The sequence below is a fragment of the Phocoena sinus genome, chromosome 19 (assembly GCF_008692025.1).
Source record: "Phocoena sinus isolate mPhoSin1 chromosome 19, mPhoSin1.pri, whole genome shotgun sequence".
Taxonomy (NCBI): Eukaryota; Metazoa; Chordata; class Mammalia; order Artiodactyla; family Phocoenidae; genus Phocoena; species Phocoena sinus.
Window position 1 is genome coordinate 5,261,431 of NC_045781.1, and position 126,028 is coordinate 5,387,458.

The 126,028-nt window shown below is 40.6% G+C and overlaps 4 protein-coding genes and 1 non-coding gene across 15 annotated transcripts; 1 reads left to right on the top strand and 4 right to left on the bottom strand.

Annotated features, from left to right (window-relative positions):
* The first annotated feature begins 6,239 nt into the window (after window positions 1-6,239).
* On the top strand, window positions 6,240-6,326 carry LOC116744832. The gene has a single exon (XR_004347162.1). It is a non-coding gene; the product is annotated as a small nucleolar RNA SNORA40 (small nucleolar RNA).
* Window positions 6,327-10,734: 4,408 nt separating this feature from the next.
* Window positions 10,735-26,492, bottom strand: LOC116743760 (zinc finger protein 615). Of its 6 annotated transcripts, XM_032612683.1 has the most exons (7): window positions 26,462-26,489; window positions 22,787-22,856; window positions 21,495-21,676; window positions 20,945-21,148; window positions 18,048-18,174; window positions 17,672-17,767; window positions 10,735-13,729 (listed from the first exon to the last, which is right to left on the bottom strand). In XM_032612683.1, the coding sequence occupies exons 4-7, from the start codon at window positions 20,957-20,959 to the stop codon at window positions 11,769-11,771; spliced, it is 2,199 nt and encodes a 732-aa protein (XP_032468574.1). In that variant the 5' UTR covers window positions 20,960-21,148; window positions 21,495-21,676; window positions 22,787-22,856; window positions 26,462-26,489; the 3' UTR covers window positions 10,735-11,768. The 6 variants fall into 6 exon arrangements, with proteins under 6 accessions (XP_032468574.1, XP_032468575.1, XP_032468572.1 ...); XM_032612684.1 differs by lacking the exon at window positions 22,787-22,856 and having other exon boundaries at window positions 26,462-26,492; XM_032612681.1 differs by lacking the exons at window positions 22,787-22,856; window positions 26,462-26,489 and adding an exon at window positions 26,415-26,461.
* A 4,389-nt stretch (window positions 26,493-30,881) lies between these two features.
* ZNF614 (zinc finger protein 614) lies at window positions 30,882-52,458 on the bottom strand. Of its 2 annotated transcripts, none has more exons than XM_032612721.1 (4): window positions 50,953-52,458; window positions 33,762-33,888; window positions 33,392-33,487; window positions 30,882-33,083 (listed from the first exon to the last, which is right to left on the bottom strand). In XM_032612721.1, exons 2-4 carry the CDS (start codon window positions 33,793-33,795, stop codon window positions 31,561-31,563), a joined length of 1,653 nt encoding a protein of 550 aa, XP_032468612.1. In that variant the 5' UTR covers window positions 33,796-33,888; window positions 50,953-52,458; the 3' UTR covers window positions 30,882-31,560. The 2 variants fall into 2 exon arrangements, with proteins under 2 accessions (XP_032468612.1, XP_032468611.1); XM_032612720.1 differs by having other exon boundaries at window positions 51,236-51,460.
* A 1,996-nt stretch (window positions 52,459-54,454) lies between these two features.
* ZNF432 (zinc finger protein 432) lies at window positions 54,455-69,786 on the bottom strand. The gene is given in 5 exon segments (XM_032612714.1): window positions 54,455-56,798; window positions 56,801-58,387; window positions 62,735-62,830; window positions 64,554-64,680; window positions 69,661-69,786. Coding segments are annotated over 5 exon segments (1,884 nt in total). The 5' UTR covers window positions 69,676-69,786; the 3' UTR covers window positions 54,455-56,739.
* ZNF613 (zinc finger protein 613) lies at window positions 68,138-99,120 on the bottom strand. 5 transcript variants are annotated; one of them, XM_032612712.1, is made up of 10 exons: window positions 98,424-99,120; window positions 96,473-96,673; window positions 93,736-93,862; window positions 93,364-93,456; window positions 82,703-86,739; window positions 77,224-77,367; window positions 76,864-76,960; window positions 75,325-75,381; window positions 71,314-74,254; window positions 68,138-69,848 (listed from the first exon to the last, which is right to left on the bottom strand). In XM_032612712.1, exons 2-5 carry the CDS (start codon window positions 96,491-96,493, stop codon window positions 85,010-85,012), a joined length of 1,971 nt encoding a protein of 656 aa, XP_032468603.1. In that variant the 5' UTR covers window positions 96,494-96,673; window positions 98,424-99,120; the 3' UTR covers window positions 68,138-69,848; window positions 71,314-74,254; window positions 75,325-75,381; window positions 76,864-76,960; window positions 77,224-77,367; window positions 82,703-85,009. The 5 variants fall into 5 exon arrangements, with proteins under 5 accessions (XP_032468603.1, XP_032468604.1, XP_032468600.1 ...); XM_032612713.1 differs by lacking the exon at window positions 98,424-99,120 and having other exon boundaries at window positions 82,703-82,921; window positions 85,111-86,739; window positions 96,473-96,605; XM_032612709.1 differs by lacking the exon at window positions 98,424-99,120 and having other exon boundaries at window positions 77,224-77,351; window positions 96,473-96,650.
* Between the last annotated feature and the right edge of the window lie 26,908 nt (window positions 99,121-126,028).

Consider the following 126,028-nt stretch of genomic DNA (forward strand, 5'->3'; position numbering starts at 1 on the left):
AGGAGAAAATTCAAGCTGAGGGTACATTTCCTCTGGGCCCAGATGCTAACGCTGCTCCTGGGCGCTCACCTTAACCCAATGCCCACAGCATTGCCGAGTGTCCCATTTTTACCCCAGACGACTTTATTCCTCTGGCCAAAAAGGCTAAGATTCTGACTGTGGTGGGGGTATTCCTTTATTCTGTGAAGTTGAAGTGGGGTGACTGTCAAAGGAGTTGAAGGAGACTTCCCTGGTGGTGCAGTGGTTAAGAATCCACCTGCCAATGCAAGGGACGTGGGTTCGAGCCCTGGTCCAGGAAGATCCCACATGCCACAGAGCAACTAAGTCCGTGCACCACAACTACTGATCCTGTGCCCTAGAGCCTGCAAGCCACAACTACTGAGCCCACGTGCCACAACTACTGAAGCCTGCGTGCCTAGACCCCGTGCTCCGCAACAAGGGTAGCCACTGCAATGAGAAGCCCACGCACCGCAACAAAGAGTAGCCCCCGCTTGCTGCAACTAGAGAATGCCCGCGTGAAGCAATGAACGCCCAATACAGCCAAAATAAATAAATTAATTTTAAAAAATAGTCTAAGATTAAAAAAAAAACAAAAGGAGGCGAGGGAAACGAGATCCATCCCAGCAGCAGGCCTCAGGAGCAGGAGAATCTCAGACAGGTCAATTATACAAAAGGGACCGTATGGGAGGAGAGGCGCTGGGCACTGCTTTCCTTTAAGCCGTGTGCGCTCAGGAACCTCCTCAAGCGTTTTTATATACCCTGTGAGTACACACACTTCAGTTTGAAAACCAATGTACTGGGCAAACCAGAAGCACTGTCTTATAAACAATAACGATAATATCTTAGGTTTTAAATACATTTTTTAAAGCACACAATATTGTAAATAAATTGGAAAGTGGTAAATTGAGTTGAGATGCTCTAAGACGCCTGTATTGTTAGAGAAGAGTGTAAAAGTACTAACATAAGAATTTGACAAAGAAAGCTTCCATACTGTATGTAATCTCTAGTGTCATGATGAAAACTAACAATTATCTTAAAGTATATAATTTCCATCCTAACAGAAGGCGGAAACAGAGAAAGAAGAAATTCATTCAAAACATGGCAAAAAAAGAGAATAAGGAATAGAGAACAAGTGGGGCAAATACCATGCACTTATATGACTGTTTAAAAAAAAAACACTAAGAATTATATTAAGTATATTAAATCAACTATACTCCAATAAAACAAAATTTTTTAATGAATTATATTCAGTATAAACAGAACAAAGATTCCAGTTAATCACATCAAATACAAATGCCTTGAAACTGTCAGACTGGATTAAAATTTAAAACCCAGGACTTCACCGGCAGTCCAGTGGTTAAAACTCCGCACTTCCAATACAGGGGGCCTGGGTTTGATCCCTGGTCAGGGAACTAAGATCCCACATGCTGTCCACTGTGGCCAAAACAATAATAATAATAAAATAAAATAAAACCCAAGAACATGCTACTCTAGGTGACATGCCTGAAACATAGTGATATGGATAGCTGGAGAATAAAAGGTTAGAAAAAGATAAACCATGGAAAGAGTAACCACAGATAATCTATATTCTCTGAAAAAATGCACGAGAAAGCCCAAAAATTACTACAGAGAAAGAGAAACAAAGCTTACTAGTAAGAGGTTCAATTCACCACATTTTAAGAAATTTGCCATTTCTAGGTACCTAACAATATAGCCTTGAAACATATACAGCAAGGGAATTCTCTGGGAGTCCAGTGGTTAGGACTCCAGGCTTCCACTGCAGGGGGCACAGGATCAAGCCCTGGTGGGGAAACCAAGTTTCCTGCACGCCATTAGGTGGCATCCAAAAAAATTTTTTTCTAATTAAAAAAAAAGGAATGAATTATAAACATTAGAAACTGGACAGAAAATTAAGGTTATATTCAGACAATACCATCCTTGACATGGAAAGAGAGATTCAAAGAATTATAATACTTATTTAAAAATTTTCACTCAGAAACCCCCAAGCAGATTTTCACATATATTGCTGGCTAGAACTGCACCACGTACCTAAACTCATTTCGTACTAATTCAATCACTAGCAACGGGAACTGGAACCACCAGGATTAACTAAGACCAACCAGTATTGGGATATGGGTCACTCTGTCAGAAGGATGGATAACTAAACAAAACGGCGATTCTGTTAGCAAAGAAGAAAGTGGGAACGCATGTCAGACAAAAAAGCAAGTGTCCACTGCCGCTGGTGAGAGCAAGCCTTGACAAACATTTTCTGCAAAGGTGAGACAGGCTGGGACCTGGAACCCTTTGCTGCAGTGCTTGCATCTGGACACACCTCTCCTCCAGCAACACAATACAAAGAAACTATAAGGGATTAAAAATAACTTTGTGCACGCACAGGGGAGCCAAATGCTGGACAACAAGATACAAAGAAATCAAGAAACCCAACCGCCACTTCTGAAGAACCAAGAGCAAAAGCAGGGGATCCGGAGCAAAAGTAGGGTACTGCCATGCCCCTTGCACACAACACCACCTAAAGCATGGGCAAACCATCTAAGCCGTCCCTCCGGCCCAACCCCCGGACATACCCCTACCCTCACCGCATATAAGGAACTAGATGCCCCCCCCACAAACCCACCTCAGAGAGCGAACAAGCAAGGGAACCTCTTACTTGTTCTCGCTCCCCCCTGCTGCGGCAGAGACCCCAATAACGCCTGGCCTGAATTTCTTATCTGGCCTTTGATCAATTTCTATGGACCAAGGAGGCCAAGAGCCCTGGTAGGTAACAAAGGGATAGATACTATACATTTCTGCTTTGAGGTTTAAGATCTGTCACAAGGACTCAATTCTGCCTTTGCAGTGCGAAAACAGCGATACACGATACACAACACATAGAGGAGGCTGGGTTAGTCCCTCGGTCTGCAGATAAAAGCCTAAAAAGCAGAAGGTTTAGAACTACACTACCGTCCCGGGCTGCACCACCTTCCTTCCCAGCCTACTAGGTTGGAATCTCAACGCAACCACCAGCCAGGCCTCCTAGGGGACCAAAATCTAGCCCTCACAAGACTCTGTACCACAGAACCTGACTACACATTTCCTTATTAATCCGAAACCTGGGCCAGATACCCTCATATGATGACCATCGGCCAGGCCCCCACATCTCTGAGCGCCATATTAATTCCCGAATCTGAATCTCTTACCATCGTAATACCACCTGCATCCTTTAGAAATAGAGTGAGCCGCAAACCCCCATATCAGGCCAGACCGGTCACGATCGTTGCTCTCTACAGATTTTTTGCGGGGGGGGGGGGGCGCCGCGTGGCTTGCGGATCTTAGTTCCCTGACCAGGGAGTGAACCCGGGCCACTACAGTGAAAGCGCCGATCCGCCAGGGAATTCCCTCACACATTCTTAATCGTTCTAACGACAGCTCCCAAAGTACCCCAACGACAGGTACGCGCGTCACAAACGCTCCTGGTTTCCTCTCAAATACCTCCACATCAGTGCTTCCCACCAGACCCTCAATAATTCCGTTAAGTCCACACTACACCATTCCACCCTGTGGACGACACGTCCACAGGGACAAACCTCCTATGGGAACAAAACCACAAAACCTCAAGGAACAAATGCACACACTGACCCGATTTTCTCCAGTCCACAAGCAGAGCCTAAAACGTAACACTTCCCGAACCGCTTCTACTTCTGCCCCTGTCGCCCAGATTTTTCGTCGGTCTACGGCGGCCGAAGACGGTCTGAAGCCTTTAAAGAAACGCGGACTGGATTTCTGGTATTACCTTGAAAGGCAATATGTCCGCGCCCAGCTCTCCGCGGTCCCCACGGGCTGCCATGTTGGGACACCTGACGTACAGAAGGCCAAGGGGCGGGTTTGGGGGCCGGAGCCCTGGATGGTCCGGGAGGTGAGAAGCCACTGAAATTTATTTCATTACCTGTCACTTTCAACTCTTCAGAAAATTAGCAGATTTTCAGAGACTCGAGGTTTGCGAGGCAAATATGGAGCTACCTAAACGGCGTTCGACGCACTGGGGAGACAAGTAACATCGCCGAGGCCTTTATTTAAAAAGGAGGGGGGCGGGTTTCGAAAAGGAACAAGGGTTCAGGTGTCGGTATAGCAGCAGAGAACGAACTCCTGGAATGAGAAATGGCAGTACATCCGGTAATCGGACATCTCCCCCAAAACTTTGGAGGAACATTTCTCGCAGGAAGCGGCTTTTAAGGACCGAATAAGATTTCGAGAAACTGGCACAGTGTGAAACAGGCCATCACGTTCAAGAGGAAAAGAGCGGCAGGGATGAAGCCTAAATTTTGATTGGAATTGGGAGCCTCGGGGAAAGGCCGCTTTAAAAATGAGGCCAGTAAAGGTCTGGAACCAATGAGAAAGGCACAACCAGAATGGAGTCCAAAAGTATTAAGGTCAATATCTATTTGGTCAAGACACTAAGATAATTCCATGGGGTTAGTTGTTTCAGCAAATGATGCTGGAAAAATTGTATACCTATTTGCAAAAACATAAATTAAGACCCATAACTCTAACCATATACAAAATTAACTCGAAATAGATCACAGACCTAAATTTAAGAGGTAGAAGAAGTATGACACTTAGAGAAGCGAAGAGGAACCTAAGTTAGCCAAAGAGTTCTGTGACAAGACAAAGTATGAGCCATAAAAGGAAAAATAATAAATTGGTCTTTATTAAAATTAAAAACTTTTGTATTTCTAAGCACAGCTTTAATAAAGTATTGAGTAGAGCCAGAGACTGGGAGAAAATATTTGACACATTTAACATCTATTGATAAAGATTGTATTCAGAATATATCAAGAGTTCTCAAAACTTAATGACAAAACAACTATCCAGTTACTTCTTGTGGGTTATGAAATTTTCTAAATATTACATCGTGGTGATAGTGGCACAACTCTATGAACTTGCTAAATGTCACTGAGTTGTACGCTTACTACTGGTAAATGTTATATGTAAATTATGACCATAAAGCTGTTAAAATGAATTTCTGTTGCGTACACAATTTATAGCATATGGATTTTTTTAAAGACATCAAATATAATTGCAAAATTATAAACTATCTAGGATTAAAAGTAAATGGAGATGTTTGGGACTTATAAGAAAAACAGTACAACAAATCTTGGAGTGAGAATTTCAATAATGAGAGGATCATAATAAAAAGTGAACATAGTTGAATATGTTATGTTTTTCAAGCATACCCCACTTTAATGCATACCTTTTATATGTGACTCAAGTTACCATCCTACTAGTTCACCCATGATATTATTACAGACACTTAATTATATAGAGATATACAAAACATTTTATAATATGGAAATATTTATGAGAATGTAAGTGATAAAATTAGATTACGTCTTTTTTTTTTTACAGCCTTACCGAGATATAACTGACATAGATTATACCTATTTTAAATAAACTTTTTATTTTGGGGAAATTTTAGATTTACACGAAAGTGAAAGTACTACAAAGAGTGCACATATACCTTCATTTGACTTCCTCTCATGCGAATATTTTATGTAACCATGGTACATTTGTCAAACTTAGAAATTAATATTGGTATGACACTCAGCTAAATTACAGATTCTATTTAGATTTCACAAATTTTTCCACTACTGTCCTTTTTCTGTCTTAGAATTCAACCCAGGGAAGAATGCTGCCTTTAGACATCATGTTTCCTTGAATTGCTCTGTTCCATGACCATTCCTGAGTCTTTTTTTCATGTCCTCAATTATTTTGAGGAGTACTGATCAGGTATGTTGTATATTGACCTTCTTTTAGGTTGGTCTGTTTTCCTCATTAAACAGGGATTTATGCATTTTGGAAAAGACACCACATATTTATGGGTATAGAATATCAAAATGACAACACTGATCTACTGGCAAAGGTATTATTTGCCAGGTTTCTCCACTGAAAATAGCAAAACAACTTCTGACCAAAAAGAACCATCATACAGGGCTCACACCAAGAGATTTCAAGACTTATAAACCTTTAGTAGTATTGGTGAAAGGACACATAGATCAATGGAACAGAGCAAAGATCCCAGAAAAAGACCCACATGAGTCAAGTGTACTCAAGCGTTTGACAGATATACAAAGGTTATTCAATGGAGAAAGATAGACTTTTTCAGCAGATGCTGCTGGAACACTTGGAAGTCCACAGGCAAGAAACAAACAAAAACAAAGAGAAAAAAAAAATCCCAAAAGACTCTCCTTATAGACAGGTGCAAAAATCCTCTTTTGCAACGCAGAACTCATTGTTTAGTATGAGTTTTGGTACAGGGAAGAAGGAACATGATACCTAAAACAGATTCAAGTGATGGGGGTGTATTGATAAACATAAAGATTGCTTCCAGGACTATAGAGCTGATAATTTCCCTTATATATTAAGTTTTTAAATTATCAGCTATATCGAGTTCCTACTCTAATGTTGACATGAAACAAAGATGGCTTCTTTTTTTAGGCTTTTATCTTGAGAACACAGTGTCAGGATTTTAAAAAGGTATTGGCATATCCCAATGATCTGTACTGTTCTAAGGTGTGATAGCTTAGCAGTGAATATGATTTGAACTTAGTACATTTTTAGAGGGTGTCAAACTCTGAAGCAGGCAGATCCATCTCCTGACCCTAAACATGGTCCTAAAGTAAACTGCTTGAGGAAATTGGATCCCAAAGATTACAGGAGGAGAATTTTGAAGTGTGTCTGTATTCTATTGGAGATCAAAGAAGCCCAACTAAAAGAATTGTGTGGATTGAGCAAAACTTCTCTTTTGAAAGGGCTATCTCATCTTGAAGATTATGACTTTGGAGGAACTAAGGTGATTGGCAGTGGAAAGAATCAGAACATGTGAAATTCCTTAAAAATTTATTGACTTAAATAATTTTGCCTATGTTACACATAATAAAAAAAAGAACCTTTACACTTTGTTCAGAAAAAAAAAAAAAAAAAGAATCTCAACACGTTCATCCTATAAGTCCTATACTTGGTAAAGGACTTGTATCCAGAACATAGAAAGAATTCTGAAAAGTCAACAAGAAACTCCTATTTCAAAAATAGGCAAACCTTGAACAGACACTTGATCAAAGATAACAGATGGCAAACATGCATATGAAAAGATGGTCTGCGTCATTTGTTGTTAGGGAGATGCAAATTAACACAGCAATGTGAATAATGCTAATAATTTTTAAAAAGCAGCAGTGTGATACAAATACCCAGGTAGTAGACTTCCTGAAATCCAAAAACTGAAAACATGAAATGCTGGTGATAAGGTGGAGTAACAGGAATTTCGGAGTAACAGGAATTTCGATTATTTGCCAGAGACAATGCAAAAGAAATACAGCCATGTTAGACGATAGGCAGATTCTTGAATGTATGTTCGTACAGATGATCCCAAGTTTTAGAAAGGTAGCCTGAAAAAAAGTTTTTTTAATGAGATGGCTCTCACTGAGGAGTAGAACTCAGGAAAATGGTTGTTCTTACTTGTGTCAAAGAAATCTGAAAGGAAATATCCAAGACCAAACTTTGCAGTAAGATGAACAGAAATCCTGTCTTTATTCCTATACACACCACTTGACCACGGTGAATTATTCTGATTTTTGTGCTGACAATGGTAAGAGTGTATGTAGGAGACAATTTTTTTTTTTTTTTTTGCCGTACGTGGGCCTCTCACCGTTGTGGCCTCTCCCGTTGCGGAGCACAGGCTCCGGACGCGCAGGCTCAGCGGCCATGGCTCACGGGCCCAGCCGCTCCGCGGCATGCGGGATCTTCCTGGACCGGTGCACGAACCCGTGTCCCCCGCATCGGCAGGCGGACTCTCAACCACTGCGCCGCCAGGGAAGCCCGAGACAAATTTTTAATAAGAACTTTGAGAAAGGACTTGGACTGGACAACCTGAAAAGAAATGTTTCCAGCATCCAAAGGTCAAGTCTCTAAACACCACTAGCCTGGGACTATGGGTCTCAAAACTTCCAGACTCCTGTGCTCTCAAACACAGACAAACTCTGCACTCCCTACACAACACTGACCTCAAATTCAATCTGAAATTTACCACAGACACTCTTTCCCGTTGACACTCCTCCCCCAGTTCCAGTCTTCTCCAGATCATGAGCTGGATGTTAAATTTCTAACCTAGGGGAGAAGCAGTGCTCATTGGTTTCACACCTCCATCCAGTTTTCAATTACCGAGTCTTGCAGACCTAACATATAGACCCTAAACCCTGACCATTATTAAGACCTTCGATCATTAATCTCTACAGGTTAAGCCTCAATCAAAGGCCCCATCACTAACGCCCAGATTCCTCAGTGACTGAAGCCAAATAAAACCCCAGATGCGGTCACTGACACACATTCCCTCTTCACTGACCCCACAGGCCCCTCACTGGGGATCCTTGCCCAGAATCAGGCTCAGCAGATATTGAGTCTCTGAAGACTCCTCCAGTAGCTGCCAAAGGCTGAACCTGGTCCTTTTAAAACCATTTCTGATTTTGATGCGCTCTCCCCACAATGCCTCATTGGCTGTTGCTAGGGACACTGAGGGCTCTTGTTCAGTTCCAGAAGACTTGCACAGGTTCTATGAGGACACACAGCACTGTGACCTCCTAGAGGTTCTGGCGCTTCCAACAGGAGTGGCCATAAAAGCTGCTAAGACTGCTGGGTGAGAAGACATGGAAAAGTCTTCTGGGCACCCCAGTGCCTTCCTCTCTGTGCAAGAGATAGTCTCAGTCACAGAGCTAATTTAAGTTTTCAGGGGCCAGAACAAATCCAAGGCCAACGTGGTGTGAGATGCATTCTAGTCATCACTTTGGGCAAAAGTGGCAAGATGATGGTGACCTTGTGCTGTTAGGCAGGAACACCTTGGGTACTACCCGTTTGCCTGGAGTCTTATTACGGACAGAACCCAAAATTGCTCTGCTTGCCGCAGGTCAGGCCAATAAATCGGAAGATGACCTGTTGAGGCAAGGAGTAACGACTTTAACCGGAAAGCCAGCCGACCGAGATGGCAGATTAGTGTCTCAAAAAAACCATCTTCCCTCAGTATGAATGTGGGCTCCGCTTACACAGAGGAAGGGAAGGAGAAGGGACCCACTGCGATGCCAGTCAATGGCTGAGTGGGACGGCTACCAGTCATGCACTAACAGCTACGCACCTGCCCCGCCTCTATTACAGTCTGATATTCTGTAGTAGAGAAGATGCCCAGAGTTTCTAGTTGGATCTAAGGTTGAATTTACTTGAAGTCTGTATTGGGAAAAGCTACAGTCAGACTTCCTCCTGTCTTTCTCCTTTACTCTCACCCTGTTGCCACACACACACTTTCAACACTTCTGGTCACCAAATGTGTGGGTTTCCCACACGCCAAGCAATTCCTGTCAGCTGGGTCCTACATTTTAACTCAATTCTAACACTATCTACTTGGAGATAGTGCCAGATCCCACCAGTTAAGAGCTCAGTCCCACAACTGCTCCCACCCCACCTCAGATACTAATCGCAAATAGCTGGTCCCCAAGCCACCTACAACTTGTCTGACTTGGCTCCAAATTGGAGGTTTGCGTGAGCCCCTTGTTGGGTTTGATTAATCTGCTAGAGTTTGATTAATCTCACAGAACTCAGTGAAACACTTATCTGTGTTTATTAGTTTATTAAAGGACACGATAAACGACAGAAATGAACAACAAGCTGAGGAGAAACAGAGTGAGATCTGGGAGTGTTCTAAGCACAGGAGCTTCTGTCCCCATAGAGCTGGGGGTGTGTTAACACTCCCTGTACTTCAATGTGTTCACCCTTCTGGAAGCTCTCCATAGCCCTTACTATTGTTGGGATTTTATGGAAGCTTCCTCACGTTAGGCATGATCGATTAGTAACTCCATTTCTAGCCCCTCTCCCCTCTCTGGAGGATGGGGAGTGGGCTGAAAATTCCAAGTCTCTTTTGGTGGCCAGCACCCATCCAGGAGCCATTCATGAGCCCACCCAGAGTCCCATCAATAGAACAAGAGACGCTCCGCATGCTCTTTTCATGCAGGAATTCACAAGGTTTCAGAAGCTCTGTGCCAGAAACCGGGGGCAGAGACCAATAAGTCTATTTTCTACAATTTCACAAGCTCAAATAGTCAACCTCAAAAGGATACATCCTAAACGATTCTATTTTTCTGATATTCTATAAATGATAAAATTATAGGATTAGTGTCAGAGAAAGGATGTGACGATGAGGATGTAGCATGAGGGAGTTTGTGCTGACAAAGCATTCTGAATTTTCACTGGGGTGTTGGTTACAGGAACCTACATATGTGATAAAGTTTAAGGCGGTATTTAAAAACCATGTTAAAACTGGTGCAAGAGAAATAAACCCTGTAGTTAACAGCAATGTAACAATTTCACTTTCTTCTATTTGATAGTAAACTGTGTGGTTATATAAGGTTTTACCTTTGGGAATAGTGGACTGAAGGTGATTTAGGAAATCTCTGGAATATTTCAGTTTTTGTGATTCTAAACTTACTTCACAATTAAAAGTTATGAAAACATCACATTTATATTAATTTTATAACCCCCTGCTGCTACTTATAAACTTGGTTAAACACATCCAGATCTGTTGACTTATACTTATGAAATGAATATATTGCTTCATTTTGAAGTACTTCAAATATTCTGAAATAACACTTAAACTTGGAACCAAAGAAATGCAAAAATTAATTAAATAATTGAACACTCCTGCACTGTATATATTAAAATTTAATCCATGATGAGAGTAACTGCCACTCTATAAAATTTATAAGATCAATGACAAGGCATCTAGAAATATGGCTGAAGGTATCCTTTCTCCAGTTGTTTCTGAGGTGTATTACCCCTTAAGTTTAGACCTGTAATACAATGTTCTCATTCATCATTTCTCCAAGGCTTCTTTCCTTCATTAAGTTGTCTGATATTTTGTTAAAGGCCACCATACTAAATGTGTTATTGCACAGATTTCCTGGCAAATGATGAGGCAATATTTATTACTGCAAACCCTACCATATTCATCACCATAGGAAAGTATTTCTCTAGTGTTAACTGACATCTCTTGAGGTGTTACTTCTGGGCAAAGGCTTTCCCACAATTATATTTCTACCAGTTAGAAATATTCATTCACTCATGATGTATTATGACCACATATGATAGAGTCTATTACCAATGAAATCTTTCCTAGTCTTTCACATTCTTAGGCTTTATCTCAGTATACACTTTTTTAAAATCTTTTATTTCTTTTTGGCTGCGTTGGATCTTCGTTGCTGTGTGTGGGCTTTCTCTAGTTGCAGAGAGCGGGGGCTGCCCTTCATTGCAGTGCACGGGCTTCTCATTGTGGAGGCTTCTCTTGCTGTGGAGCATGGGCTCTAGGCACAGGGGCTCAGTAGTTGTGGCTCGCAGGCTCTAGAGTGCAGGCGCAGTAGTTGTGGTGCACGGGCTTAGTTGCTCCACAGCATTTGGGATCCTCCCAGACCAAGGCTCGAACCCATGTTCCCTGCATTGGCAGGTGGACTCTTAACCACTGCGCCACCAGGGAAGCCCTTAGTATACACTTTTTAGACAATAAAATGTCCTAAAACATTTTCACCATGGCTGATTGTGTCTGAGTTGTCTTGTAAATTTTTTCATCAACATAAAATATGAGGTAATTGATCACTAAAGATAACACCACATTCTTTGCATTGTGATTCTTCTCTGCATACTATTATCTTGAGTACAACTGGCAACAGGCTTCCCCAGAGTGACTACCTGTGAATTCTCTTATGTTTAACAAGGATTGACAAGTGGGCAAAAGCTTTCCCACACTCGCTGCATCCATAGGGCCTCTCGCCTGTGTGTTTTCTTTGATGAACATTGAGCCCTGACTTTGTGGTGAAGGTTTTCCCACATTCACTGCATTCATGTGGCTTCTCTCCTGTGTGAATTCTCTGATGGGTAATGAGATCATTTTTGCGCAAAGAGAATTTTCCACATTCAGTACATGCAAAGGAAGTTTTTCCTGAGTGAACTCTCTGATGTTGTATGAGGCATGTCTTCTTCCTAAAGGCTTTACCACACTCGTTGCATTTGTACGGTTTCTCTCCAGTGTGAGTTTGCTGATGTGTACGCAGAGTACTCTTCATGGTGAAGCCCTTGCCACATTCATTGCATATATATGGTTTCTCTCCAGTATGAGTTCGCAGATGTGCGATGAGCATGCTTTTCCCAGTTAAGCCTTTGCCACATTCACTGCATACATAAGGTTTCTCTCCTGTGTGAGTGCGCTGGTGTACGTTGAGATGACTCTTCTCTGTGAAGCCTTTACCACATTCGCTGCATACATATGGTTTCTCTCCTGTATGAATTCGCTGATGTCCTATCAGCCGGATCTTGGCTGGAAAGCCTTTTCCGCATTCACTGCACACGTAGGGTTTCTCCCCTGTATGAGTTCGCTGGTGTACAATCAGGCGGCTCTTCACAGTGAAGCCTTTCCCACAGTCACTGCATACATAGGGTTTCTCTGCAGTATGAGTTCGCTGATGTACAATAAGATCGCTCTTCATGGTGAAGCCTTTTCCACACACACTACATACATAGGGTTTCTCCCCTGTATGAGTCCGCTGATGTCTGATGAGAGGGCTCTTCAAGGTGAAGCCTTTTCCACACTCATTGCATGTATAGGGTTTCTCTCCAGTATGAGTTCGCTGATGTACAATGAGGCAGTGCTTCATTGAAAAGCCTTTCCCACATTCACTGCACATATACAGTTTCTCTTCTCTGTGAGTTTGCTGATGAGTGATAAGACTGTTCTTCAAGGTGAAACTTTTCCCACATACATTACATATAAAGGGTTTCTCACCTGTATGAGTTCGATGGTGTGCAATAAGCCGCCTCTTCTCAATGAATCCTTTTCCACATTCACTGCATATGTAAGGTTTCTCTCCTGTATGAGTTTTCTGATGTGTAGTGAGACTGAACTTTGTAGAGAAGGCTTTTCCACACAGACTGCATCCATGGGGCTTCTCTCCCGTATGAGTTCGCTGATGATAAATGAGCCGACACTTTTTGGTGAATGCTTTCCCACATTCACTACATGTGTAAGGTTTCTCTCCCATATGACTTTTCTGATGTATGTTGAACTGCGATTTCTCGAAGAAGGTTTTATCACATTCAGTGCATTCATAATGTTTCAGTCTGGTATGAGTTCTCTGATGTTCAGTGAGCCTGGATTTTCTGGAGAAGGCTTTCCCACACAGACTGCATCCATGAGGTTTTTCTCTAGTATGACCTCTCTGATGATCAAAGAGCTGAGACATCTTGAAGAAGGCTTTCCCACACTCACTGCATACGTGGGCTTTCTCTATGTTGTGAGTTCTCTGTTGCTTAGTGGACAGGGAGTTATTGCTGATGGGTTTTGCACTTACAGGAAATTTAATTTCAGTAAAAAATAGCTCGTGGTTAGCATGGAGAAGGGATTTCCCATCTCCATTAAAATCAGCAGAGTTCTCTAAGTTACAGGTTCTCTTCTGGTTTTCAAAACTTAAATTTGAATTTAAAGGTTTTTCAGGGAAGTCAAACATATCACAATTTTGATTTAACAGGAAATGACTTTTGCTCTGATTAACAATATTTGCAAGTGTATTATGTTCGCAGCATTGTTCCACAGTATTTTGAATGCTGTGATTTGGCAAGTGATGCTGCAGAGGGTCATCAACTTTCCTGATTTCTAGGAAAGAAGAGAACAAGGAATCATTCCGCAATCTCTCATAATCTTAATTTGGAAGAAAACTGTTTCAAAAATTGCCTTCATGTGAAGTAACTACTTAGTGACAATTCTATGTGTGATATAATAAGAAATATATTTGGTCCTCCTCCACACAGCTCCTAAAGCCTTGTAATTTCCTAAGTGACAGGAGTATCTTTCAATACTGAGTTTATGCTAATGAGGTGACTTAGCATATAGTTCCTACATAACATCAGGATGGGACTGATCACCAGAAAGACTGTTTAGAAGGTTGGAACTTTCAGCTCCACCCTGCAGCCTCTGGGAAAGGAGAGAGGGCCTACAGACTAAAACTCTGTAAAAACTCTTAAGATTTGCTCAACCTTTGGATGGGTGAACACATCCATGTGCGAGGAAGGTGGTGCTCCCCAGTTCCATGGGGACAGAAGCTTCTGCTTCTGTCAGGAATCCTTCAGACCTTGCCCTATGTACCTCTTCCTCTGGCTATTCATCTGTATCCTTTATAGTAAACTGGTAAACATAAGTAAATGTTTCTTTGAGTTCTGTGAGCCACCCTGGCAAATTAATTGAACCAAAGAAGAGGGTCATGAGAACCTTCAATTTATAGCCAGTTGGTCAGAAGCACAGGTAACAATCTGGAGTTGCAACTGACATCTGACATGGGGACAATCTTGTGGGACTGAACCCTTAACTTGTAGGATCTGACACTATTTCCACGTAGATAGTATCAGAAATGAGTTAAATTTGTAGGACACCCAGGTTTAATTCTGGGCATAGACAACTGAAGCAAAGGAATAAAGAAGGCGATTGCAGTTTGTGAATCATGGTTAAAAGAGCAATGAATATGTAAGAGGTGGAGGAAATCAGGATATGTTCAAAGAAAAGACAAGGTTCACTGATGGACTTAATGGGAGAAGCACGGAAGAGGTTAAGACTCAAGGATTATTTCAAGAATTATGTGGTTTCAGCCACTGGGTAGGTGGAATGCCTCTTAATAATGTGAAGAATATTACTGAAGGCCAGAATGAGAAGAAAATCTAGCACACATTGTGAAACAAAGCTTAAGGAGGTTATTACTTGTCTGCATACAAAACATGAAGAAGTGGGTTGAATATATAAATGTTTCAAAAGGTCTTATCTGAAAATAGCAATGTGGATATCATCAACATTGATGGATTATTGAAGAAGAACAGATATATGTATATATATATATATATAACTGATTCACTTTGCTGTACACCTGAAACTAACACAACATTGTAAATCGACTGTACTCCAATATAAAATAAAAAATTTTTTTTAAAAACCAGAGTATTCAAAGACAGAGTACTGGATAACACTATGTCTGGAAACGTATCATAAAAGCTCAAGGCACAGGGCCAAGGCTTTAGCCATTTCAACATGTAGAGTTTGAAAATTCAATCAAGCCCATTGAAGAGAACCAAACATTGACAATTGTGATCAGGTGCAAACGTGCAGACCCAGGTGTATAGAACAAATACGATGGCAAGTAAGAACGTGTCTCCTTAGCATCTGATTTCAAGGTAAATGTGACAAACTATTGAGGTTTATCATATTCCAACAACTTGCCCTCTTCTTCATTCTGCAGACCACCATTTACCTAACTCTAGCAAAGCACTAACACTAACACCAAATACAGATAAAATCTTCTGTAACCAACACTCCCAACTAATACTCTACTTGGAACATACTCTCCTATGTTCCTACACAAAAAGGGAATGATGATATGCAGTTACTCCACCCCTGAACATTGCAAAGAAAGGACTGGCCCTAGAGGATACCTCTGAGTCCCTGGAATATCCCACCTGATGAGAATGTCTTTTTAGGTATGAGATTTTAGGACATATCATAGAGTTTATGCTAACAATGTGATTTGTGGTAGATGCCCGTTTTTTGTATGCCTGAGGCTTTGGACAACACTAACATTCTGATTCTGGGGTCTAGAGACAGCAGGCTTGGGTGAGCTTCCCTGGTTGGCAGCACTTCACACGTGTTGTCAAACATTCAAACATCAGTGCTGGGAAAATTCAGCACTGTTCACATGACTCCACTGGTAGAGGACAACCGGGAACCTTATGTGCAGCCTCTCCTGGAGTCTTTCCCATGCACATTTGATCTTTGATGACTTTAATCTGTATTATTTTATTGTCACACATTGTAACCAAGAGTATAAAAGTACATTCCCCTCCCAAATAATGCCTACTTTCTATAAAGTAGGCAAAGTGATCCACTTTAAAAATTGTATAATGCCACTCTTCTACTCAAAATCCTGTTTTCTCAACTTATTCAGAAAAGAATCAGGGTCTTGAATGCCCTTGATAGGCAGTTTGTGACCTATGTACCAAAACCCGCAGCTACTACCCTGTTACCCTTAACTCTAGTCATTTTCCCTCTTGTTCACTCCCTTCTACCCATGTAAGTTTTCCCGAAGTTCCTCAAACACATTCCAGATTCAGGTCTTTCAACTTCCCACTGTCTCACATTTGGAAAACTCCTCACCCAGGAAGATTAGTCATATCCCTCATCTATGTGCTCAAAGGCACCTTATCGGAGAGCCACTCCCATTCCAAAAGGGCAGTTCCAAGCCCCAAAACCCACTCTTCCATTAGCTGCTTTAATTTTCCTTACAGCAATTTTTACACTAAGACATGTTTTTCTTTTAAATGTGTAGAACTGAAAGAGAACCTCAATTTTTAAAAGGATGGAGAGAAGATTTCTGTTCTCACACACAAACTAGGAAGTCACAGGCTAGCTGCCATGATGAAGAATAAAATACATAGAAAGAAGTTGTACATTAGACAATATTAAGAGAGAAGTCAATTTGGAGCGTCTCTTTCAGAGAACAGAAAGAGCTTAACTCATGGGAATGGAAGAAACTTTTAAGACTTATGAGAACTGAGAAGAAAATGGAAATGAAAGTATGGAAAACCCTGGAAGGGGGTGGGGACCAAAGAACCACACAAATGCACAGCAGAAACCAGGTTATCATGGGGACACAGCATCCAAGGTGGGGCTGCATGTTATGGTGGGAAACTGTTATTTCCTCATACAGCAGGAAGAAGGTACAGTGGTCAGAAGAGTATGATGAATTCACAGTTCTCTTTCCAGAGAGGCCTGGAAAGTGGGATTTCACAGCAAGAGAGGCGGTAACACAGACAGAGATCTTGTGATGGTAGACGAAGGAGAGGAAGATTGGAAAATCCAAGAAAGAAGAAAACTACACAAACAAACAAAAATAAGATGCATATGAAATAAGCGGGGATCAGGGACTTCTCCGGTGGTCCAGTGGTAAAGAATCCACCTTATATTGCAGGGGAAGCGGGTTCGATCCCTGGTCAGGGAACTAAGATCTCATGTTCCATGGGGCAACTGAGCCCGAGGGCCACAGCTATTGAGCTTGCGCACCTCAGCTAGAGCCCACGTGCCGCAAACTACAGAGCCTGCTCACTCTGGAGCCCACACGCCACAATTACAGAGTGCACATGCCCTGTAGCCTGCGCGCCACAACTAGAGAAGAGAAAACCCGCACGTCACAACTAGAGAGAAGGCTGCGCGCTGCAACGAAGAGCCCATGCGCCACAACGAAGATCCTGCATGCCGCAACTAAGACCCGACGCAGCCAAAAATTTAAAACTGAAAATAAATAAATAAATAATAAAGACACAATTAAAAAAAAGCCAACACTCATGGTTTAGAAATAAGCAGGGATCAGACCTCAGAAGAAAACAAAGGGATATATTTTCCTCTTAACTTCCACAAAGAAAAAGAGTTCTTACACTGGAAGAGAGGTATGTGGTAGGGCTGCTTATGTTTCCTCAGACACTATCACAGCTCCGACGCCTTCTCTCCTGACCAGAGTACGACTTCCCCGGCTGCCCACCTTGCTGGGTCTCACCCACTCACCTGGACAGATTCGACCATGGCTGTCATCTTCTACTGGCCACAGTTGTTCTCCTCGTTCCAACCTGGAGAGAACAGCTGGTTTGCTGGCTTGATACCCTGTTCATGAAAAATGATAGAAGATTTAGACATATTGAACTGGGCTGGGATACGGCAGGAAAGGATAACGGTACATGGAGGGAATAAACAGGTTTCACATCTGTAACCTCAAGGCTTTTCTCTCAGGAGAGGGGCTATTATACCCTCTAGTCTGGGGCAAGAGAAGGATCTGAGACTCGACCATTGCAGAGGAATGCAGTTAGTCTGAAGAGTTAAGAGGCTGAGAATGGAACGGTCACTGACGGGCACCCTCTGAGGGACCCAGGGGAGCCGTCCTCACCCACGGACAGCAGGTTGCTATAGTTCTCCAGCATCACATCCCGGTACAGGTCCTTCTGATCAGGGTCCAGGAGCTGCCACTCCTCCCACGTGAACTTCATAGCCACGTCATCATACGTCAGGGATTCCTGTCATAACACAGTCATGTTTGGCCAAGTGATGTTCTTTGGGTGACATGGAAAAATGTAAAGGAAATTATTCTGCTCACTCTTGCCATATAGGAAATTGGTGGGGTTTTTCCTTCTTATGCTGTGATAAAATAAGAATCCTAGTAAAATACTATGTTATGGTACAGTCTTCCAGATGGAATAGATGCATAAGGCAGGCTTAAAAATGCCAAGCTTCTCATCATGGCTTGGTCTTTCCTGTTACCAGCCCTCGTCCAGGAGCTCACTCAGAGTCACCTCGGTAGAACAAAGTCACTCCTGTCACCAAGGAAATGACAAGAGTTTCAGGAGCCCTGTGTCAGGAACAGAGGTCAAAGACCAATATTAGCACAGGAGATGTTCCTAGTGTTATTATCACTTAGGGAATCACAAGGGTTTTAGGAGCTCTGTGCCAGGAACAGGGGGCAGAGACCAATACATATTTTCTGCTCTCTCACAAGCATTCACTAATATCAAACTATATGCTACTTACAAGTAGATGAAGACAATACATACTAATTTCAGTGGTCAACATACTAAACAAAATAAGAGAAACTGTACAGGAAATTCCCTGGCAGTCCAGTGGTTAGGACTCGGTGCTTTCACTTTCACTGTGGTGGCCCGCATTCAATGCCTGGTTGGGGAACTAAGATCCCACAAGCCATGTGGCCAAAAATAAATAAATAAATATAAAGAAAGAAAAGAAGAAAAAAAAACTGTACAAAACATGTATAAAGCATAAAAGATTATTAGATGATCAGGAACTTTATTAAATATCCTATAATAAACCATAATGAAAAAGAATATGAATACATATAACTGAATTATTTTGCTATACGCCAGAAACTAACAGAACATTGTAAATCAACTATACTTCAATAAAAAATTTAAAAAACAAAAAAAGAATAAAAAGTCCAAAAAAAAGATTATTAGATGATCAAATTTATAAGAAGACTATTCTTTAAAGAATATATATATATATATATACAGAGACAATGCACATATATGTGTGTATATCATTAGGCGGGGTTAATACCATATTAGATGAAATGAGGAAACAGCTGTAGGAAACACGTTTTTACATTTATAAGAAGAAAGGACAGGGACTTCCCCAATAGCACAGTGGTTAAGAATATGCCTGCCAATGCAGGGGACACACGTTCGATCCCTGGTCCGGGAAGATCTCACATGCTGTGGAACAACTAAGCCCATGTGCTACAACTACTGAGTCTGTGCTCTACAGCCCGCAAGCCACAACTACTGAGCCCGCATGCCACAACTACTAAAGCCCTAGAGCCCGTGCCCCGCAACAAGAGAAGCCACCGCAGTGAGAAGCAGGCACACCACAATAAAGAGTAGCCCCCACTCGCTGCAACTAGAGAAAGCCTGTGCATGGCAACGAAGACCCAACACAGCCAAAAATAAATAAACAAAAATAAATAAATTTATTTAAAAAGAAAAGAAGTTAAGACAGTCAAGGACTGCAGTTAAGGACCCAGCACATCACCTCTATGGAGAACCGTCAAAGTCCTATGTGAACTTGAGACCCATGTGCCATGAAACATTAACATCCCTCAAGGAACTGGTCTGCTTTTTCCTCACAGTTGATCCCTATGATATGTGATATAATAAGAAACATATATTTGGTCTTCAGCCCCAGTTTCTAACACAATTGCTCCTAAACCCTTGGAGTTTTTTAAGTAATAGAGTTACGGGGCATTCTGTGTTATTTATAACAAGTCCCTTTCAAACATACCTGAGTTTATGCTAGCAAAGTGAGTCTTGGTGGACCTCTAGAGAGTTTCAGGATAGGGGTTGGTTGCCCAGGGAACCAACCTTGTGATTAGAGGGTTGGAAATTTCAGCCCCACTTCTAGCCCTCCAGGGAGGGGGGAGGGACTGGAAACTGAGCCAATCAACAATGGCCATTGATTTAATCTACCACACCTACCCAATAAGACCTCCATAAAAAACCCCTAAACTACAGGGCTCAGAGCATTTCCGGGATGGTGAACACATCTAGGTGCTGGGGGTGTGACACTCCTATAGAGGGCATGGAAGGTCCTTGTCCCTTCCCTCATATCTTGCCTAAATATCTTTCCATTTGGCTCTTCCCAAGCTGTATCCTTCATAATGAACCAGTGTAGGTAAGCAAAGTCTTTTCCTGAGTTATGTGAACCGTTGCAGTAAATTATGGAACCTGAGGAAGGGATTTCAGGAACCCCCGATTTGCAGCCAAGTCAGAAGTACAGGTACTGTGGGAAGCCAATACTTGGCATCCAAAGTGAGGGCAGTCCTGTGGGATTGAGCCCTTAAACCTGTGGAGACCGACAGTAACTGCAGTAGTTAATGTAATTGAATTAAATTGTAGACGCTCAGCTGGTATCTAGAGAGTTGGAGAAGTGATTGTTGGTCTGGAAAGACCCACACATTTGGTGCCAGAAGTGCTGGGAGTAGAAACAGTTTGTAGTACTGCCTGTCATGTAACTTATGACTCTCTTGTGATGGCTGTCAGAGACATTAGACACAAACTGACAGCTAATATAACTCACAGGATTTTGCACATTCACATGTTATATCCCAGTGCGAGTCACGGAATATGAATCCTATGAATAATATATTCCTAATCCAACTTTACCAAGATTTCTCCAGATCCTGCGAGGATCCATTTAAACTTTTCTACTTAACTGCACTGACTTTTACGGGCAAAGCCACTGGGGAATAAAGAAAGAATAAAAGAAACCAAAAGTCACCTGGGCCTGGATCATTTTCTTCTGACTTTGGGAAACGGCTGCAAACTGGGATGCTGTCTTTAGCTCTTCTGGATCAGCTCTAAATTTGTGTTCAAAAATCTCAGTCTCCAATCAAGGATGTCTCCAGAACTGACAGTACTTAAGTATCTTTTCCTCCTTCTTTTCTTTGATCCCTCTTGTTCCTGGGGAGCCGGCACCTGTGGGCTGAAGAGCAACTTACTCTGAGTGGCACATTCTCTCTCGGCCTAGAAGCTGTCAGTGTTGCTGGCCACTCATCTTAAATTAAGGCCCCCAAAGATCGACTGGTCCTTTTAATACGAAGCTTTTACATCTGGGCCGATAAAACACAGTATTCCGAATATTTGGGAAGTACATCTTTCTCTTGTAAAGTGGAAGCAGTAAGACTGTGAAAGGGGATGTGGGAAGGAGAACCAGCACAGCGCAATGCCCCACTGGCAGGGAAATCCACAGGTAGATCAACTTTAGGAAAGAGGACACACAGACAGGATATACACATTTTTCTTCTTTTAAACCACGTGCGTCCACGTACCTCTTCAGAAGTCTTTTTACATCCCCAGGTTCACACACTCAAATTTGAAGAACATCATATTAAGCAAATAAGAAGCACCGTCACGTAATTTCTCATTACCATCCACTTCTTGATCCTCGATAAGAGTATTATAAGCATAAACCTATAAAGGATACTCAGCGAAAAATCCTTTAGGAATAAAACTGAAATAAAAACATTTTCAGGGGTCGGGGGGGAGAAGGATAAATTAGGAGTTTGGGATTATCATATACACACTACTATATATAAAACAGATAACCAACAAGGACATACTGTATAGCACAGGGAACTATATTCAATATTTTGTAATAAACTGTAGGAGAAAAGAATCTGAAAAAAATAGATATATATGTACGTACAACTGAATCACTTTGCTGTACACCTGAAACTAACACAACATTGTAAATCAACTGTACTTCAATTAAAAAAAAAAAACACTTTCAGGCAAAACCAGAGAGAATTCTTCATCAGAAGACCTGTAATACAGCATATGCACATGTTCTTCAAGCAAAAGGAAAGGGTCCTCCAATATTAGCAAAGGGCCAAGGAATGAAAAGGAACTAAGCTGGTAAATAAGCAGTTAAGTCTAAATTAGTACCAGCTGGGAAGATGATCATATCTCAGGAGGTTTTAAAAATATAGAGAGTTAACCACCACTTCCCTGGTGGCACAGTGGTTAAGAATCCACCTGCCAATGCAGGGGACACAGGTTCGAGCCCTGGTCCGGGAAGATCCCACATGCCGCGGAGCAACTAAGCCTGTGCACCACAACTACTGAGCCTGCGCTCTAGAGCCGGTGAGCCACAACTACTGAGCCCGTGTGCCACAACTACTGGGCTCACGTGGCTAGAGCCTGTGCTGCGCAACAAGAGAAGCCACCGCAGTGAGAAGCCCACGCACCGCAGGAAGAGTAGCCCCCACTCACTGCAACTAGAGGAAGCCTGCGTGTAGCAATGAAGATCCAATGCAGGCAAAATTAATTAATTAATTAATTTTTTAAAAATAGAGTTAAAATTTACCATGATGGCATATAAATTATGAGGTGGGTAAATGAATGAGTGTTCTAAGATCTCTGTATAGATAGAGTATAAACGTACTAATTACAGTAATACTTTGACAAATAAAGGCTGTATATTATTTGTAATCTCTGGTGTCAGAATAATAACTTTTAAAAACATACATAATTTCTATGTTAAAAGAGACAGAAAATGTAATGTACATGGCTTCTGTGGCAATTACTTAACTCTACCACTGTAGCTCATAAGCAGTCATACTTTTGGACTTCCCTGGTGGTCCAGTGGTTAAGAGTCCATGCTTCCACTGCAGGGGGCACGGGTTCCATCCCTGGATGGGCAAGTTCCACATGTCAAGCAATGTGACCAAAAAACAGCCATATTTAAAAAACAAAAAAATAGGTGTGCTAGGTTCCAATAAAACTTTATTAACAAAAACAGGCACTGGGCCAGAGTTAATCCATGGGCTCCAGGTGTCCAACCCTGAATTGGAGCAGAAAAGCCATGTGATCATCTAAATCAAGAGTCAGTAACAGACTCTCCAGGGCCTGGACCACCTGTTTTTACAAATCAAGGTTTATGGGAACACAGCCAGACGCATCTGTTGACTATTGTCTTAGGCTGTTTTTACACTATAATAGCAGGGTTGAGAATCTGAGTTTGGATACATTACCCACTGCAATGCAATTTGAAAAAAAAATAATAAAAGGTTAGTTTTGAATATAAGGAGAGGCAAATTGTATTTGCCTAATATGTCTATACCTCTGTTTAGTCAGGAGGCTGGTTACAAAATTAAAATGGAAAAATTCTATACGATTCTAAAGCACACACAGGTCAAGTGTCTGTTTAAAAAGAACGTTTCCTGGGAATAATTTAACATTCAAGCGAAAATAATCAATGAAACTATCAACTGGTAACCTAAAAATCCATTTCTAAGAATCTCTGAAAGGGAAATATTGGCAAAGGTGTGATATTTGACAGGTCATTTTTACTTTCTTCACTATATTTTTCATAAGAGCATGTATATTTTAAAAATCAGAGAGGGGACTTCTCTCGTAGTCCAGTGGTAAAGATTCCGCCTTCCAATGCAGGGGATGCGGATTCAATCCCTGGTCAGGGAACTAAGATCCCACATGCCGCGGAGCAACTAAACCGGCGCGCCACAACTACTGAGCTCGTGCACCTCAACTAGAGTACGCGTGCCACAGACTGCAGAGCCCAGGCGCCCTGGAGCCTGCGCACCACAACTAGAGAAAAACCGCAGGCCACAACTAGAGAGAATTCTGCACGCTGCAACGAAGAGCCTGCGCCGCAACTAAGACCTGATGCAGCCAAAAAAGAAGAAAAAAAATATCAGAGAAATATCAGGATTCTACACTTTAAATAAAATTGCTGTAGCATGGTCATTAATATAAGTTCATGGCTTTCGAAGTTTTATTTCCAAAAAAATATAGAGGGAAAACAAGGAGGAAAGCAGGGAGAGAGAAAATGAGTTATAAATACAAATTTTACAAAACACAAAGCCACAAATATGGGGAAATTAGCAGCTTTTTTACTCAGATATGCTATGCATCTGCCATCACAGTTCATTATTTAAGGTATTTTGAATCTTCAAAATAACTCTAAGGGAGAGATTTTAATTGCTTTTCTTTTCTTTTTTTCTAAGATGGAAACAGACAAGAGGTCACACAAACTGCACAATGAGCAGGAGGCAGAATTTGGATTGAAAAACCAGATTCATCTCGCTCCGAAATTAATTTTCACTCCACACCAGGCCAAAATTATTTGTAAATAAGATGTCTGTTCATTACATAAAGAAAGGAAACAAGTAAAAGGCTGTTAGTAGAACTTTAATTAATCGTGTGATTGAATAAGTATTTAAAGTAATGGTAGAGGTCTGCAACTTACTTGGAAATATACCAAAACCAACAACAACAAAAGACTGATACATGAACAGAAGGATGGACAGAGGGTTAGGTAACTAACTGGTAGAGCAAGTCTAGTACTATTAATAATAAAGCCTAAGTGGTAGGTACATGGGTGGTTAATATAAAATCCTTTCAATATTTCTGTATGTTTGAAAATTTTCACACTAAAATGTTGGATGGAAAGAAAGATATTGTAGATTTAAGAATTTAGTAAGGTGACCAAACATAAATATTTAAAGTTATGGGCTTCCCTGGTGGTGCAGTGGTTCGGGGTCCGCCTGCCGATGCGGGGTACGCAGGTTCGTGCCCCGGTCTGGGAAGGTTTGGGAAGATCCCACATGCCGCGGAGCGGCTGGGCCCGTGAGCCATGGCCGCTGGGCCTGCGCGTCCGGAGCCTGTGCTCCGCGGCAGTGAGAGGCCGGCGTACCGCCAAAAAAAAAAAAAAAAAAAAAGTTAGTTGCTGGGATAAATTAGGAGGATGGGATTAACATACACACTCTACTATATGTAATACAGATAAGCAACAAGGACCTACTGTATAGCACAGGGAGCTATACTCAGTATTTTGTAATAACCTAGAAGGGAAAAGAATCTGAAAAAGATATCTATATATACATGTATAACTGAATCAATGTGCTGCACACGTGAAACACGATATTGTAAATCAACTATACTTCAATTTTTAAAAAATCAGCCAAAAATAAATAAATAAATAAAGTCAACTGCTCTTTTATGTTGTAAAAAATTATAAGGAAACGGGAGTTAGCAAATAATAATACGTTTACAATTGCAATAAAAATAAGTAGTCTAGGCTGGAGATGAAAGGCAAAGGAACAAATCCATAGGTAAATGCATAATCATAAAATGTTCCAAAAAATGACACCTAAGTATTTTAAATATTTCACCTCTATATATATGTATGCAATCACTGAATATAAACCTACTTATAATACCACCAGTTCACGCATTTAAAATAATTTGTAAATCTATATTCCATGAAATAAAGTGAAAGAGAAAATCATAGTACCACTTACACAATTTATCTGAATTATGAATATTAAGGACATAATATAAACGCCTAAAACTGAAATACACTAAAATTTTATAAGCATTTTCCTTTGGGAACAGAACTCACGGTGACAGAGATGTTATTTTACTGGTTTTAGACAGAATCTGAAAAGAAATATCCAAGAGGAATGTGCAGGAGTCTTGTAGGACAAAGGATAAAAGCTGCATCTTACATATCGTAAAACATACTGCTATTAGATATTCATCTGGTGGATCTCTGGATCATTCGTCTCGCCAAAAACCTTCATTTCTGAGAGTTTAAGAGTAAGGGGTGATGTTGGGTGCCAAAGAGGATTTTAAAACTAGTGGTGAAGAAGGGACTCGGACCGACCTAAACGGCAGAAGGGTAACGTTAACGTCCATCACATCTGTTACAGAGGCCGAGGTTGGAGCTCAACACACGTAACACGCAGCGGCCAAAGTACTCGGGCCTCCAAAGTATCAGCCCATACACGCATCTGTACCCCAAACGATTACTACCACCACCCGGGTTAATCTCAGAGACTCCCATCCATTAACCCCGAAACAGATACTCCATCTTTTAGCCCCAAACAAAACCCGAACCATAAACAGCATTCACTGACAAACACCACCCTCCAGTTCGCAATCACTGAGCCCTACAGAGAGTAAACGGCAAAGACCCCAACACGTGCCCTCGCGACTAAATCGCTGACCTCTAGGGATCTTTAACCACTAACCACAAGAGAATCTCCTGATTGAAGCCAGAAGTACCCCAACCACACATGCTCTGTTACCCACCCTTTAGGGCTCCCCTGGAAAACAACACCCATTTACGCTGTTCTCCCGCTTGTATTCCACACGCATCACCCAACGCGGACGCTGACAGGCCCGCCCTCCCTCCCCACTGTACACGAAGAGACCCAGCCACTAACTTGACTTCTTCCAGGGACAATCGCGACCCATCCACGGCTGAACTTACTTCGCGGAACTTCGTCGCTTCCCTCATCACCGCGGTACGGTGGCCAACGAGGGTCTGAGACGTTTCTGCCGCAAAAAGACAACTGAATTTCCGACTTCTCTTCAGAGGTAACTTGGCCACGCCCTCTAGCGTGGCCCCGTGGGCGCGGCCATGTTTGGGCATCGGGCGTCCGAAGAGCGAAGAGCGCCGTTTTGTGCTCGTGCGCGGGGAAGACTGGGAAGACGGAAGGTCACCGAAACTCAATTTTGGGGCACCTGAACCCTTAATAAAAAAGGACATATGCGCATAAGCTCGAGCTTGCAGCAAACAAGAAAGGCATGGGGGTAAATCCCTTTCTGCGAGCTGGCAAGAAAATTAAAATGGCAGTGACGTTGATCCACTTTGTACGAAATTTAGGAAACGGCCCAGTGGGGGCAACCATCTTACAGGAAGTGGAGGAATCCGTACAGCACAACTCAAGTTTGGGAAAAGGCGAAGCGTCCGGTAGAGGATATCTGGGCCAAGTTTCTAGAGAAATTGGCCTGAAGGGACTTTTGAACGGCACAGGGCTTGGAGAAGCTCTGACGTTACAGGGATGGCGGCCATAGGTTAGGAAATAAAAACAGCTGGAACGTGCTAAAGCTGTTCGTATGTATGGGGGAAAGGCCACTGAAGGTGGGCCCATTGTGAAGGGCGGTACCTATGACAGAGGGGGGAAGCCTTCCCTTTGGGGTCCAAAGACAAAGGCAGGGCTCAGAAGACCAAGGGTCAAAAATTAGGGAAATATGACTTCAAGGAGAATAAAAGGTTGTGTAAAAAAAAGAGAGTAATCATGTTACACTACATGAGTCAGTTGCAAATATCGTTACAAAGTCATAGTAATGTAACACCGTAACTGTGGTTCCAAATAAACCCGTTGGAAGAATGGAGGGAAAGGAAAGGAAATGCCGTGTGTGTGTGTGTGTGTGTGTGTGTGTGTGTGTGTGTGTGATATAGATATGCGTGTATTGAAACAGAAATGTCTAAACTACTCCAGACTCAAGGGATCATTTTACATTCCCACCATCGATATATGAGATCCACTTTCTCTGATTCCTCACTAGGATTTGTTATAAAGAGGTTTTAAAAGGAATAAGAAAAAGATGACCAACCTAAAATGTTTTTTTACTTTTTTAATATTTTTTAATTTTTGGCTGTGTTGGGTCTTCGTTGCTGCGCGCAGGCTTTCTTCTACTTGTGGCGAGTGGAGGCTGCTCTTCATTGCGGTGCGCTGGCTTCTCATTGCAGTGGCTCCTCTTGTTGCGAAGCACAGGCTCTAGGCGTGCGGACTTCAGTAGTTGCCGCGCGTGGGCTTGGTAGCTGTGGCTGGCAGGCTCTAGAGTGCAGGCTCAGTAGCTGTGGCGCATGGGCTTAGCTGCTCTGCGGCATGTGGGATCTTCCAGGACCAGGGCTTGAACCCATGTTCCCTGCATTGGCAGGAGGATTCTTAACCACTGCGCCACTGGCCTGGGGAAGTCCAGGCCAACCTAAAAATTTTAATAGCTAAATAATATACTGGCCACTTATTTTTAAAAATCCCAATACTTAATTAATATAATGCCAGTCTTACTAATATTCAAATTCATGAAGAGTGAATGATGAATAATATTCATTCTATTGGATTCCATCTCTCATCTGCACAGTAGATAAGAGGTGTCCACCACATACAGCTTTGAATGAATTGATGTTATTATCAAGCTTGTCATAGTTCTAGTTCAAAAAATGCACACCAATAAATTTTAGGTGCTAGACGTTTGGTATGTTTTTTAGGGGGGAAGGATTGAGTCTAGAATATAAAAATTAATAAAATGTTTTTGGAGTACAACTTGCAATTACCCAATTTAAACTTTTGTCTTAGAGCCACCAATCAATTTTAAGAATTGAAATTCAGTAGAAATTATTTTTGTGAGAACAAACATGTACAAGGATATTCATGGCATCAATTCTGACAATTTTAAGGAAATAAATAATCTTGTGATTGTTACAAAAACTTATTATCGCATCTTGCATTCACACCTCTGGATAGTGCTCCTGCACCGTAACTGTGACCAATGTGTCCAATGGGATAATAGCAAGTTTGACACCGAGGATAGACATAGACTTGCCCACTGAGGCATGTTCTGTTTGTCTCTTGGAGCTCTTCTGACACATTGTAATACAGCCCAGGTTAGCCTTGGGATGAGAGACTATGTGAAAAGTGGCCTCAACCATTCCAGGGGAGGCTCAGATACATCAAAAAAGCCCCCAGTCAGGACAGCGCATACCAGACAGTCCAACCATCAACCCACATAACAATTAATATTTATTATAATTAATGTTTGTTGTCTTTAGACATTTTTAGAGAGGTAGGTTTGTAATGCAGTCAAAGGTAACTAATACCAATATGACTGTACATTAGTAGGTGATGGGTTAAATAAATCTTGGGATGTCTCTTCATAAACAGTATGGAGACATAAAAAGAGTGAAGATTGTTATTGGTACAGCTACTATGAAAAACAGTATACAGGTTCCTCAAAAAATTAAAAATAGAAGTACCATATGATTCAGCAAGTCTACTCCTGGGTATATATATCCAGAAAAAAAACTCTAATTTTTTTGGAAAACTCTAATTTTAAAAGATAACGTGCATCCCAAATGTTCACAGCAGCACTATTTACAATAGCCATGACATGGAAAGCCTAAATGTCTATTGACAGATGAATGGATAAAGAAAACGTGGTATTTATGCAATGGAATATTATCCAACCATAAAAAGAAGGAAATCTTGCCATTTGCGACATTGAGGGCATTTTGCTAAGTGAAATACATCAGGCCAAAAAAGACGAATATTGTATGATCTCTCTTATTTGTAGAATCTAGAACCCCCCAAACTTGTAGATAATAAAGAACAGATTGTGGTTGCCAGAGGCTGGAAGGGGGTGGGACGGTGGAAATGGTGAAGGTGATCAAAAGGTACAAATTTCCAGTTATATGTAAGTCCAAAAATGATGATGATAATGATAATAACAATAACAGGGTTGTTAGCCGTGAGGGAAATGCAGGTTAAGCTCAAGATCAGATACGTCCACAAACCTAATAGAATGAGTACTGTAAGATAGGACAATACCAAGTGCTGGCGAGGATGAAGAGCAATTGAATCTTTCATCTATTGCTAGTAGAGTGTCTAAAATAAAACATACTGAAAATACCAAGTGCTGGAGAGGATGTGGAACAAGTGGATTTCATACACTGCTGGTGAGAATGTCGAATGGTATAGCCACTCTGGAAGAGAGTTTGGTAGTTCCTTTTAAAGCTAAACACAACATACCATATGTCCTAATAAGCACATACCTGAATATTTATTATAGAGGAATGAAAATTTATGTTCACACAAAAACCCAGATGCCAATTTACAGCATCTTTCCCTATAACAGTTGAAACCAGGAAACAAAACAAACTTGTCTGAAGAGTGAATTGATAAACTAATACATCCAGTATGTATACTACTCACTAATAAAAATAAAACAATACAACTCAAATAAGTCTTAATGGCAATTTGCTGAGGGACAAAAAAAAACCCAAAAAGCTTACATGTTCCTCATTAATAAGAAATTGTAAATTTGTATAAATAAATATAGCTTATTTATATAAAATCCAGTTATAAAAATTATTTTGATAACATTCATAAATGACAAAATTATATCTATGGAAAACAGACAAGTGGTTGCCAGAGGTAGGTTTGGATAGAGGATGTGAGCATAAAAAGGTAGCATGAGGGTGTCTGTTGATAAAACAGTTGTACGTCCTGGGGATGACGGTTACAATGAAATCTATATATGTAATAAAGCACCTTAGAATTACAAAAAAAATGATTTAAAAATTCATGTAAAATCTAGTGAAATCTAAACTCCAAAGGTTAGGAGTTAACAGTATACTACCAATGTCATTTTTCTGGGTTCAATAATAAAATATGGTTACATAAAATGTTTTTACTGGAAGAAGTTGCAGAAAGGATACTAGGGAATTCTCTGGACTACTTTTGCATTTTCTTATAAGTTAAAATGATTTCAAATTATAAATTTTATAAAAATAACTTTGAAGGTGGTTTTGTAAACTATTTGATCACATTTATAAACTTAGTTAAGCAAGTGCAAGTACATGTTCATATTCAGTTTCCTTTCAAAGAAGTTCAGTATGCTAAATTTACAATTATATTTATAGCTGAAGAAAAGTAAGAGCTACTCACATATGAGGGTAGGCATAGAACACTCTTGCATCGTATATAACAATAAAAATCAGTGATGAGAAAAGCAGACTTCTTTTTAAAACTATGGAATTACTGACAAGGCCAGAAAGGATATTCAGGTGCATTATCTGATATATGATGAGGTTAGATTTGTAACAAAAAGCACTCAAACATTTATCAGTTTCACAGAACTTCATTCCTTTTTAAGTCCTCTGATACTTAACTAAAGATGCTCTATCTTTAGCATGTTCATAAAGGTTTTAATTTCTATATGATTTCCTGACAAATGATGAGGCAGAATGTATCACTGAAATTCTGCCATATATACTATCCTCTTAGAAGTTTTTCTCCACTGTGAACTCTGACACTCATTGAAGTCTTCTTTCTGGGGGAAAGACATTCCCGTGGTCATCATATCTCCTTTTTTTTTTTTTAAATCATATTTCTATGAACAATGAACTCATTGATGATCAATGAAGATCCCTGATAAGAAAGTCTGTCTTCCCACTGAAGACTTTCCTAGTCTCGGCATTCACAGAATTTGTCGGAGAATATAGAGTATATACTTTTCAGACATATAATGAAGTCAGAAAGTTTTGCCCAAGGCATCTCTGCACTGAATGTATCAGTTTTTCCAACATGTTTTCATTGACAGAAAATGTGAAGTAAGGATCACTAAAGGCACTACCACATTCACTATATTCACCAGGTTTATCTCCTGCGCAAATCCTTTCATCTCCTCAGCACACACATCTGATAACAGGCAGTACCGTTCTGCTCTGCTAGAAACACTGGTGTTTAAACAAAGTCTTAGCTGAAGGCATTTCCCCAGTCACTGCATTAATGGGGCTCTTGTTCAATCGTAAGTAATGAGCTGTGACTCTCTGTTAAAGGAATTTCCCGCTTGACCGAATCTACTCATTTCTCTTATGTGCATTTTCTTATGTTTAACAAGGTTTGACAAGTGGGAGAAGGCTTTCTCACAATCAGTGCATCCATATGGTCTTTCTCCTGTGTGAGTTCTTTGATGTACATTGAGTACTGACTTCGTGGTGAAGGCTTTCCCACATTCATTGCACTCATAGGGTTTCTCTCCTGTGTGAATTCTCTGATGGGTAATGAGACCATACTTGTGGGAATAGGATTTTCCACACTCAGTACATACAAAGGGCGTCTTTCCTGTATGACACCTCTCATGTTGTATGAGGCATATCTTCTGGCTGAAGGCTTTACCACACTCATTGCATTCATAGGGTTTCTCTCCCGTGTGAGTTCGCTGATGTATAACAAGAGTGCGCTTTGTGGTGAAGCCTTTCCCGCATTCGTTACATAGGTAAGATTTCTCTCCCGTGTGAGTTCGCTGATGTATAATGAGAGTGCGTTTCACAGTGAAGCCTTTCCCACATTCACTGCATATGTAAGATTTCTCCCCTGTATGAGATCGCTGATGTACGATGAGATTACTCTTCACGGTGAAGCCTTTCCCACATTCACTGCACAAATATGGTTTCTCTCCAGTATGAGTTCGCTGGTGTACAACAAGATAGCGCTTCATGGTGAAGCCTTTTGCACACTCACTGCATACATAGGGTTTCTCCCCTGTGTGAGTGCGCTGATGCACAATGAGATTGCTCTTCACAGTGAAGCCTTTTCCACATTCACTGCACACATAAGGTTTCTCTCCACTGTGAGTTCGCTGATGTGCAATCAGATAGCGCCTCACTGTGAAGCCTTTTCCACACTCACTGCACATATAGGATTTCTCTCCTGTTTGGGTTTGCTGATGTACAGTAGGACTGCTCTTCACAGTAGAGACTTTTCTGCATCCACTGGTTAAATGGGGTTTGTCTCGTGTTTGAGGTTTCTGATGTTTAGTGAACATGACATTTCTGGAGAAGGATTTCTCACACAGATCACACTGATGGAGTTTGTCTCCTATATGAATGCTCTCCTGAGAAATAAGCTGAGATTTCCTGATGCATGTTTTCTCACTTTCAACGCAGGCCTGGGATTTCTCTATTTTATGAGTCCTCTGATGCTTAAGGACTTGGAACTTAGCAATGATGTGTTTTATACTTTCAGGAAATTCAATTCCAGAATACAACTGTTCACGATCACCATGTAGAAAGAATTTCTTATCTCCATTAAACTCCACAGGGTTCTTTATTTCATATCTTCTCTTCTGGTTAACTAAACATAAGCTTGATTTCCAAGCTTTTTTACATAAGCCAAATGTATGATTTTGTGTTAGGGCTAAACGAGTTTTGCTCAGATGAACACTCTTTCTAAATGCATTCTGTTCACTGCATTGTTGCAGGCTCTTTGGAAATCTTTGGTCTTGAGAGTGCTCTGGCAGATGACTGTCAACTTTCCTGATTCCTAGGATAAATGGAATGAAAGTGCTTAAAAGATGATATATAGTGGGGGGATTGGATCTTTATTGTCTACCATATGATCCCAGTACAAAATTATAAAGATGTAAGAGGAAATAAATATCAGATCCAAGAAAAGACAAGGAATATATTTAAAGCTAAATACCCACAAAGAAAGAGTGCTCATCTGGGGAGATGAATATGTGGAGCAGCTGTTGTGGGGGCCTCAGTCACCCTCACAGCTGTGACTCCTTCTCTTAATGACTAGAATATGACCTTCCTGACCACTCCCCTTGCTGGTTCTCCCTCACTCACCTGGACGGGTTCTATTCTGGATTTTGTTTTCTATTATGCATGGTTCTTTTCCATGTTCCAACTTGGAGAGTGTATCTGGTTTGGTAGCTTGATACCCTGTTCATGAGAAATGATAGAAGACTTAGATACAGGGACTGGGGTACAGTATGTCAAGATGGGAAAATACTGCATTTTAGAGACAAAATTTCTCGTATGCAAAGTAAAAGTTCTCCTTCAGCATACAGGAGATTATACCCTTTTGTTTGGGGCCAGACAGGGGACTGAAAATCTAACTCTTTGGAAGACCACAGTGACTGCAAAGCTTTCATCAGGTGATGGAGAAAAGGCCAGTGACTGGGCACTTCTAAGTGACACAGGGAGCTGTCCTTACCCAGTGACACCAAATTGTTAAAGTTCTCCAACATCACATCCCGGTATAGGTCTTTCTGGGCAGCATCCAGGAGCTGCCACTCCTCCCAGTTAAACTCCACAGCTATATCCTCCAGTGTCAGCAATTCCTGCAATAATAGAGTCCAGTTTAATATGATGGGAATTTTTTTTATCAATATGGAAGAAGCATGAGAGAAGTTGTTCTAATTTTCACTGTATAGCCTGCATCTATATACTTTTCTCAAATACATTTCAGTAGAAGAAAAATCCTATCTTTCTATCTATATATTTTAGCACCTATTTCCATTTGCATACTAAAAATATGCAAATGATATCAGGACAAATAAAGTATTCCTACATTACCATGAAACTTCACAGCCAATATGAGAATCAACCATGAACAGCCTCCACATCCAGAATTTACAAGTGTTTTTAATAAATGTAAAAAAAAAACCCAGAAACTATACAAGATACATCCACAGCAAAAAACAAAAAAAAAACAAAACAAAAAAAAACATTAAAGCTGATTAGGAAGATTTGAAAACAAAAACAAAGAGAAAATATAGTAATGGAGAAGCAGTATCCAAAGATCTAAAGATGAAAATTTCAAGACTGATTAAACACTCTGAACTTCAGACTCAGGAATCCCAATAAATTCCAAGCATGAAGTCTATACATAGGCACATCAGACTAAAACTATAATACACAAAATATGAAGGGAAACTATAAAAGCATCCAGAGACAAAAGACAGATTACCTACAACAGAAACAATAGAACTCAGAAAAAAAAGGAATATTATCTTCAAAGTTCTGATTTTTGTGCCAGAAAGGTCAGACATGAAGGCCACTTGGTATTGAAACACATAACTCTCATTATGGAGTCCTGGACAGCACTGCCTTCTCCCAGCCACATTGTGTGACAGTCCTCAGGAGTACTGCCAATCAAGGAAGCTCGCCTGAACTTCAGTGTCCAGAGATTTTATTGAAGCTTCATTATATATGCATAATTTATTGAATCGCTGACCACATGGCTGAATGCAGGTCCTTCCCCCTTCCTGGAGGCTAGACTGGTTACATATGGCTGAAAGCCACAAGCCACTAATCACATGGTTGGTCTTTTTGGCATGGACAGCCCTCATCTTGAGTTATCTCATTAGCACAAATCATCTAGGGCTCACATGAGTCATCTCATAGCATAAACTATAAAGTGTGGTCCCAGTGGTCCAAAATGAAAAACAAAGACACTCTTATCACATGGGTAATTCCAAGGGTTTAGCGGTTACCTCCCAGGAATCAGATATAAAAGTCAGCCAAATTCCTTATTACATACTAGGTATTCATGCCCCTGTGAGGTACCCTTCCCTTGAGTATGGGCTGAATTGTTTCTTAAAAAAAAAAAAAAAAGAGCAAAAGTGATGAGATACCCCTTTTAAATTAGGCTATATATGATTTCCAGCTTGCTAATAGAATCTGTCCTTTGATGACATTGATGAAACAAGATGGCATGTTAGGGGGGCCCACGTGACAAGGAACTCAGTGGTCTTACATGAGCAGACAGGTAGAAACTGAGGATCTCATTTGAGTTCTGGAAATGAATTCTGACAACAACCATGTAAGTGAGCTTAGAAGTGCATCCTTCCCCACTTGAGCCTTCAGATCAGACCCCATCCTAGGGCTTACACCTTGATTGCAGCCACACGATAGACTGTGAAACAAAGTACTCAGCAATGATATGATACAAAAATAAACATTTGATCTTTGTCCCTGGTTCTGGTACCCTAGCTCCTAAAACACTTAGAATCTCCACACCGATAAGTGTTTTTTGTATGCTAATGACATGACAGGTAGGGGGAGGGCACGCAGACAGCTTCGGGATGGGGGCTGGTTGCTAGAGGAACAAACCATGTGATAAAACCTCCAGAGAGGGGAGAAGGGCTGGAGACTGAGTTCAATCACCAATGGCCAATGATTTAATCAATCATGCCTAAGTAATGAAACGTTCAAAAAAAACCCCAAAACTACAGGTTTGGCAAGTTTCCAAGTTGGTGAACACACTGAGGTACTGGAAGGGTGACACACCCCCATACCTTGCTCTATGCGTCTCTTCCATTTGACTGTTCCTGAGTTGTATCATGTAAATGTAAGTAAATAAATCTGTAAATTAAGAAAAGTGGTTTCCTGAGTTCTGTGAGTTTTTGAGCAAATTATCAAACCTGAGGAAGGGATTGTGGCCTTACAGATACAATTTCACAAAAAGCCATTAACAAGAATGTTTAATGTCACATGGTTTGTAATAACAAGAATATCTAAATATTCATCGGCACATAAATTATTAAATTATCACACATATATAATTTGGTGTTCATTGCATCACGTAAAAAAGAAGAAAGCTGGCCTGTAGACACCAAAATGTAAAGAATTCCAGTACACTGAAAACAGGCTGGAGGATGTCATTAAAATGACAATGGTGGCTCACCCTGCAGAGGTGGTTCATATATGAGTGTAATTCATGGTCAAGGAGTATTGATCTGTTATCTGTGAAGCTTGAATTATTTCACACTGAATCTATTTCTTAAACTCAGAGTGAATCTCCACCACTGTTCCCCAAAACATAGGTTTGATTATGTTACTTCATCATTTCAAACGTCAAATATTTGATTTCTATCAAACTCCAATGTTTTTTTGTTCCAGTTTTATTGAGAAATAATTGACATATATCACTGTATAAGTTTTAGATACATAGCATGATGGTATGATTTACATATATTGCAAAATGACTACCACAATAGGTTCAGCTAACATCCATCTTCTCTCATGTAGATACAATAAAAAGAAAAGAAAAAAAGGAAAAAGATTTTCTCCCTGTGATGAGAACTCTTAGGATTTACTCTTAACAACTTTCCTATATATCATATAGCAGTGTTAGCTATAGTCACCATGTTGTACATTACATCCCTAGTACTTATTTATCCTGTAACTGGCTTTTTTGAGTATGACTATAAACTCATGGAATTTTATATAGCTATGTAGGTAATGTTCTTCAGTCAGCTGCACTCATCTCTCTTTTAGATGCTCAGCTGGTACCAGGCCAGTGGTACTCTGGCTAGTGGGGAGCCCCTAAGAGTTATCGATGCTGTTAGGAGTATCATTCCATTCACCTAAGTGACATAAACCACTGAATCCCTCAAGAAGCTGGTCTGCTTTTTCCTCAGTCAACACATACTACGGGGCTTTTCGTGTTTCTCTGGTTGTGACGTCTGCCAGAGATAATGCAAAGTGACAGCCGATGTAACCCACAGGGCCCACCACAGTCACACATTATCTTCCAATATTAGTCACTTGATGTGACCCCTATGAACGATATATTCCTGAACCCACTTTGTCCTGATTTTGAATTCAGAGTCTAAGTTAATTTCTCCCCAGAACCCCATTATCCCCAATTTATACTTCTTTTAGTTGAACTGATTTTTTTTTCAGGTCACCACAAATCCATTAGACAACAAAAGAAAGATATAACAAACCAAAAATCACCTGGACCTTGATCATCTTCTTCTATGCTCAGGAAATAGTGAGTAACATGGCTTCTGTCTTTTGTTTCTTCTGCATCTGCCATGTAATTCTTAGAGACAGAAATCTTGGTGTCCAGTTAAAGATGTCCTCAGAAATGATGATATCCAACTCCAAGAATCTCCTCTTTCTCCCCTCATTCTATCACTTGATCACTCTTTCTCCTGGGGAGCCAGGACCTATGTGCTGAAGAGCAAATTGACTTTGAGTGTACATTCCCTCTGGGCCCAGATGCTGTCACTTGTCTTTAAATAAGGGACCCCAATATTTCCAACTGTTCCTTTATTTGGTGCCCCAGAGGCGTTCATACTCTGGGGCAATAAAACAAGGTTTTGAATGTGTGAAATGTATGCCTTTCTCTTGTGAAGAGGAAATGGCATGACTATTAAAGGGAAGGAGGGAAAGCGGAATCAGCAGAGCATGACGCCACGGGTGAAAGCTCAAGCAGATCAAGTTTACAGAAGAGGCCACATGGAAGTTTCCAAGGATCTGGGCATTGTGCCTTTAAAAAGTATGTGTGCCCAGGTACCAATGCAAAAGTATATGCTCAGTAGGTACACACACCGCAGTTTTTTTTTCTTTAAGTATTATTTTAAATAAAGTTTTATTTAATGTGGACCATTTTCTTTAAAGTCTTTATTGAATTTTTTACAACATTGTTTCTTCTTTTTTTAAAAAAATTAATTTATTTATTTATTAATTTTTATCTGCGTTGGGCCTTTGTTGCTGTGCCAGGGCTTTCTCTAGTTGCGGCGAGCGGGGGCTACTCTTCATTGCAGTGTGTGGGCTTCTCATTGAGGTGGCTTTTCTTGTTGCGGAGCATGGGCTCTGGGAGTGTGGGCTTCAGTAGTTGTGGCTCGTGGGCTCTAGAGCATAGGCTCACTGGTTGTGGCACACAAGCTTAGTTGTTCCGCAGCATGTAGGATCTTCCCAGACCAGGGATCGAACCCTTGTCCCCTGTGTTGGCAGGCAGATTCTTAAACACTGCACCGACTGGGGAAGCCCCTGCTTCCGTTTTTATGTTTTGGTTTTTTGGCCACGAGGCACGTGGGATCCTAGCTCCCCAACCAGGGATCAAACCCGCACCCCCGTCATTGGAAGGCGAAGTCCCAACCACTGGACAGCCAAGGAAGTCCCCATACCTCACTTTGAAGACCACCATACTAAGCAAATCATTAAGATTGTCTATTTCTCTTTGTATATGAAAAGATTAATCTTGCCCAACAGAGGTTTGGCTTTGCCCTCAGTTCCTGAGAGGGAACATATAAGCCCTTGGAATGCCCCACCCGATAAGAACGGCTTTGCTTACCTGGGAGGCTTGGCCCATACAAGATAGTCTATACTAATGATGTAATTTATGGTGAGGGCCCTTGGACCACGTGGTATCAGCTTGACCTCTAGAGGGGCTGGAGACTAAGTTCAGCCAATCATGTCTATGTTCACTGAGCCCCAGTAAAAACGCTGGACACTAAGAGTTAGGTGAGCTCTCCCTGGTTGGCAATAATGATAAAACAAAAACAAAAACAAAACCAGCAAGGATATAGCAGACTAGAACAATATAATCAATCAACTTAAGTGACATTTATTTAACACTACACTCAACAGCAACAAAATATATATGTTTTCAAAAGTACATGGAACATTCCCCAGGAAAGACCATATACTAGGGTATAAAACTGTCAATAAATTCAAAACAAAGGTAGGTTACAAGGTATACGACATGGGGAATATGGTCAATATTTTGTAATAACTGTAAATGGAGTATAACCTTTAAAAATTGTATAAAGTGTGTGTGTGTGTGTGTGTGTGTATATATATATGGCTTAGATGAAATGGACAAATGTCTAGGAAGAAACAAAAATGAAATAAGATTTTTTTAAAAATTTAATACCAAAAAAAAAATTTTTAATACCTATGTAGCAAGAAATTGAATTAGTAATTAAAAATCATCACACACACAAAAAGGCTACTCTCAACTGGCTTCGCTGTATAAAGCCAGGATTACTAAGACACCAAAGCAAGACAAAGACATCACAGAAAAAAAAAAATCTATAGAGCAATCTCCTTCATGAATATAGGTGAAAAATTGTTAACAATGTATTAGCAAGACACATGCAGCATAATATAAAAAGGATTATAGACAACAGCTAAGGGGGATTTATCCCAGGAATGCCAGGTTGGTTTATCATGGGAAGATAAAGTAATGTACTATTCCAAATTAATACAATAAAGGACAAAACCCACATGTTCTTCTCAAAGGATACAGAAAAGGTATGTGACCACATTTAATACCCACTCATGATTAAAACTTTCAAAAAACTAGAAACAGAAAGGAAGTCACTAAAACTAATAAAGGGCAGCTATGAAAAACCAAAACCAACATACTTAATGATAAAATTCTGAATGTTTTTCTCCTAGAATTGAGAACAATGCAAGGATAGCTGCCTTAGCCCATTTTATCCATTACTATACTAAAGGTTCCATCCAGTTCAATAGGTAATAAACAAATAAATACATTTTAAAAACTTAAAGGTATCTGTATTGGAAATACAGAGTGCAACTGTTCTTATTCATAGACAATATGATTGTGTATGTAGAAAATCCTAAGAAATATATGCAAAAAAAGTATTAGAACTAGTAAATAGGTTTAGCAAGGTTACAGGATACAGTAACAATATATTAAAGAAAATTGCATATCTCTATACTAGCAATGATCCAGCCAATAAGAAAATTAAGGAAGCAATTCCACACACAATAGCATCAAAAAGAAAAAAAATACTTAAGAATAAATTAAAACTAATGCAAGACTTGTATACTGAAAACTATAAAACACTTCTGAGACAAATTTAAAGAGATATAAATAAATGGAGAGACACTCCAAGCCTGTAGATTGGAAGATTCAATATGGTGATGGCAATTCTCCCCAGATTCAGTGCAATCACTGTCAAAGGTACACCAGGAATTTTATAAATATGGAGAAGCTGATACTAAAATTTGCATTAAAAGATAAAGAATGTAGAATAGCTATACCAATTGTAAAATAGAATTATAAAGTTGGTGAGTGCTTATACTAATCTATTTCAAAGTTTATTTTAAACCCATAGTAATAAAATAGGTACTGTATTGACATAATGATAGATACATAAGTCAGTGCAACAGAATTGAGAAATAAATGCAAGTACGGTCAGCTGATTTTCAACAAAGGTGCAAGACAAAGCAATGAGGAAACAGATGGTCTTTCCAACAAATATACTGGAACAACTGAATATCCATTTCCAAGTAAATTAAAATGGATAATAAATGTAATAGCTAAAAATATAAACTACCTCAAGAAATTGAGAAGACAAGGCACAGGCTGGGAGAAAATATTTGCAAAAGACATATTGATAAAGGACTGTTATCCAAAATATACAAAGAACTCTTAAAAACTCAACAATAAGGAAACACAATCCAATTGAAAAATGGGCAAGACCTGAACTGACACCTTACCAAAGAAGATATAGCAAATAAGCAAATGAAAAGATGTGTAATTAGGAAATTACATCATATGTAATTAGGAAATAACAAATTAAAAAAACAATGAGATACCAATACCCACCTATTAGAATAACCAAAATTCAAAACAAGGACTACACCAAATGCTGAAGAGGATATGAAGCAACAGGAATTCTAATTTATTGCTGATGGGAAGGCAAAATGGTACAGCTACTCTGGAAGACAGTTTGTCAGTTTCTTACAAAACTATATATATTCCTGGGACTTCCCTCATGGCACAGCGGTTAAGAATCCACCTGCCAATGCAGGGGACATGGGTTTGGTCCCTGGTCTGGGAAGATCCCTCATGCCACGGAGCAGCTAATCCCGTGAGCCACAACTACTGAGCCTGTGCTCTAGAGCCGACTAGCCACAACTATTGAGCTCATGCGCCACAACTACTGAAGCCTGTGCACTGTAGGGTCTGCGTACTGCAACAAGAGAAGCCAACGCAATGAGAAGCCCATGCACCACAATGAAGAGTAGCCCCCATTCGCTGCAACTAGAGAAAGCCTACGTGCAGCAATGAAAATCCAACGCAGCCAAAAACAAAAACCTACCAAAAACTATATATACTCTTAACACATGACCCAAAGTCACATTCCTTGCTATTGACCAAAGTCAGTTGAAAATTTATGTCCATACAGAAACCTGATCACAGGTATTTATAGCAGCTCCATCTATCCAAATAATGAATGAATACTATTCAGCACTAAAAAGAAATGAGCTCAGATCAGAAATAAATGAAAAAGAAATGAAGGAAATGATAGCAAAGATCAATAAAACTAAAAGCTGGTTCTTTGAGAAGATAAACAAAATTGATAAACCATTAGCCAGACTCATCAAGAAAAAAAGGGAGAAGACTCAAATCTATAGAATTAGAGATGAAAAAGGAGAAGTAACAACTGACACTGCAGAAATACAAAAGATCATGAGAGATTACTACAAGCAACTCTATGCCAATAAAATGGACAACCTGGAAGAAATGGACAAATTCTTAGAAATGCACAACCTGCCAAGACTGAATCAGGAAAAAATAGAAAACATGAACAGACCAATCACAAGCAATGAAATTGAATCTGTGATTAAAAATCTTGCAACAAACAAAAGCCCAGGACCAGATGGCTTCACAGGCGAATTCTATCAAACATTTAGAGAAGAGCTAACACCTATCCTTCTCAAACTCTTCCAAAATATAGCAGAGGGAGGAACACTCCCAAACTCATTTTATGAGGCCACCATCACATTGATACCAAAACCAGACAAGGATGTCACAAAGAAAGAAAACTACAGGCCAATATCACTGATGAACATAGATGCAAAAATCCTCAACAAAATACTAGCAAACAGAATCCAGTAGCACATTAAAAAGATCATACACCATGACCGAGCGCGGTTTATCCCAGGAATGCAAGGATTCTTCAATATATGCAAATCAATCAACGTGATACACCATATTAACAAATTGAAGGAGAAAAATCATATGATCATCTCAATAGATGCAGAGAAAGCTTTTGACAAAATTCAACACCCATTTATGATAAAAACCCTGCAGAAAGTAGGCATAGAGGGAACTTTCCTCAACATAATTAAGGCCATATATGACAAACCCACAGCCAACATCGTCCTCAATGGTGAAAAACTGAAAGCATTTCCACTAAGGTCAGGAACAAGACAAGGTTGCCCACTCTCACCACTCTTATTCAACATAGTTTTGGAAGTTTTAGCCACAGCAATCAGAGAAGGAAAGGAAATAAAAGGAATCCAAATCAGAAAAGAAGAAGTAAAGCTGTCACTGTTTGCAGATGACAGGATACTATACATAGAGAATCCTAAAGATGCTACCAGAAAACTACTAGAACTAATCAATGAATTTGGTAAAGTAGCAGGATACAAAATTAATGCACAGAAATCTCTTGCATTCCTATACATTAATGATGAAAAATCTGAAAGTGAAATCAAGAAAACACTCCCATTTACCACTGCAACAAAAAGAATAAAATATCTAGGAGTAAACCTACCTAAGGAGACAAAAGACCTGTATGCAGAAAATTATAAAACACTGATGAAAGAAATTAAAGATGATACAAATAGATGGAGAGATATACCATGTTCTTGGATTGGAAGAATCAACATTGTGAAAATGACTCTACTACCGAAAGCAATCTACAGATTCAATGCAATCCCTATCAAACTACCACTGGCATTTTTCACAGAACTAGAACAAAAAATCTCACAATTTGTATGGAAACACAAAAGACCACGAATAGCCAAAGCAATCTTGAGAACGAAAAACGGAGCTGGAGGAATCAGGCTCCCTGACTTCAGACTATACTACAAAGCTACAGTAATCAAGACAGTATGGTACTGGCATAAAAACAGAAATATAGATCAATGGAACAGGATAGATAAACCCATGCACATACTGTCACCTTATCTTTGATAAAGGAGGCATGAATGTACAATGGAGAAAGGACAGCCTCTTCAATAAGTGGCGCTGGGAAAACTGGACAGGTAGATGTAAAAGTATGAGATTAGATCACTCCCTAACACCATACACAAAAATAAGCTCAAAATGGATTAAGGACCTAAATGTAAGGCCAGAAACTATCAAACTCTTAGATGGAAACATAGGCAGAACACTCTATGACATAAATCACAGCAAGATCCTTTTTGGCACACCTCCTACAGAAATGAAAATAAAAACAAAAATAAACAAATGGGACCTAATGAAACTTCAAAGCTTTTGCACAGCAAAGGAAACCATAAACAAGACCAAAAGACAACCCTCAGAATGGGAGAAAATATTTGAAAATGAAGCAACTGACAAAGGATTAATCTCCAAAATTTATAAGCAGCCCATACAGCTCAATAACAAAAAAACAAACAACCCAATCCAAAAATGGGCAGAAGACCTAAATAGACATTTCTCCAAAGAAGATATACAGACTGCCAACAAACACATGAAAGAATGCTCAACATCATTAATCATTAAAGAAATGCAAATCAAAACTACAATGAGATATCATCTCACACCAGTCAGAATGGCCATCATCAAAAAATCTAGAAACAATAAATGCTGGAGAGGGTGTGGAGAAAAGGGAACCCTCTTGCACTGTTGGTGGGAATGTAAATTGATACAGCCACTGTGGAGAACAGTATGGAGGTTCCTTTAAAAACTACAAATAGAACTACTATATGACCCAGCAATCCCACTACTGGGCATATACCCTGAGAAAGCCATAATTCAAAAAGAGTCATGTACCAAAATGTTCATTGCAGCTCTATTTACAATAGCCAGGACATGGAAGCAACCTAAGTGTCCATCGACAGATGAATGGATAAAGAAGATGTGGCACATATATACAATGGAATATTACTCAGCCATAAAAAGAAATGAAATTGAGCTATCTGTAATGAGGTGGATAGACTTAGAGTCTGTCATACAGAGTGAAGTAAGTCAGAAAGAGAAAGACAAATACTGTATGCTAACACATATATATGGAATTTAAGGAAAAAATGTCATGAAGAACCTAGGGGTAAGACAGGAATAAAGACACAGACCTACTAGAGAATGGACTTGAGGATATGGGGAGGGGAAAGGGTAAACTGTGACAAAGTGACAGAGAGGCACGGACATATTTACACTACCAAACCTAAGGTAGATAGCTAGTAGGAAGCAGCCGCATAGCACAGGGTGATCAGCTCCGTGCTTTGTGACTGCCTGGAGGGGTGGGATAGGGAGGGTGGGAGGGAGGGAGACGCAAGAGGGAAGAGATATGGGAACATATGTTATGTATAACTGATTCACTTTGTTATAATAGAGAAACTAACACACCATTGTAAAGCAATTATACTCCAATAAAGATGTAAAAAAAAAAAAAAGAAATGAGCTATCAAACTATGAAAAGACAAGGAGGAACCTAAAATGCATATTATTAAGTGAAAGAAGCCCATCTAGAAAGACTATATACTATACAATTCCAACTATATGACATTCTGAAAAAGGCAAAGCTAAGGAGACAGTAAAACGATCAGTGGTTGCCAGGAGTTGGAGGGAGGGCAAGATGAATAGGCAGAATCCAGAGGAGTTTTAGAGCAGTGCAACTGTTCTGTATGATACTCAATGGTGGATATATGTCATTTTACATTTGTCAAGACCCAAAGAACATACAACACAAGAGTGAAACCTAATGCAAATTATTCACTTTGGGTAATAATGTGTCAATATGAAAATTGACTGTAACAAATTCAGCACTCTGGTGCAGGATGTTGACCATGGGGAAAGGTTACACATGTCAGGGAACAGGGGTATATGGTATCTCTATGCAGTTCCCACTCAGTGTTGCTGTGAATCTAAAACTGCTCCTAAAAAAAAATAAAGTCATATCCTTATCTATCTATATCTATACATGTACACATTATCTTTCAGAAAACATATGAGACATTTCTCATGACCTTGGGTTAAGCAGAGAAGACATGTCACCAAACCAGCAAACCATAAAAGAAGAAAACTGGACTTGTATTACATTTTGCACATCAAAAAACACTATAAAGCTAAAGGAAAAGGTAAGCTACAAATCAGGAGAAAAATTTGCAAATCATATATCTGATAAAGTACTTCTATGCAGAATATATAAAGAACTCAAAAAGCTCAATTTGTTAAGAAGACAAAGAACCCATTTAGAAAACGGGAAAAGACTTGAATATCTATAAACACATGAAAAGATGATCAACATTATTTGTCATTAGGGAAATTAAGATGATGGTGAAATTCTAGTACACGGCAACTAGATATAATTAAAAAGACTAATAATTCCAAATGTTGATGAGAATGTGGAGAAACTGGAACTCTCATACAATAATAGTAAACTGGTACACGCACTTTTGAAACTTTGTAAAACACACACTTATCTTAGGAACCAGCCATTCCACTCAGAGGAACTTAACAAACAAAAATGAAAACATGTCTAATTTGCACCTGAATATATGTAGCAAGATTATTCATCAAAGTCTCAAACTAGAATTTGACAAAATTCATTATATACATCCAATGGATCATTCAGGAATAGAGTTGAAGAGAAGGGAATATTTCCCAATTCATTCTAAGAGGCCATTTAGTTTTAAAAAATACAATACTATCTATAATACAATTTAAAAAATGTGAAATACTTATGGGAAAAATTACAAAAAAATGTAAAAGACATTCTGAAAACTATATCACTGAGAAATCTGTAAAGACTTCAATAAATGAAGAGATGTAGCTTTTTAGAAAAAGAATTATTTTCTGAAATAAACCAAACAGACCAGTCTCCACAATTTGTCTATAGAGTCATAAAATCCCACTCATAATCCCAGGAAAGTTTTTCTGTAGCGACTTGACAGCCTGATCCTTAAATTCAGATAGCAATGCAAAAGGTCTAGAATAGCCAAAACAACTGTGGAAAAGAACAAAGTTGGTGGGTTGACACTACCTGATTCCAAGAATTTATATCAAGCTACAGTAATCAAGACAGGGTTGTATTCACGTCAACATAAACAAATGAATGGAACAGAATAGAGACCAGAATAAGATTAAGACCCACATATATATACATATAGCCAACTGACATTTTACAAAGGCGCAAAGGCAATACAGTGGAGAAAAGAAAGCCTTTTCAACAAATGTTGCTGGAACAAGTAGATATGAATATCAAAAGAAAAATGAATTAAAACAAGAACTTGGATCCACACATTGCACCATATACATAACTCAAGATGGATAATAAACCTAAATGAAAAACCTAAAAAAAAAAATCTGAAACTTCTAGAAGAAAAAATTGGCAAAAATCCTCTGATCTTGTAATTAGGCAAAGATTCTTAGGTACAACACCGAAAGGATTATTTGTTTAAAAAAAGTTCATACACTGGACTTCATAAAAACTAAATCCTGGGCTTCCCTGGTGGCGCAGTGGTTGAGAGTCCGCCTGCCAATGCGGGGGACGCGAGTTCGTGCCCGGGTCCGGGAGGATCCCACGTGCCGCGGAGCGGCTGGGCCGGTGAGCCATGGCTGCTGGGCCTGTGCGTCCGGAGCCTGTGCTCCGCAACGGGAGAGGCCACAACAGTGAGAGGCCCGCGTACCGCAAAAAGAAAAAAACAAACAAAAAAAAAAAAAAACTAAATCCTTCTGCTCTTCAAAACATATTGTTAAGAGAATGTTGAAAGGCAAGTCAAAGACTGGGAGAAAATCTTTGTAAAGCATGTAACTGGTAAAGGAAGGATTTGTAGCTAGAACATAAAACGAATTCTCAAAAATCAACAAGAAAACACAACAGAAAACTGCAAAAGACTTGAACAGATACTTCACCAAGGAAGATATATGGATGGCAACTAAGCACGTGAAAAGATGCTCAATATCATTAATCATCATTAGGTAAATACAAATTAAAACCGCAAGGTACTGCTCCATACCTATTAGAATGCCTACAATTAAAAAGAAAGACGAGGGGCTTCCCTGGTGGCGCAGTGGTTGAGAGTCAGCCTGTCGATGCAGGGGACACAGGTTCACGCCCAGGTCCGGGAAGATCCCACATGCCGCGGAGCGGCTAGCCACTGGGCCTGCACGTCCGGAGCCTGTGCTCCACAACGGGAGAGGCCACAACAGTGAGAGGCCCGCGTACCACAAAAAAAAAAAAAAGAAAGACGAGGGCTTCCCTGGTGGCACAATGGTTAAGAATCCACCTGCCAATGCTGGGGACACGGGTTCGAGCCCTGGTCCAGGAAGATCCCACATGCCGCTGAGCAACTAAGCCCATGTGCCACAACTACTGAAGCCCGCGGGCCTAGAGCCCATGCTCTGCAACAAGAGAAGCCACCGCAATGAGAAGCCCACGCACCGCAGTGAAGAGTGGCCCCCACTCACCACAACTAGAGAAAGCCCGTGAGTAGCAATGAAGACACAACACAGCCATAAATTAATTAATTAATTAATTAATTTTAAAAAAAAGAAAGACGATACAAAATGTGGAGCCACCCAACAGCCATCCATCTGCTTCTTCTAGATATAAAGTACAACCACTTTGGAGAACAGTTTAGCAGTTTCTTTAAAAGTTAAACATACACCTACCACATGATTTCGCCATTCAAATACTGGTGATTTACACAGGAGAAAGAAAAACACATGTAACTGGAACATGAATGTTCACAGAAGCTTTATTCGCAAGAGCTAAAAACTGGAAACAAAACTACCCACCAACAGGTGAGTTAGAGACTTCCCTGGTGGTCCAGTGGTTGAGATTCTGCACTCCCATTGCAGGAGGCCTGGGTCTGATCCCTGGTTGGGGAACTAGATCCCACATGCCGCAACTTAATACCCCGTATGCTGCAACGAAGATCCCGCATACGGCAACAAAGATACCGCGTGCCACAACTAAGACCCGGCGCAGCCAAATAAATAAATAAATATTTTTTTTTAAAAAGGTGAATTAATAAACTCTATAGAATGAACTAATGTTCCTACAATGGAATACAAAGCAATAATAAGAAACTATGGATACACAGAAGGATGAATCTCAAAATATTAATGTTGGGTGAAACAAGTCAGAATAAAAATGAGTGTACACTGTATGATTCCATTCACATAAAACTTTTAAAAACTATAAATTAACCTATAGTAATGAAAAAAAGATTTGTGGTTGCTTGGGGAGGTGTGGGGAATATAAGAAGGATGGATTAAAAAGGGACACAAAGAAACTTCTTAGGTGATGGGTATGCTCACTATCTTCATTGTTGGTGATAGTTTCATGAGTATGTATGTCCAACTTACTAATCTGTACGATTTAAATATGTGCAGCTTATTGTCTATCAATTTTGCCTCAATAGATCACTTGGGGGAAAAAAAGGAAAACTTACTGATACTTATAATATAGATAGACCTCAAATACATTATGTTAAATGAAAAAAAGACAGCCCCAGAAGACTACATATTTTATGATTCTGTTTCTATGAAATGTCCAGAAATTGCAAATCAATAGAGGCAGGAAGATGATCAGTGGTTGTGTGTGGCTCCGGGTAGGGGTGGAAACTGAGTGCACAGAGGAACAAGACAACTTTCTGGGGTGATGGAAATGTTTTAAAGTTGGATTGTGCTGACGGTTGCACAACCCTAGAAACTCAGTCAAAATTACTGAAATGTATGCTTATACTTGGTGAATTTTATAGTAAATAAAACTACAACAAAAAAGACTTCCTTTTCGGGACCTCCCTGGTGGCGCAGTGATTGGGGGTCCGCCTGCCAATGCAGGGGACATGGGTTCGAGCCCTGGTCCGGGAAGATCCCACACGTCGAGGAGCAACTAAGCCTGCAAGCCACAACTACTGAGCCTGCGAGCCACAACTACTGAAGCCCACGCGCCTAGAGCCCGTGCTCTGCAACAGGAGAAGCCACCACAATGAGGAGCCAGCGCACCTCAATGAAGAGTGGCCCCCACTCGCCACAACTAGAGAAAGCCCACGCGCAGCAACGAAGATCCAACACAGCCAAAAATAAAAATAAAAAGACTTCCCTTTCTACAGTACGAAAAAACAAAACAAAAAACCCCACCAACTGAAACTGCAAAAAAAGGTCAAGGAAAAGAGTTTACCGAGAAATAAAGGTAGCCAGAAATCTCTGGGACAAAACAAAAAACGTACCATAAATTTTTAAGTGGAGTGGTAGAATCAGAAAGTAATCAGAAAGTCAAAATGGGTTACTGAAATTATAATTGAATACTTTTAAATACTGTATGTCAATACTACTTACATTAATGAATACATTTGATTCTAGACACCATACCACTGGTTCACCAACCTGTGTTGATACTATTGAAACAATTTTTATTTTTAAAAAATTAATTAATTTATTTATTTTTGGCTGTATTGGGTTTTCGTTGCAGCGTGAGCTTTCTCTAGTTGCAGCGAGCGGGGTGTGGTGCGAGGGCTTCTCATTGCAATGGTTCTCTTGTTGCAGAGCACGGGCTCTAGGCACCAGGGCTTCAGTAGTTGTGGCACGCAGGCTCAGTAGTTGCATCTCTCTGTCTCTAGAGCACAGGCTCAGTAGTTGTGGCGCAGGGGGTTAGTTGCTCCGCGGCATGTGGGATCTTCCCGGACCAGGGCTTGAACCCATGTTCCCTGCGTTGGCAGGCGGATTCTTAACCACTGCGCCAACAGGGAAGTCCCTGAAACTATTTTTAAAAAGTATAAATATCTCAAATGCAAATATGTTGAGATCGGAGAAATTAAGTGATACAATTAACTGTCCTTATGTTTATACAGATTATCCCAAATGTAAAAAAACCCTAGCATTAAAAAAAAAGTTCTCACTGCGGAACATAATATAGGATAAAGGAAATGCTTTTACTTAAGTAAGAATGACCCTAAATGTAAATATCCAAAAGAAGTACAGTAAACTTGGAGATAAGAAGAACGAAAACTACATTAAATTTCATTAAAAATAGTAAACTTAGCACTAGATCACTCCGAACCACATTGAATTTTGTGAGGACAGCGAGAAGAGTGGTGATTGGGGGAGACAAAGTTGTTAGTAAGGTCCGTGAGGACAGACTAGAAGGAGTGAACTGTGCTTGGATTAACTGGGGAAATGCAGCCTTCATGTCTGTTTCTGGCGTTCAAGGTTTGACCCTGAACGTCCTCAAATACTGAGAGCCCCCACCAGGCGTCTCTATGACTGAGTCCTATATTAAATATCAGTCTAAACTCCAAACATGCCCAAGAAACCAACCGGGACATCTCCCTAACCCGGGCCTCTCTGAGTCCCAGGTTAAATCGCGAACCCGGACGAGACACCGCGTTCACCGATACAAACTTTCCACCACAGCTCTCAACCCCTGAGTCCCACAAGCAGAGTGATCCAGTGGACTCCAAACTCTGACAGAGTCGGACTTTCGGTCGATGATTTCTTCAGACTCTTAATCACTGACTGCCAAAAGCCCCGTGACTAACGTCCAGACGTCTCTGGGAATGATTCTAAATAAAATCCCAACTAAGGTCCTTCACACGCGCTCACGTTTCACAGTCCCAAGAGGCCGTGAATCCAAGCCCACAACCCGACTCACCTGATCCCAAACCCCTCCAGACACCACTGGCAGCGACAAAAGGCTGAGCCCACCTGCTATTCGGATGCCTTCCTGAGCGGTCCCTTGGGACGCAGACCCGCTAGGACCACGCAATCTGACAAGGGCCTTGGAGCGCTGCCGGATTTCCGAATTCCGACCGCGCGCTCCGCTCTATGACGTAACATGGCCCCGCCCACCTCGGCGTTTCCGACGGGCGGGGGCCATAAAGGCTGTAGGAAGACATCGAAATCACTCCTGGCCCCCTCAATGCTTTTATCAATACCTGCCGGTTGCGAGGGTTGGTCAACAATGCTGTGCTAACTGCGTAAGATTTCAGAGACCGATGCCTATCCAAGGCCAACATGGCGCGTTCAGCCGGCTGAGGAACAAAGAAAGATGGCAGCGCCCTTCATGCACTTTAGAGCCGATTCGTTACTCTGGAGCGCCATGGGCGCGGCCATCTTAGAAGAATGCAGGTGTCCCTATGACCGAAAAGGGGTTAGATACCCGGTTGCTTGGGAAGATTAAAAAAGGTAGAAGTTAGGGCTTCCCTGGTGGCGCAGTGGTTGAGAGTCCGCTTGCCGATGCAGGGGACACGGGTTCGTGGCCCGGTCCGGGAAGATCCCACATGCCGCGGAGCGGCTAGGCCCGTGAGCCATGGCCGCTGAGCCTGCGCGTCCGGAGCCTGTGCTCCGCAACGGAAGAGGAAAAACAGTGAGAGACCCGCGTACCGCAAAAAAAAAAAAAGGTAGAAGTTGAGACATCGCTGGAGACGCGGGGGCCACGGAATTGACAAAAGCAGTCGTCACTTAATATCTTAGGTTTGTGGAGAGAGCGGTTGTGTGTGGAGTGGGTAAGGCCTTTGTAGTTTAGAAGAAATTAAGACAGCCTTTGTATAGGCGTAGCCAATAAGGCAGAGTTCGATAAAAATGCTAATACCTGCGTGGGATCGATACATAGCAACCTTTAGTGGGTAAGGGGATGAAGTGAAGGTGCAAATGAATGAACTACATGTTTCCTTCCAAAAATAAATGGTGACAGTGGGACATTTGAGAATATAGAATTATGAGGTAATGCAATTATCATACTTGGCATAACTCACAAATTAAAAAAAAAAGAGCACACTTTAAAATGTTTTTATGCAGGTGTGGGAGGTTTAATTGTAGAGGATTTAAGTTAAAGAGGACTATTAGAAGGCAACCTGGATCCAATTTAAATTTTTCATTCTCTTTGACCCAGCAATTATATTCCACCCATTTATTTGGTGAAAGTTTTCTTAATATTAACTACAGAGGCTTTTGTAATAAAAAAGAAAAACCTGGGCTTCCCTGGTGGCGCAGTGGTTGAGAGTCCGCCTGCCGATGCAGGGGACGCGGGTTCGTGCCCCGGTCCGGGAGGATCCCACATGCCGCGGAGTGGCTGGGCCCGTGACCCATGGCCGCTGGGCCTGCGCGTCCGGAGCCTGTGCTCCGCAACGGGAGAGGCCGCAGCAGTGAGAGGCCCGCGTACCACAAAAAAAAAAAAAAAAAAAAAAAAAAAAAAAAAAGAAAAACCTAAATGTACAATGATAGATGAATACTTTGGTAAATTATGGAACATCCACTCAACATAACAGTATATAACAATGAAAGATTGTCAGTATAAATAAGGAAAGGTAAATATTCTTCCGAGGATAAGACGCATCGGCAGGATAGTACATATATTATGATCCTTTTATGGGAACAAACCATAAGTGTTTGTCTTTTTGAAAATTGCGATTACTTAAATAAAATATTTAGCTTGGATTACTTTAGGGTTTTTACTTATGGGTAGAGCATATCAGAAGTTTTCACATTCTCAATTTTTGCAATTATCCATTGTTAACATATCTTTGTATAATAATTATGTATTACTTTAGTATTATAAAAATGTCAATTTTAGAAAAGTTTTAGAAGAATACTGAATGATGTAGATGTTCATAATATAGTAACTATAAAGAGACTAGTCTCATTTTTCTTTTGTAAAAATATACTTACATGCATTTGAAATTTGGAGAATATATTGTTAACAGTGTTTGGCTCTTAGGTACAATATGGGTGATTTAAAATTTCTGTATTGTTTATATATGTTTTCTAATTTCTATACATTAAGAATTGTTTTCATAATTTCTTAATAATATTACGTTCCCTTCAGGGATTAAATTTTAGCCGCATTCACCTGAGATGTCAAGCTCTGAAAGTAGAGTTACACATGTGGTCCAGAGAACTCAGGGCAGCCTGGGCAGCCCATTCTGGGATCCTGACTGATCAGTTTCAGGAATGAGCTGCTCTGACCTTGCCATGGCAGCATGTGTAGGTTCACAGAAGGACAAGATACTAGCATCTGAGGGCCTGGTTGCTGGGGCCCTCATGTCTAATTCTTTGCTGTAGAATATCTGCCCAGAATCCATCCTGTGACAGTGTGGGGTGGGGGTGGGAGCACTAACCCAGGAATTAGGGCAGAGATGTTCAAATGTAAATATAGATCAAGTAAATAAATAAATATAGATCAGAAAGCTCATTTTATAAACCCAGAGCCCTGGGTCCCAGTTCCACAGGTTCTGGCTTAGGTCGTGGTGTGAGGCAGGAAGCCCAGAGAAAACACTTGGAAACAGGTCTGGAGTGTTCTTGGCTCATAAATACTATGCTGGCTGGCTCCCCTCAGTACACTTAGGTATTGTTTCAAATTACATTTGTGCAAAATACCCTTCCTTGGAAACCCTTTCTAAAATAGCTCGTCCATTACATCCTATATACTAGGCTTAATATTTCTCCACAGCATTTAACAGAACTGAAATTCTGATGTGTATTTATTCTACTCAGTCGCTTTCACTAGACTGTATGTTCCATGAAGGCCATGGCTTTGCCTGTTTTGTTCACTGATGTGTCTCCAGTGACAAAAACAGTGCCTGGCACAGTCTAGATGCTCAAAAAATATTTTTAAAGGAATGAATTACTCAACATAGAATTGATATAGTACTCAACATAGATTGAATACTGCCACAGTACTGTCTGGCAGATGTCCTTTATCTCCCCCCTCCCCAAAAGCAGGACTCACCATTTGTAAACTGAACTAAATATCCTTATTATATCAAAGAAATAACTCTGGATAGAGACAAGAGAAGAAGAGGCCTACTGCTAGGAAAACTAAGAATTTGTTGCCAGTAGACCTTCTCAAAAAAATTGATAAAGGAGACTCTGACAAAAAAGAAATAACAGAAGGAAACATATGAAACATACAACATCAGGAATGAAGAAAAAGTAATGGAAAGGGTGAATATATCATCAAATATAATAGGCTATTCTTTTGGGTTTTAAAAATTATGTTGGATGGTTGAAAGCAAGCATGACAAGTTTACCTGATATGGTTCTCAATTTGTATATAAGTGTCGAATATCATTTGCTGTTAGGGAATTGTAAAGTAAGGCCATCATTATATACTACCACACCCCTGATAGGATGGCTGGAATCAGATATGATGGTGCCAAGTGCTAGAAAAGACATGAAACAGCCAGAGCATTCATACACTGCTGGTGGGGATGTAAATTCGTACAGCCACTCTGGAAAAGTTGGCAGGTTCTTACAAAGTTAAACACAAGCGTAACATATACATATGACTCCCGGGTATTTATCCCAAAGAAACAAATTCTTATGTTCACATAAAATTGGGTACACAGATGTTCATAGATTTTTATTCAAAAGAGTGAAACACCGGAAACAACCCAGACATCCGTCAACAGCGAACAGATAAACAAACCCATGGTACACCCATACAAAAGATTACTAGTCAGTAACAAAAAGTAAAACTATTTATACACCCAACAAATTGGATGGATCTTAAGGACAATTTGCTGAGGGAAATAAAGCCTATCTCAAAGGATACACACTGTATGATTCCACTTTAATAGCATTCTTAAAATAGCAAAGTTGGAGTGATGGAGTGTGATCAGTGGTCAGCATGGGTCAGGGTTGGGGGAGAGTGTAGCGGGAGGATGTTGTGTTGGCACAATGCCACATCCCAATTGTGGTGGGGTTTACAGAAATCTATATATGAGATAAAATTTCTTAGAACTCTATATATCATAAAACAAAACAAAACTCATACAAATTAGTGCATGCAAAAGCTATTGAAATTCAAATGAGGTCTATAGTTTACTTAACAGTATTGTACCAATGTCATTTTATTGGTTTTGATGATGTATTATGGTTATGTAAGATAATATCACTGAAGAAGCTGAGTAAGGGTATTCTGGAACTTTGTATATTTTGTAATTTCTTGTAAGTCTAAAACTATTTCAAAACAGATTTTAGAAAAATCATTTTTAAGGTGTTTTTGTAAACTACTTAATGCTACTTATAAACTTGGATAAATACATCCAAACATGTTGAATTACATATATGAATATATTCCTTTTCCTTTTGAAATACATAGACTGAAAGAGATGAATTTAGAGCCTAAGAAATGCAAGAGCGAATCATATAATGATATGAGGTGGGCATGGAACACTCCTGCATTGTATATAACATGAAAATTTAATGTATATAACATTAAAACCCTAAACACAAGGTGGGCTTGTGTTCAGAAGAGCCCACTTTAAAATTATGGAATTATTGATAATATGGTTCAAGGTATTGTGTCCCAAAATGGACATCAGGTGTACAATAAGTTTAGATTTCTGAGAGAAAACTCAAGTATACGTCATTTTCATGAGGCTTTTTTCCTTCAGTATTCTCTGATATTTTGCTAAAGTTACTCCACATTTAGTGGGTTCATAAACTATTCTATTTCTGTATGAATTCATGAGAAGCAATGAGGCAGAATGTATCACCGAAATCCTGCCATGTTCATTGTCATCTGAAAATTTTTCTCCAGCATGCATATGAGGCAACTATTGAGGTTTTATTTCTACGATCATCATATTGCTACTATGAATGAGCTCATTGGTGATCTGTTATGATCACTGATGAGATAGGGTTTTTACTCCCACAAAAGGCTTTCCTAGTCTCTCCATTCATAAGATTTATCTTAGTATATACTTTTCAGACATATAATTACCTAGAAGTGTTTCCTGAAGCCTTTTCTGCATTGTATGTATCAGAGCTTTTTCCTACATGTTAATTTAGACATATAGTGTGAGGTAACATCACTGAAGGCACTAGCACATTCTCTGTATTCATTAAATTTCACTCCTATGCGAATTCCATAGTTTCCCAAGGGTGAAATCTAGCAACAGGCTAATCTACACTGACGACAGTCAAGTAGAGCACACTGATGTTTAATGATTTCACTGAACTATCACGGTTTGTACCCTGAACAAGTTCACTTATATATAATGAGTTCAGAGTCACTGCAAAGGATTATGTACCTTGACCTATACGTTTCTCGTGTGTATTAACAAGGCTTGACAAATGAGAGAAAGGTTACTCCCAATTGATGAATCCACAGAGTCTCTCTCTTTTATGAGTTCTCTGATGTACAACGGGTGCTGAATTTGTGTTGAAGGCTTTCTCACATTAATTGCATACATACAGTTTGTCTCCTGTGTAAATTTTCTGGTGGGTAATGAGACCAATACCAATTATGAATAGGATTTTCCACAGTCAGTACACATAAAGGTAGTTTATCCTGTGTGAAACCCTCTGATGTTGGACAAGGCATATTTTTTTCCTGTAGGTGTGACTATATTCATTGCTTTGTTAAGATTTGTTTCCATTATGAGTTCTCTGATGTACAATGAGATTCCTCTTTGAGGAGAAGCCTTTTCCACATTCACTGCATACAAAAGGTTTCTCTCCTGTATGAGTTCGCTGATGAACGACTAGACGGCTTTTCACAGTGAAGCCTCTACCACATTCATTGCAGGCATAAGGTTTCTCTCCAGTATGAATTTGCTGATGTAAAATGAGCTCTGTTTCCATAACAAAACCTTTTCCACATTCACTGCATATATAGGACTTCTCTCCCGTATGAATTTGCTGGTGTATAATGAGATAGCGTTTCATCGTGAAGCCTTTTCCACACTCATTGCATGTAAAGGGTTTCTCTCCAGTATGAGTTCGCTGATGTACCACAAGATTGCTCTTAAAGGCAAATCCTTTTCCACATTTATTGCATATATAGGGCTTCTCTCCAGTGTGCGTTCGCTGATGTAACATCAGTCCGCTATTCACGATAAAGCCTTTCCCACATTCGCTGCATCTATAAGGTTTCTCACCCGTATGCGTTCGCTGATGCACAACAAGCCGACTCTTCAATGGGAAGCCTTTCCCACATTCACTGCAGATGTATGGTTTCTCTCCAGTGTGAGTTCGTTGATGTATGATGAGCATGCTCTTCACGGTGAAGCCTTTTCCACATTCACCACATACGTAGGATTTCTCTACTGTATGATTTCTCTGATGTACAATCAGATTATTCTTCCTGGGAAAGCCTTTTCCACATTCATTGCACACATACGGCTTTTCTCCTGTATGAGTTCGCTGATGTTCAATCAGACGACTCTTCATGGTGAAACCTTTCCCACACTCATTGCATATGTAGGGTTTCTCTCCTGTATGGTTTCGTTGGTGTATGATGACATAGTGCTTTGTGGTAAAGCCTTTCCCACATTCACTGCAGATGTAGGGTTTCTCTCCTGTATGAGTTCGCTGGTGTATAGTAAGCATGCTCTTCCCAGTGAAGCCTTTTCCGCATTCATTACATATGTAGCATTTCTCTCCAGTATGATTTCGCTGATGTACAATGAGGTTACGCTTCCCTGGGAAGCCTTTTCCACAGTCACTGCATATGTAAGGTTTCTCTCCAGTGTGAGTTCGCTGGTGTTCGATCAGACGGCTCTTCATGGTGAAGACTTTTCCACAATCACCACATATAAAGGATTTCTCTCTCTTGTGAATTCTCTGATGTTCATTGAGCCTGGACTTTCGGGAGAATACTTTTGCACACATACTGCATCCATAAGGTTTCTCCCCTGTATGAACTCTCTGATGGTCAGTGAGCTGAGACTTCTTAACAAAGGCTTTCCCACACTCACTGCATATGTGGGCTTTCTCTGCATTGTGAGTTCCTTGGTGCTTAATGACTTGGGACTTACTACTGATGGATTTTGCACTTACAGGGCATTGAACTGGAGAATGAAATTCTTCATGCTTACCATGCAGAAATGATTTCCCATCTCCGTTACATTTAGTAGAGTTCTTAATTTCATAGCTTTGGCCCTGGCTGACTAAACTTAAATGTGATTTCAAAGCTTTTATATAGAACTCAAACATATCATGATTTTGCCTGAAAGAGAAATGACTTTTGCTTTGAGGAACAGGATTTCCAAATGCATTATGTTCCTGGTATTGTTCTATACCTTTCAGCATTCTTTGATTTTCCCAGTCACCCTGAAGATGATTACCAACGTTGCCAGTTTCTAAGAAAGAAGAGAACAATGAGCCCTTTTTATTATTGTTTGGAATAAAATTGTTTTAAAAATTCCTTGGTTTTTGAAAAAAATGGCACTTTAGTGGCAACCCTATGATAACAGTATAAAAGAAACACCATGTATAAATGTTCCTTATTTCTTACACATGGTAAAAATACAGTAATATAAACGAACCAAAAGGAAAAAAACAGTTAATGTACCAATAAGGTTAGGCAGTTGACAATCTATGTAGACTTGGCTGCTCTCTAAATAGGAAATTGCAAAACATGCAGAGGTAGTAAAATACATGCAAGTCTTTTTTTTTTTTTTTGCCTCACTGTGCGGCTTGCAGGATCTTGGCTCCCTGAGTAGGAATTGAACCCAGGCCCACAGCAGTGAAAGCATGGAGTCTTAACCACTGGACCACCAGGGAACTGCCAAGCAAGTCACTGTTAGCAGCAAACGAGAGGGTATGAAGGAATAGAACTTGAAAAGACACAGACCACAGAGGTGGAAGAGACAACTGATCCAAAATGATGAGGGTTGCATTTGTTCACTCCAAAACTATTTGGAGTGAACAAAGGCACTGTGTTGGTGTTTGGGATATATAAAATACGCCTTACTTACTTTCACTTCTCATAATTCCTGTTAGGGAAACCCAAATGAAAAAGAAGAAAGGAAAAAAAGTAGGGAGTTGGAGATTGCTAAATGTGGTTTGAAGGAGCAAAGGAGATAGTGGCAAGCGGAGGAAATGAGGATATTTTGAATACTTGCATAAAGAAAAGGCAAGGTTGGGGCTTCCCCAGCGGTCCAGTGGTTAAGACTCCAGACTTCCAGTGCTTCCACTGCAGGGGGTGTGGATTCCATCCCTGGTAGGGGAACTAAGATCCTGCATGGCACACAGCCAGAAAAAATTTTTTAATGTTAAAAAAAAAAAGAAAGAAAAAGCAAGGTTAACTGATGGGGTCAGTGCAGAGAGTGGTCTTTGAAAGTGAGGAACCCAGGATTACTCTGCTAACTGTATGGCCTGAGCCAATGGTTTGGTAAAAGCATCTCCAGTTGTGATGAGGAAGAAGATTACTGAAATCCATATGTAGGAAAAAAAAAGTGCATTGTGGAACCTAAACTTTGAGATGATATTAGATGTGTAGTACAGAAATCAAGAAGCCAAGTGGAAGTATAAGTGGAGGAAACAATGTGGAAATAATATGTGCATACTATTCAAGAAAAGAGGACTGGATGTGTTGGGAGGACATGTAGAATGAAAGATGATGATGGTACAGAACCAACGTCTTAAGACATTCCAACACTCAGGAGTTTGGGGATTCTTTAAGCCCACTTAGAGGATCCAAATTCTGACTACAGAAATCAGGGAAATATGCATACTAAGGTGTATAGAATAAACGTATTTGTAACCTGGCAAGTAACTGTAAAGGACTGTAAACTGAAATAATCTCTTGCATTGTAATCCTGTTCCTAAATTTGCTTCTGTAGACCACCATCAAACTAACTTTCCAAAAACATCAAACATATTAGTGGATAACTTGTATAATCAAAACTCTAACCTTTAGTCTATCTGTGTCACGTTATCCTGTGTTCCATTCATAGTGAAACAGGGCAACAATGACTGTTAGGAAATTTTGTAACTGGCCGTGTACCATGTAGTCATCTTTGGAAGCTAATGGAATATGGAAACTGTCGCCTTTTTCAATCACTTTCTGCATTCAGTAGAGAGGTCGTATCCAAAATTTTCCCATGTCAACGTCCCTAATAAACTCTTCACTTGCCACCAGCAGCATCTACTTCAGTAACTCTACATTTGCATCTAGGTTGGCAACAGGTTGTACTAAAGGACCAACTTCCTCCTTTAAGACCAGGTTGTGTCAGCTTTACCTTCAGGTTTTTTTTTTAAGAACATCTGACTGTTCCTTATTACTGCTAACCTACTGCCGCCCAGGTAAAAGGTAAGACAGCCTAGAGCTATAAAAATACAAAACCTACCAACCCTCCACTATGCTACCTCAATTACTCACATAGCAAATCCAAACAGTCATCCTGGCAAGAAAAGTGTACATCACCGTGAATATTCCATGGATTCATGTTTCCACTCCACTCCTCCTCCTGAAGAGACCTTCTAACAACACTGGCTTTCATTTGCCTGACTTCAGGCCACTTTTTGATAGTCAGTCCCATGGGCTTGCACATTTCTTATTTCATGCCTTCATTCCTAACTCATGGCATCATCTTCCTAATTCAAAATGTAGATAAACCTTGTACATATCATGCTGTCATTCCCACTCTGACTGTATTACTATAAGCTATATTTCCTCTGTTTTTCTAAAGGAATCCCTTTGTTGTTCATTTGTACAGTTACCTTCAGTGAAGACTGAACCTCACTCAAAGAGAGGTCTGGCCCTTGCCCTTGGCTACTGGGAGGTGATCTCTAGGCCCCTGGAATGTCCTGCCTGATAGGAATGTCTTTGTTTGCCTGGTGGCTTTGGCCACCAGACACTCTAACAATGTGATTTATGACATGGGCTTTGGGCCACACCCTATCAGTTACAACCTTTGGAGGAAATGGAGACTATAGGTATTAGCCTAACTTCTGGAGGGGCGAAAGACATATTTCCATGTGGGAAATGTGTGATTGAATCCCAATGAAAACTCTGGATACCAAAGGCTGAGCCTTTGGTTGGCAATACTCTGTGTATTATCACACATCATGGCTGGGAGGACATAATGCCGACCATGAGTCTGGAAGCACCACATTTGGACCCTTCCAAGAGTCCATATGACCCAAGAATTCCACACCTAGATATATACCAAAGAAAAATGAAAACATATGTTCACAAAAAAGTTGTACATGAATGTTCATAGCAGCATAATTCAAAAAAGCCAAAAAGTGGATACCACCCAAATGTCCATCAATAGATAAATGAGTAAATAAAATGTGGTATATCCATACAATGGAATATTATTTGGCAATAAAAAGGAATGAATTACAGATACATGTTAGAACTTCTATGGAAGAATTTCAAAAACATTATGATAAATGAAAGAAGTCTTTCACAATAGACCACATAGTTTATGATTCTATTTATATTAAATATCCAGAACAGGCAAATCTACAGAGATAGAAAGTAGATTAGTGCTCGCCTAGGGCTGAAGGCTTAGGAGGAAACTTTTACAAAGTGATGAAAATCTTCCAAAGTTGATGTTGGTAATGGTTACATAACTCTCTTAATATACTACAAAACAATGAATTGTATGCTTTAAGCTGGCAAATTGTAGCATATGTGAATTATCTCAGTAAAGCTGTTAAAAAAGAAAACAAGAATATAACGGGAAAAACAAATGATTTAGGGAAATGAATACAGTGCTAACACCTAAGATAAGCCAAAGGAAAACCAGAAACAGCAAATGTATGAGGGAAGTAAACTGAAGGAGACATAAGCTGCGACTTAGGCAGAACTGATGTAGATGTAAAACAGTCTTTTCTAGTTAAAACAGTCAACAGCAGAGACCTCTAAGATGAGAAGTCCATAGGCAGAGAATAACATTCAAGATAATACGAGCATGGACAGGGTAAGATGTGCAATATTTAAAGAGAATCTAACATTAAAATAGGACGGTGGAGAGGGCTTTTTTTGTGGAGAGAAGATGATTCCTATGCCTCATACAGGAACTCAGAAATCTTAGGCCGGTAAAAGATCTAGAACATCTAGAACTCAAAGTATAGACAATATAGACAACAGTAAGGGAGATAGCAATTTGGAGTCTCAGCCAGAAAACAGATAGAACTTAATTCATGAGACTGAAGGAAAATTTTGAGAAAATGGAAAGCAATACCTTTGAAGAACCTCAGAATGGTGGTGGGGGGCAGTGTGGTGGAGAAACTAAGGAGCTGGCTTGATGCACAGTCATAGACTAGGTTATTGTGAGGGCGCAAAATACAAGGTGCAGTTGGATGTCAGGAAGGGAAGTCTGTCTTTCTCAGTGGGGCAGGAGACTGCGGTAGTCAGAAAACAGTGATGAATTCAAAGATCTCTCCTTGGAGCGAGGCCTGGAATTTCATAGCCAGGGAGGTGGAAGGGATTTGTGACAGGGTTCAAAGGAGAGGGTTACAGAATCCAAGGAAGAAGAAAACAAGGCAAACAAACAAAAATCAAGATGTAAAATAAAATCAGCAAGGAACAGATCTCAGAAGAGGAAAAGGGGTATACTTACCTCTCAAGACCTAAAAGTTCTTTTATGGGGAAAGAGATACATGGAGGCACAGTATCCTCAGACGCCCTCCCAGGCTTCTCGCACTGACTGACTATGATGTCTGCAGTTACCCAGCTGATCCTCACTCACCTGGACAGGTTTGACTGTGGATTTCATCTTCTATTGTCCACGGTTCTTCCCCTCGTTCCAACTTGGACATTGCATCTGGTTTGCTGACCCGATACCCTGTTCATGGGAAACGATAGAAGACTGAGACTCACTGAACTGGGCTGGGGTCTGTGAGGACGGGAGAATGTTACATTTGAGGGACCGTTTTTCACATCTGCCAAGCGGAGGTTTTTCACTCAGGAGAGACTCATGGGATATTGTGATATAATAATATATATTTGGTCTCCGCCCCCAGTTCCTGGCACAGAGCTTCTAAAGCCCTTGTGGGGACTTCCCTGGTGGTCCAGTGGTTAAGACTCTGTGCCTCCACTGCAGGGGGCGTGGGTTTGATCCCTGGTCAGGGAACTGAGATGGCACGTGGCACAACAAAAAATAAAAATAGGGACTTCCCTGGTGGCACAGTGGTTAAGAATCCACCTGCCAATGCAGGGGACACAGGTTTGAGCCCTGGTACTGGAAGATCTCACATGCTGTTGAGCAACTAAGCCCACGTGCCACAACTACTGAGCCTGCGCTCTAGAGCCCATGAACCACAACCACTGAGCTTGCAAGCCACAACTACTGAAGCCCATGTGCCCTAGAGCTCACGTGCAGCAACTACTAAGCCTGCGTGCCTAGAGCCCATACTCCAAAACAAGAGAAGCCACCACAATGAGAAACCCACGCACCACAACAAAGAGTAGCCCCCGCTTGCCGCAACTAGAGAAAAGCCCGCATGCAGCAACAAAGACCCAACGCAAACAAAAATAAATAAAATTTTTAAATAAATAAATAAATAATAAAAATAAAATAAAGCCCTTGTAACTTCCTATGTGACGGGCTGGCAGGAACCTCTTCTGTTACAGCATTTGGTTTCAGTTCCAGTTCCTGACACAAGAACTTCTAGCACCTTTGGTGTCCAGAGTGATGGGTGTCTTCTGTGTGCTAATGAGATGACTGGTGGCTGGGGGTACCTAGAGAGCTTCAGGGTGGAGGCTGGCTGCCAGAAAGACCAAGGCATGAGTAGAAGGTTGGAAATTTCAGCTCTAACTCCCTAACCCCTCCATGGGGAGGGAAGGGGCTGGAGATTGAGTTAATCACCCATGGCAAATGACTTAAGAAATCACGCTTATACAATGAAATCGCCACAAAAACTCCTAAAAAACCAGGTTGGGGGAGCTTCCGGGTTGGTGATCACATCAAAGGTGACACACTTGGAGGGGGCATGGAAGGCCCACACTCCTTCTCCCATACCTCACCCTGGGCATCTCTTCCATTTGGCTATTATCCTTTATAATAAACTGGTAATGGTAAGTAAAGTGCTTTCCTGAGTTCTGTGAGCCGTTCTAGCAAATTACCAAACCTGAGGGATGGAGAGTGGGAATGCCAAATTTAAGGTCAAGTCGGACAGAAGTGTGGGTACCCTGGGTACCCAATCTGTTCGACTAGTGTCTGAAGTGAGGGCAGTCCTGCGGGGCTGAGTCCGTAAGCCTGTGGGATCTGAGGCTGACTCTGGGTGGTTAGTGTCAGAAAAGGATTGAGTTTCGGGATACCCAGTCCATACCTGGAGAGTAGGAGAATTGGTTTTGGAGATAGAAAAAACCCCACACATTTGGTGTCAGCTGTGTTGGTAGTAAAAACAACTCATGGCACATTGTATACACCCTTTTATCAGGAGCCAGAGGAGGCACTGAGAATCTGCCATTAGGGCACTGCAGTGACTTCCAAGCATAAGCAGCTGAGGAAGGAAAGGCCACACTGACTGGAGACCCTCTGAGGGACCCAGGGAAGCCGTCCTCACCCACGGACAGCAGGTTGCTATAGTTCTCCAGCATCACGTCCCGGTACAGGTCCTTCTGAGGAGGGGCCAGGAGCTGCCACTCCTCCCACGTGAAGTCCACGGCCACATCCTTGAATGACAGGGTTTCCTGGAATAGCAGAGTCCTGTTTAATTGAGTGTTTCTCTTTGACTGTCCTTCTCATATTTCTAGGATTTTGACACCAATTCCGATGTGTTTTTTTAAACACATCACCAAGAAATTCTGACGCCAGCTGTGTGTCCTACAATTCAATTCTGACATGATCGACCTGAAGAGAGCATCACATTCCACAGTGTAAGAGCCCAGCTCCACGAGACCCCACCATCACCCCACTCCAGATGCCAAATGCAAGTCCAGGATGCCACCTGTGCTCCTGACTAACCAGCTATAGATTGGAGGTTCCAGTGACCCCCTCCCTGGGTTTGATTAATTTGCTGGAGCTTCCCAGAGAGCTCGGGAAAAGAGTTTACTTATTGTTCACCAGTTTATTATAAAAGCATACGATAAAGGATACAGATTTCATCCAGATGCAAGAGCTGCTCAAGGCAAGGTATGTGGAAAGGAGCTTGGAGCTTCCGTGCCCTCTCCTGGTGCCCCTCCAGCACCTCCATGTGTTCACCAGCCCAGAAGCTCTCTAAACCCCACACCTTTGGGATTTTTATGGAGGCTTCATCATGTAGGCATGATTGATCATTAACTCTATTTCTAGCCCCTCCCTTTTCTGTGGATAATGGGGAATGAGATGGAAGGTTCCAAGCTTCTGATCATGGCTTGGTCTTTCTGGTAAACAGGTCCCATTCAGGAGCCCTTCAAGTGTTGCCTCATTAGAAAGAAAGGCACTCCTATCACCCAGGAAATTCCAAGGGATTTAGGAACTCTGTGTCAGAAACCAGGATCAAAGACCAAATTTTACAACAAAATATGCTCTTAGTACTCTTTTTAAAAAAATTTTATTGAAATATAGTTGATTTACAATGTCATGTTAATTTCTGCTGTACAGCAAAGTGATTCAGTTATATATATATATTCTTTTGCATATTCTTTTCCATTATGGTTTATCACAGGATACTGAATATAGTTCCCTGTGCTATACAGTAGGACCTTGTTGTTTATCCATTCTAAATAGAATACTTTTCATCTGCTAATCCCACACTCCTACTCCATCCCTCCATCACCCCCAGTCCCGCTTGGAAACCATAAGTCTGTTCTCTATGTCTGTGATTCTGTTTCTGTTTTGTAGAGAAGTTCACTTGTGTCATATTGTAGATCCCACATATAAGTGAAGTTGTATGGGAGCTCGTAGTACTCTTATTATTTAGGAAATTACAAGGATTTTAGGGACTCTGTGCTAGGAATTGGGGTCAAAGACCAGAAGATTCTCAGAGCACCCCTATTTATAAGGGTTTTAGGAGCTCTATGTCAGGAACTAGGGGCAGAGACCAATGTGTATATTTCTTATTATTTCACAAAAGGCTAACATCATATTAGATACACTGAAAATATAACGAGTGAACTGAAATATGCATTTGAAAAAATAACTAAAGATGAAGCAGATGCAGAAAGAGACAGAAAATATAAAGGAGAGTTTACTAAATATGGAGAATACACTGAGGTCTAACATAGGCCTCTACATAGTTTTTGAAAGAGATTATAGAGAAACAGAGAAGCCGTATGAAGATCTCAGGAATTAAGAAAATTTTAGAACTGATTAAACATCCTGTAACTCAGACTTAGCCAGCCAGCAAAGCCAAGCAGGAAATCTGCTTTTAGATGAGTGAGACTGAAGCTATAGAACATCACTTGCAAAAGTCAGATTTGGAAACCAACTAGAAAGAAAAGACTCGGGCTTCCCTGGTGGCGCAGTAGTTAAGAATCCGCCTGCCAATGCAGGGAACACGGGTTCAAACCCCGGTCCAGGAAGATCGCACATGCCGTGGAGCAACTAAGCCCGTGTGCCACAACTACTGAGCCTGAGCTCTACAGCCCTCGAGCTACAACTACCGAGCCCACGTGCCACACCTACTGAAGCCTGCACACCTAGAGCCTGTGCTCCGCAACAAGAGAAGCCACTGCAATGAGAAGCCCGCGTGCCGCAATGAAGAGTAGCCCCCACTCGCCACAACTAGAGAAAGCCCGCATGCAGCAACAAAGACCCGATGCAACCAAAAATAAATAAATTAAATAAATTTTAAAAAAAGAAGTGATGAGGAAAGGATTAAAAAAAGAAAGAAAAAAAAAAAGAAAAGACTCATTACCATCAAAAGAAAGACAAAATTGACGAAATGAAAACAACAGAAGCCAGAAAAATGTTGTGATGAATATATATTTGGTCTTTGTCCCTGGTTCCTGGAACACAGTTCCAAAAAACCGTGGGCTCTCTAGGGTGATAAGAGTATCTTTTGTGTGCTCATGAGATGACCGGTGCCTGGTCCCCAGAAAGACCCCCAACCTCCAGGGAGGGAACTGGCATTGCGGGTTGAGTTCAGTCCCCAATAGCCAGTGATTTAATCAATTTGTGCCTACATCAGAAAACCACCATAAAAACCCCTAAAACATCAGGTTCAGAGAGCTTCCGTGTTGGTGAACACATAGAGGTGCTGGCAGGGTTGTGCTCCCAGGGAGGAACTTCTGCACCCCTTCCCCCATACCTCGTGCTATGCATCTCTTCCATCTGGCTATTCCTGAGTTGTAGCCTTTAGAATAAACCAGTGAATGTACGTAAAGAGCTTTCCTGAGTTCTGTGAGTCATTCTAGTGAATTACCAAACCTAAGCAGGGGGTTGTGGGTACCCCCGGATTTAGAGCTCATCATCAGAGGCTTAGGTAACAGCCTGGGACTCTTGACAGGCACCTAAAGTGGGGGCAGTCTTGTGGGACTGAGCTCCTACCTTGTGGGATCTGACGCTAACTCCAGGTAGTTAGTGGCAGGATTGAGTTGAATTGTAGGACACCCAGTTGGTGTCTGGAGAGTCACAGAACTAGGAGGTGTGAGGAAAATACCCCTACATTTGGTTTTAGAAGTGTTCTGGATAACTACAGTCCAGCAGTGTGGAAGGTCTTCAATGTCCTGATCCTGTGGCCATACAGCCTAGGCCCAAATGCCACCAGGGAATGAAATGAGACCTGCTTGTCAACCGAGCTGCCAGATGAGGGGAAATCTGATGGGATAATCTATCCCTGTGTTCTTGCAGAGATTACATCATAGAGAAGAGAGTTACTTGGTTGAGCAAATTCTTTTCTTTTTCTTTTTTAAAAGAGGCGGCAAATTCTTAACACTGCTGATCTTACCACCTTCTGAATTTTTTCACATGAGATGTAGATCCATTTGGAAAAACAAAACCTTAGGTTCCTGCCTAATTTCACACTCAAAAATAGTTTGTCTCCTGTTTAGAGTCCTAGCCATAAAACAAAAGAATCTGTGAAAGGAATAGAGACAAATATGAATTATGTTCATGTCACAAACCAAAAACCATAAAAGAAAATAAGTAGTAAACTTTATAAGAGGAAAAATTTAAATGTCTGCATTGAAAAAGTTACCGTGGATAAAGCTGAAAGAAAAGTGACAAGCTGGGAAAATATTTTTTATAAACAAAAGAAAGAATCAATATGTAGTGGATAGGCATGACTCCTATTAATCAGTAAGAAAAAAAATCATTTTGTTAATGTAAAAATGATAAGGACAGGCACATCACAAGAGAAAAAGAATCCAACTGGCAAATAAATATATAACATGGATATCAACCTTACCTATGATGAGGTAAATGCAAAATAAGGTAAAAGAATAAACATTGGACCATCCAGATTGATGAAATTATACAATTTGATAATGTCCTATTATTAAGTACTGGCAAAGATTTAAGGCATGGATGATCTCACACATCACTTACTATGTAGCAGGCATGAAAAGGAGCAGGACCCTAGGGGGCCTCCCCAGGACAGATAGACACACACACACACACCACACCACCATGTGCTCAGCCTGCCTTTTGTCTGCAGAAAAACTTTAAAGAGTAAATTTAATCAGAGAAGTGAGAAAATGCAGACACAAAGGAAAACAGTCCAACAAGACCAAATAATATTTTAGTCATTAAACAAAGTCAAGGTCCTTTAGTTCCTCTTCCAGGGCTATAGATAATATTCTAAGCCATATCCTTTGAGCTGTTTTGTAGATACTGAAACCCTCACCAGTTGGAAGAAGTTAACTAAACTACATGACGACCAGACTGTAGCCATGACATAAGCTGCCAAAATTCCAAGAACTGGCTTCAAGGAAATGGGAACAAACCAACCGTGGAACTAAAGATTAACTGCACTCAACACAATCAAGATGACGCTGATCAGACCATGGCATGACCGATTTCAAGATGACGGCCAGAGTTGACTATGCTGTTTCTGCATGCAGCCCCCTCCCTCTGCCTATACAGCCCTGAAACTCCCCTTTAAAAGCTCTGGCCCACTGACTGGCAGTGGGGAGTTGGCCTCTGGACACGAGTCCACCCTCTTCCCCCAGTTGCCAGCCTCTGGAATAAAACAAACTTTCCTTTCCACCAACCTTGCCTCTCGAGTTATTGGCTTTCAAGCAGCGAGCAGCCAGACCTGACTTTTGGTAACAGATACTCATCTAAATGCTTTGCATAGTTTGACTCATTTCTTTGAGTACAATTATAGATGAATGGAATTTTATACAGCTAATATTCACAAACAGTTGCAGTCATTATTCTATTAGATGCTTAAATTATACTATCTCAGGCCAAAGGGATGTTCTTTAGAGTATAATTCCACTGATGCACAAAACATAACAGACGTATTTATGTACACAGATATGTACATGAACCCACATGCATTTATAAATAGGCACACATCTACAGGCGCACACACAGAGTCAGTAACAGTTACACATTATGTTCCCACACTAGTCATTTACTAGGAATCATAAACACTATGTTCTTGATCCAACTTTGCCATGGCGTTGGAGTTTATCTACAAAATTTATTTCTCTCTAGATACTGAACTGATTTTTCTTTTTTTTTACAGGCCTCTACAAATCCATTCAGGAATAAAGGAGAGAATAAAACAAGACATGAGTCACCTGGGCCTGGATCATTTTCTTCTGTTCTCTGAAAATAGCTGGCAATGCAGAGGCTCTGTCTTTGTCTCTTCTGGATATACCAAAATTTCTAGTTAGATATAACAGTCGCCAAAGTATCCCCAGAAACAACAATATCTAGGTCCTGGAAACTCCTCTTCCTTCATTCATATCTTGTCTCTTGTTAGCACCTGTGGGTTGAAAAGCAAAATTACTTCTGGAATTGTATTCCTTCTTCCTGTGCACTCACCTTAACACGTGGTCCCCAATATTTCTGTCTCTTCATTTGATTCCCCAGCTAATTTCACACCCCGGGCCAATGAAACCTAACTCCCTGAATATATGGAAGTAGCATGAATTTGAAAGGGAAAGTGGCAAAGGAGAATCAGCATAGTACTATATTTCAGTGGCAGGTAATTTTCAGACAATTATAGAAATGAGGCCATCTGGGCAGTGAGAAACTGTAAATTCTTCCTTTAAACTTTGATGCCCTCAAGCCTCTTTAAAAGTCTTCATATAGGGACTTCCCTGGTGGCGCAGTGGTTGAGAGTCCACCTGCCGGTGCAGGGGACACGGGTTCGTGCCCTGGTCCGGGAAGATCCCGCATGCCGCGGAGCGGCTGGGCCCGTGAGCCACGGCCGCTGAGCCTGCGCGTCCGGAGCCTGTGTTCCACAACGGGAGAGGCCACAACAGTGAGAGGCCCGCGTACCGCAAACAAAAAAAAAAAAAAAAAAAAAAGTCTTCATATCCCCTGTTTACATACACATTTTAATATGAGGGACAATGAACACAACAAAAGAAGAAGAGAGAAAAGGAATATAAACCATAAATACAAATTTAAAAAACAATTCAAAAATATAAATACTGGGAAAGGAGCAGCCTTTAAATATTCACATATAGAACCTGAAAAGAAATATGCAGTCAACCTGCAGGAGGAATGATAAAAACAAAACTTAAATTAAAAGATTACTAAATTGAGATATGCTGAATTGTTCTTCCCCCAAACTTCCATTTCTTTGGGTTCAAAAGGAAGGGGTGCTGTAGGGAGCCAAAAGGGATTAGAAAATTTGTGGTGGGGCGGGGACTTGGACCTGAAGCTTTCAGGGAACGTTAACTAACGTTCACCAAGTCTGTCCCAGCAGCCAAAGTCTGGGCTTAACACACGCATCTATCAGGGCTCCTGAGCCTCCGAGCCTTCTGTTGTCACACATCCCTGCACGAAAGACAGTGACCATTACCCCACCGGATTAATACCAAACCAGGTCAGATACACACGTACACTGACCTCCCTTAACCGTTCCTCGACCTTTGAGCTCCAAATTATCCGAGAACCCGAACAAGTCTCCGTATTCATTGACGAACCCCACGCCACCAGTTGTCAATCACCCCCGAAGACCTTAAACCCTGACCTCAGGACTCTCGGTAGTTGATCTGTTCAGACCTTTAAACGCTGACCACCAGAGCCCCCATGATTGACCCCAAAGACACCCCGATCATAGACATTGTACTGACTCCTCCATGCTCCCTTCAAAAAGAAAACCAAAGCACCATCCACCCTTGCGCCACCTTCCCAGACTCAAAGTAGCCACAGCCCACCTAAAGGCCGACAGACCGCCCCCATCCCCGTCTTTTCTACAGCCAGACCCACATACCCACCTGGTTCTCTCCTGAACCTGCAGCGACCTCTTCAGGGCCTAACTTTATCCCCCAAACTCCTTTTACTTCTGGTCCCCTCGCCCAGCCCTCTCTCCCGAGACCAACCGACAAGGGTCAGCGACGTTTCTACCGCGTTTCTATGGTGAACGGATTGGGGGTTTCCGGCTTTTCCTTATGAGGTAATACGTCCGCGCCGCCACCACAGGCTCGGCGCCCTGGGGTCGCCATCTTTGCGCACCTGACGTACAGAAGGCGCGGCGGCCGCTGAGAGACCAAAGCTGAAGACTCTCCTATTTCCTGGTACCTCAGCCCCTTAAAGGAAAATGGGGAGATTTTAAGAGGCTCGAGCTCATACAAAGCAAACATGACGTGGGGGTAAATTCATTTGAATGGACAGGGCCCGCTTGTGGACGGTGAACGGCGCAAATTTTTCAAAGGCCGGAGCCCATCAAGACCGAAAGGGCGCAGTACATTCTGAGCGGCTGTGACGTCTCGGCTGCGTGGGAAGTTAAAATTGCTTCTGGACACCTCGATAACTGGTTTAATTGCGAAAAGATTTAGAGGCCGTATGAAAACTTAAGCGTGCTTGGCAAAAAAAACCCTGGCGGCGCGCTGTAGCCGTTTCGGGTTTGAGCCGTTGGGCAGGAGCACCGTGGACGCCGCCCTCTTAGAGGAGATTCGGTGTCCGTACTGCGGGGCAAATGCTGTCTGCGGAGCTCGGCGTGGAACTGGCAGATGGAAGTGTTTGGGGAAGACCAAGGTTTGGAAAAGTGACAGTACGGGGGATGCAGCGATCACAAAGTGAGCGGAAACGGTGGACGTTGTGAGCCTCTTCCCAACCGTGCTCCTTACCCAGCCCATCCTGGGCAGCACTGGACCGCCTTCTGTCACTACAGATTAGTCTGCGTTCTTTTCATAAAATTAGTAGTGTCTGTGCTGGCTTCTTTCACATAGCACGACTGTTTTGAAATTCATCATTTTTTAAAAAAATATTTATTTATTTATTTGGTTGTGGCTCACAGGTTCCTTAGTTGCGGCAGGCGGGCTCCTTAGTTGTGGCATGCGAACTCTTAGTTGTGACATGCATGTGGGATCTAGTTCCCTGACCAGGGATGGAACACGGGACCCTTGTATTGGGAGGGTGGGGTCTTATCCACTGTGCCACCAGGGAAGTCCTGAAATTCATCATTTTAAAAGCATCAATAGTTCGTTCCTTTTTTGTTGCTTTAGTATTCATTGTTGGATATTCCAAAATTTAATCATTCACCAGTTGGTGGACCTTTGCATTGTTTCCAGTGTTTTGGATACTGCCAGTGGAACTTCTACGAACATTTGTGTGCAAAAAATAAAATGACCTCAAAGAACTGGTTTTCCCACAGTCCTATGCGTCTTCATCAGGTCACCAAGAAGTCTTTGTCAGCCATTTACAGGCCTGCTACCCATTTCTAACCCTGCTCCAGCTCATATTCTCTTCCTCCTCTCACCCCAGCCCTGAGCTAGAACGCTCATTCATCCTGGGGAAACAGATCTTGAGAACACAGGCTGTGGCACAGATGCAAAGTTCACCTACTTTCTTCAATTACGTTCAACTCCATAGGACCTTGTAAGTCTCAGAAAGCACCGATAAAAGTCATATAACGAAAGGTCAAAGCAGGAAGTCAGTTTTATTTTCTCTCACTGGACCGTCATTACCATGCTGGCCCAATCTCTCACCTGAGATACTAGAATTGTCCCTGCTTATATCCTTGACCCTTATGATCTCATCTTCATAGAACAGGCAAGGCGATCCTTGTAAAATGCAAATCAATCATGAAATTTTCCTGTTCTCAATTATCTAATGACTACATTACAGGATTGAATAAATATTAGATGGCCAAGTTTAGGTGCTTAAAAATATTATGTTGGAGTAAATTTACCCGATAATCCAGGGTTTGTGATGGAAATGTAGGACAGCTACTGCATAGCAAATTTCCATTTCTTGTTCTTTAAGCAGGACTCAAGATTTTTTAGCAGGATATGTTTAATAGATCAAGGGAAAGACTCTGGATAAGAAGAGGGGATAAGAGCTCCACTCATAAGAGTAAGAAGGAATGAAAAAGATAAGGAAAATCACATGTCTAATTGAACAGATACAGAGGGGATGGAATCTTTTTTTGGGGGGGGGATGGAATCTTTGAAGTGATGGTAACTCTCAAAGGTGATAGGCCTGTGAACAAATAAATACAAGGTTTCTTCTTGAGTACATCCCAAGGGGATCTTACCACTTTTCATCTCCTATACTTTGTTCCAATGTACAATGAAACTGACCTTCGGGATGAAACCATTTCCACAATCTACATATAGAGGGTTTCTCTCCAGTCTGAGTTTTCTGAGGTAAAATGGTACGTGATTCAATGAGGAAGGCTTTGCCACATTTAGCATATACGTAAGGTTTCTCTCCTGTATGGATTTTCTGGTGTCCGGTGAGCCTGGACTTTGTGGTATGTGCTTTCCCACGTATGCTACATCCATGGGGGTCTCTCTCCCAGGTGAATTCTCTGATGTTTAATGAGCCGAGACTTCCTGATGAAGGATTTCCCATACTCACTGCATACATGGGATTTCTCAACCCTGTGATCTCCCTGATGCTTAATGAACTGAGCCTTAGTGCTGCTGAGTTTTCCAATTTCAGGCAGTTTTTGTATGAATTTGCTCATGCTTTGTAAAGAGAGGATTTCCCATCTCTGTTACACCCCACAGGGTTCTTTATTTCATAGCTTCTGTTCTGATTTTACTACATTTAAATTTGCAGAATTTCCATGATTTTGTCTTAAAGGAAAATGCTTTTGGGCTGGATGAACAGTATTTTCAAAGGCATGATGTTCGTGGCATTGTTCCATCCGCTTTAGGCATCGTTGGTTATGTAAGTGTTCCTCCAGTTGATCATCAACTTGCTTGACTTCTAGAAAACATGAGAACGTGAATGCTTAGGTGTGGATCAAATCTTTAGTGTTGGTTGCATGATCTCAGTACAAAAGAATCTTTAATAATGTTCCTTATAATCCTGTGATAAGCCATAATGTAAAAGAATATGAAAAAGAATGCATATATATATAACTGAATCACTTTGCTGTACAGCAGAAATTAACACAACATTGTAAATCAACTATACTTCAATAAAATTTTAAAAAATGTTCCTTGTTTCTTAGACATTGGGAAAACCACAATACACAAAAATCAAGTCGCAAAAGCAGGAAGTGTACAAACAAGTTGAGGTAATTCACAACGAATAAACGTAGATCTGGCTGCTTTCTAAATACTGCCTTGCAAAATGTGCAAAGGTACTAAAAAAAAAAACAAGTCACGGTTAGAAGAGAAAATAGAGGTGGTAGGAAAACCTGATCCAAAATTACAAGGGCTGGGACTTCCCTGGTGGTCCAGTAATTAAGACACTGCGCTCCCAATGCAGGGGGCCAGGGTTGGATCCCTGGTCAGGGAACTACATCCTGCATGCCGTAACTAAGAGCCCGCATGCTGCAACTAAAAGATTGTGCACTCGGCAATGAAGATCCCATGTGCCACAACTAAGACCCGGTGCAGCCAAATAAATAAATATTTAAAAATAAAAAATTACAAGGGCTGCTTTCTTTCATTCAGCAAATCCTTGTTAAATGCCTATTATGTACTGGCCATAGTGCTGATGTTGGTGACACACGAACGTATTCTTTCTTCTCACTTGTGGTGACATCCTGGTTAGCAAAAATGAAATAATAATAAATAAATAAATAAAAAATGGATGGACCTGTAGATTATCATATTAAGTGAAGCAAGTCAGAGACAGATATCATATCACTTATATGAGGAATCTAAAAAAATGATACAAATGAACTTATTTACAAAACACAAATAGACTCACAGACATAGAAAACAAACTTATGGTTACCAAAGGGAAAAGCCAGAGGAGGGCTAAATTAGAAGTTTCGGGTTAACACATACACACTACTATATATAAAATAAACAACAAGGACCTACCGTACAGCACAGAGAATTATACTCAGCATCTTGTCATAACCTATAATGGAAAAGAACCTGAAAAAGAATATATAATATATATATATATATATATATAACTGAATCACTTTGCTGAACACTTGCTGATCACTTTACACAACACTGTAAATTAACTATACTTCCATAAATAAATTAATTTTAAAAACAATCAAGCAAAGAAAAAAAGGAAGAAGCTACAAACTATGAGAAGTGGTCTGAAGGAGCAAAGGTGATGGAGAGAGGTGGAGGAAATGAGGATATATGATAGAGTGAGACACGGCTTCCTGATGAGTTCAAATTGTGGGAGAGGGAATAAAGAAAACAGAACCTCTGGAGAATTCCAGACTGGGACAAAGAGAAGTCTTAGTCCATTTGAGCTGCTATAACAATATACCATAGACTGGGTGGATTATAAAGGACAGAAATTTACTTCTCATGGTTCCAGAGGCTAAGAAGTCCATGATCAAGACGCTAGTAGATTTGGTGCCTGGTGAGGGCCTGCTTCCTCATAGACAGCGCCTTCTAGCCCGCACCTCACATGGGATAAGGGACAAGAGCTCCCTCTGGGTCCTCATGACCTAATCACCTCTCAAAGGGCCCACCTCCTAATACCATCACCTTGTGGTTAGGGTTTCAACACATGATTAGGGGGGACCCCAACACTTAATCTATAGCAAGAAGCTAAGAAACCATATAAACACACAGAGATCAGGTTATGGTGTGGGTACAGCATTTAACGTGGGGTTAAATGTCAGGAAGGGAAATCACTATTTCCCAACGAAGCAGGAAGATGCACTAGTTAGAAGACTGCTGAATTCAAAGATCACTTTTCTTTTTTTAAAAAAAATAAATTTATTTATTTTTGGCTGCAGTGGGTCTTCGTTGCTGCGTGCAGGCTTTCTCTAGTTGCGGCAAGCAGGGGCTACTCTTCATTGCGGTGCACAGGCCTTTCATTGTGGTACCTTCTCTTGTTGCTGAGCACGGGCTCTAGGTGCACGGGCTTCAGTAGTTGTGGCCGTGGGCTCAGCAGTTGTGGCACACGGGCTTAGTTGCTTTGTGGCATGTGGGATCTTCCTGGACCAGGGCTCGAACCCGTGTCCCCTGCACTGGCAGGAGGATTCTTAACCACTGCGCCACAAGGAAGGTCCCTTCAAAGATCTTTGGAGTAAGAGCAGGAAGGTAGAATCTTGTAGCAAGGCAAGTGGAAGAAATAGGCAGAGATGCTGTGACAGAGGACAAAAAAGGAGAAGATGTAAGAAACCTAAGAAGAAAAGTAGGTAAACAACAAAGAAAATCAAGATGTATGTAAAATAAACAGGGACCACTGGGATCTGATCTCAGAGGAAGAAATGGGGGTCTATTTCCCTTTAAACACCTGTGAAGAAAAAGCTCTCATATGGGAAGATAGATAGATGCAGTTGTTTAGACATCCTCAAACACTCTCACAGCCATGGGACTTTCTCTTACTGACTAGAATATGACTTCCTTGGCCACCCACCTTGCTGGTTATCAGCTACACACCTGAACAGGTTCAACTGCCGTTTTCATCTTCTATTGGCCACGGTTCTTCCCCTTGTTCCAACTTGGGAGGATGCATCTGGTCTGCAGGCTTGACACCCTGTCCACGGGAAATGACAGAAGACTTAGACACATCAAATTGGGCTGGGATGTCAAGATGAGAGAAAGCTACCTTTGAGGGAAGTTTTCACATCTGCAAAGGAGAGGCTTTTCTCTCAGGAGAGGGAACATTATACACTTGTCTGGAGCAGAGAAGGATCTGAGAATCTACTCCTTGAGAGCATTGTAGATACTGAAGCATTAAGCAGCTGAGAAAAATTCTGACTGAAGATTCTCTGAGGGACACAGGGGACACGTCCTCACCCACAAGACACCGGGTTGCTATGGTTCTCCAGCATCACATCTGGGTACGGGTCCTTCTGATTGGGGTCCAGGAGCTGCCACTCCTCCCACGTGAACTTCATAGCCATGTCGTCATATTTCGGGGATTCCTGTCACAACATGGTCCTGTTTAATATAAATTGTTTCCCTTCTATTGATGTAAGGAAGAAGGCATGTAAAGGAAGTTATTCTGTTATTTTCACCAAATAGGCTGCATTAATACAAGTAGTTTTTAAAAAAAACACCTTGTAATAGAAGGAAAACACTATTGGGATATTCTGCAATTATACATTCATAATTCTATTTATTCAACAAATGAGAAATTTGTATAATGCGTAGCCATTATATCCTCTTGCTAACCAAGAACTATATATACATAACTCTACATATATGTACTTATTTGCCAAACACTATACACATATGGGTGATATCAAGATTAATAAAACATATTATTACATTCATCAAGGGCCTTCCCTGACTTGGTGGATCAGAATTCACCATGTAGAGACAAGAGATGCCAGAATTACAAGAGATGACATGTTTAATAAATGTGTTTAAAATGTTATAAAGAATAAAGTATTTTAGGGAATTCCCTGGCGGTCCAGTGGTTAGAACGCTGCGTTCTCACTGCAGAGGCCCCAGGTTCTATCCTTGATCGGGGAACTAAGATCCTGCAAGTTGCACAGCACAGCCAAAAAAAAAAAAAAAAAGTCTACAGAACAGGAAACTATTGCGGGCCTTAAGCCCTACACACATGAATGCTTTTAAACCTCATTTTCTTCATTTATAAAATAGAGATTAAAATGATCCTTCCCTTGAAAAATAAGAATTAAATAAGAAAGCTCTAAACCCCATAGAAATATTGACTGCATATTCATTCAAAAGTATTTATGGAGCATCTACTCTGTGCCAAGCACTATTCTTGGCCCAGAGATACAACAGTTAATAATAAAGTTTAAATCCTTTTTTTTTTTTTTTATGTGAACCATTTTTAAAGTCTTCCTTGAACTTGTTATAATATTGCTTCTGTTCTTTGATGTTTTTGTTTTTCAGCCCCTAGGCATGTGGGATCTTAGCTCCCTGACCAGGGATTGAACTTGTACCCCTGCATTGGAAGGCGAAGTCTTAACCACTGGACCTCCAGGGAAGTCCCAATAATAAAATCAAAATCCTTGGAAAAAAAAAAAGAACAGGAAACTATAAAGAGAAAATTGGTCAGATTTGAGGAAAAAAGTAAAGAAACATACGCCTGTGGCATGTGTCCACACGAGTTAAAAGCTTATGTATTAAAAAAAAAAAAAAAAAAAAAAAAAGCTTATGTATAGGCCTTGAAGGGATAATTAGTGAGCTAGAAATTACCCAAAAGGCAACACAGAGCTACTGCAGTTAGGGACAATATTCCATAAGACCACAATAATTTGCAAGAGGGGTTCAGAACTCACTGAAAGCTGTTCTGCTGAAAGTGAGGGTTCATTACAGTTAAAGGATACAGATTAACATCAGCCAAGGGAAGAGGCTTGAAGGGCAGAGCCCAGGGAAATTGCAAACATGGAACTTCCAGCTGCCCTCCCACAATGGAGTCATGGGCAGTGTGACTTTTTTTTTTCCCTTTACTGATTTTTTAATTGAAGTATAGTTGATTTACAATGTTGTTATAGTTTCAGGTGTACAGCAAAGTGATTCAGTTATACGTTCATATACATATATTTATATATATATTCTTTTTCAGATTCTTTTCCCTTATAGGTTATTACAAAATATTGAGTATAGTTCCCTGCGCTTTACCATAGGCCCTTGTTGGGTTATTTATTTTATATGTAGTAGTGAGCATTACTTGCTTGGCATAAATGTGTGACCGCAGGCAGGGAGTACCACCAACCAGGGGAGCTCCCTGAACCCCGATGTCCAGAGGCTTAACTGGGGCTGGGTCACATCAGCCTGGTAGGACACCCAAGTGCTTGACTTCAGTCTCTAGTCCCTGCAGAGGTCCACTGACACCATGGTATCCACAGACTCCACCTTAAATCACATTGTGGGTGTGGCTTTTCCTTTTTCCCTTGCTGATTTTAGTCTCTATCCTTTCTATAATAAATGTAACCTGGAGGATAACAAGATTTCTGAGTTCTGTGAGTTCTTCTAGCAAATTATCAAACCTGAGGGGGATCTTGGGGACCCCCCAAACAAAAGGGAACTTCCTCGTTTGATAAACATATATATATATAGTTAAATATATTATTAAAAATATACTGCCTTTACTTTTAAAAAAATGACCCACTTGACTCATGGATACATTTTAAAGATAAATGACTACATATATATATATATATATATATATATATATATATATATATCATTTAAATGAATAATTGATTTTTAACTCAATCTCTAGTCCCGCTCCCTTCCCCATAGTATAAGGGATGGGGTGGAGAGTTCCACGCTTCTAATCATGATTTGGCCTTTCTGGTGACCAGCCCCATTCAGGAGCCTACCCAGGGTCACTTTATTAGAACAAAAGACACTCCTATCACCCAGGAAATTCCAAGGGATTTAACAGCTCTGTGTCAGATGCTCCTATCACCCCCATCACTCAGGAAATTACAAGGGTTTCATGACCTCTGTGTCAGGAACCAGAGGCAGTGACCAAATATATATATTTCTCATTAAGGCTTTGGGATTAAATATCTTGCTCAGGAACATACTCTATGTGTTAGGACTACAATCTGCACCCAGGTCTGCCTTTCTCCAAGCCCATGACCTTAACAATGGTTGTATTCCCTTACCAGATACCCTCAGAATAAAACTTACCTCTCCTTGTTACTTCCTTAAAGGAGTTTACTACCCAGAGCTCCCTTGGAGGATGGCCACGAAGTCACAGACGCAAAACCTGAACTTCTGAAATCATCCCTTATAACACTGTGGTACATGAAACCACTTTCTTCCACAAAGATAGAAACACACACAAATTGGTTCAGCCACTGTGGAAAACAGTATGGAGATTTCTCAAAAAACTAAAAACCGCAGGGAGAGAGGAAGGAATAAATCAGGAGTTTGGGATTAACAGATACACACTACTACATATAAAACAGATAAACAACAAGGACGTACTGTAAAGCACAGGGAACTATATTCAATATCTTGTAATAACCTATAATGGAAAAGTTCCTATACGGAACTGAATCATTTTGCTGTACATCTGAAACTAACACAACATTGTAAATCAACTATACTTCAATTAAAAAAAAGAAACTAATAATTGAACTACCATATGACACAGCAATTTCATTCCTGGGTATACATCTAAAAAATGAACTCACAAATTCAAAAGGATACATGTACCCCTATGTTCACAGCAGCATTATTTATAATAGTCAAGATATGGAAGGAAACTAAGTGTCCATCAACAGATGAATGGATAAAGAAGATCTGGTGTATATATATATATGGTAGAATACTACTCAGCCATAAAAAAGAATGAAATTTTGCCATTTGCAAAAACATGGACGGACTTTGAGGGTGTTATGCTAAGTGAAATAAGTCAGAGAAAGACAAATACTGTATATCACTTATATGTGGAATCTAAGAAATAAAACTAGCCAATATAACAAAAAAGCAGCAGATTCAGAGATACAGAGACCAAACTAGTGGTTACCAGTGGGGAGAGGGAAGTGGGGAGGGGCAAGATAGGGGTAGGAGATTAAGGGGTACAAACTACTACGTATAAAATAAATAAGCTACAAGGATATATTGTATAACACAGGGAATAGAGCCAATATTTTATAATAACAATGAACGGAGTTGACCTTTAAAAATTGTGAATCACTATGCTGCACGTTTGAAACTTACATAATACTGTTCATCAAATATATCTCAATTAAAAAAATGTTTTTAAAGATAGAAACACACAAACCTCAGGCTCCATGATTGCCCCAAGAGCAGCAGATCTGAGGCTAGCACTTCCACAGCTTTCTACAGCCCAAACCCTGGAGCCTGGGTGAAAGATTTCTGGGGTAAGTCACCAACTTCCTGGATCATCTTGATCTCATCTTCCACCAAACATGGCCACAAATTATTCTCTGATGATGAGCTTCTGTGACTTTCCTGCATCCTCCCAGCTCACAGGGCCCCTCACCTCCCATCCTGTATCTCAAATATCAGGACTTGAGTTTGAGGCCCCAGGACCTTCATATCTGACTCTTTGCAACACCATTAAAAGAAAATGTGTACAGCCCAAATGCAGTGCTACTCAGGGGCAGAAATGAGTGAATGAAGCTTCTTAGAGGCATCCAGGGTATATTCCTTCTAAAGTCAACTCTTCCAACGAGCATCCATGGTCCTCCACCGAGGAAGGAACAGCTGAAGAGCTTCTACTTCATTTTTCAGCCTAAAGCACTTTCCATAAACGGAATCTCTCCTCTTGCCTATAGTGGCTATTTCTTATCTTTGTCCCCAAGGGAGCAACTACTTTTACAGAAAATACATGTGTTTGTGTGTATAGTGTCTGTGTACGTATATATGTATTTCCCTAAAGAGGGACTCACTTGAAGGACTGAAGATAAAGTAACAGTCATTGTCTGTCCCAGTGGCCCAGGGATCCTGGGCCTCCAAATCTCCAGCTTCTCAACACAGACACACGTGGGCCTCCCCAGATACTGACCATATGACCCTTTGTTAACTGTCAAACCTGGAAAAGACACTACCATTTACTGACGACCAGACAGATCCATCAGTTAGCCCAATATAAACTTGAATGGCATTCACTGACAAATACCACTGTTACGGGCTTAACTGTGTTCCCCCCAAATCCATCTGTTAAAGTCATAACCTCCAGTACCTCAGAATGTGACTGTATTTGGAGATAAGGTCTTCAAAGAGGTAATTAAGTTTAAGTGAAGTTATTACAGTGGGTCCTAATCCAATATAACTGGTATAATGTGAAGACACGGGGAGAAGATGGCCATCTACAAGCCGAGGAGAGACCTTGGAAGAAATCAACCCTGCTGACACTGTGATCTCAGATTTCCAGCCTCCAGAACTGCGAGAAAAAAGAAGTCTGTGGTACTTTATTATGACAGCTCCAGCCAACTAACACGACCACCACCGACCCCAGTTCTCCATCACTGAGACACACAAGGTAGAGCAACCCACTAAGACTCCAAACCCTGATGTTGGGACTCTCATTTGACAGACACGTACAACTGCGTAGAGTAGGTGGTTACCTGTACTAAGGAGAAAGGAATTAGCTTTCAAACGTATACAAACGTTTGCCTAAAATACACAAAGATGGAACATTGGAGAGTGCTAAATAAATGATACGGTGACTGTTTGGCAAACAGCACACTTAATAACTGTTAGCTATAGTTTTTATGAATGCGAGGGGTAGAGGAGTAGGGGATAGACGCTGGTATGGCTTTCTTAAAGAGGGCGACCAGGAATTCCCTATCCCATTAACGTTTTCATTTACCTGGAATGCCAACCTCTGAAAGGTGAGTTCAGCACCTGGTCCTCAGGGCAGGCTTGGGCAGCCCATTCGGGAACCCAGACGGACGATTTCACTGGGAAAGACGCCGTGACTGCCATGATAGGACGTGCAATTCACAAGAAGTGGAAGGGAGCTGCACTCCGAGTTGAAGAAGAATCTATTTCTGAAGCTTTACTGAGGAGCATCTGTCCTGAATCCATCCTGTGAAAAGGCCACCACTTTGCATGTTTTGTTCACCAGCATATCCTGTGTCTACAACAGTGCCGATGCTCAGAAATATATTTGTTGTAGTGAGTTACTCACACACCCAGAGTTTGGAAATTCAATTATGGGACAGCCACTCCATTGCAAATTTCCACTTTTTTTTTTCTTCCTTATAAGCAGGACTGTTTTTAAGCTGTATACATCATTATTGGATCAAGGGAAAGAACCCTAGGAATAGAAATAGAGGACAAGGGCCCCAGCCTCAGGAGAGAATGAATGATGAGGCTAAATCACGTCTCAATTCGTTGAGCTACAGAGGAGCTTAGATCTTTGAAATGGCGGCAACTCTAAAAGGTGATAAGCCTGTGGACAAATGTAAGGCTTGTTCTCCAAAACAGTCAAAGGGATCTCACCATCACCTGTCTCATGTACCAACCTCCATTTTAATTAATTTTATTTTTTGGCCGTGCCGCATGGCTTGTGGGACTTATTTCCCCGACCAGGGGTCAAACCTGGGCCACCACAGTTGAAACTGCCAATTCCTAAACACTGGGACCGCCAGGGAACTCCCCAGTCCTCCATTTTTAGTGATGTTATTTTCTTCCATTAATTGGGCTTATTCTATGGATCCTAGTCCTTCTTTGATCTGCCCTTTTTATAGTCTGACAGGAGCCTCTATTCAAGAAACAAATGTTTCTTGGAATAATACTGAGCCTGAGAATTGCTTACCAGTAGCTCCTTTCCTTCAGTGACAAAAATAAATTTGATTGGTTAGTCCATGAGGTCATTCATTCGCCTTCATTCATTTTTCAAATCTACATATAATTCATTTCCTATTTTGCTATGTGCTGGGGAATATACAATTATCTATATACTGTCAAGGAATTTATAATCTAGGTGGATGTGAAAGATTTTAAAAAGTATCCATAACTTTTTCTATGTAAAATTAAGTAAATCCTTTCCCTTTCCCCCTCTGATATGTCCCTTAAACAGGAAATTATCAGGATACTTTGTTCCTTATACTATATGTCCTTTTCAACAAATGTAGGTGTACACATCCTTTGATTATCTTTGCCAGAGGGTAAAGTTGCTATAGACATGAAACCTAGCTTTAAAAAAATTTCCAGCTCAAAGGCGGCAAGGACTTTCTGTTAAGTTCATCACTGACATCATCTATAGGTCCTAGGACAGGACCAGGTCAAGGAAACAGTTGTTAAAGTTTTTCTGAGTGGTGTGTGTACAGGATGGGAACTATCTTCTAGGGCAAGAGCTTGGCTAATAGGTTATTCATGAATTTTGAGCTTTGTTCCTCCAGGTGAGATTTATAAAGTTAAGCATATCCAAACATGCTATGTTACATTATCAGATTAAATGTATTCAGTTTCCTTCTGAAGGACTTTTGGTAGACTGAAATAACAAACTGAATAAATTTAGAACTGAAGAAATCCAAGAGTTAACAACATAATGATCCTGGGTGGGAAAAGAAGACCCATGTCCCCCAAACGAGGGGGGTGAACTGCATTATAACTTTAATCAATTATGTGCAACACAGACACCCTCCTTTGATTTAAAGCATTACTGCCTGATCAAATTAGGCATTTGATTCAAGGTATACTGTCCTAAAATGTACACTATGTATATAATCTTATATATGATTATGTTAGGATTGTGACAGAAATCTCTAAAAGATTCACTTTCACAGGGCTTATTTGCTTCATGAATTTTCTGATATTTTGCCAAAGACATTCCATAGTTGGTGTGTTCAGAGTTTTATTTCTATATGATTTCCCCTGCCAACCAATGAGGCAGAATGTACCACTGACAACCCTGCCACAGTTACTGCCTTCAGAGGTCCAACAATTTCCCTCCTGTGTAAACTCTCTGATACCAACTGAAGTCTTATTTCTGGGGAAGGATTTTTCCATGGTCATTACATTTCTACCAACTATGTCCTCACTGACAGTATGTGACCTATGAAGCCCTGATAGGGTCTATCTTTCCACAAAAGGCTTTCCCAGTCTCTGTGTTTATACTGTTTGTATCAGTATACACTCGCCAGCCACAGGATGATCTAGAAGGTTTTATTCAAGGGTTTTCCACCTTCACTGTATCACAGTTTACTTCTGTGTGTTTTCTGTGATGTAAAATATGACATAATTGATCACTGAAGGTGCTACCACACTCACCGCATTCATTAGGTTTTTCTTCCGTGCAAATGCTATTATCTGCTGACACTGCACCTGTGGCACCTGGCTGTCCCACAAGGGCTACTACATTCCTATCTGCTAGGAACCCATCACTGTGGAATGGAGTCTCAGTTGCCACAGAAGGTGTGTGCACGCTCACCACATTAACAGGGTTTTTCCCCTGTATGATATCACTCGAACGTGATGAGCTGGGACTCTCTGAGAAAGGATTTTCCAACTTGACTGAATCTCCACGTTTCTCTCTTGCATGCAGCATCCCTTTGTGGTACACGAGGCATGACAAGTGGGAGAAGGCTTTCCCACAGTCAGTGCATCCATAGGGTCTCTCTCCTGTATGAGTTCTCCGATGTCTATTGAGGCACGACTTATCCCTGAAGGCTTTCCCACAGTCACTACATGCGTAGGGTTTCTCTCCTGTGTGAATTCTCTGATGGTTAATGAGGCCAGACTTGTGTGAACACGATTTTCCACATTCGGTACATACAAAGGGAGTCTTTCCAGTGTGAAATCTCTGATGTGAGATGAGGCATGTTTTCTGGCTGAAGCCTTTCCCACATTCAGTGCATACATAGGGTTTCTCTCCAGTGTGAGTTCGTTGATGTATGAGGAGATTGCCCTTCTGGATGAAGCCTTTTCCACATTCATTGCATATATAGGGTTTCTCTCCAGTGTGAGTTCGCTGATGTACAATGAGATTGCCCTTCTGAATGAAGCCTTTTCCACAATCACTGCATATATATGATTTCTCTCCTGTATGAGTTTTCTGGTGTGCATTAAGCTGTGATTTCCAGCGGAAGGCTTTGTCACATTCAGTGCATTCATATGGTTTTTCTCCCGTATGAGTTCTCTGATGTTCGATGAGCCGGGACTTCCTGGAGAATGCTTTGTCGCATAGACTACACCCATGAGGTTTCTCTCCTGTGTGAACTCTCTGATGATTAATGAGCCGAGACTTCTTGATGAAGCCTTTTCCACATTCCTCGCATACGTAGGGTTTTTCTCCTGTATGAGTTTTCTGATGAATAAGCAGCCGTGATTTCTTGGGGAAGGCTTTGTCACATTCAGTGCATGTATACCGTTTCTCTCCTATATGGGTTTTCTGGTGTTCAGTGAGCCTGGACTTTCTGGAGAAGGCTTTCCCACATATACTGCATCCATGAGGTTTTTCTCCTGTGTGCACTCTCTGATGATCGATGAGGCGGGACCTCTTGATGAAAGCTTTCCCACATTCAGTGCATAAGTGGGGTTTATTTATCTTCTGAGTTCCTAGATGCTTAATGAACTGTGAATTCGTGTTCATAGAACTTCCACATTCAGTAAATTTCATTTCACTATGAAATTGCTCATGCTTTGCATGGAGGAAGGATTCCCCATCTCCAAGAAGGTTCTTTACTCCATAGCTTCTGTTCTGGTTGACTAAACTTAAATTTGATTTCAGTGTTTTCCCATGAAAGTCCAACATATCATGATTTTGCCTTAAAGGAAAGTTACTTTTGCTCTGATGAACAATGTTTCCAAGTGCATTATGTTCGTGACATTGTTCCATTCTTTTTGGACATCTTTGATTTTGCAAGTCCTCCTGCAGAAGACAGTCATCTTTCCTCATTTCTAGGAAAGAAGAGAAGAATGAATCTTCCCATAGCTTGGTACAGAGTGAAACTACTTAACAAACGCCTTTGCGTAGGCTGGCCCTTTATGGACAACACTATGACTTCAGTTTAAAGAAACTCCAGAGCTTCCCTGGTGGTGCAGTGGTTAAGAATCTGCCTGCCAATGCAGGGGACACAGGTTCGAGCACTGGTCCGGGAAGATCCCACATGCCGCGGAGCAACTAAGCCCGTGTGCCACAACTACTGATCCTGCACGCTAGAGCCCGTGAGCCACAACTACTGAGCCTGTGCTCTAGAGCCTGTGAGCCGCAACTACTGAACCCATGTGCCACAACCACTGAGCCTGCGCTCTAGAGCCCATGCTCCGCAACAAGAGAAGCCACTGCAAGGAGAAGCCCGCACACCCCAACGAAGAGTATCCCCTGCTCATCACAACTAGAGAAAGCCCGTGTGAAGCAACAAAGACCCAGTGCAGCTAGAAATAAATAAATAAAATAAATTAATTTAAAAAAATAGAAAAGCATTAAAAAAATATATCTAAAGAAACTCCAAGTAGAAAAGGGAACCCTCCTACACCATTGGTGGGAATGTAAATTGGTGCAGCCACCTGGAAAACATATGGAGGCTCCTTAAAATAGAGGGGCCATATGATCCAGCAATCCCACTCCCAGGCATATATCCAGACAAAACTATAATTCAAAAAGATATATGCACCCTGTGTTCATAGCAGCACTGTTCAGAATAGCCAAGACATGGAAACAACCTAAATGTCCGTTGACAGATGAATGAATAAACAAGATGTGGTACATGTATACAATGGAATACTACTCAGCCATAAAAAAGAATGAAATAATGCTATTTGCAGCAACATGGATGGACCCAGAGATTATCATACTAAGTGAAGTAAGTCAGAAAGAGAAAGACAAATACCATATGATATAACTTATATGTGGAATCTAAAATATGACACAAATGAACTTATCTATGAAACAGAAACAGACTCACAGACATAGAGAACAGACTTGTGGTTGCCAAAAGGGAGGTGGGTGGTGGAGGGATGGATTGGGAGTTTGGGATTAGCTGATGCAAACTATTATATATAGGATGGATAAACAACAAGGTCCTATTGTATAGCACAGGGAAGTATATTCAATATGCTGTTATAAACCATAATGGAAAACAATATGAAAAAGAACGTGTGTGTGTGTGTATATATATATATATATCTGAATCACTTTGCTGTACAGCAGAAATTAACACAACAGTGTAAATCAACTATACTTCCACTAAAAAAAAAAAAAGAAACTCCAATATATGTTTGTTATCACTTGGACAAGGGTAAAATACAATAATGTAAACAAAGAAAATAAAAGGTAAAAACAGGGCATAAACGAGGTTAGAGCATTCAAAATGAGCAAATAGAGATTTGGCTGCTTTGTAATTGTAACCTTATAAATTATGCTGATAGTAAAATAAAATCAAGTTATTATGAGCACTAGACCACAGAAGACAGAGGGATATTTTTTTCCAAATGCTGTGGGACACATTCATACATGCATAAATCCTTAAATGCAAGGAATCAAGTATTATTCCTAATTATGTGACCTAGGCCACTGGATAGGTGAGTAGTGGTTTTTAATGAGATGGGGACTATTATTGAGGTTCACAATGTGGGGAAATCAAGTGTGCATTTCAAAGCATATCAACTTCCAGGTGGGTTTTGGATATCCAAAACAGACATGAAGAATTCAATTGGCTATGAAGATCCTGAGAAAAGTCTTAACCATGTGGGAAAGGAGATAACAGTGTGGGAATCATTTATATATAAATATTATATATATAAGGATAGAGGACAGGATGGAAAATGTGTAGACTGAAAGTATCAATAGATGAAGGCGTGTGACCAAGTTTACAATTATTATTACATTAAGACTTTGGGTTTTAAAAAGCCCATGGAGGAGCACCAAACATTGACTATACCAATACTAATAAAGGAAATAAGTGATCCTATACTCAGGAAGCTACAAGACTTTTAGGAGCTCTATGCCAGAAACCAGGCCAAAGACCAAGTACATATATATCTTATATTACAATGTCATACTAGGGAACTGGCATCTTTTTCATTCACCCTTTGTACTTGTATATATGGAACATTTAAATTGTTCCCATTTCATTGTAGTGATCCCTAAACCCACATCCTGCCATTAATAGCATTTTCTTTCAAAAGTCTGCATACCCATCTTGGTTTCTACCATTTAAGGGGTCCTAAAGGATCACACTTCTGATCCTGGATCAAGACTCTTGACAGTTTTGCCTGCCATTTGGCTTAGAACTACTGGATGTACTTAACTATAGCTCACACTGCTGCCACCCAGTTCAAAAGAAAGACTATGTATCCAAGGATAATACAGATCAAATTCAAAATGCCACCACTATACCTCAATTACAGGTGACGGTTGAACAAGGTGGGGGATAGGGGTACAGACCCTCCATGTGGTCAAAAATCCAGGTATAACTTTATAGTCGGCCCCCTGTATCCAAGGTTGTGCATCTGAGGATTCAACCAACCTTGGATTGTGTAATACTACAGTATGTAGTCACTGAAAAAAATCCGCATATAAGTGGACCCATGCAGTTCAAACTCATGCTGTTCAAGGGTCAACTATACTAACAAAGTCCAGAACAGCCTGGAAATAAAAGTTACATTACCAACTTTTACTCCATTTATCCATGTCCACACTCTACTCATTCCTCTACAAATAGCTTCTAAAACTGGCCTTCAAGTGGCTTCAGGCCAATCTTTTGACCAAGTTCCTCAAGGCCTTGCACATTTCCAAATTCACACCTTCATTACTTGCCCTTCCTTATCTTTACTCAAATCCCAGATATGCCTCCTATATATCACGCTATCATTCTATGTCACTGTAAGCTGCTTCCCCTACATTTCTAAAGTAGTCCCCACCTTTACTGTTCATTTAGACAATTTAGTTCACATAACCCTGAACTATAGCAAAGATGCTGCATTCAAAAGAGGAACTTCCACATATTACCTGCAGATTTATCCTCTGTTTGTTACTAAAATCTTACTCCTAGAATGTACTGATTTATTTCTCACTAATCTCCTCTAGCACACATTAAGTCTGTGGTTCACCAAGTAGGTTCAAGAGGGCCTGCTTACAACATTATGTATAGACTAGTCCAGGCCGTCCACCCCAAATCTACCAAAAATACACACTCTGAAAATAAGAGGTCCTAGTACATGTATTAGGAAACCATGCATTTCACAAATCCTCATCTTCCGGACTGCTAGTGGTCCAAGGCTCTTCTTTTTTTTTTTTAATTCTACCTTGCATGTATGTAATCTCTACTCAAAAGAATCTTTCTTCCTTCTTTTTCAAATCAAGGTATAATTGACATACGACATTATATTAGTTTCAGGTGTACAACATAATGATTTGATGTTTGTATACATATAGCAATTTTTTTCAATTCTACTGTTTTTATTTTTCATTTTTTTATTATTTTTGTATTGAAGTATAGTTGATTTCCAACATTGTGCTAGTTTCAGGTGTACAGCAAAGGGATTCAATTTTATATATATATATATATATATATATATATAAATCCTTAGTATAGGATTTCTATAAATATATTTATTTATATATTTCTATAAATTTACTTCTATAAATATATTTATATAAATTTATTTCTATAAATATATTTATTTACATATTTATATAATTTCTATAAATATATTTATATAAGTTCATTTCTGTAAATATATTTAGTTACATATTTAGTTATATTTATATAAATTTACTTCTATAAATATATTTATCTATATGAATCCTCCTTATTTTTATATATATACATATTCTTTTTCAGATTATTTTCCCTTATAGGTTATTACAAAACATTGAGTATAGTGCCCACAATTTTTTTTTTTAATCCAAGTCTCTTCTTAATCTGTACTCATCCCATAGGAGATCTCAATCTGTCCACATTTCTAACTCTAGTCCTAAACTCTCCCTGAATTCCTTGGGTAGATCCAAATGCAACAGAGCATTTGCATCCAAGGTGATGTGAACAAACATGTCTAAATTACAATGGCCAAAACAAAACTCCTGATTTCTCAACCCACATCTCCTTCTCCATACACCTTCTTCATCTCAGAAATGGCGACTCCACTCTTCCCCAGACTCATGCCAAGAACCTTAGCATCATCCTTCAGTTGTATTTTTCTTTCAACCCATTATACTTCAATAGGAAATGCCTTCTCTCCTTTATAAATATATTTCCAAGCTCACTAACCCTCACCCCCTCTACCCATGTTGAAGACAAGCATTCTATCTTATACTACAGTAATGGGCTACACTGACTGGATTTCAGGCTTCAACTTCCCTTCTACAAAGTAGTCAAAGTGATCATTTTATTTTATTTTTTAAATGTTTTATTTTATATTGGGGGTATAGTTGATTTACAATGTTGTGTTAGTTTCAGGTCTACAGCAAAGTGATTCAGTTATATATATATATATATATATATATATATATATATATATATATATATATATATATTCTCTTTCAGATTCTTTTCCCATATCGAAGTGATCATTTTTTTTTTTTTTGGCCGCACCACGCAGCACGTGGGATCTTAGTTCCCCGACCAAGGATCGAACCTGCACCCCCTGCACTGGACCACCAGGGAAGTCCCACAAAGTGATCATTTAAAATATTTAAAATCATTTAAAATATAAATTATATTATGCCCTACTGTTTTCTCATCTGATTGTTTTTAAAAAATGAAGTCCTTGGGAGTTCCCTGGTGGCCTGCTGGTTAGGATTCGGGGCTCTCACTGCTGTGGCCCAGGTTCAATCCCTGGTTGGGAAACTGAGATCTTGCAAGCTGCACGGTGCAGCCAAAAAAATTTATTAATTAAAAAGAAATCATGGACTTCCCTGGCAGTCCAGTGCTTTAAGACTTCGCCTTCCAATGCAGGGCGTGTGGGTTCAATCCCTGGTCGGTGAGCTAACATCACAGATGCCTCGTGGCCAAAAAACCAAAACATAAAACAGGAGCGATATTGTAACAAATTCAATAACGACTTAAGAAATGATCCACATCAAAAAAATCTTAAAAAAACAAACAAAAAAATCAAGTCCTTGAAGTGGCCCTGAAAGGTCCTACATGACCTGTCTACTCCAAACTCCACCTACTACCTTACTGCCGTCATCTCCGTACTTTCTCCGTCCACTGTCCGTCTCACTCACTCCACTGTACTCATACAGGCTTCCTCCAGATTCCTAAAACACGCTCCTGCCTCAGGCTACTGACCTTGCTATTTTGTCTTCATGGAATGCGATTCACCCAAGGGACCTACCCACATCGCTGATATAGCTGCTTTAAGGCATCTTACCAGAGACATTCCCTTTCCTAAAGGATGTAAGATGAGGGGGCCTAAGCTAAATTCCTAGCTGCCAAGAGCACAACGTAGCCCCCTCACACATGGCTGCATTTGCTGGAAGGGCTGGAAATGAAGTTAATGATTAGTCATGCCCAGGGTGATAAGGCCTCCTTTAAAAATTACGGGGTTCAGAGAGCCTACAGATGGCTGAACAGAAGGAGGTGTTGGGAGAGCATCACACCCAGAGAGGCCATGGAAGCTCCACGCTCCTTCCCCGTACCCTGTGCATCTCTTCCACCTGGCTGTTCCTGACTTAAATCCTTTCATAACAAACGGGTGATCTAGTAAGTAAACTGTTTCTCTGAGTTCTGTGTGCCACTCTAGCAAATGAATTCAACCTGAGGAGGAGGGAGTCTTGGGAAGCTCCGGTCTACAGCCAGTTGGTCAGAAGCACAGGTAACAATATGGACTTGTGTTTGGCATCTGAAGTGGAGGTCAGGGAAGTCTTGTGTGATGGAGCCCTTAACCTGTGGGATCTCATGCTTTCTCCAGGCAGACAGTGTCAGAATTTAGTTAAACTGTAGGACACTTAGCTGGTGTCACAGAGAATTGCTGGTGTCAGAAGTGCCATGAGTGTGGCAGTGGTGTGAGAACAAAGAAGAAACACAAGAGGAGGACTGAGGTTTCTCGAGCACAGCCAGGATATATGAAGAAAGAAACAGAAGGTACTAGAGACTGAACGTTTACGTTCCCCCCACAATTTATACGTTGAAATCCTAACCTCCAAAGATGGCGTGAACGTTAGGAATGGAAATCAATTATTATCCAAAGGGGCAAGAAGGTGTAATTGTCAGAAGACAGCACTGAAATCAAAACATCTCTCTTTAGAGAGAGGTGTGCAAGGTTGAATTTCATAGCAAGACAAGTAGAAGGAACAGGTAGTGATACAGTGCTGGGGGAAGAAGCATGGGAAGATTTGAGAATTCTAAGATTTGAGAATTCTAAGAAGAAACTTAGAGGAAAAAAAAAAAATCAAGACCCAGGTGAAATAAATAGGGATCAAATCCAAGAAGAGATATGTTCCTCGACACCACTAAAAGAAAAAGAGCTCTTCGGTGGAGGCTATGCTTCCATGTCCTCAGACATACACAGCTGTGACATCTCTGAATGATTAGAATATGACTCCTTTGGCCGCTCAATGCTGGTTCTCTTACTCACCTGGACAGATTTGACTGTGGATTTCATCTTCTACTGGCCACGGTTCTCCTCGTTTCAATCTGGAGAGAGCATCCGGCTTGCTGGCTTGATACCCTGTTCGTGGGAAACGACAGAGAGACAGACTCTTGAATTGGGCTGTGGTCTGCCAACATGGAAGAATGTTACATTTTACGAACTATGCAATTTGCGGCTCAGCAAAGGAAAGGCTCATCTCTCAGGAGAGGGCACGTTATACTCTAGTCTGGGACCAGAGAAGGAACTGAGACTCATCTACCACTTCAGGGCACCATGGACACTGCAAAACTTTCAGAAGCTGAAGAAAGAGAGGCCACTGACTGGGGACTCTGAGGGACCAAGGGGAGCTGTTCTCACCAACGGACAGCAGGTTGCTATAGTTCTCCAGCATCACGTCCCGGTACAGGTCCTTCTGAGCAGGGGCCAGGAGCTGCCACTCCTCCCACGTGAAGTCCACGGCCACATCCTCCAGTGTCAGCGATCCCTGTAACAACACGGTCCTGTTTAATATGAGTGTTTCTCTCGTTACTGAAATGGAAGGCAAGTGAAGGAAGTTGTTCTGCTCTTTTTCACCATTTAGGCTACATCTATATACGGAGGTGCTTTGATTTTTATTTATTTTTTAATTTTTTAAAAAATTTGGCTGTGCTGCGAGGCTTGGGGGATCTTAGTTCCCTGATCAGGGGTTGAACCCAGGTGACTGGCAGTGAAAGTGCCAAGTCCTAACCACTGGACCACCAGGGAATGCCCCTGATTTTTTAAAACTACATTGTCATAGAAGCAAAATCTATCCATGTTCTAACTTATGTATTGCAAAATATTCTGTAATTATACAGTCAACCATCATTCAGCAAATCAGAAGTTTCTGTGATAAGTAGTCATTAATCCTCTTGCTAAACTAGAAACATATACAATATATATTTAAAACATTTGCTGTATATATATATATATATATATATTTTTTTTTTTTTTTTGTAGCGAGTACATATTTGCCAGGTATTAAGTATATTCTAATGACATCAGGACAAACAAAACATATTCCTACATTCACCAGGAATCTTCATAACCATTATCAGAATCAACCATGAAGAAACTCCAGACGCTATAATTAAAAGATACAAAAAAAAAAAAAAAAAAAAAAAAAGATACAACAGGGGGCTTCCCTGGTGGCCCAGTGGTTGAGAGTCCGCCTGCCGATGCAGGGGACACGGGTTCGTGCCCGGGTCCGGGAAGATCCCACATGCCGTGGAGTGGCTGGGCCCGTGAGCCATGGCCGCTGAGCCTGCACGTCCGGAGCCTGTGCTCCGCAACGGGAGAGGCGACAACAGTGAGAGGCCCCGCATACCACAGAAAAAAAAAAATAATAAGAAGATACAACATATTAAGTATGTTTTATATGTTAGGAAGAATAAAAACACCTTTCTAAAACATATTAAAAGAATGAGAGACTAGTAAAGAACATTATTCAAAGTAAGAAAATAAATAGCATCCTTCAAAAAACACACAAGTACATATATACATAGGTACATTATTTATATTTACATTTCTAGTCAGGTTCACAACATATCAGATACATTGAAGAGATAATAAACAGGAAGGTAGATATGAAGAAATTACTCAAAATGCGGCACAAGGACAAAATTATGGAAAATATAAAAGAGAGAATAATAAATATAGAGGATAAAGTGAGGTCTCACATTCCCCAGCTCAGTTTATGAAAAAGTAAATACAGTAATGGAAAGGCACTACCCAAAGACCTAAGAGCTGAGTTAGATCCACCCGCAAACATCCATACAGACACAGATGTACACACAGCTCAGTGACTGGAAGTACACACTCCTGCACATTTGTTAAGTGACACCAGGGGATTAGGAAAGAAGCGTAGGAAGAGGACTCTTACTTTTTCACTAGATGTACTTTGTCATCACTGGAGTTTTACAAATGTATTCACGCATATTTGTATTATGAAAATTTTAAAGGTAATGAAAGATGAAGCAGTAGGACTTGGCTTTGAACACAGGGAGGGGAGGTGGACTACCTTCAATAGCTGGAAGTTCTTTTTTTTTTTAATTTAAGTATCATTGATTTACAGTGTCTCAGATGTACAGCAAAGTGATTCAGTTATACATATACATATTGAATATGTCTATTCTTTTGCAGATTCTTTTCCATTATAGGTTATTATAAGATACTGAATATAGTTCCCTGTGCTACAGAGTGGGTCCTTATTGTTCATGTATTTTATATATAGTAGTGTGTATCTGTTAATCCCAAATTCCTAATTTATCTCCCCTTGCCCCTTTCCTCTTTGGTAACCATAAGTTTGTTTTCTATGTGTAATAGCAGGAAGTTCTAAAGCAAACCCTGAGATCGCAACAACTTTACCAGACACAGATACTTTCAACTCCCTCCTGCCAAATCTGTACTCAAACACCTGTTCGATCACCTGTTCATACGGGACCTTGGAAAGTCATGCAACCCTTTCATTTTCTTATGTCATCTAGGTTTTACTCCCAAGCTAACCCTGACCACTACAAGGTTGGGTCCATGGGTTACCTTGCTATGGTCCCATGAAGCACTGTGCCCGCTGAGTTTTCTTGGTCTCTTTCCAAAGGGATCTCTGGAGAACCAGCTTTTCATTTATGAGAAGGTTGTGGTTAAGGACACTGTCTGCCATATCACCTCTAGGACGAACCATTTGAAAAGTCCCAAGACCTGAGTGCCATGAAATATACAGTGACATCCTCTGAGGAACTGGTCGGCTTTCTCCTCAGAGTCAATGTCTATCCCGTCATCATCAGGAGTCTCTGGCTGTGGTGACCGTCAGAGCTATTAGACATGAGTCGACAGCGCATGTAACCCACTGGATACTCCAATCACAGAAGATATTCCAACATTAGTCATTTAGTGTAGGTCCCACAAACAATATATTTCTGATGCTACTTTGCCTTGATGTTGAATTTAAATCTAAATTTATTTCTGCACAAATTCTAGTTTTCCAATTTGTTATTTCTGTTGAATTCAATTGCATTTTAAAGTCCCCCCAGAACTCAATCACAGAATGAAGGAAAGAATAAGACAAACCAGAAATCACCTGGTCCTTGATCATTTTCATCTGTTATTGGGAAACAGCCAAAGCTAGGATGTCTCCTGAGCCTCTTCTTGAACTGCCCTAAATTTCTGGTTAGAAATCTTAGTCTCCAGGCAGTGATGTCCCCACAAATGGTGATATCCAGGTCGTGAAACCTTCTCACATCACATGATGTATCTTGCTCCAGGAACCACGACCTGTGAGCTGAAAAATAAATTCACTTTGAGTGTAAATTTCCTCTGGGCCCAGATGTTGTCACTGCCACTGTCACCCACCTGATTTCAAAGCCATCTGTTCCTTTATTTGGGGTCCCAGAGGCTATTACACCCTGGAGCAATAAAATAGAAGGTTGTGAATGTGTGGGTACTGTTTCTTCCTTCTGTGAAGTGGAAGTGGGGTGACTGTGAAAGGGGAGATGGGAAAGGAGAACCAGCACAGCACGATGCCCCCGCGGCAGGGGGATTATCACAGACCAGTTTTTGGAAAGAGAACATATAAAAGGTGAGGACCTGGACAGCTATTCCTTGGAAACCATGTGTGCTCATGGACCTGTTTAAAGTCATTGAACCATCTTCACTAATCGTCATTATGTGAAAGAAACAAACAAAGGAAAACCAAGAGAAAAAATTAAAGCACATACAACAAAGATTACTATTTGTGGACATATACACATTTAGTAAAAGTATAAAAACATGCATTATATAAAACGAGTTCAAGGAATGTGATTACAATAAAAAAACCACTAAATTGTATGCTTTAAGTGGATGAATTGTACGGTGTATGAATTAAAAAAGCTGTTACTAGAAAAAAGCTATGAGTAGAACTCTAATTATATGCTTACTAAAATATTTACAGGAAATGTATAAATATCTGCAACTTACAATAAAACATACCCTCAAAAATGTAAAAAGGGGCTTCCCTGGTGGCGCAGTGGTTGAGAGTCCGCCTGCCGATGCAGGGGACGCGGGTTTGTGCCCCGGTCCGGGAAGATCCCACATGCCGCAAAGCAGCTGGGCCCGTGAGCTATGGCTGCTGAGCCTGCGCGTCCGGAGCCTGTGCTCCGCAACGGGAGAGGCCACAACAGTGAGAGGCCCGCGTACCACCAAAAAAAAAAAAAAAAAAAAAAAAATGTAAAAAGGTGGATTGATGATGATTAGAGGAGTGATATACGGATACATACACGATAAAGGAAACTCAATAAAATCATGATGATAAAATCCACGTGGCAAGCAGGCAGGAACTCAAATGTATAGTTCTTTAAACCTTGCTATATGTTTGAAATTTTTCATAGTAAAATCATGGGAGGGGGGAAAGCTTGTAATAATGAGATCAGTAGGGTGAGCAGAAACAAATCTTTTCAATGTAATTACTCTTCTGTGTAATAGTAAATTAAAAGTGAATAAAAAGATCGAAAGTAGAAAGACACCATTCACAATGGCAAAAAAATTAAAAATCATGGTGGAGATGAGGGACAGGGAACCACACCCTTATGTAAATGCAGAATCATAACCTGTTCTCAGAAGTGATAAATGAATATTTAAGCATTTAAATTCTATCTAAATGAATGCACATATTGAGTGATTCCAGTCATTAATGGAACAGGTTTGTCTCTTGGTATCTGTAGAAATTCTTAAAAACAACTCTTACAGAAAAAAAATTTATGATATATTTATTAGTAATGTTTATGATAGGAAATTAAATGATGAGGCAAATTATACTAAAATTTCGGCATTTATTGGAATTGTGAAAATCAAGCATAGAAAAATGAAGACTAAAAGGAACTATATGGAAAATTTAACAAACGTTATCGTTGGAGAACAGAATTGGGGTAATAGAGATGTTATTTTACTTGTGCTAGAACAACTCTGAAAGGAAATATTTACAAGTGTGTGTATACACACACGCAGTAAACTTGCAGGAAGGGCAAAATCCTCATCTTTAGTAGAAACCTTACCACTTTACGTGTGCTTAATCCTCGATCTCCAACAACGCTTTCATTTCTACGGGGTCGAGAGAAGATGTGGAAAGCCAAAGGCGATTGGCAAACGAGGCCTTGGACTTGAGGAACTGAAGGAGAAAGTCACGTTTGAAAACACCCACCCACCGACCAGCTTCAGCTCTCACAAACTTCTCAACGACTGACACACCTGGACCACCCACGGCAACCACTGGTCACATACACTCGGAATAATCCCTAAACCTGGACTAGATGCCCAGGTTCGCTGACCATGAGACCCCCACTCCTGTCATTGAGCCCGCTACTAAATCCCGACTCCAAACCAGACACCGCTTTCATTGACAAAAGTCATTCCCTACCGCAGTCCTCAATCACAGAGCACTGCAGACAGACACAAAACTCTGATTACGGACTTTCAATCCTAGATTTCGACTGGCCTGTAATCACTAACACCAGAATCCTTCAGGACTGACTCCGTCACCCCAATCATAAATACCCCAGTCACCGACTTCCACTTGCTTCCTCTCCCTCTACGGACCCCACGGCTCCACCCCACCCGGACGCCCACAGACACCTCGTTTCCCTCATCCTATTCCACGCAGAGATCCACACACGGTCCCGATTTTCTCCTGATCCCACCGCTATCTCCTAGAATCCGCACTTCCGTGAATTCTTTTACTGTTGCACCTTCGCCCGGACTCCGCGCCGGACTACGGCTGCCGACGAGGGCCACGCAGCGTTTGTACGGAGCAGGCACGGAGATAATGTCTGCGCCCATCTCGCCACGGATCCCGGGGCCGCCACCTTTCAGGACTCGCCGTACAGAAAGCGAAGTGGCAGTTTTTGTCCAAGTAGCCACGGAAGGCACGGAACGGATAAAAGCCATCCAAAGTACCCCCACTTAAACCCTGCGCCGCAAACTGCACGGATTTTCAGAAACTCGAGCTCACACAAGGGAAACGGGGTAGGATACGTCCGCCTCAGCGGGCTGGGGGGAAAAGTAATCCACTTTGCACGAAGATTGGGAAACGACACAGTGGGCACAGCCATCTTAGAAGTTAGGTGTCCGTACAAAAACCAACAAACAGCCAAAGGAAAAGGAGAAAACATATAAGACGAAAGGCAAATACCCCGAGGACGCTTCTGGCTCAGGGTGGACGGTGACAGGATGACTTTGAGGACAGAAAAGAGTCTGGAGAAGCACTCGCGGTAACGGGGACAGCATAACGCCGTCAAAGAAAGTAAAAAAAAAAAACAGCAACTGGCAGAAACCTAGCATACATTTGGGGGTGGAACATGGTTACCGCCCAGTGAAGGGGAGGAGAGTAGTCATGAGCCAATGGGAAGAGGGAATCCAGGGGTGGGGTGAGTTTTTCACACGTGACACCCCGCTTCCCTTCTGCCAGCGGTGGAGCCAATAACAAGTGCGGAGCTTTCTGAGAACCAAAAGGCCAGAAATTCTGTAAGGAGTAAATAAGACAACTCCAGGGAGAAAAAAAAGTTGTACAAGAAAGGAAAAGTAATCATAGTATACTAGTGGCTGAACTATATGTAGTATTTACATAGTCATCATAATGTAAACACTAAATCTGATCCAACCATAATTAAGATATAACTCTATCGGAAGAATGGGAAAAAGGAAATGCTTGTGTGAAAAGGGTTGTTTCTGTTCGTAGGGAGAGGTGTTTGAAGCATCCTTCAGGACACCACGGACAGTACCCCCAAATGAAAACTCCATTATCATCACGTGAAAATTAATAAACAGAAACCTCATTTAAAATGGAGTTGGTAGGATGAACTCCACCAAACTTTTGTTGTGAGAAGTACCCTAGGGTAGAAGAAACAGTTTTCCTTTAGTTGGTATTCCTTTTGTGCAGCTACTTTGGAAAACAGTCTTAGAGTTCCCCAAACAGTAAACATATTTACCATATGATCCAGCAATTTCACTCCAGGTTTATATCCAAGAGAAATAAAAGCATATGTCCACACAAAAACTTGTACACAAATGTTTACAGCAGCATTATTTATAATAGCCAAAAGTGGAAACAACTCAAATATCCATCAACCGATGAAGGGAAAAATAAAATGTGCTGCATCCATACAACAGAATATTATTCAGATATAAAAAGGAATGAAGTACAGAAACATGCTACAACATGGATGAGCCTTGAAAGCATTATGCTAAGTGAAAGAAGCCAGTTACAAAGACTAAATATTATGTGACTGAACTTATGTCCAGAATAGGTAAATCTATAGAGACAGAAAGTAAATCAGTGGTTGCTTAGACATGGGGAGAATGGAAGTTGAATTGATAGTCATAAATATCCACAGTATGATTAAGAAGAAGATAACCGGGCTTCCCTGGTGGTGCAGTGGTTGAGAGTCCGCCTGCCGATGCAGGGAACACGGGTTCGTGCCCCGGTCTGGGAAGATCCCACATGCCACGGAGCGACTGGGCCCGTGAGCCATGGCCACTGAGCCTGCACGTCCGGAGCCTGTGCTCCGCAACGGGAGAAGCCACAACAGTGAGAGGCCCGTGTACCACAAAAAAAAAAAAAAAAAAAGAAGAAGATAACCAACCTAAAACAGAAAAAAATAATACCAGTAAATAAACAATTAATAAAATAAAATAATATTTTTAGTCGCTCTTAGGTTGGGCAAAATTAAAAGGTTGATGAGGTGGTTAGAAAATAGGCACTCTGATAGAATTAGCCCTTTTCCCCATATATAAAATGAGGGTAATATTTATGTCCACCATCAATGGCTTTCAGAATATTAAGCAAGATAATGCCATTATTATGCATGAACATGTCCCCTATTCAAAAAAAATGTGTATACACTTAACAAAAACTAGCTATTACTTTTCAGTTGGAGTTCTTGGAAGAAGCTGGATAGCAGCCAGTAAAGTGTATTCACTAACAAAACACGTTTGGACAACAATCCGGAAAAATCTATCCAATTAAAAATTTTCCTTCTCTTTGACTCAACAATTCCAATTCTAATAATTTCTTCATGAGAAAAATTATATGAAAACATTTGAATTGACAGAAAGCCTGCACAGAAATTTCTACCAACAATTTCTGGTCTTCCACCAGAAATTTCACCACCTTCCACCTCAGTCAGAAACATAACCCCTCCCTCACTATTAGCTCCACCCTCTCTACAGCCCTCTCACCTTTCACCCTGGAGGTGTCACCAAACTTCCATCACCAATTTTGGCTGAAGAAGATCTTTTCCTTCAACTAAATTTGTTTACTCTGTGCCCACAGTGAGGCATGCTACCTTCCTCTACCACCTTGGCTTCTCCAGACCCTAAACCTTTCTTCAGAAGCATTCCTGCAAGTCGCTCCACCTGCTCCCAACTCCCTAAAGGAAGACTCCTTTTCCCTTACAGATTTGAGCACCTTTTTCAGCATGGCTGCGCCCGCTCTGATGTTATGTAGCTTCGTAAGGTACCAGTTGCAAAGCGGAGGCAGACATCTTTGGGCTTGGGACACCTTACCGGGAAGAGAATCCGGTGGAGATGGGCTAGAGCATGCGTATTACCCTTTGCGACGCTAGCGATTGACATAACGCAGGCAAGTTTTGTGGGGCAGGAAAAGTGGTTGTACGGCTGGTTTTCCAAGATGGCGGGTCCCACATAAATCAGCTAACAGGGCGCCGCCATACTCTGTCATAGTGTCTTTGTCTAAAAGAGGCGATAGTTAAACGGCCTCTTGGCCGGTGGAAGGACGCCCCGGGGTGATGGTTGGCAGCCTGCAGATTCGGGTGCTACAGAGGATAAACTTGACCTGCGAGGTGGAACAGCCGGGTTTGTGAATCTGAAGAAAGTAATGGACTGTCCCTATTTGTACCCACCCAGCTGGCGCGCGAAGGATCTCTTAAGGGGTCTCAGTTTCGCGTTCTGGGAGCAGAATCAGGTTGGGCTTTGCGGAGGCAGGGGAGGGATACGGGAAGTCTGTGGGAGGAGCATAGACCTTGTAGGGCAGGGGATGCATTCCATTATTGAGGGAGTAGGATGGTAGGAAATGGGGCAGCCCTGGGGATGCTCAGGGTATTGGAGTAGCATGCAGAAAGATTGGGATGGCTTGGGGTTAGCATTTATAGGAGAGGTCAGTGACTGGGCGGTCTTGGAGGCAAATCAGTGTTTGGCATGATTTAGGGTGTGGGCTAGTGATTGGGATGCACTTAGGGGACAAGTCTGTGATTGGGGCATCTTTCGGGGAAAGGTTGATTGGGGGTGAATGACTGGTCAGTGATCGGGTATCCCTTGAAGGAAGTCAGGGATTGGGGTGTCTTTGAGGGTGTGTCAGAGCCTGAAAAGGTCTTCTGGGGGAAGATCAGTTATTAGGACAGCCTTAGAGGGATGTCAGCGATTGGAGCATCCCAGGAGGGTCAGTGACTGGGGAATCCTTGGTACATAAGTCAGTGATTGGGACGTCTTTGGGAAGGTTCACTAATGGGAGTGTCCATGAAGGGAGGTCAGTGATTGAGACATACTTGGTTGGCAGTTCAACGTGTTTGATGTCCTTGGCTTAGTGAGTGTTTGCGATGTACTTAGGGGAGGGGGTCGGTGATTGGGGTATCCTTCCCCAAATCACCCCAAGGCCAGTGAATGGGGTGGCCTTGTGGGGAGGTTAGTGCTTGGGGCAGCTTTGTTTCTTTTCTTTGAGGGTCTCCAGTGGTCACTGAGAGTCATGGGGATCTGGGTGTTTGGGTCTGGATAGGCTAATTATAATCTGTTAGAAGTCATGAACTATGAAGTAGCCATGTGGCCCATATTTTGGGTATGATGTAGTTAGGCATTGTTACCTGAGAGATTTATGGGAGTTGGAGCTTGAGCAGTCTCTGCATTTTGGAGGGCTTTGGGGGTTTTAAGGCCCAATGACTTCTCATAGACTACATTAGTGCCTTCTTCAAAACCTGCTTTCCAACATCCTCTGTCCTCTAAATCAAGCTCCAACTCCCGGGGCCGCACAGCAGGAGATGAGCGGCGGGCAAGCGAGCGAAGCTTCATCGGCTGCTCCCCATCGCTCACATTACCGCCTGAACCACACCCCACTTCCGTGGAAAAATTGTCTTCCAGGAAACCGGTCCCTTGTGCCAAAAAGGTTGGGGACCTCTGCTCTAAATCACCTCCTCCTCTCACTGTCTCCACGGTGCTTTGTAATGACCGAGATCTAAATAAAATCTAAGGTAAAATGCTTTTACGAAAGATGTGGTATCTGGCCCTCTAGTTTTCAAATTTACCGCATATTTCTCTGGGATCCTCCCTTTTTGGACCTTCTGATGCACGAGAGGACATTTCCACATCCAAAATCTTGATAGCCAGAAATACACGTTGTTAAAATTTTGATATGTTTCCTTTTCCAAACTTTTCTGTTACTCATTTTATTACAAAGATGTGATAACACTGCATAAATGGCTTATAACTTGTCTTTTTAAAGAAACTTAACCTTCAAAAAAGAAAGTTAACCTTATACGATAAAATTGTTCCAGATTACTGACTTTTGGAACAAAGTCTTATTGATAGCTGCACAGTATTCTATAATGTGGATCTCGTTGCAATGTTGACTGAAGTTATATTAAATCTTTGCAATAACTTGGATAGACATGACTTTAAAATATTCATATAGATCTGGACATTGCTCGTTAAGTTTATTCCTAGATCTTATCTATATTTGCTGCCGTTACAAATAGCTTCTCTTTCCCTTTAACTATTTTTTTTTTAATATTTATTTATTTACTTGGCTGTGCCAGGTCTTAGCTGCGGCGTGCGGGATCTTCATTGTGGCATGCGGATCTTTTTAAGTTGCGGCCTGCAGGCTCTTAGTTGCAGCATGCAGGATCTAGTTCCCTGACCAGAGATTGAACCCGGTCCCCCTGCACTGGGAGCGCAGAGTCTTAACCGCTGGACCACCAGGCAAGTCGCTTCCTTGAACTTTGAATTACTTTTATTTTATAGGTATAAAAGTAGATGATTAAAAAAAATTTTTTTTTCATTTCCTTACTGAACTCTTATTATTACTAATGTGTTTAAAGTGCTTCTTGTAGGTTTTCCAGGTAAGCAGTCAGCTGCAGTTAAGTTTAACTCAGAGAAAAGAATAGGGACTTTGGATTTCGGCAGACCTAGGTTTTTCTCCATATTCTGCCACTTACTATGTGAACTTGGGCATTTCTCAACCTGTGATTCTTTTCCCATTTGTTTAAAAAAAACTCAGTACTAACTACTCATATAGTTAGAGTACCTAGCACATAGTAAGTACCAAAGACACGTTTTAGCAAGCAGTATTCCAGTATATATATACCATTTCTCTGGATTTTAGGCTTTTAAAATTTTCTTCTTTTTTTAAATTTCTTTATATAATGGTCCTTCTCTAAATGTAGATCTAGTTTTTAATAATTTTAGCACAATTACATAATTTAATGAAGATAGCTTTGTTGTTGATGTTTCTTTATTATAAAATAGTTAGTTTGTTGTAAAATAAACCATCCAATAATACATGTTACTTTTTTTCTTTATCACATTAACCACCTGAAGAAAACGTAATTAAATTTTAGATTTTTATATGTGTGTATATCTAAAATACATACACACATACAAATAAGGACGCACACAACTCAGAAAAATATTATGCTCCCAGTTATAGTTTATTACAGCAGTGAATTTCTGTAATCCCCCAGGTCTTGGCTTCCTGGGATGAAGTAGTTCCAATGAAGGAAGGAACTGAAGGTACCAAGATCAACATTACATCCTTCACCAGAGACTCTGTACTGGAGCTTCAGGGAAGAGACCAGAATCAACAATAGAGCAGATATTAGAGTTGCTGGTTGTTCCTAAGGGCTCCAGAAAATGTTCAAGTCCCAGGTGAGTTGGGTTTTTTTGTATATTTATTTTCCATTTGGCTTTCCAGTGGATTTTAGGAGGTTAAATACATATATTTAAAATATATGTTTATTCAATATTTACGAAGACTACACTATACCAGATCAGCATGAAAAGATAAGTGTCAGAATTCAGGAAAAAGGACTGAGACAAAAGATCAACTTCACAGTAAGGACGCAATGAGAATATGTAAGTCATATGTTTATACAAATTGTTTAAAGTTAACACATAGATTATAGCCTGTGAGCTCTAAATATTTAATAAAATTGAGCACAAACTTGTCTCTAGTATCCCCCGTTCCAGTTATCTATTGCTGCCTAACAAGCCACCCCAAAGTCTAGTGGTAAACGTTTATTTTGATCATCCTCATGGATTCAGTGGGTCAGAAAGTGAGACAGGACCCTATGGTGATGGCTTTATGTTTTTGGGTTACAAAGGCCATCCTCAGGTTCAGTGATTTACAAGAAGAACTCAACAGTACTCAGCAATGCAGTTATAATCACAGTTATGGATTATTACAACAAAAGGATACAGATTAAAATCAGCAAAAGAGGAAGGTGCACAAGGCCAGGTCCAGGAAACACCAGGCAGAAGCTTCCAGTTGTTCCCTCTCAGACAGAGTCATGTGGACATTGTTTTATTTTCCCAGCAATGATTTGTAACAACGCATATTGGGTATTGCTAATTAGTGTCTAGGCTTTTTATATGAGGTTGGTTACATAGGCAATGGCTGACCTTATGTCCAGCCCTTTCAGAAGTCAAGTTGCTACAGTGTGACCCAAGGCCTCCACCATAAATCACATTGATAGCAATAGACTATTTGGTGTGGCCCAATGCTCCTGTGTAAACAAAGATATTTCAAGGGCTTAGAGGTTACTTCCCATAAACTGGCAAGAGCCAGACCTTTCTTTGGCATGTGCAGGATATGGACAATACAGACTTTCTGTGCTAATCCTTTACTGTACAGCTTGTCTTACACACCATGATGTCTGGAACTTCAGCTGGGAAGACTCAAAAAGTTGGAGACTGGAATCATCTGGAGGCTTCTTCATTCCCATGTCTGTTTTCCAGGATCACTTGACTCAAAAGCTAGGCTTAGCTGAGGTTTTTGACCAGAGCACTTATGCATGGCCTCTCCATGTAGCTTGGACTTCTCACAGTATGATGCTGTATCCTGCGAGAAACAGGCTGAAGCTACACTGCCTTTCTGCCTTACCCTTGGAAGTTAGCATTTTCATTTTGTTACACGCTATTGGTTAAGAGTAAGTCACTAAGACCAGCTAGATTCAAGGGGAAGGGAATAGGGTCCACCTCTTGATGGGGAGTGGAAGAAGGTTTGCAGAAGGTTTTTTGTAATGGGAGATAAACTACTGTGGTCTTCTTTGGGAAATATAATTTACCACATGGCCATAATGAAAAACTTGCTGGTGATTTGTTTTGCCTTAAGGAGAAATCTCTTCTAGGAAAGTGAAATAGTTCATGTCCCTGAAGTAGGAAGAAATTTCTTTGATGGGTTATTATTTTGATCATATGGTGCTCAGTGCCTTCAGTGCAAGCCACTGATAAAGTGGTAAGTTTCGTTTGGTTATTTCTCAGCAGTCCTCAGATAAGCCAGTGGTGTTCTGCCAAAGCCAAAATCAGAGTGATCAGAGTGCTTCAGGGTTTCAAAACAGTGTAGCCCAAATCCATGACCTCCTGGTGGCCTGGGGTGAAACCTAGATTATCAAGAAGAATGGATGGATTCTGTGACTGTCAAATGGTCTTCCACTAACAGTCCTCAAAATTCAGTTTTTTATTTAAATCAGTGGTTCCCATCTGGGGATGATTTTGTCCCCCCAGGGCACATTTGAGAATATCTGGAGACATTTTTGATTGTCATGACTGGGGAGCGATATTAATGGGATCTAGTAGATAGAGGCCAGGGACACTGCTAAACATCCTACAATGCACAAAGCCTCCACAAAAAAAAAAAAAAAAGTCTCCATAACAGAGAATTATCCAACCCCTAAATGTCAATAGTGCCAAGGTTAAGAAATCCCAGTCTATATTAATTAACGAACAGTTCCAAGTTACCTTTACTAGCAAAGTCTTAGAATATTCCCATCATGATCTCTTCACACCCAAAAATGTAGTATAAACTCTCAGTTCATAGTTAATACTTAACCTCTTTCTTTTAAAAATATCCAATATCTCAGTGTCAAAGTTTCAGATAGTCTAGAAGTTTATAGAGCTAAACCCTATGTCCTCCATCAGTGCTTTTTCTCTACCACCAAGATAAATAATCCAAAAACGTTTATGTGTATTATTCTGACTTCCCATGTCATTAGTTACATATGTAAATATGAATTCATATGAATTTGAGTTGAGGTCCCTGGCTCACCCTCAAGCTCAATGATTCTCTAGAAGAACTCACTGGACTCAAGAAAGCAGTTATACTCACAGTTATGGATTATTAAAGTGAAAAAATGCAAATTAAAATCAGCAAAGGCAAAAGATACACAGAGCCAGGAGCTTCCAGGTTTGGAATTTTTAAAAAAACGATACAAATGAACTTACTTACAAAACAGAAAGACTCACAGACATAGAAAACAAATGTAGGGTTACCAAAGGGGAAAAGGGGGGCGGGCAGGGATAAATTAGGAGTTTGGGGTTAAAATATACACACTACTATATAGAAAATAGATAACCAACAAGGACCTACTGTATACCACAGAGAACTATATTCAATATCTTGTAATAACCTATAATGGAAAAGAATCTAAAAAAGAATATATATATGTATATATGTACACACATACATATATATTTGTTTTGTTTTGTTTTGTTTTGTTTTGTTTTGTTTTTTGCTGTACGCGGGCCTCTCACTGTTGTGGCCTCTCCCGTTGCGGAGCACAGGCTCTGGACGTGCAGGCTCAGCGGCCATGGCTCACGGGCCCAGCTGCTACGCGGCATGTGGGATCTTCCCGGACCGGGGCATGAACCCGTGTCCCCTGCATCGGCAGGCGGACTCTCAACAACTGCGCCACCAGGGAAGCCCTACACATATATTTTTAACTGAAATACTTTGCTGTACACCTGAAACTGACACAACACTGTAAATCAACTATATATCAAAACACAAAAAACACTGACATAGTGTAGCCCAAGACCTCAGGAATATAAAAACATTCATCAGGCTGGATATTTCAGGGGTTCAAAGTTATCTCCCAGGAGCAAATCAAGGACAGGCCTTTCTTTGGAATGTACAGGGTTTGGGCAACCCAGGTCTGCTTTACTACACAGTACCTAAATATACACATTGTCATAATTAATGTTAGAGTTTATATACTTTCTTTTAACATATATACACTTAACCACTTATTTGGAAGTCTCTCCATTATCAGTATATAACTAACAAATAATAATAAGTGGAAAATGTTTCGAGTACACCACCTGCTCTAATTCAGTCATTTAATTTCACAACTTAGGAGGAAACGTATTTTCAGTGTTTTGAATGCTCTTGTTTTCACTGTGCTATCATTCATATTACTTCTTTCTGGAATGCCATGCCACCTCTTCCCTCTGCAATTCGCCGTAAAACATAGACTTGATCTCATAAGAATTAGTTCCAGATTCACCTCTGCGAAGTTTACCCTTTACAATTTTTCTCCTCCCCATTGATGCCCACATGGTATATATTTATATATACTTACTTGACATGTATAAATCTATTGTTCTCTTGTGCACTTACATCTCTCTCTTTGCAAGCTAGTGTGTTCCTTCAGGGTAGAAGTGAGACTTATTTACAAAGGAACGCTTGATATACTGTCTGACATATAGGTGCATACACACAGGTTGTGTGGGTTCCTAGATTAAAGGACTTAAGCATGTTCTCTATTCTACTCCTTTTTTTGTGAATGGATGAACATGTGAGTCAGTGAATGATTGGATGTTAGCACAAATATAGGATATTTTAAGTAAAAAAATTGGTTTTCCTACAAAGTATAATGCAAAACTAGTTACATAGAAAGAAGTCAAATAGCTTACCATGGGAAAAGTAATAAGAATTTCCTATTTATCTTCCTATTATGAACCAATGATGATCCCTTTAGGATGAATAGGAATGTTCTATTACAGGGCTCACTATCATTCAAGGATGTGGCTGTGGTTTTCACCTGGGAGGAGTGGCAGCTACTGGACCGTGTTCAGAAGAACCTGTATCAAGATGTGATGTTGGAAAATTATATCAACTTGGTATCAGTGGGTAAGGAGAGCGTTCCCTGGGTAATGTAGGCAGCGGATTGCCTTTTCTTTCTCAGGGATGAAAGGGGTGGAGGCTTACAACTGCCTTACTTTCTTAGAATTGAGTTTCATACATCATAGATTTCAGTACCCTGTGGCCTCTAACAGTATTTTTCTCTCACTTCCAAAGCAAAAGTTCTTTACTTGGCTGAGGTGCAATTTGTTCAGCCCCTTAAATGTAACCTTTCCCAGTTTACAGAGGGCTTGTATTTGGGTCCATGGGTCCTCTGTAATTCCCCTCGAGTAGGGTATCAAGTTACCAAAACAGATGCATTCTACCGGTTGGAACAAGAAACACCATGGATAATAGAGGAAGAAAGCCAGAGTCAGATTCACCCAGGTGAGTGAAAAAATAGCCCTGTGGGATAAAAGGAAGTTAAAATCCTAGTTGTCCAGAAAGAGGGAGGTACCTCTCAAATGTCTGGAGAAATCTTGAAATTTTTAAGCTTTGAATGTGACTCAGAACAGCTGGCATGGGCTCCCATATACATTAACATTGACTCCACTTTTTTTTTTTTTTTTTTTTTGGCTGCACTGTGCAGCTTACGGGATCTTAGTTCCCTGACCAGAGTTCGAACCCAGGCCCTCGGAAGTGAAAACGTCATGACTCCACTTTCTAATCTCTCCGTATTAAGTCTCTTTTGCCTGATTTTAAAAAGCACATTTCCTTATTTTAGATATTTTGATCAGATCCCTCTCTAGTCCATCTTGGAACTTGCTCTCCTAAATAATCTTCCTCCTTGTTATCCTCAGTTTACCTGCCTTCTTGTCTCTACCTCCCTAATCCATGGTTATAGCCCTCTTTTCTTATATACTCAAGCATTCATAAATTCTCCCTTCTTCCCATTCTGTGTATCTCTCATGCCTCTTGTAGTTTATTCCTTCTTTTTTTTTTTCTTTTTCATTTTCTTTATCTCCTTTCACTTATAAATGTCACAGACTTTAGGTATATACCCACAGTCTCCTTTCCTCTTCTCTCTTTGGCCTTTGCTGAGATTCTACTCCTTCTATTACATGGTCATTATGGATTCATTGGTCTGTTTCTAGAAGACACATGGCAAGTTGATAATCATAGAGACTGGCACAAAGGAAACCATGGCAACCTGGAAACTATGGAGAGTTACCACAAAGATAATGCATTTGGAAAAATATCTTCTCTGAGCTTAAACCTTGATATCTCCTTAGCACAAAGATCTCATACACTTGACATACTTGGGAAACATCTGAAACCTAATCTAGAGTGTATTACTCAGAATAAAAGCTATGCAAGAAATGAAGTTGAATTTATTCAATATGACAAATTATTTCTTTACACTAAGCATGAGAAAATTCATACTGGACAAAAATACAATGAATATAATCAACATATGAAAGTTTTCAGCCATAAGTCACAGCTTATTAAATATTGGAAAACTCAAACAGCAAAGAAACACGATAACTGCAGTGACTGTGGGAAAGCCTTTTCTCAGAAGTCAGACCTTATTAAGCATCAAAGAACACACACAGGAGAGAAATCCTTTGGATGCAGTAGATGTCAGAAAGCCTTCAGGCGGAAGTCCCATCTCATTTTACACCAGAGAACCCATACAGGAGAGAAACCCTATGGGTGCAACAAATGCGGGAAAGCCTTTACTGATAAGTCATGCCTTAATAAACATCAGAGAACTCACACAAGAGAGAAATGGTTTGAGTGTCATGTATGTCAGAAAGGCTTCAGCGATAAGTCACAACTCACTTTACATCAAAGAACTCACACAGAAGAGAAACCCTACAGATGTGAAGAATGTCAGAAAAGCTTCAGCAATAAGTCACAGCTTATTATTCATCAGAGATCTCACACAGGAGAGAAACCCTATGGTTGCAGTGAGTGTGGGAAAACATTTCCCCTTAAGTTTAGCCTCATTTTACATCAAAAAACACATACAGGGGAAAAACCTTATGGATGCAGTGAATGTGGGAAAGCCTTCATCCAGAGATCTGAGCTCATTAGACATCAGAGAACTCACACAGGAGAGAAACCATATAATTGCAGTGACTGTGGAAAAGGCTTTAGTGTAAAGTCACTCCTCAATACTCACTTGAGAACTCACACAGGAGAGAAGCCCTACGGATGCAGTGAATGTGGAAAAACATTCTCCATCAAATTTAGTCTCATCCTACACCAAAGAACTCATACAGGTGAGAAACCCTATGAATGCAGTCAGTGTCAGAAAGCTTTCACCCAAAAGTCACATCTCACTATTCATCAGAGGTCTCACACCGGAGAGAAACCTTATGAGTGCAGTGAATGCCACAAAGCCTTCAGCCGGAAGTCATATCTCCTTATTCATCAGAGAATTCACTCAGGAGAGAAACCTTATGAATGCCATGAATGTGGGAAAGCTTTCTGTCACAAGTTTAGCCTCATCGTTCATAAGAGAATCCATACAGGAGAGAAACCCTATGGATGCAGTGAATGTGGGAAAACTTTCCCTATCAAGTTTAGCCTCGTTTTACATCAGAAAACACATACAGGAGAAAAACCCCACGAATGCAGCGAATGTCAGAAATCTTTTGCCCAGAGGTCACATCTTATTATACATCAAAGAATTCACACGGGTGAGAAACATTATGGATGCAGTGAGTGTTGGAAAACTTTCTCCCACAAGTTCAGCCTCCTTTTACATCAGAAAACTCATAGAAATTGTGAAGAAACATGCAAACAATATCCAGAAGTTGTCATTGAAAGGAAATAGCTCCTTACACTCCAGAGTTTACATAGGAGTGAAACCTTAAGACTGCAGTAGATGTGGACCTGTTTTCTTTTCAGAATCACAACTTATTACTTATCAGAGAGCGGTACTGCATAGAATGCCAGACAGGAGGAAATACCTTTCCCGATGAATGTCAATTGAATGTAGCCCAGAGAGAATAAATAGGAACTTCTGCATATGTTTTAATTGTGGGGATGTTGTTGGTATGAAATTCAGCTACATTGGTATCAGAAAATTGACATTCAGGGGAAAAGTCTATGCTTTAAAGAATCTTGGAATCATGCTTTCATGGGTATCATTTTATGAGGGAATTAATTTTCTGTAACTGTGACATAATAAACAGCACTATAGAAAGTATTAAATACGTAAATAAATACAGTAGTCAGAAAACAAAGCAAAAGTTATATCAGAACCATGTGAGAATATGTAAGTGTTTTGTACCTATTTTTATTATAAAATGATTGTTTGTATTTGGGAATTGCGTGTGTTAGCCTAACAGTTGTGACTTCCTAGTCCATGTGCTTAAATGTCATAAAACTTTACCATAGAATATCTTCACTGAGTCTTTGTATCATTACAATGCTACATAAATTGTAACTGAACTACATGGTTCATTATTTTAGTAAAAACTCTTAAGGGCTTCCCTGGTGGTGCAGTGGTTAAGAATCCACCTGCCAATGCAAGGGACATGGGTTCAAGCCCTGGGCCGGGAAGATCTCACATACCATGGAGCAACCAAGCCTGTGTGCCACAACTCCTGAGCCTGAACTCTAGAGCCCACAAGCCACAACTACTGAAGCCTGCGCACCTAGAGACCGTGCTCCACAACAAGAGAACCACTGTAATGAGAAGCCTGCGCACCTCAACGGCCCCCACTCGCCCCAACTAGAGAAAGCCTGCACGCAGCAACAAAGACCCAACTCAGCCAAAAAAAAAAAAATCTTAATACTGAATATCTCATCTCCTCTACCACGCCCCACTGTATGCTGGTATTAGTAAGTGGGCCTGGAAATTTTTGAGTCTCTCTTGAGTGAAACTTTCTTTCATCGATTCTAAGATGGAAAATTTTTCCCACGTATTAATAACTCTGAAGTTAAAATACAGCATAGAGTTGATGGCTTGACATATTTATTTATTTATTGGAAGTTAACATTTTTAATTTTACTGCTGCTTTTTCTATCATAAACTACATCAAGGTGTGAATGGGACTGAGGCCGCAACATTGATTTTTTTTTTTTACAGTTACATTATTTTATTTAGGTTTCTTTAAGGAATTTTTGTATATTTTACACATCTTAAATTTTATAGCATATATATAGGAACATATTTATAGAAATATATAGAAATAGAAAATACGTAACCTGGAGGGACAATTCTGAAACACCAGATCCTAAATTATGCAAGGCCATTTGTGGACAAAAGTCTCACCTGCTATTTTTCTGGTTACCAATTCTGATGTGTTGCAGAGTGGGAGGGGGTTTCCCTATGCCACTAAGAAATTCTTAGACCCTGGCTGTCCTACAATTCAAATCAATTCTGACCTATCTACCCAGAGATAGCATAAGATTCCATAGGTTAAGGGTTCAGTTTTATATGGCTGTCCTCCTCTCCACTTCAGAGGATAGCAAGTCCAGATTGTCCCCTGTGCTCCTCACCAACAGGCTACAAATTGGAGGTTCTGATGACTCCCTCCACAGATTCAATAATTTGCTAGAGAGGCTCACAGAACCCACAGAAACATTTTACTTACTGGATTATTGGTCTATTATAAAAGGATATAACTCAGGAACAGCCAGATACAAGAGAGGCATAGGACAAAGTATGGGGAAAGGGTGCAGAGCTTCCATGCTCTGCCTAAAATGTGACTCTTCCTGAACCTCCACATGATCACCAAATCAGAAGCTCTCCAAATCCCATTCATTTGGAGGCTTTGTTACATAGGCATGATTGATTAAATCATTGGCCACTGGCTATTTTTTTTTACAGTGTGATATCAACATGTTTATCTGAAAAATAAATAAGTATACATATAATATATAAATTCATACAATCTGAGTAACTACTGCAGAATATTTTTGTCATTGTAGTTGAACCATCAGAAGATACTCCTATGAAAAACTTTAACTCCAAACCATATTTTTGACAGGGTAATGATCCACAGTTTTGTACATTTTAGAGTTCACTATGTTTGATGGCAACTAAGCTGAAAAAATATGCTAATTTTTCCTTCTTATCACCATCATGTGCAAATTACACATATTCTTGATGAACGCAAATGTTACTAAATTCTGCATGTAAATGATATTTAAGTTTTGATGGTTCACCGATTCTTTTGCCAGTACACCTCCACAAATTACATACCACATACCCAGAACCCACAAAATTCAAAATTTCTGGAATCCAATAAAGATTACCAAGCCTACAAAAAACAGGAAACTATGATCTAAACTGAGGATAAAAATCTATCAGAGTTGACACAAATGTTAGCATTAGTAGACAAGGACACTAAAAGAGTTATAACTGTAATCCATAAATTTTAAAAGTTAAGTAGAAACATAGAAGATATTTTTAAAAACCCAAACTGAATTTCTTTTTTTCTCCACAACTCACACACACACACACACACTGTATTTTATTGTTACAAGAGATAAATAAACTGACACCAAGCATTGTAAATGGATGACCACAACAAAAGCAACAATGATTGCAATTACCAAACACGAAACACACTCATACTATGTCATAATATTGACATTCAGTCCAGTAATCCTTCACTGCAACAGCCCCTCTACTTTGCAGTGAAAATTGATTTGTATATTTTTTCCCTCTGAGTCCTTGTGGGATTTTTTTTTTATTCAAACAGAAAGTCACAAAAATTATAATCACCCTCATCGGTTCACTCAGTCCCATGTAATTAATTATTTTTCATCTTGATCTTTTGTTAGCATTTTTATGAATTCATCAGTTTTCCATTAGAGTTCTGAAAATGCTTATTCATTCAGTTCAGCAGTATAGTCAGTTACCAGAAACCTGTACTTGTCAGAGTCTTTTCCATGAATTCCTTGAAGATGAAACCCCTTTATAGGAACATTTTTGTGAAAGCATCAGAGTACACCCAGAACTGTCTGTAAATGACAAAAGACTTAAAAATGACCATGGTTAAAGATTTGATGGAGGGCTTCCCTGGTGGCGCAGTGGTTGAGAGTCCGCCTGCCGATGCAGGGGATGCGGGTTTGTGCCCCAGTCCGGGAAGATCCCACATGCCGCGGAGCGGCTGGGCCCGTGAGCCATGGCCGCTGAGCCTGCGCGTCCTCCGCAATGGGAGAGGCCACAACAGTGAGAGGCCCGCGTACCACAAAAAAAAAAAAAAAAAAAAAAAAGATTTGATTAAAGTTCATAATAATGCAACTGACAAGGAAATTTAGTTATCTCTGAGATATACATTTTAAAGTAATAACTATAATTATGACTTATAATATTATACCAGAACATATAAGATTTTTAGAAATTTCATGTAATGTCTGAAACATTTATATTAACATGTTTCCACACAAATAACCCAAAGAAAGTTTAGTGTTAGTTGTTTTTCTTTTTTGTTTGTTTGTTATTTTATACTGCAGATTCTTTTGTTTGTTTGTTTGTTTTGGGGGAGTTTTTTTTTGCGGTACGCGGGCCTCTCACTGTTGTGGCCTCTCCCGCTGCGGAGCATTGGCTCCGGATGCGCAGGCTCAGCGGCCATGGCTCACGGGCCCAGCCGCTCCGTGGCATGTGGGATCTTCCCGGACCGGGGCACGAACCCATGTCCCCTGCATCGGCAGGCGGACTCTCAACCACTGCGCCACCAGGGAAGCCCTGCAGATTCTTATTAGTCATCAATTTTATACACATCAGTATATACATGGGCTTGACATATTTAAATGGAGAACTTGGTACATAAAATAGTAGTGTATCATACAACCGAAGTTATCTTAGATTGGATGAAATACAGTAGAAGTCAACATCTTTATAATTTTCTTTCTTCTAAAACAGCCACATATTTAGGGTTTGAAGATGATGACTGTTCACAGGTTTTATACCCCATTTGAGTTCTAAACAGTTTAAGCAAAAGTCCCCGGTATCAGAAGATAAAATTAAATATTAGCTTGAGTCCTGGTATTGCTTGATTGGATAATGTGTTTTGTTCCTATGGTCAAATAAAATGGTCTCCTATTTCCCCCATATTGCACAAGATGTACTTCCTTTTGAAAGAGCATAAGCCAAACTTTAGATATGTTTTTATTAATCCCTTTCTAGAATGTAACTGCAAAGTCTCAAATTCTTTTCTGAAATGGGGATTAAACTCAAGTTACAATGAGCTTGACTTTAACTTTACAAGATTTGGTTTCCTTTTCAAGCATAACATTTTACTTTAAAATAAAACACAGACATCAACAACAGTAAGAACAAGGTGCAGACTGGAAGCATATATCGCAACACTTAACTGAAAAAGACGAAAACTTAGACTGTAAAAAGAGCTCTTATGAATCTGGGGATGCAGAAGAATTAGGATCACTAAGACAAAGTCTCAACATCCAGTTTGACGAGGGTTAAGTTGTAATCCACTGCAGTTGCTAATCAACAGTGCACTCCGAGAGGAATTTAAATAGAAAACAGAATGAGGCACTCTGGGCTTAGAATGTACATGAACAGGCAAGCCCCATAGGTAGTTAGATGAATATCTCAGGAAGAATTTTAATGACACTGGATTCTCACATCTTCCCATACAGAGATAAGCCCTAAAAAGATTAACTTGAGAAATGTTTTTCTTTATGATTAGCAATAAATCTTTTACCAAGATGTATGCCTTACTGCATGTAGTTCCTAGCCAAAACTCATATATAGAAGGGCTTCTCCCCTACCTCCTCAGAGCTAATGTCACCACAAAACTGGGTTCATCTCTTGGTGACTGCCGAGCCAACAGGCACAACCAAGCCAAAGATGGGGAGAAGGAAGGATTTATTACTTGTAGTAAGTAAGAAGAACACCATGGATCTTTTCCAAAGCAGTGTCTCCCAGGAACAGCAAAACTGGGGAAGTTTTAAGCTAAGGGTACATGCATATTCAAGAGGGGGCTTGAGCAGAGGAGAATTCAGCATAAAACTGGGGCAAAAGTTGACAGTGTTCAAACTTTAGCTGACTGAAGTCAGGAGAGTCAAGATCATCATTCTCTCCTCTACCTAAGTGAGGGCCTTAGTTCCTGTGTAACTCAAAGATACATTATTATGTATATCCCTTGAGGAGGAACTAGAACTCTGCTTTATCACTGCACTATTGTTTGACTGCCTTTCCTCTGTTCCAGCATTCCTTTGTTCCCTTACGATCATTGATTATTGAGACCTGTTCAAGGGCAAGAATTATGGCTAGGCTTAGATGACAAAATGGCTTAGGCCAAAATGGGTCCTCTCATGTCAAGAAAGCCATTCCTGGTTCTCTGTCTCCAAGGACCCCCTAACCTATATGCTTATACTAACTGAGTGGCTGCCTCCCGGGCTATGATCCTCAGCAAGAACCTGAATAAAACTTACAACTCACAACTCTTATGTTGTGTGTCTTTAAGTCAACAAATCAATAAGAAAATGACAACAGAGTAAAAATCAATAGGCAAATATCCATGGAAGAGGTGATTCTGAATAGCCAATTAACAGGAAAAGACACTAAACTTCACTTTTAACTGGAATCAGGCCAATTTGTGGAGGGCCAGTTCTCAGATTTTATTTCTTTCAACTTAAAAAAAAAAAATTATAGCCAAGTCTTACCTGATAGGATAGTTTTAATAGCTTTGGGGGACATATCTGTAAAGTTACCGTTGATCGACTTATATGTCTTAAAAGTTTGTAAGGAATACTTGATTTGTCTCTGCCTTAGTGAAACAGGAAGGAAGGGGGCAGGGCACAGCCACTGAAAGAATGACACAGCCATTAAGGATATGATATAAACTGGTTAGAACTTGCTAGGTCCAAGATTTGACTTCCCATAGACCTTAAACCTCATTATACACTCACTGTAATACATTAACATGCTAAATGACACACCCACCAGTGCCATGACAGTTCCAAGCCTGAACAAGAAGGACCAAAAAGTGGGTGGTGGCCCAATTCCTGAAAATTCCTGCCCTTCCCCCCAAACAGCTGGAATAATCCTCCCACTTGTTAGCCTATGAAATTACTCGGGCAGCTCTCACCTTCTGCCTACGGAATGTGTACTTCTCCGTATAAGCTAGCTTTCACTTTATTATTGCTCGCTCTTGAATTCTTTCCTGCAAGAAGCCAAGGACTCTCTTGAGACCCGGGATGTGACCATTCTCTTGCTCCCCCCTTCTCCTGCAACAATAGCTCACTGCTGCTATAGCTGGAAGGAGCTTGGACTAAGATGCAGAGATAGCGTAAGGGGTGAACAGAGAGAAGGGGCTGGACATAAAAAAGTGACAAAGCAGAACACAGATGCTCCAGAATCGTCTCCCAATAATCTCAGATACAAGCAGAGGTGCTAAGACCTTGATGACATAGTCCCAGAAAGAATAGTTGTGTGTAACTTTGAAACCTAGCAGAACCCTGTGAGTCCTCCCGGGTATAAAAGCCTTTCTGTGTCCCCCCTTTCTTGTTCGTAGGAAAAAGTCTTCAGCCTCCTAGACATTCCATGAGTTCCAAAGGGCAGATTCAAATAGCTTCTAATTAGGGAAGTAAGGAACGCAGTAACAAAGGAAAAGCAGTCAAGAAACAATAGTGCCGCGGTAAAGCAGGGTCCTGGTTCCTCCTCAAGTGATACACATAACAATATGCCTTTGAGTTCTGTAGCAACTAAGGCCCCCACCCAAGCAGAGGATGGTAACTTCAGGCTAAGCAAAAGATTCCTGGACACCGCCCTATTACCTCACCACCAATCAGAAGAAAGTCACATATCCTGCAGCCCTCACCTCAAATTTTACCTTTAAATACTCTTCCCCCCAAACCATCAGGGAGCTCGGGTTTTTAAGCACGAGCCACGTATTCTCCGTTCTTGGCCCTGCAATAAACCTCTCTCTGCTCCAAAGTCCAACATTTGGGTTTGCTTAGCACACGAATTTGTGTTCAACAGCAATTTCTTCAAAAAATATTGGCACTGCATTGCTGATGCTCTGACAGCATCACAGTAGCTGTTTTATCCACTTATTTCATAGACCACAATTTCAAATTTCAACACTTGGTGTTTTCCGAACTGGCCTGAAACAAAAGACAACCTCGACAATGAATTCACACTTTGACCCGCACTCACCTGCTAAGTCTAACCTCACAAGCTGAGATGCAGGGACTTGTCATGGGCCCTTCTGTTACCCAAGCTTGGCGGGCCATCCTCCTGTTCACTTTGTGGGGAGAGGGGGAGTGTTCTCCGCTGTACGGACACCTGAAATTCCTCTGACATGGCCGCGCTCATTGGGCGTTTCTTTCTTGACCGTTGAAGGGGACGGCGCCCGCGCCATGTTTGCCTTGTATAAGCTCGAGCCTCTGAAACTCTACGTAGCTTGTGCACTGTTGTTCGCAACTCTTCCAGCCTCGCCACACAGGGGATGAAGTATCAGGTGAGGGAACAGTTCAGGGGCCTTTTACTGGTCTCGAGCCATCCGGATTAGTGGCGCAGAAACAGCCATCTCTGTTCTGAATGATAAATACTCAAAGATGGCTGCCCCCAGGGAGGCGAGGCGCAGAGGGGCGGACACATTACCCTCTAAGGAGAAGCCGGAAGTCCAATTGTCCGCGCTGCGTAGTAAAGTTTCAGTCCCTCATCGGCCGCCGTAGTCCGGTGCCGAAGCTGGCTTTAGAGAACCCGAAATGAAAGGATTCACGAGTGTAGCCGCTAGGAGATCGGAGTGGGATCAAGAGGAAATCAGGTCAGTGTGTGACTCTCTCCGTGGGATAGGTTAAGGGGTGAGAGAGGATCTGTGGGCGTCCGTGTAGGTAGGAGCCGCAGAGTCCGCGGGGAGAGCTGGTGGTCTGGCACCATGGGTCTGAAGTTGGGATGCCTTTGCTGTCGGGCATGGGGGAGCTCTCGTGGTCGTGCATTAAAGGTCCATAGAAAGCAAGGACTCAGAGTCCTGAGGTCAGAGTTTGGGGTCTTTGCAGTTCACTTTGTTAGTAGGGCTCAGTTATTGGGAACGGGAGGGGGGTTGGTATTTGTCAATGTAAGTGGTGTTTGAATTAATTTGGCGCTCAGTGACAGAGTAGCCAGGGGTGAGATAGACCAGATGAACGCTACAATTCCCTTCAGTCCTTGAAGCCCACTTTCCTCTCCAAGGACTGCTTTGGAAGTCTCCTTAGGGTGCTACATCACCTTCTCCTTTCGTCCCCACAGATACGTAATTTAGGGAGATCAAGCATTAAGCAAGTCTAAAGTGGTAAACTTTCTAAGATGAGTTTTCTTTCCTCCTTACTGAGAGTTTACTTGGATATTTCTTTTCAGATTCTTTTTTTTTTTTTTTTGCAGTAGGCGGGCCTCTCACTGCTGTGGCCTCTCCCGTTGCGGAGCACAGGCCCAGTGGCCATGGCTCACGGGCCCAGCCGCTCCGCGGCATGTGGGATCTTCCCGGAATGGGGCACGAACCCGTGTCCCCTGCATCGGCAGGTGGACCCTCAACAACTGCGCCACCAGGGAAGCCCTTCATATTCTTTTTGACACCAGTAAAATAACCCTTCTAGTCCGTCAAATTCTGTTTCCCAACTTTTATTCAAATGTTAGTATATTTCAATTTTTGTCTTGTTATTTTCTCTTAATTTTCATAATTCAGATAAACTATAGAAACAGGTGTAATTTGCCTCTTTTTGAAAAGTTAATTTCATATTTTAAACATTTCCATAATACAAATTCTCTTAGTTATTACTTTTAGGATTACATTAGGATTTGGTATTTACCCGAGGGTTTGTTTCCCTGACCCACATCTCCTTGGTTTTTTGCCTTTGTTGCAATTGAAATTAGGGTCTTTTTTTTTTCCTTCTATTTTTTTATCTCCTTTCAATTTCTTTAACATAGTAAAACAATTTAAAAATATATTATTAAATACTTTTTCTTTTGGTTACTACACTGAAATTTTATGATTACTAATAGCTTTTTCCAACTCAACAGTTCATTATGAAATTAAGAACTCAACATTTTATTATGAAAAATTCCAAACATAGCAAAGTTGAATGAATTTTACAGTGCACATGTACTATACCCACCACTTAGATTGTACCATTAACATTTTACTATATTTGCTCTGTCAGTTATCTATCCATCCCTCCATTCATTAATTCATCTTGTTTTTCTTTTTTTTTGATTACTTTTATTTATTTATTTTTCTGGCCTCGCCGGGCAGCATGCGGGATCTTAGTTCCCCGACCAGGGATGGAACCTGTGCCCCCTTCAGTGGAAGCTCGGAGCCTTACCCACTGGACCACCAGGGAAGTCCCTCTTTCTTTTTTAAAAAAAAATTTTGGTGCATTTCAAAGTAAACTGCAGACATCAGTATACTTTCCCCTAAATACTTAAGCATTTCTATCAACTACAGTTCTTCCAATAGCTTAATTAATTCCTTTATATTTTCCAAGTGAATGATGATCTGAGCATTTCCAAATAATATTGTCCCAGTGACAAATGTATGGATTTGCGAATGAAATGAATCTGGCTTTTAAAAATCTGGATTCTTGCTCTTACTGATGACTTGGGTGAATAACTGTGATAGTGTGATTTTCAATAAGAAATATTTGGTCTTGGTCCCGTTTCTGGCACAGAGCTCCTAAAACCTTTGGACTTTTCAAAGTTTTGAGAGTGATTTTGGTGTCTCTTGTTATGTTAATGGAGTGACTTTTGGAATGCACCTAAGGATGGGGCTAGTTGTACTGCCAACCATGTGATTAGAGGGTTGGAACTTTCAGTCCCACTCCCTGACCTCTTGGGAGGAGAAACGGCTGGAGATTGAATCAACAACCAATGCCCAGCCAGTTACTCAATCATGCCTATATAATGAAGCCTCTTTAAAAACCTAAAAGGAAGGGATTCAGAGAGCTTCTGGTTGGTGAACTCGTGGGGGTACTGGGAGAGTGGCTGTCCTGGAGAGGGCATGGAAACTCCACACCCTTTCCTCATGCCTTCCCCACTGCATCTCTTCCATCCGGTTGTTCCTGAGTTATATTCTTTTATAATAAACCGGTAATCTAGTATGTAAAATATTTGAGTTCTTGAGCCACTCTAGCAAATGAATTGAACCTGAGGAGAAGATCTTGGGAACCTGTGATTTATAGCCAGTTGGTCAGAAGTACAGGTAATAATCTGGACTTGAGACTGGCATCTTATGTGATGGTGGGTGGGTGAAGGGGGGGTAGGAGGGCAGTCTTGTGGGACTGAACCCTTAACCTGTGGGATCTGATGCTGTCTCTGGGCAGATAGTGTCAGAACTAAACTGAAGTAGGATGCCCAGCTGGTGTCAGGAGAATTGCTTCGTGGTATGGGGGGGACCCCCTTCCCTCCACCACAATTTGGAATCAGGTCCAGAACACTTATTTAGTTACTGAACCTGAGTCTTGTTCTTCATTTGTGCAAATAAAAGTTTAGTCCCTCTCTCAAGTTTGCTGAGAATTAAGGGAATTAAAATATATAAAATTGTGACGGTTAGTGGCACATACATGGTAGCAATAAACAACTATTTTTCTGTGTTTGTACTTTCATACTTTGTAAAATTTATCACTCATGTCACTTACTCATTTTTTTGTAATGAAAACTTAAAAGACCGTAAACTTACAGTAATAATTAGGCAACAATAATTTTATATTCTATTACACATATTTTACATACTTGTGAAAAGATAATTAAGAAAATAAAATGACCTATCTAATAATATCTAGGTATAATCACATTATCTTTTTGGTATCGGTATTTTTTGGTATGTCTGTATAAATATATGCACACAAAAATGTCACCTGCCATTCCAGTAAACAAGGAATGTTGCCCGCCATCAGCCACTGCATCAGCACGCCCCCAGCCCAACCATGGTGCACCCAGAGGGGAATTCAGGGTGGGGAAAAACAGGATACTGGCCCTAGATTGTTAAGATGCATATCTAAGGAATAATTTCAACGAGCCCAGACTCTTGCATCTTCCCATACATAGAAAACCACTAAAATCATTAACTTGAGATATGGTTTTTTTGTGATTAGCAGTTATCTTTTCACATTCAACTACATATTTCTTTTTCAGCAAAAACTTATGTATATGTCCTGGGTCCTCCTTACCTTACCTCAGCAGTTCCTCAGCTACTGAGAGGTTGCCTCTCAGGCTGTAGTCCCCATAAGGTCTTTGATAACACATAACTCTCAACTTTTAGGTTGTGCATTTTTCTTCAGACGTGTTTTACACATTTTGTATTATGGCAGAAAAACATTTATGCTACATATAACTTTGAGTTACATATTTTTTCACTACATATAGAATGTTTTAAATAGCTGCACAGTATTCCATTGAGAGTTTATACTAATCAGTTAATCCTCTATCACCGCATCTATATAATACTTTATACATTTATGTATAAATATAAATATATTATGTATACATTTATGTATAAATATATATACACACATTTATAGGAATATGTATCTTTGCATGCTTATGCCATTATTTCCTTTGCAGAAATTTCTAGAAGTAAAATTTTTGGTTACCAATGATAACTATTTTGAAATTTTCAGTATACAGTGTTAAAATATTCCACTAAAATGTTCCGCCATGTAACAGACATCAATTTTCTTTTATATAATTTTATCAATTTCTTTTTGTGGTAAAACACACTTAACATAAGATTTATCATTTTAACCATTTTAAAGTGTATAATTCAGTGACATTAAGTACAGTCACAACATTGTACAAACATCACCACTATCTAGTTGTAGAACTGTTTTATCATCCCAGATGGAAACTATGCATCCATTAAGTACTCACTTCCCATTCCTGTCTCCCCCGCCAGTCCCTGGCAAGCACTAAATGCCTTTTTGTCTCTATAGATTTGCCTATTCTGGACATTTCATATTAATGGAATCATATAATATGTCGCCTGTTACTTCTGACTTCTTTCATGTAGCATACTGTTTTCAAGGTTCATGTAGCTCCTTTGAGTACTTTATTCCTTTTTATGGCTAATATTTCACTTTATGGATTTTGTTTATTCATTCATCTGTTGATAGACATTTGGGTTGTTTCCACCTTTTGGCTATCATGAGTAGAGCAGCTCCGAAATTTGAGTACAAGTTTTAATACCTGTTTTCAGTTCTACTGGGCATATACCTAAGAGCAGAATTGCTAAGTCAATAGTAATTCTGTATTTAACTTTTTGGGTAACCGCCAAACCGTACTCCACAGAGGCTGCACCATTTTACGTTGCCTCCAGCAATGTATGAGGAATCTAATTCTCCACATCCTTTCTACCACTTATTATTTTATTTATTTTTATGGCCATGCTGATGGTTATGAAGTGGTAAAGTGGTATCTCATTGTGGTTTTGATTTCTATTTCCCTAATGACAAATGATGAGGAACATCTTTTTATGTGCCATCTTTATACGTTCTTTGGAGAAATGTCTATTCAAGTCTCTTTGTCCACTGTTTAAATTGTCTTTTTGTTATTGAATTGTAATTGTTCTTTATATATTCTGCTCACTAGACCCTTAATCAGTTATATTATTTGCAAATATTTTCTCCCATTCTGTGGGTTTCCTTTTCACTCTCTTGGTAGCATCTTATACAGACTACTTATAAATTTTGATGAAGTCTAGGCGCTTCCCTGGTGGTGCAGTGGTTAAGAATCCGCCTGCCAACGCAGGGGACATGGGTTCCAGCCCTGGTCCGGGAAGATTCCATATGCCGCGGAGCAACTAAGCCCATGTGCCACAACTACTGAGCCTGTGCTCTAAGGCCGCGAGCCACAACTACTGAAGCCCGCGCACCTAGAGCCCGTGCTCCCCAACAAGAGAAGCCACCGCAGTGAGAAGCCTGTGCACCACAACAAAGAGTAGCCCCCACTCGCCACAACTAGAGAAAGCCCACACGCAGCAATGAAGACCCAATGCAGCCAAAAATAAATAAATTAAATAAATTTAAAGAAATTTTTTGACGAAGTCTTATTTTGTTTTGTTCTTTGTATTTTTTGGTGTCATATCTAAGGCTCTGTTGTCAAATTTGAGGTCAGATCGATTTATGCCTAGGTTTTCATCTAAGAGCTTAATAGTTTTACCTCCTACATTTTTCTTTTGGCACTTTGACTTAAGAAGGCGCTGACTTTTTTTTTCTTTCTTTTCTTTTTATCAATTTATTTATTTATTTTTGGCTTTCTCTAGTTGGGGCGAGAGGAGGCTACTCTTCATTGCAGTGTGTGGGCTTCTCATTGCAGTGGCTTCTCTTGTTGTGGAACACAGGCTCTAGGTGCGTGGGCTTCAGTAGTTGTGGCATGCAGGCTCAGTAGTTGTGGCATGTGGGCTCTAGACGGCAGGCTCAGTAGTTGTGGTGCGTGGGCTTAGTTGTTCTGTGGCATGTGGGATCTTCCTGGACCAGGGCTCAAACCTGTGTCCCCTGCATTGACAAGTGGATTCTTAACCACTGCACCACCAGGGAAGTACCAGGAACACACTGCCTTCTGATCTCCGTGGTTTCTGA

Bases quoted from the DNA above. Each gene is read 5' to 3' on its own strand.
- LOC116743760 (XM_032612684.1), bottom strand. The intron at 17,768-18,047 runs GTGAGGACGGCT...TTTCATGAACAG, and splicing joins TAGCAACCTGCTGTCCGTGG to GGTATCAAGCCAGCAAACCA. The intron at 13,730-17,671 runs GTGAGTGGGTGA...CTTCTTTCCTAG, and splicing joins CCATGGTCGAATCTGTCCAG to AAATCAGGAAAGTTGATGAC.
- ZNF614 (XM_032612720.1), bottom strand. From the start codon at position 51,316: ATGTTGGCCTTGGATAGGCATCGGTCTCTGAAATCTTACGCAGTTAGC. The intron at 33,889-51,235 runs GTATTGATAAAA...CTATTATTGCAG, and splicing joins CCAACCCTCGCAACCGGCAG to GAATTGCTGACACTGGAGGA. The intron at 33,084-33,391 runs GTGAGTGAGGGA...CATTTATCCTAG, and splicing joins CCAGAATAGAACCCGTCCAG to GAATCAGGAAAGTTGACAGT.
- ZNF613 (XM_032612712.1), bottom strand. From the start codon at position 96,493: ATGAAAATGATCAAGGACCAG. The intron at 93,863-96,472 runs GTGATTTCTGGT...GTGTTGTTACAG, and splicing joins TGAAAATGATCAAGGACCAG to GGATCGCTGACACTGGAGGA. The intron at 86,740-93,363 runs GTGAGTAAGAGA...CTTCTTTCCTAG, and splicing joins CCACAGTCAAATCTGTCCAG to AAATGAGGAAAGATGACTGT.